Raw genomic sequence first — 144,179 nt, 5'->3', positions numbered from 1 at the left:
CAACAGATTCTTCCTGCTCAGTGCAGTGTTGCTGCAGGATGGGTGTGAGAGGACAGACAGCCTCTCTCACCCTGGAGTTTGTCCAGTTTAAACATGTCCTGCAAATTTGGGACAAAGGGAGTGCCAGAAAGGGGCAGGGAGAGCTCCTTGCTAAGATGGGAAGGAGGAGACCCTCAGAGTTAAGATGACCACGAACGGACTCTTCCTTTGTCTGAAGAAGGGTGTTTGTGTCCCAAAGCTTGCAAATAACTATTTTACTCAAAAATGTGTCTGCCCTCCTCAAGAGGATGCTGGAGGTGTCTGCCTGTGCCCTTAGACCAGCACAGCTACAACCAACAACCCTAAGGGCCACTTGGGGAGGGTCTGGCACTGACACAGGGGAACAAAGGCAGTTCTTGCTCAGTTTTAGCCCAGCATAAGCAGCCCAGCCATGGCAAGGGAGCTGGCTTACACATCCCCATGTTAACCAAGTGAACAAAGGTCACCAGCAAGCAGTTGCACTATTTTAAAGTAAGGGGAAGCTTCCCTGTTGTGAGCACACAGCAGGCAGTGTAATGTAACTGGGTTTTCTGTCTACACTTGTCCTACTGGAAATGCAACTGAACTGTGGTAACTTAACCCTGCCTCATTCCTGGATAAGCTGCCCTTGTTGAACTTCTGCTTACTTCCAGTAGGAGTGGACAGAAAGAACAATTGCAACAGGTTCAGCTGAACTGTGTTTAAACCTTTTCCATTAAAATAGTAGTTACTTGTTGGTCCACACCCTAAATGTTGTGGTAGTGCTGGAGTGATGTTGTAGTTATGACAGTCCAGGAAATATGCAAGAGGCAAGGATATTTTGGGGGTAGTATCTGAGGACTTTCGGAGATTATTTTTTTGGGGGGGCTGTAACAGGCACCACATCACAGGGGCTGCAGTACACCCTAAGGCCAACCTATACCTGTTCCTCCTCTTGGGCCACCTCCACTCTAACCTACAACAAAATTAATATAGTTGGGGAGGCTGCCTTCAGGTGCCCAGACTTTGGCTTTTGGTGCATTGCCCCACCCTGCTCATCATTAGCCTGCCAGTTGTCATATCCCTAACCCTGGCAGGGATCGCTCTTGTCCAGGCTCCCCTGGTCCAGTCTCTCTGGGATTTAGCTCTAGCTGCCCACCAGGTCCCTTTCCCTAGGGAGATTCTGTCTGGGCCTTCGCTGCTCACAATATGGAAGGGGGGGCAGTCTCTGAAGCACTCCCCCTGTGACCCCTTCTACCTGGTCCTCTGTTCAGGAGTCAGCCCCTTGGCCTCAGCCCTGCTTGTGCCTGACAGCCAGCCCTTGGCCCCAAGCACAGAGTCCTCCCTAGGCCTAGGGCATTGGCCCCTCAGCCTCAGCCCCACCTGTGCTTCGTAGTTAGCTCCTCAACCTCCCAGGCACAGGCCTTTTTAGGCCTCCTCCCACAACCAGTCCCAGACTGGCTGCCCTTCAGGGGACCTAATCTCATGGAGCTTTTGCCTAGGCCTTAGCCCCCTTGGCCTCAACGCAGCTTACTCCCGTTTGCCAGGCTCCAAGCTCAGGGTACTTGCAGGCACCCTGCTCAGAGGCTTCTTCCTCCTCTACAACCACAAGCTGGTTCACTAGTGTAACACAAACCCAAAACAATGACAGACAACAAAACATAGAGCGTGTATCTTGCCCATGTAAAGCTCTGTCTATAGTAAATATATAAGCCAGTCTAAGCCTTGAGCCCCAGGCTCAAGCTTATATAGCCCTTGGTCTTCCCTCGATTGGTCATCTCATCTGGCCTGTTGCTAATAGGGCCCAGGTGCCTCTAATTCCCTATTCAGCAGACAAGTGTTCATCTGTCTGCAGTCTGCCTGCTGCAGTCCTCTGCTAAGCTTTTGCAACCAGTACCTACTCTGCCGCTCCACTTTCCCTTCCTCCAAGTAACAGGGGGAAAGTATCCCCAGTTCCAGTATTTTAAGCTCAAAAGCTTGCCTAAAATCTCTCCCAACCATGCAGTTAGTCCAATAAAAGACATCACCCCCCAAAATATCTACACCCTAAATACCAGCAACCATAATGAATTCAGCACAACTGAATTCATTACTGTCAAGGACACTGGTGGGTAGGATGCCCCTGTCAAACCCTTATTAGTAAGGGGTGACATGGGAGGCAGGGATGTGGCTGAGTTGCCTTGAATAAGTGATAGCATCTCCTGTCTAGGCTGGGCTGAGGGGCTACCAAAGAAAAAAGATTCAGTTCTCAGAACAAGAGGATATGACAATCAGGATGGAAAACACAGCAATGGGAAGAGGAGGCTGAAGCACTGGGGACCGCTGTAGATCTCTTCTCCAGGGCCGGTGGGAACTCACAGGTAGGAGATATCAAGTGTCCAGACACAGGAGGCAGACAGAGGACTGATTTAGAGCCTGGAGTTGCTTGGGAGAATGCAAAAGAAGAAGAAGACCCTTTTTTTTTTGGAGTTGTTCGGGTCCGGATCCTTGTGGTATGGAGGAAAGCTGGCTACAAGGGTTCAGGATAGCCCCTTGGGGATGGCATGGGGCTGCCAGAAGCCAGTAAGGGACAGGAAAGACAGCTTCACTGTGCAAGCCAGATACAGTCACTGAGATTCAGTGCCTGTTTGTGAATGTACTAGCACAGGAAGCATCATGGAGCAGCTTGGAACAATTAAATCTAATTCTCCTCAGGCTAATTAAAATGGCTGGAATCTCATTTTCTGCCATCTACTGGGCTTCACCTCATTAAAGTTTATGGTGTCTCTGCACCCAGTCAAGAGAAAAATGCCAGAAACTAGGAAGCCAACACACTGCACTGGAGGCTGGGACAGGAGATGGGGAAGGGGACCAAAGTAGGAGAGGGAGCTGCAGGTCAGGACTCAGACTGGTGCATTACTGCTCGGCTCTTACAGGAGATGTATTTGGCTCCATATCAGGCCCTGATGATCACAGCATCAGGGGCTGAGTCATGGGCTGCTGATTGACCTGGAAGTGCCCTCCATGGAGAATGGTGAGTTCCCCTGCACATGTACACACACACAAACACGCATGTACATGAGTGCATACACACATCTTTCCTCTGTAGCCTTCCTCCCAAGGTAAATGAGGTCCTTGCCATTCAGTCAGTGATGCCACTTTGAGGACTTGTTATGCATTAGGTTGGTCAGCAGAGGTTAAAGCAGGTGTGTCCATCTCACCCTGTGCCCCAGGTTGGATCTGGACTGTGGGGCTCCTTGTAGGCTAAATCTGTGGGGCAAGTGATGGCTGTGGTTGTGGTGGGGCCCGTAGCAGAGGAGGCAGAGGTAATAGCAAGGTCAGCAGTTTTTGACACTGTTATCTCAGCCTTCTCATCCCAGCAGTGCTACGTAGGCTTCAGGAGGCTGGATGTGAGACTGAACCCAAGTTCTGTCTGTCTGCGAGGTCTGTCCTGTCTCTCCTCTGCTGGGCTGATGAGAGGGCTGGCTTGGGGCTGTAATTCCCAGCACTTTGCCGGCTTCATGTTAATAAGATCAAATATAATTTAGACTGTACGGGGAATTTACTCAGAGCTTTCCGGAGAGTGATTAAGGTGGAAGCCTTTCCCCAAGGAGCTCAGGACCTCTGCTAAGGCCGGCCAGGCACACACTAGGCAGGGGGTGGGGCAGGAACCCAGGGAGGTGGGATGCTGGGCAGGGGGTGCCACAGAAGTATGGACAAGATAGAACCAGTTGCTTGCTCCCAGGCTATGATGGGGCTCCCAGTGATGCTCCCCCTAGAGCAGCTGAGCCCAGCACTTCTACACTAAAGTCAGGGCAGTGACTGCGTAGATATACCTGAACTAGCTGTACTTGAACTAGCTCGGCTCCAGGTAATAGAGCAGTTGTGATGGGCTATCTTGGAGCCTGGCACTTCCTCAGGTGACTGACTCCAAGATAGCCCATCACAACTGCACTATTACCTGGAGCCGAGCTAGTTCAAGTACAGCTAGTTCAGGTACGTCTACATACATTGCAGTCACACCCCTGACGTTAGTGTAGAAGTGTTAATGCTGGGCTCAGCTGCTCCAGGGGGAGCATCACTGGGAGTCCCATCGTAGCCTGGGAGCAAGCAACTGGTTCTGTCTTGTTAGTCTGGGGTCTGGGCTGCCATGGCTTCTTACTATTGGGACCTGAGCTGGCTAGAATAAAGCTGGCTTGGGTAAGTCTATGCTGGCTGTGCTGATGCCTTGCACTTCAGGAAAGACATAACCGTCATCAAAATACCAAATTAGGCCAGTCCCAACAGATCTGCCTTCCACTCTGGGCTATACCAGGTCCAACCAAGCCATCTCCCATCAATTACATTCTTATTTACACAACATGTAATTAACTTGGGAGGTCATCGATACTGGACATTATGGATGCCAATAGTATAACTGGGTTCAAATTTATGGAGGGCAGATCCATCAGGAGCTGTTAAATGCAAGAGCTGGGGATGTAACCTTAGGTTCAGGACATCCCCAAACCCATGCCTGCTGGGAGGGTATGACATGGGATAGATGACTGCGCATAGGCTCTATTTCTTATACTCTTCCTCTAATGCATTCACTACTTGCCAGTTATGGGGACAGATCTTGAGCTAGAGGACCCTTGATCTGATCCAACATTGCAGTTCTCATGAGCTATTCTGGATTTGCACTGAGCTCAGAGAACAATCTGATTTCTGATCTCAGACTTTCCACTCCCCCTGGATCTGTTTCCAAGGCTGGAAACATACAGGCTAGAAAGACGCACACTTTTAGCAGGAATGGTCATTAACCCCTGGAATACAAAATGTTACAAGAGATATGGTGAATTCTTGAGTCCTTGAAGATGTGTTTCTATTTCAACCAGAGGTTCTGGGCTCAGTGCACAAGTCCCTGGGTCAGTCCCTTGCTTGTATTCTGCAGGCGAGATGACATACAAGATGACCACATGCGTCTCTTGTGGTCTTGTAGGATTCTAACCTCAGTCCTCGTCCATGGCATAGAGCCAACTGCATCTCTGGCAACCACATACCTTCCAGGAGGGGGCCTTTTACCTGAGGAGCTCCAAATGTTCATGTTGATACCTCCCTATGGAGGCTCCAGGATTCTGTCTTGCATTTGGCCCATGGAACATTCCTAAGTGCCAGTCCAATACATCTGGGAAGAGAAGATATATGAGCATGAAAACCAGAGGCCCTGTATAAATTCGCCTGGCTCTAAAATTTACCAGCCTCCTCCAGAGAGACCTCAGGGGTCTAAGCTGTAGGGAAAAGAGATGAACAAGTGTCATTATTATTATTTGGATGGAGGTGGGAGCTCATGGCACCAGCTGAGATCAGGACCTCATTGTGCTGGGTGCTGCACAGACACAGAATTTCCAAGTGTTTGCAATCAAGCTAGATGGGATAGACAAAGGAAGGCTCATTGTGTGCATTTTACAGCTGGGGAATTGAGGCTCGGGCTGTACTGGAGACCTTTCATCATACTAAATAATATCTACATCACAGGCAGCTCCACTGAATCTATTTGTGAAGTGGAGTTCTACTGAGCGTGAGGAAGACTGTACTCAAATCTGGCCCTCCCTGTTACCTTGCACCTATTCAGCTCATAGGTGGAGGGAGAAAGTATTTTTTTCGGGGAGGCCGAGCATGTGAGGCAGGAAGTCCGTGGTGGAAGGGGCGGGGGGGGAGAGGAAAGGGCCATGGGGTTGGCGGGAAGGAGTGGGGTTGGGACTAGGACCAGGACCAGGAGGGAGCAGAGCCAAGCCAGGATTGGGATCAGGGCTGGGGCCCACTGCACCTGTGTGGCCACCTCTTCCCACATGCCCAGGGCTGTAGCCTAGTGCTGCCTCCCTGCACCAGCCCCAGCCCTGCACTGCCTGGGGTGGGGGCTGGTGATAGGGACCAGAGCTAGGTCAGCCTTGGCTGCGGTGATGGACCCCTGCACCCACCCCATCCCAGCTTATCTGTGGGGAGCATGGAGGGGGTGGCACCTCCCACCACTGCACATGTCCCAGAAGGCATGGGGGGCAGGGGTGTGCATTTGCCTGGATCTGCATGGGGAAGACTGCTACACTGGGCTCTTCCTGAAGTGGGGGTGCTGGGAGGTGGGATCGGGGGGCTATTCTGAATTTTGGGGTGGCTTCCCCCCACCATAGCACCCTCCCAGCATCGCAGTCCTGGCCCTAGCCCACAGCGGCAGCCCATCCTGCCCTGTGCAGATCTGGAGACCCCCCCCCCCATGGCTCCTGGGATGTAACAGCAGGGGCCGTGCCCCCCCAGACGAGCCAGCTCATGGCTCAGCCCCCTGCCCCAGTGGCTCTGCAACACCTACCCCTTCTCTGGCCCTAGGTTGCCCCAGCCCCACTCCCTCCCTCATCGCTGCCTGCACGCCCCTCCATACCCCTGCTGTAGTTGTCAGAAGCCCATGGCTGGGCTGCCTTGCAGCCCTACCACTGCCCCACATCTGGAAATGCTAAGCCCTGTTAGTGTCCCCCTTTTGCCGCCTATGCTTCAGCCCCAGCCCCAGCCCCATCTGCTGCCTGGCAGCCACCTGCAGCCCTGCTCCAAGCCCCCACAGCGGGCCTAGGAGTAAGTCCAGCGGCACCTGCTCATGACAGGGGGTCCCCCGAAAGCCAGGCTGCCTGCCTGGGCTGCCACCCACTGCTCACCTGCCCACCATGAAGCTCCTGAGTGGGAGATGGCCTCTGCTGACCTGGCCCCTTGGAGAAGGAGGGGGAGCAGGCTGGACAGTGCCTGCCTTTGCCCCTGGATGAGCCCCTAGGCCATGCTCGGTGCCTCTCCCCAGGCTCCATGCCATAGGCGCCTCCAGCACACCATTCCCTCCCTGACACTGTGCCAACCACACTCTTGTAAATAGTTGCACAGGGAAGAGAGATGCACCCTTTAAGGCTCAGGTTAGTACTTCAACTACCAGACCCTGAGTAGAACTAAAAGAACTCCATGTTCAGCTGGTGTAAATCAGTGCGGCTCTGCTGGAGGCAGTGGAGCAGCAGCAATGTACAGTCAGTGAGAACTTAACGTCAGAGTTTCAGCAGTCCTTGTACCAATCGTTGCCCTGTCTGATTCATGGGGGTAGGTCATTTTTATACCATGTTTAATTTTCTCAACCTCCTATTCTAAAGCTGCCTGGGGAGTCTCCCAGGAAGAGGTGAGGATGGTAAGCCTTGATTGGTGCATCGGAAAGTACATTTGAAAGTGATGCCCCTCCTCCTTTGGCTCTACAGGTGCTGTGCTTCATTCACCTCCCCCTCTCTCTGCCCTTACTAATAATTTCAAAGGTTATAAAACTGGTCCCTTGGCTCTAACCTGTCTCCATCTCCACCTCCACCTCCTCATCACCTTCTTTCCTGTGGTCCCTCTGCTCCTCTGTAAATTCATCTCTCGGCTCTTGGGTGCACTAGTCTACTTCCCCAAAAATCCTCTTGATACAGCTGCATTGGTGCTAAGAGCACTGGGATCTCCAGCATAAAAACATCACTATGAACTACTAGTGCTTCACCCATTACATCATCTAGAACTGTTCTGAGCGGGTTTTGCTGGGAGGAAGATTAAATAAAGAAGCATAGAATTTACTGGCCTGGATCAGTCCCTGCTCTCCAAAACTGGCTAATAACAGAGGAAAGTATAAAGAGCCAGGTAAGTGGCAGCAATGGGCAAATCTCAGTCAATCAGAGCTCAGTTCCATCCTGAAACAGGAAGGTTCTCGTCTCTGACATCTTCCTTAATCCCTACTGCTGTCTCTCTGCACATACTTCTAATCCAGAGTGATGTTCAGGACCCACCTTGATCCCTTCCAAGCTCTGTGCCTTAATGATATCTTGCTGCAGTGAGTTCCACAAGCTAGCAATTCATCAGCTGTCAGGACTTTGCGCTGCAGGTAGACAGACAAGCCCCAGCTGCCCCTGATAGTTTGGCTGGGAATGGCTGCAGGCTGCCCGAGTGCCCTTGGCTGGCCTCTGTTAAGAGTGCATATAAACAGCAGCACTTGGTGCGAGATGGCCATTTCCTCACTCCAGAGCCTATGGCTTGTGCTGCCTCGTCTTGGTCCTTGGTTCCTAGACCTGATTCCTGGCTCTGGGATTCCGTAATCTGGTTCTTTTTGCTTCTCCAGCTCCTACCTGAGCCTTTGCCTAGCTTCTTCTTGTACCTTTTCCTAGCCTGACCCCCTTAGCCTTACTCCCAGTCCTTGATTCCTGCCTGCATCCCTACCTACCCCCTAGTGCTCAAACTCTGTAGTATTGTGACCCTCAGCACTTGGACTTCCCAGCCTTGTACTCTTACCCTTGACCCTGATGTTCTGCATCTTGGTAATGCCCATGGGATCAGCTGGAAAGCAGGCTGCAGCAGAACAGAACTCTTTTTGCTGCACCAGTGGGAAATCATAGGGAGAAAAGCAGTCTGTGGACACAACCATGTTTTTTCCTTCTGGAAATTAATGCCAGAGGAGCTGCCTGACTGGGTCAGACTTGTGGCCCACGTAACCCAGCATCTGGTCTCCAGCAGTGGCCAACACTAGATGCCTCAAATAAAGGCACTCAAAGCTCTGCTTTGGACAATTTGACTCCAAGCAGGGGTCCTCTGTAGCTAGAGATTGGGTTAAGTCCTGTTAGCATAATCCTTCTCAAGTGCTTCCTGGGATTATACATGTAAATCCACAGGGGACCTGCAGACTTGCCTAACTCCAAGGTGCCCTAGCTTAACATACTCTTGTTGGCACATTGCCTTGTATGTATTCCCCTCACATTGCAGCACTTCTCATTCTCTCCAGCTGCCAACTGTAGTAATTTCAGACCTGAAAAACAGCAAGAGAGGGACAAAATATATATGCTATATGTGCGTGGCTACAATACAGGATGACTGATCTGTGGCTGGGTGTTTATCTTCACTGCTGCTTTGAGATGGAATATCTCCTTGTCCCCAGCAGTTCCACTCCCAAGGTCTCTCTTCTCTTCCCTTAGGGCCTGAGCATCAAGGCAGAGATTAAACATCATATAAGAAGGTATCCATATTGGAACATTGCTAGGGCCAGCTAGGGAGATGGTTGCCATCTGCTGCAGACAACAACTGCTCAGATGTTTATAGCATTAGTTGGGATAGTACTCAGCCCTTCTTGATTTCAAAGCTCAGACCCCTGAGCTAAAGGAGGATCTTCATTACCTGTTAGCAATATGGGGTCTGACATATGGGTGAGTGTAACAGGGGGCCTTCTTGGGGCCAATTTTCCTGTGGCCCACCCACCTGTTTCTGGGCTAGCCATCCACCTGCTCACCCACCATGCCTTGTTGTTAATTAATTAATTGATGTCAGTTAAGCAGGAGGCTGCCCATTTCTTGCCCTGATGCCAGGGGGTGCTATCTGCAGCTCCACTCCTCCCCTACACCGCAGCCCAAGCCTCGCAGATGGCATCCAGATGTTATCCATATCACCAGCCCCGCACTGGGCCCCAGAATCCTACTAGCTGAACCCCACCTGGATCCCTTCATTCAGGCAGCCTATTCTACCTTCATTCCCAGTTGCATAGCTCCCTGAGCTGATCCCCCTTACAGGTGTGGTCCCCCCAGGACCTTCGGCTCTGCTAGCCCTGGCCCACCTCCAGCCCAGTTGGACCCCTAGGCCCTTGGCTCGTGCATCCCTTGTGGTGGGCCCCTGGCCCTTCAACCCTTCCAGTCCTGGCCCTAGCTTGGACCAGTCAGGGGGATGTTCAGACAGGTTCTTGAGTCTATGGTCTCATGCTTTCTCTGGGGTCCACCTTCCAGACCCTACAAAGAGGGTAACCCACCAGTTGTGGGAGCTGGGGTTAAGGCGCCCCAACCCACCTTTACCAGGGTGGTAACTGGCCTGGCATTTCCTGGGGGCTCCCGCACCATTGAGAGCCCCACCAGGCCACTCACTCCTGGCATGGTGCAGTTTTAGGTCATGCCCAGGACTAGGAGCCTCCTGACCATCCCCTACAGCTCCTCCCTTACCTCCAGATGATACCTGCAGCCAGGCGATATTGTTGCCTGGCCTCCCAGGCAGCAAAATGCCCTGTTTATATGGGCAGCCCTGAATCTAAAATGGCTGCCCTCATCAGGCACCTGCCGGCTACTGTCTTCTGGCCCTTGAAGTGGAAGGCACAAAGAGTGTCCTGCCACAGTGAGCATTTCTGATGCCGACAAGCAGAGGGCAGAGGTGACACAAATACGTTGGCCAATTAATTACAGGAGAATTAGTATGTGCATCGCTGATAGGGTCATGCTTGCTGAGATCACATGCTGATTTGAAAACATCATTTAACCATACCTAGCTTCTGAACTGCCCTTTTCTATAGATCTCCAAGTACTTTCTTGCAAAGGAGGATTGCATCATACTGCTGTTTGATAGTTGGAGTCACTGAGGCAGACAGAGGATGACTTAGTTTCCTGAACTACACCTGTGGCAGTGCCAGGAGCTGAATACTGGTATTCCACCTCTTATCCCAATTCCTTATTGGGGGAGCTGATGGACACTCCTAGTGAAAATGCTACAATGCTGAACACAAGCTGAGAAGATCATGCATGCCAGAAGTGTGATCTCCACTGGTGTGTCTCAGCCACCAGAGCTCTTCACTTGTCTGACATTCGATAATGCTCTAAAGTCAAATCCATTTAGTTTTTGCTTGGGCTTCAGACCCAAATGTTGTTTTTGAAAACCAAAATTGTAGCTTCACTTTTTTTTTCTAGCTCTTATAGCTGGGAGCAGCTTCTCAGTGGTCCACAGTTGATGGGTGACAGGTGAGACTCTAGCACCAGGCTGGCAGGGGTCACTACGGATCACTGAAGTCTTGTTCAGAGTTTTAAAAGCATCAAGCAATTCAAATCAGAATGCCATCTAGTAGCCTGCCTCTAATAAGAATTTTTAGTTGATTCAGACTAATTTCTGTCTGTTAGCTGGCTGACATTGAAGTAAGAATTGCACCTTTGTCAGCCAAAGCTGATGATCAGTGTCAAGTTCACCTCTGTGAACTTTTATACCCATGATCATTGATCATCTACTACACTTAGCAGGAACATGATCAATACCAGGCTAGTGAAGCATCCAGACTACCTTTTTTCCTTATGACTCATTAGATGATAGATAAGCAAGTCATTGCTAGCTTTGTTGCTGACCATAGCAGACTCCAACAATCATTCCCCATTCGTGGTTCTGCCAGATACCAGTGTCCTTGCCCAGTTGTCATAATCCTATCTGGGCATTAAGTTCACACAGGATCACAGTGACATTTCTTTTTAGGGTTTTGTTAATAACTTCTTGCAGTTGTTGGTGAAAAATTATCTGCAGCTGCATCATTAGCTTTGAGGACTATACGTAACCATAATGATCAGATACCCAAACCTAGTAAAATATCAGACACTGATGCTTTGCTGATTAATCACCTGGCAATCATGCAGTGCCCCTCTGAACACTGGATGAAAGTACAGTGCCACCCCTTACTAAAGCAATCCATCAGAAAACTTTTCTCAGCTTTCTTTTCAACATTTCCTGGCTTGCCACCAATGCACAGGATTCTGGGATAGCCCTTTTACAAGGTTTCTGTGATCATTGTCACCTCAGAGACCACCCTGTGGCCATCTCAACTATGTGGACTACTGATACATGTGGTAGAAAGACCCTCATGACCTGACCCTGGAAGGAATCACAATATTACTCACACTTTATGAATTCAACTGTATCAACGTGAATATCATTTAAAGATTTTTCTCAGCTGTCTGCCACCAACAGTCCTACTTGAATTGGGTTGGGAAATTTTGGTAGAGTCCCCTTCCTTTAACCAAGAAGATATCCAGATTGCAGTCACAGTAACCATCAGGCTTCTATGGCATAACCCTGAACTGCTGACACGTGAGAATATTTCTGTGTAGTGGCTGCATAATCTTCTCCAGAGTATCCCTGATGTCTGGAAAAAGGGGGTTTTCTATACCTCAGCTCAAAAAAAAAAAAAGGGTGACAAGGCAGACTGTAGCAACTGTGCAATAGTATGCTGTCGTCAGTCCCAGTCTCTATGTTGGTACGGTTTAGTCGACACGCTGGTTGAAAGCTGATTCAGTTGGGCAGGGCTCAGCACAAGTTGGCTTGGTTGTCAGGTTGGAAGGGAAAGGAGGAGAGAGAGCCACTGCGGTGCTCTGCGGAGATCCTGACATGACTGCAGGAGTCCTGTGTCAGAATCTGTAGCACAAGGGAGAGAGACGCACACATGCACCACTATTGTGGGTGTAACCTGGGTCCCCGGCAGAGGCTGTCTGACCTTTACTATTGCCCTCCTGTTCTCTCCGGTGGGTGTGGAGAACCAGGACTCTAGGATCAGTCCATATCTCCCTTTCTTTAAAAAGAAAGATTAGATTACAACTTGTTATAAACAAGTAACAATAATCTATAACTCTTAAAGCTATTTCCATTTCTTCACCAGTTTAACAATCTATACAGGAATAACTGTAAATGAATGTCTAAAGGGTAAGTCTCTAAGGAGATCTGCTCAGTTTTCTTGATCATGCTCTAACTTGTGTGGAGCTTACTTCTCTAACTGAGTTTTCTTGCAGACTTCCCTGAGGAGAGGATTCATTTTTATTTTCTGACACTGTCCATGTCAGGGTCTGATCCTCTTTTTAGTGAGGTGGAAGATACTGCAGATGGAGCCTGTTTCTCTGCAGAAGGTCCTCTGGAGTCTCTAAGAAATATAATAAGCATATTTGCCGTATTTTGAACAGTTTCTAGCATTTGGGAGCTTTTGAGCTAAACTCTGTCCCTGGCCACAGTTCTGGCAGTGTTTTTTCTCTGTGTCTAGTACTGAAGTTCATTTTGCTACTGATCAGCATCTTGTTTCTTGAATTCCCTCAGGTTGGACCATCTTCGTGTAGTCTATGTGGGTGCCAAAGGTAATGGCATCCTAAGTCATCTTCTCATGATCAGTGCACACAATCTCCCCTCTGACTGTATTGGTGGAAAACATTGGCACACCAGGAACTGTTTATGGCATTCAATGACCTATAACTCCATCAGTCCATGATGGGATGACTGCCACAGTCCTTTTAAGGACCCATTTACCATCTGTACTAGTGTCATTTACCATCTGTACTGGGAAGACCCATTTTCCATCTTTACTAGTGTCAAGCAGAGCTATGTGATCACACCCAACCCTTTTTTTCATCTATCTTTCTGTGATTTTGATTCTTATCTGTGATCACCTTCCTCCCAGGATTGGGACTGAGCATCAAATGGATGGTCAGCTTTTCAACCTGTGGCACCTTCACAGCAAAACAAGTTACCAAGATTGGCATCACTGACCTTCAGTATGCTGATGACTGTTATCTTCACACACCCTGAGACTGATCTGCAATCCAACTTTGACCTTTTCTCAGGTGCCTGTCACAGCCTGGCACTTCCTTAACTTTGGGAAGACCAAGGTGCTCCATCAGCCTGCCCCAGCACAAGCTGTCCCCCTCCCCACCACAAATTACTATTGGTGGAAAACCCCTGGAAAATGCCAAGCATTTTCCATACCATGGCAGCCCCCTCTCTCAGTCAGTCAGTCTTGATATAGAAATCAAACATAAGATTCGCTGTGCCAGCATATCCTTTGGAAAGCTGCTTCACTGTATCTTTACTGACTGAGATCTGCAGATGGAAACTAAGATCCTGGTCTACAATGCAGTGGTTATCTGCATGCTTCTCTATGGGTGTGAGATGTGGGAGACATATCGAAGCCATCTTAAGCATGTGGAATGGTTCCATCAGCTTTGCTTCAGGAAGATCCTAAGTAGGGACCAGAACAGCCACCTCCCTGCTGGGCCCCCCTCGGGCCCTGGGGGAGGCACACCTGGGCCACGGGTTAGCGAGGATTTAGTTAGGGAGCTTCTGGAGGGGTTGGACGTATTCAAGTCAGCCAGTCCGGATGATCCACCCTAGAGTTCTAAAGGAACTGGCCAAGATCATTGCTAGTCCCCTGGCATGGCTTTACGAGCACTCGTGGTGCTCAGGAGTGGTGCTGGAGGACTGGAAGAGGGCCAACGTGGTTCCCATCTTCAAAAAAGGCAGGAAGGAGGACCCGGGAAACTATAGGCCAGTTAGTCTTGCCTCGATCCTAGGCAAGCTGTTTGAGAAAATCATTCTGGCACACGTCCATGAGGGGCCAGCAGGAGACTGCATGCTTAGGGGCAACCAAAATGGGTTCATCAGTGGCAGGTCCTGTCAGACCAACCTGGTGGCCTTTTACGATCAGATCACCAGATCGTTAGACGCAGGGGTAGCAGTGGACATAGTCTTCCTGGACTTCCGGAAGGCTTTTGACACTGTCTCTCACCCTGTTCTCATTAAGAAACTGGGGGGCTGTGGTGTAGACACCCACACAGTCAAATGGGTCGCCAACTGGCTGGAGGGCCACACCCAGAGGGTGGTAGTGGATGGGTCCTTCTCAACCTGGAAGGACATGGGCAGTGGGGTCCCCCAGGGCTCGGTCCTTGGGCCCAGACTGTTCAACATCTTCATCAGTGATTTGGACGAGGGGGTAAAAAGCACCCTGTTCAAATTTGCTGATGACACTAAGATGTGGGGGGACGTGGGCACACTAGAAGGAAGCAACAGGCTACAATCAGACCTAGACAGGTTACAAGGGTGGGCGGATGAGAATAGGATGGGATTCAACACAGACAAGTGCAAGGTGATGCACCTCGGGAGGAACAACCGGCACCATACCTACAGGTTAGGGAACTCCCCTCTTGTCAGCACGGAGGCGGAAAAGGATCTGGGGGTCATCACTGACTCCAGGATGAACATGGGCCGGCAGTGTGGGGAGGCAGTCAGGAAGGCCAACCGCACCTTGGCATGCATCCACAGATGCATCTTGAGCAGGTCCAAAGAGGTGATCCTCCCCCTCCATGCGGCACTGGTCAGGCTGCAGCTGGAGTACTGTGTCCAGTTCTGGGCGCCGCACTTCAAGAGGGATGTCGACAGCATGGAGAGGGTCCAGAGGAGGGTCACTCACATGATCAGGGGACAGCAGGGCAGGCCCTATGAGGAGAGGCTACGGGACCTGAACCTGTTCAGTCTCCACAAGAGAAGGCTGAGGAGGGATCTAGTGGCCTGTTATAAACTAGTCAGGGGGGACCAGCAGGCATTGGGGGAGTCCCTGTTGCCCCGAGCACTGCCAGGAGTGACCAGGAATAACGGTCACAAGCTGGCGGAGGGTAGGTTTAGGTTAGATATCAGGAGACGCTACTTCACTGTCAGGACGGCTAGGGTCTGGAACCAGCTTCCAAGAGAAGTGGTGCAGGCTCCTACCCTGGGGGCTTTTAAGAGGAGGTTGGATGAACACTTTGGTGGGGTCGTTTGACCCCAGTACTCTTTCCTGCCATGGCAGGGGGTCGGACTAGATGATCTGCTCAGGTCCCTTCCGACCCTAGAAACTATGAAACTATAAGATCCTTTGGATTAGATGGGAAGATCATTACACCAATGTCAGCATCCCCTCTGCACCTAACATAACCAGGACTGAGGCAAAGATAATGAAATATCAACTTTGCTGAGCTGACCATTGTGTGCAGATGGCTGACACTCATCTCCCAAAGCAAGCCCTCTTCTCTCAACTTAGTCATGGTAAGAGGAGGACAGAGGAAGTGCTACAAGGACATCCTGAAAGCATGCCTTAAGAATGGTGGCATCAACCTTACAAACTGGGAAGTGCTGGCTGGTAACAGGTGTAACCCGGGTGGTACTTGGACAAGGTAACCCCTCTGCAATTGAAGGGATTTAGTGGGTACTAGTGCACTATGGGAGGTGTAGCCACTTATGGGGGAGCAGCTCTCCTATTCCCTATAGAGGCAAGAAACTAGTTGGAACTTAACCACATACAATTTAATAAGGGACAAACCAGGTTGGGATAAGACATAGGTGCTGGAGAGCAAGAGGGGATTCAGTATAGGTTAAGTGCCCATATACATCTAGCAGAGGCAAATCAGCAACAAAGCCTGAGGTGCAGACATGCTGGGCAGGGGAACCCTTTTCCTCAGTGAGGATTACCTCTTGACAACTCACCCCTCTGGTGCCTTGGCTGGGGAATCAAACTAGAGTCTTGCACATGACAGGCAAGAATGCTACCACTGATCCATCAATACCTGCACTGCTACCTGCAGCTTCAGGGGTCTAGTCCCTCCAGGATCCTCTGTGTGCCATCCACATGCTGATCCAGCTCCTGGGTATCAACAGAAAAGGGGAAAAAAAGGGGGCCCAAGCTGTGCTACTGCAGCGAAGCCGAGCCACCTCCTGTGACTCCAGGCTCGGGAACCCCCCTGGAGCCTTGCCGCGTACCAGCTCATGCACCAAGCGGCCGAGCCAAGTCGCCTCCTGCAGCTTCCAGGCTCTGGGTCCCCATCAGAGACTTACCATGCACTGCCCTGTGCCCTGAATAACCGAACCGAGCCTCTGTCTGTGGCTCCCAGGCTCCAGGTCCTTGCCAGAGACTTGCTGCGCACCGCCACATTCGCCAAGCAGCCCAGCCCAGCTGTCACCCACAGCTCTTGGGCTCTTCTGGGGCAACCACTTGGCCCCACTGGCCAGCTCTGGCCAGCTCTTCAGGACTCCTCCCCTTCATCCCTCGTTGCCTTCTCTCTGGTGTCAGGTGCGCTGCCCTTTTATCCCCCTCCAGGTGGCTGGCAGGACCAATCGAGAGACATGAGAATCTTCGCTCGGGTCCTGTTTCTCTACCTGGCCCCTAGGTGGGGGCAGCCTCCTCCTCTTCTACAGGCCTGATTGTTGGGGAAAAGAGACTCCCCCCACCAATCATTTTTAAACTTTTCAATCCCCACCAAGCCAAGCCACCACCAATGGCACTGCACTATACATCAAGCTACAGCTCACTTTAAAGAGAACCAACTTTCTCAGGAAGCCAAGAAATGGCAGAGGAGGAAGAAAAGTGCACAACATCCTAGCCAACAGCTGTGCACCCCGCCAAGGCACCATCTGTCATGTCTGTGGAAAAACTTGCAGAGCACAGAATGGACTCTTCAGCCATCTTGAGACTCATCAATAATTCCCACCCTCTACCAGGAGACATCATTCTTGTATCTTCTGTATTTAGTCCTCTGTAGTGAATGGAGAACCAGGACCCTATGATCACTCCACAGAATCCCTTTGCAGAGTCAGTAACACCAGGCACCATCAGCGTTGCCAAAGCTTTACGTCCTGTTCTGGGTGTTATATTATTGCTATGTCACATGTCCCTGCTTGGGAAGGGCAGAGCAGTGGGCACAGGAAAGTCAAGTGGTTCACTCAGCATCACACAGAGTTAGGGACAGAAACCAGGAGTCCTGACTCCCAGCACACTCTACCATAAGAACCTGCTTCTTTTCAGGGTACAGAACTGAACCCAGGAGTCTGGATGCTGAGACTCCCCACACCCCCATGGCCTAACTGATATTCCCACTCCTATCCCAGTGCCTAGGACATCATTCAGGGCAGAACTGACTGGAGTATAATGGAAGTTGCTAGTTCCTAACAATACATTCCTTATGATAATTATGGAATTAACAGCCATAGCATGTTAATTCCAAGCTCTGTGAAAGGAGAGAATCTGCACTAATGACTGCAGTGTCTAAGCCAGCAGCTGCTCCTCTTAAGTCAGTGCTGGAAGGGAAACACCAATCATGCAGCACTGCTGCTAGACAGCATGGGTCAGAGGAACCTACAGCCCCACTGGGATTTGTAATTATACAGAATGACACAGGTTGAGCGAGGGGAAAGGGGACCTGAGCCAGGTGAAAGCAATGGGGAGGAGAACCTCAACCTCTGAAAACAAAGGGGAGATGCAGCAGGGTCCCTGTACTGCTCCTCTAATGAATCCTCAGACAGTCTGTGCTCTGGTTGCATTGGTGCAATGAGCAATCAGGGAAACAAGACAGTTGGAATAAGGCAGGAGAGGGTGGCCTTTCTGAGACTAAGGCCCTGACAGGAGAGGGGACTGCAGGACTGAATGGCTGTGTACAGCCCCTAGCTGTAATAATTTGGCAGCTCTTAATGTTACCTAACACTATCCCAACCATGCAGTTGGTCCAATAAAAGGTATCACTGTAAGAAATCTGTAGTTCTTAATATACAAGGCTACTATCCTAAAGTATATGTCTTCTATATGTCAAATGTTCATAAGGCAGACACCGAGCCCCCAGCCTGAGATACACTGACTTAGTCCTGATGTTGAGAATGACTGAGCTCCTTGACCTCCCACTGGCTCCATGGGACTGGCCCATAGGACTGGGCCTTCCACCTTCTGATTCATAGTGCTGCTAAATGCTAGAGCTGGGCAAAAATTGGAGCTTCCATCTGCCAGGTACTTCTGAGATCCCAAAACCTGGTGCCAACTTAGAACAGGATAGACAGCTGACATCTTACATTTTTTCAGAGAATAAAATACTTCCCATATGCTTCATTTCAACCTTCTCAAAATATTTTGTGTAAAATCACAACTCTTTATTGTTGACTTTTATATTATATTAGAATTTATAATCATTGATCTGCTCTAAAGACAACATTGCGACCTTATCAAAATGAAACATTTAATTCATTTCCTAAAAAAAAAATTAATAAAATTGATACATCCAATGAAATGTTTCAGTCTCCTGGAGTCAGCCTTTTCCAATGGAAAGCTGTTATTTTAGAAAAGTTGTACCTGGGGATGAAATATACAGGCCAGAATCCTATTCTATTCAACATACCTAGAGGCACTTACCTAGACATAGAACTGCCATTTTCAGCATTTAATGCAGTTTAGGGTCCTATGCTACACACAATATGGATGTACAAGCATTCACATGACAGCTGTGTGTTGTCTGGCTTGCTGCGTGATTCCATATGTGCATATCTGAGTTACATAAATCCCAAGGTTGTAGCTGGCTGTTTAACTACAAGGCCATGGGTCAGGCACTATCCAGTCCTCCCTCCAACACTCTTTTTAAAGCTGAGCCACTGCACTTTGCATTCAATAGTCATTGGATAAAATGAATGAAGAGCAGTGGAGCAGTTTCTGACTCACTAACAGGAAGAAACTCAGCTAGAGCCTAGGGCCCTCCAGTCCATGGTAGCAGCCCTCTCACTGAGCCACATACCTTCTAGCTTAGTGGTTTTCAACCTGTTTTTGTTTGTGGACCCCTACACATTTTTGAATGGAGGTGTGGACCTGTTTGAATTGTAAGTGTAGGCATTCACTTACTTTTGATTGATCATAGCCATCTTTCACAGACACCTTAGACATAGTCTGTGGACCCCTAGGGGTCCAATGGTCTACAGGTAGAAAACCACTGCTGTAGCTTGTTTATTTCCTCCTGGCCCCTCATATCTCCCTTTCTTGGCTGCCCCATGACTGAACTTCAACTCCTGGATGGAAAGTGTTGGCACTGGATTTATGACCTTGTTCCAGGTGAAGCCAAACCCTCAGACTAACCACAACTTCTCTATTTGATAATAGACAAATGTTATTGATATACAGTGATATCCGATAAAAATAATGAAGGCAAGGCAATCAAAATAACCCCCTGACCCCCAGTTCTATATCTACCAGTCCTATGGCTGTCACAGAGGGAAGGTACATCTGGTCAGTATGTGAGCGTCACCCTGTAGTTCTTTCTTGAATGTCAGATGTCAGCAGCTTGGAGGCGGAGGACTAAGGCCTACTCTCCATCCTCCCCCCAGTGAGGTGGGTGAGACAGGGTAATGATGTGTCCTCTGTCCATGGTGGCCTTGTGTTCCCTCCACTGGGGAACTTTGCTGCTCTGAAATCCCTTCCTTTGTATTCTTTCTCCCCTCTGATGACTCTTCATTCCTGGGTACCGTTGATTGGTTTCCTTGTGGTTGTCATACTGCCCACGTTCTATTCTGTCAGCATATTCCTTTGTTCCAAAAAACCCATCACATGCACACATCTTAATTTGGTCATTTACTGGTGTCTTAATTTGGTCTGTCCACCAAAACAAGAAATCCCAGGAGTCCTGCAGTGAACGGCTCACCACAGCAGAGTCCCTTATCTCATATTATGGAACAAAGTGGTATATGTTTTCAGTTTCCCAGCCTGTATATGCCTGCTTGTCTGATGGTCTCAGACATGGTGTCTGCTGGTTCCAGACACAGGGAGCCTTGAAGGAAACTTTGTCACAAGTAGGTCTTTAGAAACCAATTAATCCTTACTGTTGCCCTGGACCATTATTCTAATGCATATCTACTTTACCTAGCCAGTTCCCGAAAGCAAACCTCTAAATATCATTTTCTAGCCATCAGAAAGAGATGGTTGTTATTGCCCTGGTACTTCAGTGAGTACACAGTCAAACCAGGACCCAAATTCAAGTGGCACGATGGGAAGATGGGCTGGTGAAAAAAGAGTTTTGGAAGAAATCTGTATTTCTGGTGTGAAGGGGTTTGGTTCAGAAAAAGATGACCACTGAGCCTGTTAGCTTTGCGAAGCCATGTATAAGGGAACATGTGCTAAAAACATATAAACTAACGGTCCAGTGAAGGGAGTTTGGAACCTTCTAGCCTCTGTCTCATAATCAAGGTACAAGGGGACAGCAAAGAGATGAAAAGGTAAGAAGTTCAAAAGAGCTCAAAGGCAATCATTTTCCACACAACCTGTATTTAGATTGTGCTACTGGAAGTTGTTGAAACTAAGAAATTAGCATGAGTCCAAAGGGTGTGGGTACATTGGTATGGGTATGCTGGAGCTAATGGTAACAACAGTTTGGGAAGGGAAATGGAAGCAGGTGCTTCAAGGCCCAAGTTAAACTCTTCTAGGGGAGAGGATGTGACCAGATGTGAGATGCTGTGGGGTTTCGTACTAGGATTAGTTAGCACTCCACCTGTGCGGCAGGCTCAGAAACCTAGATCGAGGTCCATGATAGACACTCCACCTGAGCCAATCCTTGGCTAATATGGTGGCAGGAAACTACTCCCATTCCATTCACAATGTTAAAACCGCCTGGGCAGACAGTGAGAAGCAGCCAGCACAACCTGTCTCCTGGTGAGCTTATAGACTGCCCTGATCCCAGCACTTTATCTTAGCTCTGGTTTCTGCTCTGTTCCCTGTTCTCTTGGGTGCCCGAGTCACTAATCTTTGACTTGCTCCTGACTATGACTCTCAGCTCCTGACCCTGGTTTATGTCCTTGGCTTGTCTCCTTGCTTCTGACTGGTCCCTAGGCAAAGCCCTAACCACTAGGGATGACTACTCACTGATAATGCTTGCAGTTTTCTCTGCTACATCTGGTACTGGCCATTGTGACAGACAGGGTATTGGGTGAGAATACTGGCTTCTGATCCATTCTCACAATGCTGTATTCCTATGACGGATCAGGAACACTGGCTACGGGTGAGGCTGTACTAAACGTGTGTGGACGATGGGGCCCCTTTCTGCCCTGACCCAGTTACCATTTTCCTGTGGGCTTCATATGTTCCGGTAGCACCAATAACATCTTATCAACGTGCAGGGTCATTTAAATGCTTGCCTGTCTGCAGCAGAGCCAGCAATTCAGCACAAGGCAATCTTGCTCAAGCAGGTTCAACAAATTGAATCAGCTCCTCCAGAATTTTTCTGCCTATTATTCTGATTGTCAGCTCATTTTATCTCTTCCTCCAGCACCACTGCCCAAGTGTTACCAGCTTCTTAGCCTAATAGTCCTCCCTCCCATTCCTGCCCACCTCCTACCCATCCCTGCTCTCCCTAGCTTAAGGGTGGAGCTGGGTTGTCTAACGCTGGGTCTGTGCTGATGTGAAAGCTGCTACCCACAGGGTAAATAACTGTGTACGTCTGTGTGTTCACATGCTTGCACACATTTAAAGGGAACCTAACAGAAAACACAAACCCATGGGCAGAAGGGAAAGTATTTTTAGAATGACAGCCAGTGAGAAACAGCAAGACACAGGGTGGGGCAGCAGCTTGTGGGTAGCTGTTCTAGGCCAGGATTGGAGATGAAGTCCTGTGACTTGCCTTAGCTGCACCTGCACGCATGAAAGTGCCCAATCCCAAATTTCATTGAAGGGAGATTTGTGGGCTGGAGCCATCCTGAATTCCCTGCACAATAACGCTCAGGGAGGGGTAGAGTCTGCTGAGTCTTACCATTCCCACATCATGCTGGAAACACAGCCAAGCCCACCAAGGACCTTGTGGTTACTTTCACCTTCATAAGCACAGTCAGGATAGATCTCAAATCTTCCTACTTGGAGAGTTCAGACCCCTGCCATTTGACCTAGGCAGGAATGCTCAACCCCTTGCAAACAGACCAGGTCCAGCCCATGAAGCTATATTATCAGGCTTGCTTGCTGGGCTCCCCAGGTTCTGAAAATCTGGTGGGAGGGGAGCTGTGGCTAATTGCAGTTCTCCTGCTGCCAGATTTATGTACCCATAGGGAGCCCAGTGGGCCAGATAGCATGGACCTGCATGCTAGATTGGGTACATGAGGCTGAGGAGGCTTAGGCCATCATCCCAATGTGTGGGGCTGGGCCGAATTAGTGTGTGACCTGATTCAAGCATGAAGGATGCAACCCTGCACATTGACTCCACGAGGATACCAGCCCATGAACTGTACTCACACAACTCATCTGGCCCATGGGGCCAAAAGATTAAGCATCATTGAACTAGAGAATCTATGACAGCAAGATTGAGACTAGGGCATACATCTGAGCAATTCTTATACCATCTATTAGAAGGCAATGTGCATGTGCACTCTCTCCTTCTCCCTCTCTCTCACCTTCCCTCCCCCCACCACTTGCCAGTTCATTCAGTTTCTCCTTTTATCCCAAAATCTGACATTTACAGAAAGGGTAAATTTCAAAAAAATGAAATGATTAAAAACATGACTCGAGGGCTGAAAATTGTAAGTCTTCATGCTTGTGTGTGTAGGACTGCTTTCCGGAAAGAATTCCACATTCCAGGACAATTGATGATGATTGAATATTATGAAATGAGTCATTCTGATGATCAGATCTGATTTTCTTTCTAAAGTTGCTACAGATCTTGGCTTCTCAAATCATTACAGTCTCGCACAGGGAGATCAGGGTGTTTCAAGGGTTCTCCTAGGGCAAAAAACTTAACTGATGAAAATAGTCCAAACCAAAGAAAACAAAGTAAAATACCACTATGCCCTTCAGAATAATTAGCTGTGATTTCAACTGGAATTGATAAAAGACAAAAATTAAATGTCACTTTGCTCTGGGAAGCCTTCTTGGGAAATTTGTATGAATTACATGAATAGAGAGTAGGTACAGCCCATGAACTATTATTCTTGTTCACCCTTTTCTTGTTAAACCCAGTGATATTAACATGTCTAAGAGCAAGGGGTTGGCCTTGGGGTTATGATCCATGGTGTCATCAGAAACATGCTGTCAAAGGGTCACAGTCTTCTTGACCTTTCCATATTGCTCACTGGAACAGGTTTCTCTTTCATGCAACACATAGATAACTTGTGGAACTCATTGCCACTGGAAGTGGTAGAGTCAGATAGCATAGCCACATTCAAGAAGGGACTGTACAAATGCATGGACGATAGAGCTATTAATAGCCACCAAACAGAACAGTTGGAGATGTTTCCTGTGACATCTCTAAACCAATAATAGTGGATCCCAGGGAGGGTATAGATCACTCTAGATATATCCAGTTTGATGCCCTAAAGCATCCACTCTTGCCACTATCAGAGGCGGGCTACTGGGCTCAATGGACCATTGTTCTGACCCAGTATGGCATTTCTTACATTCTTATAATCTCCTGGTTTGGTTTCAGTGGTGGGAGGTATGAGCTCCAGGTGATCCGTAAGAGGAAACACAGCACTGTGAATCAGTATGCTAGGGATGGATATTCCCCTCTAACATCCTGACCCAGGCATCAGAGATTGCAGAAGACTTCCATTGTTGCTGACTACTGTGATCTGGCAGCTGCCCCAGTCAGACCCAGTCTTCCAGGGCCTTGCAAGTTGCAGCCCTGCCCAGGGAAAAAAGTCTCCTCTGACCAGCTGTCTTCTTTATTTGCCTGTCTCCTGGGACAAACCAGCCAATCCAAGAATGCTGTCAGCTGCAGTAAGCTGGCTGGCAGTGTAGGGAAGGGATGGAAGGAGTAAGCAAGACTTTTCTCACGGCACAGGCAGAAGAAGTGTTGGAGAGGTCAACTAGGAGCTGTGCTCTTCTTGACCTGCTGCTCATAAACAGGGAAGAATTGCTAGGGAATGTAGTAGTGGATGATGGCAACTTGGGCAGCAGCGACCACAAGATGATTGAGTTCAGGATACTGAGGAAAGGAAGGATGGAGCAGCAGAGTAAGGACCCTGGACTTTAGAAAAGCAGACTTCGACTCACTCAGGGAATTCATCAGCAGGATCCCCTGGGAAGCCAGTCTGAGGAGGAGAGGAGTCCAGGAGAGTGAGCTGTACTTTAAAGAAGCCTAACTGAAAGTACAGGAACAAACCATCCTGATGCACAAGAAGACTAGCAAATATGGCAGAAAACCAGCTTGGCCTAGCAGGGAACTCTTCAGAAAGTTGTAAAAAGGAAGCTTAGAAGAAGTGGAAACTTGGACAAACTAGGGAGGAGAATAAGAGCACTGTTGCAAGGATGAAGTCAGGAAGGCCAAAGTGCAATTGGAGTTGCAGCTAGCAAGGGATGTGAAGAAAGGTTCAGAAAGGTTTCTACAAGTATGTCAGTAACAAGAGGAGGACCAGGGAAGGTGTGGGTCCCTTATTGAGTGAGGGGAGGGGGGCAACCTAGTGACAGAGGATGCAGAAAAGGCTAAAGTGCTCAATGCCTTTTTCACCTCAGTCTTTGTAGGCAAGGTCAGCTCCCAGACTACTGCACCTGGCAGCACAGTTTGGGGAGGAGGTGAGCAGTCAACAGTGGCAAAAGAACAGGTAAGGGACTATTTAGAAAGGCTGGATGTATACAAGTCCATGGGGCCAGATGGGATGCATCCAAGGGTGCTGAGGGAGTTGGTTGATGTGATTACAGAGCCGCTGGCCATCATCTTTGAAAACTCATGCTGAACAGGAGAGGTCCTGGATGACTGGAAAAAGGCAAACATAGTGCCCATATTTGAGAAAGGAAAAAAGGAGGATCCAGGGAACTATAAACTGGTCAGCCTCACCTCACTCCCTGGAAAAAACATGGAGCAGATCCTCAAGGAATCAGTTTTTAAGCACTTGGAGAAGACAGTGATTAGAAGCAGTCAGCATGGATTCACCAAGGGCAAGTCATGCCTGACTAACCTGATTGCCTTCTGTGATGAGATGACTTGATCTGTGGATGTGGGGAGACGAGTGGATGTCGTATATCTTGATTTTAACAAGGCTTTTGATATGGTCTCCCAAAGCATTCTCTCAGGCAAGCTATGGATGAATGGACTGTAAGGTGGATAAAAAACTGGCTGGTACATTAAGCTCAGAGGGTAGTAATCAATGTCTGGTTGGCAGCCAGTATCAAGTGGAGTGCTCCAGGGGTTGGTCCTGGAGCTAGATTTGTCCAATACCTTCACCAACAACTTGGAAGATGGCATGGAGTGCACCCTCAGCAAGTTTGCAGATGACACCAAGCTCGGGGGAGTAGTAGATATGCTGGAGGGTAGGGCTAGGATTCAGAGCGATGTAGACAAATTGGAGGACTCACAGAAGTTTAGGGCTGGAAGGAACCTCATGAGATCATCAGGTTCAGCCCCCCTGCTCAGGGCAGGGAAGACTGCTGGGCTCAAATAACCCCAGCAAGGTGTGCATCCAGTCTCCTTTTGAAGATATCCAGGCTAGATGCTTGCACCACCCCCTCTACAAGTCTATTCAAGAGTTTGGTCACACAAACCATGAAGAAGTTTTTCCTTATAGCCAGTCTGAAACCTTCTTCTAGGAGTTTATGACCATTGCTCTTAGTTTTACTCTGGGGTGCTTTGGTAAATAGTTGTTCTCCTAGCCCCTGATGCTCTCCCCTGATATATTTGTAAGCTGCTACCAAATCTCTCCAAAGTTTTCTCTTTTCTAGGCTGAACAGTCCCATATCTGTCAGCCTTTCCTCATATGGCTTGCTTTTGAGGCCTCTAATCATACAAGTGGCTCTTCTCTGGACTCTCTCAAGCTTTTCCACATCCTTCTGGATCAGGATTGGGCGAAAAGAAATCTCATGCAGTTCAACAAGGACAAGTGCAAAGTCCTGTACTTAGGACAGAACAATTCAATGCACCAGTGCAGCCTGGAGGCTGACTGGCTGAGCAGCAGCTCTGCAGAAAAGGACTTGGGGGTTATAGTGAGCAATAAGCTGAATATGAGATAACAGTGTGCCCTTGTTGCCAAGAAGACTAATGGCATACTGGGCTGCATTATTAGGAGTGTTGCCAACAGGTCAAGGGAAATGATTATTCCCCTCTATTCAGCACTGGTGAGGCCACATCTGGAGTACTGTATTCAGTTTTGGGCCCCCCACTACAGAAAGGATGTGGACAAATTGGAGTCCAGCAAAGGACCATGAAAATTGTCCGGGGGCTGGGGCACATGACTTCTGAGGAGAGGCAGAGGACACTGGGCTTATTTAGTTTAGAGAAGAGAAAACTGAAAAGGGATTTAATAGCAGCCTTCAAGTACCTGAAATGGAGTTTGAAAGAGGATAGAGCTAGACTATTCTCAGTGATGACAGAACAAGGAGCAAGGATCTCAAGTTGCAGCAAGGGAAGTTTAGGTTAGATATCAGGAAGTATTTCCTCACTAGGAGGGTAGTAAAGCACTGGAACAGGTTACCCAGAGAAGTTGTGAACTCTCCATCCTTGGGGGTTTTTAAGACCCCACTAGACAAAGCCTTGGCTGGGATGATCTAGTAGGGGATGGTCCTGCTTTGAGAAAGGGGTTTGACTAGATGACCTCCTGAGGTCATTCCAACCCTATTTTTTTATGATTCTAAGAAGGAAGAAGAGAGAAGCCAGGAGCACAGGGCTGTTCCAGCCTCTGTCCACCTTTCCATCTGGTGTAGGATGAGCCAATCTATTCTTTGCTCTATGCCCTTTCCCTTCTCCCTCCTGCAAAACCAGGTCTGGGGAGGGCAGGGCATGGCAAGGCAAGCTGCTGGAGCTGGGGGAGGGCTGGGTCACAGGGTGAACCATGGGCGGTTGGTGGCTCCTGAGTCTGGGGGGGCACTCGCAGAAGCTAGCATTGGCGGCGGGGACGGAGCTGGTCAGCACCCACAGATGCTGGCACTGGTGGCGGGGATGGAGCTGGCAAGCAACCACAGACTCTGGCACTGGAAGTGCTGGTGGAGATGGCTCTATGAGGGGGGGCACGTGCCCCCCTTTGCTTCCTGTACCAGTTGCCTATGATAACAGTTTTATGCTGGAAAATTTATGTAGTCCTGGCTAACCTACTACTGCTGCCATGCTGGTGCTTTTAAATAGCAGCAGCTGAGAATTGTTTTGGAGTTCCCAGCATGGCATGCTGCCAGGGCACAGACTCCAGGGCAGTGGTAGATCCACTGGTAGATCTCAGAGCCTCTTGGAGTCAATCCAAGGCTGGGGTGGGGGGCTGAGTGCTCACATGCAGGCACACATGCATCCCAGCCCAGCAAGTCATTCCATGTGGGAGGGAAGGGGGAGGGACTAGATCGAGGTCCCCATGGTGAGGGACAGTGCTGCAGAGGCAGGAACAGTAGTAAATTGAAGTCAGGTGGGACTTACCTTCTGGGGAGGTGTGCTCCCAAATAATTTTTTCACTCTCTGCCTTGATCTGCCCCCCGCTTCCCTCCCCACAGACTTACCAGAAGGATGTCGGGGGTGGGAGGGGGTGGTGGTGGCGCATGGTAGATCTTGGGTTGTCTTTAAATGCCAAAGGTAATCTCCTACTTAAAAAGGTTAGAGACCACTGCTCTAGGGGGAAGGGGACAATTCTAACACCCATCCTAACCTGGTACTTAAGGTGGGTGTCCCTCTCGCCCACTCTTAATTACAGTACTGTGTACATTTACACATCAAGAAGTTTTGGTCACCTTGAATAATTCATAACCCAAGCCATATGACTCATGCCTGTGCCTTTCCTGTTTTGAGAGAGAGAACTGTTTCAGACATGAACAATGTGTGCCCCCAGAAGCAACGGCAATGGTGTCAGCGGTGGGGGAGGCCGAGCAGGGAGCTCCTGCAGGTGGCCACAGTGGTGTCAGCAGTGGGGGGGAAGGAGGTGAGCACTGATCGGTGGTCAGCTATCACCCGAGGATGCTGCTGACAGTGTCAGCAGTGGCCAGTGGCAATCAGGGACCACCTGCAGACACCACCAGCAGTGTTGGCAGTGGGTGTGGGTGACGAGTGGTGATCGCCTGCCGGCACTGCTGGCAACGTCAACAGCACTTTTCGCAGGGGGTGCACCACCAATCTCAGGGGGTGCACGTGCACCTGTGTGCACCCCCTAGGTGTTGACAATGGGGTGAACTGCGGGGCTGTACAGGAAAGCTGCAAGGCTGAGGCATAGAGTGGTTTAATGAGAACTTTGTGGCTTGGGAGTTAGGCACCATCTGGCCAAAGTGAGAGTGCCTGTAGCAGAGGCCACAACCATGCCAGCCAGTGCAGCTGGGAGACTGGACAACTCTAACAACCACTACATGTGTATACTTCCACACTGGAAGGGCAGAAGGGGTTCAAGGATCAAAAGAAGCAGGGGTGGGCAATTATTTAGGTACATGGGGAGTTTTGGGGAGCTATTGTGGGCCAGGTCAGCACCCCCACCACCACCTCCTGTGCAAAACAGCTCTCCAAGCCTCCCTATGTGGGATGAGGCTGTAGGCAGGCAGGGAGCTGGCATGGGCACAGGCAGAGACAGCTCAGACGGGGACCCCGCTGCCACCAGCTCTGCCTCCAGGCCATCCTTCTATTCCGAGGAGATGACGGAGTGGCTGTCCAGGTTCAGTGGTGGCACCCCAGGTACGGAGGTGGTGGCAGTGATGGAGTCCAGGCAGGAGCTGCTGCTGGGCACTGAGAAAGTTCAGGACCTGTTGGCGGGCATGGCCACCTCCCCCTCACTGCTGCTGGGGCCTTCTTGCTGCACCTGTCCAGAACGTGTGCCAGAGCCATCCTGGGGCTACCGCTCATCATGCCAGGGTGGCAGAGAGGAGCCATAGGGAAGCCCTGGAACAGGCTCTGGGTGGCCCCAGCAAGAGGGTCCCAGCAGTAGTGAGGTGGAGGAAGCTGTGCCCACCGCCAGGTCCCACTTTTTCCCAGTGGCCAGCAGCAGCTTCTGCCTGGCCATGGGTTGAGCACACAGCCCTGGCCCCGGCCCCGGCCCCAGCCTTCCCTGCATGGGGCGGGGTCAGGGTCCCTGTAGTGCCTGCTCTGAACCTGCCTGTCCCAGCCACGATGAGGTTCGGCAGCAGCAGCCCAGGCATGGAGATGGTGGCAGTGGTGGCAGCCGAGCAGAAGCTACTGCTGGCTACTAAGAAAAAGGGAGGCAGATCCAAAGCAGGTGCTGTAGGGATCTCAACACCCTCCATGTGGGCAAGCCGGGGCTGGGGCCAGGCCTGTGAGCTCAGCGCACAGCCAGGCAAAACCTGCTCCTGGGCACTAGGAAAAAGTGGAACCTGCCGGAGAGCATGGCTGCCTCCCCCTCACCACCACCAGTCTTTATGGGGCCAGGGTCAGCAACAGCTACAGCCAGAAGGAGCCGCCACCACCGGGGCTGCCAGGAAATGGATTCTGGCTCTGGAGATGCCCCAGTCCTGCTGCGTACCTGGGAGTGGTGGGATGCACCATGGGCCAGACAGCACCTGGGCCAGGCAGGACCAAGGGATTGGCCATGCCAAACAAAATCCCTCCGTGGGCCAGATCCAGCCTGTGGGCCATATTTTGCCCACCCCAATCTAAAGGCTGAAACTACAGTAACAGTATGAAAATACAGTATGAACTTAAAAAACTTCACTGTCCTGGGGCCAGTCCTGTGATTACAGAACTTACAGGGTTGAAGGTCCTGGGTTTCAGGCTAACTCCAGTGCATGCTGGGACAAGACACTAGGGATCAATCTAGGCCAGGGATGTCCAACTGTTAGCCCCCAGTGGGGTAATTTCACAGATTCAAAGAAGTTTAGAGCTGGAAGGGACTTTGTGAGATCATCAGGGCCAGCCCCCCTGCTCTGGGCAGGAAAGACTGCTGGGGTCAAATAAACCCAGCACGGTGTGCACCTATTTGGAGCACTCAGGCTCCCATGCAGCCACCACTCACCTCAGCAACAGTTGGGGTCTTTGGCCTCCCCCTCTCTCCTCCAACTTTCACTTCCTGCCCTTACCTCTGGCTGCTTTGAAGTTGGACAGCCTTAGTCTAGTCCATTTAGATGCAGTCCCCAAAAGGCTCAAACACCAGAAAGCAAACACAAAAGAGTCCACAAATTCTTACTTTATTTATGAGCTAGTTAGTTGGAGGAGCTGCTTGCAAGCTTTTGAACGTCTGGGGTTGGTGACATTGGCAGCCAGAGAGAAATGGAAATCAAGAGATAGGAATTTATTGGGAGGAGATGAGAACCCAGGAGATGGGAATTTCTTGGGAGTTCCCTACGTACATTTACTTTGCACTTCCTCTGTTTCCTCCGTCTACCATAGGCACTGACTTCTATTTTTGCTGGGGGGAGGGGGCCTAAAATGATGGACATGTGGAAGGTACTCAGTGCCTCTTCTGCCTACCCTGCTTTCTGCATAAAACTTCTATAGGTACTATAGGTGGAGTGTGTGCCTGGGAGGTGATATAGGGATTTTGAGTGTCTTTCCTTTCCAGCATAATGTCTGAAAGAGGAGACTTGGATTCTTTTTCATCGACAGATCTTCCTGCAAATGGCCAGCACAGCTGCTGTTCTGTTAAGAAGACACAGGTGCAGCCACAGGCAGCCAAAGGCAAGTAATTGGAGCTCTGTATCAGATCCTTGAAACAAAGCACTGCGGGTTACTTTCACTCTCAGCTCCTGGGAGTCAGGAAGATAGCTGAAGGCAGGGCACTTCCATAGCCTTGTGCATTGATGTCTAAATTGATTCTTGCTCCAGTGCTATAATGAATCCATGTGCTGCAGACAGCTAGTGTGATAACTATATAAAGCAACTGTGCACCTGGGAGCTGGGATCAGAACTTTGATCCATTAGTCTCAAGAATATAGGGCTTCACTGTTTGAATTAGAGGCCATCGCTACCTTGCTCTAACACCAAGAGTAGGTCCTTTGGCCTTGCTGAAGCCCAGTCATTAATAAGCGGTGACACACAGCCAGGAGGGCAAGTTGGGAGAAGTCGTTGTTCTGGTTCACATTCTCTTTGCTAAAGGTTTTTTTTTGCTCATGCAACTCAACTGGAGCTAGCAATGGCTGTTCTCTGACCAGGACACTTTCCCTTGCGAGGAGTGCAGCCAGCTCTGCAGTAGCCATTTTTGCAGGGTCAGTCTGCATCCCCTTAGTGATCTAGAAGGAAAATCAGATTTTATCCTACTTAAACACGCCATCTGTTTATCCTACTTCATGTCTGTAGGACTCTGACAGGTGGTGGCTTGGCTTTATTACATTCTCCAGTGTCCTTATTATAGCAAACTATCCCCCATATGATTTTCCCTCAGCTCATGACTCTATGCCTATTGTTACGAAGGGAGTTTTTCCTCTGAGCTCAGAGTTTTGGACCCAATTCTGGTGCGGACCACCAGTATAAATAGGTACAAGTCTGTCACCATTGATCTCACATTTGGGTTTACAGGGAGATCCAACTGTGAGGAAAAGATTCACATTTCATACCAGCTAAGATCAGGGGTCCATTGTGCTAAGTACCAGAGAGTGTAAGAGAAACTCCCATCTCCAAAGAGCTTACAGCCTAAATGGGCAATGTGTGGGAGAGGAAATGGAGGCCTTTTTGCTCACCCTTGGCATCAACCCTCACTAGTCCCACTAGCCACTCTTCTGGCAAAGAACAGCAGTGTATGTCCAGGATATGCCCAGAATATATCATCCCTCGGCCTCACTCTGGCACCAGCTTGGTGCTTTACAGTGGGGAAAGAAACTTGCCAAAAGAAAGTTGCGTCAGATGGAGAAGCCCATGTAGCCTGGGCCTGTTCATCCCATAGCATTTGGCAGTTGGCTGAAGGCAGGAGAATTGTGATTTCTCACCCCGCCTCACAGTGCCCATAACTAACAACTTCATTTCCACATGAGTAACAGCTAGCAAAAGGGTGATGAATGAGCTTCAGTCTATAAAAGGACTCTGTGGGGTGTGGATGGCAGGAGGAAGGAAGACTGGCTCTGCTCTTTTCTTGCTGGAGATGGAGCAGATGGGCTCTGAGCCACTGAGTATCTTGATCCTGCTGACCCTGTGGCCACTTCCAGCTAATGAAGAAAACATGGTCAGAGCAGATGGGTTTATTAAAGTGCTGCTACCCTCAGAGTATTGTCTTTTGCTGGCAAACTCCAGGTGGCTTTTTTCTCCCTCCTTCCGGAGGAGACATGAGGACTGACCCCACCTCCCATATCCTTGGATGCCTGAATACTCATTGTCATCCCTATTTAATTATGATAGTGCCTAGGCACCGCAGTCATGGATGAGGACCCCATTTTGCCAGGCACTATACAGACATAGAGCAAAGAGACAGTCATCTCATCTCATGGGGGAGCAAACTCTCATCCTACCACTGTATCAAGGCAGAACCCATCACACTGACTGGCCTGGGGGGCTTCTCCCTTCATTAGGGATCTCCCCCTTCTATAGGCAACTAGAGCAGGTGCCTGCCTTGTTCTCAACCAGCCTTAAGCTGGAAAGAGCCCTTCTTAAGATGGATATCCTCTTCTTTATTTTCTGGTTTCTGACCTCTCCGCAACTCCCACAATGCCAGATCTCTAACACTAATCAATTGTTTCACTGTGCTATATGCACTTCCTCAGGAAAAAGTATTCATTTGCTAACAGCCTATTGCTACTGCTAGTTGATGGGGTTACTCCTGTGGAAGGGATCTGTACTCTGGATCTGAAGGTCTTGCATTTAGGTATGTTTGGTGACCTATGAGGAGACTTGTTGGGAGCAGCTCAATAAGAAATGTGCCTAAACCCATGGAAATTAAGTTGCAATGGGCACTGTAGCAGGTTGGCTGGCAGACACTTGCAGCAGCCTTCACGCTCCCAGCTGTAGGAGCCTGCAGGTTGGCAGGGACTACAGCCCAGCTGAAGACACTAGGCTCTAATTGCAGGCTGCCTAGGACAAGTGAACCAGCTGCAGAGGATAATTAGGTGGCCCACAGGAAACTAGGGAGTGTGCACAGGAGCTTGGCTAGTGGTGGTAGAATTGAGCTAGGGACTTTCCCAGGGCAGCAAGACTGGAGGCACCAGCACCATGAGGCTATGAAAGGGAACTCACTTGAGGGAGAGGAGGAGGGTTGCACTGTGGTGCTGGGGGAGCAGCATGAAGCTGACAGCACCTTTTCAGGGGCTAGACACACTCCAGGACTGTGAGTCCTCCTCTATGAACTACGTTACATGTATTGTTGAGCGCTGATTGAAGTAGGAGGTTTCCTGTGGGATAAGTGTGCTCAGGAAACAAAACGCTATTTGAGCTAAGCAAATCCCTGAACCCACTACAGTGACAAATGAGAGAACATAGGGACCTCATTTATGAAGAGCTATAGCTGGAGATGCTTCACAGAAGATGGTATGAAGAAACAGAGATGGAGCGCTTGGTAACTTGAGGCCTGGATCCCTTCCTATCTTGACTGTGAATGATGATCCAGGAAGCAAGGCTGGGAGAATCTGGTCCAAAACTATTTCAGGCAGTGTTAAGCAGAGGGAGATGGCATCAGGGCCAGTGGGAAAGGTTACTGATAGGCCAGCAAGTGGGTTGAGAAGGGAGGTGATTTGGCTGGAAAGGAAGAGGACTTAGCAGCTGTGCTCTGAGCAGGTTGGGCAGGAAGAGGAGTGGTGCAAGAAAGTCAGCAGTCCAACTTGGACAAGGGTTTTAGCCTTGGAAACAGTGAGGCATTTCACACATGTGCAGAGGCAAAAGTGACAGGCTTTAATGTGTGTTTGGTATGAGTTCCCTGTTCCTCGTGTGCTGTCCCCAGCTGATCTTGGCTCCAAAGGACCCTGGTTTCCAAGAATAGCGGAATTTAGCCTCTACGACCTGCCTGCCAACCCTGACAACTCATGGCTCAGTTAGGTGGGAATGGTCATGTGATATGGATGCCTGGTTGAGACACAGCCCTTCATCACATAGGTCCTGGGGCAACTGACCTTTGGTAGGCAGTACCACGCTCACTGGTTCCAGAGCTTTTCCATGACTTGTAACAGTCGAACAGTCCTGGCCCTGCGAGTGCCGAGGGAGTGGATGGCTCAGATCTTTCACTAGTGGGGGGAAATTTTTCATAGATTTCATAGACAAGGGACCTCACGAGATCATCGGGTCCAGCCCCCTGCCCAAGGGGCAGGAATTCAGCTGTGGTCACATCGCCCCAGCAAGATAAGCATCCAAGTGTATCTTAATGGTATCCAGAGTAGGTGCTTGCACCACCTCTGGGAGGGAGTCTATTCCAGGCTCTGGAGACTTGAACAGTAAAGAAGTTTTTCCTTATGTTCATCCTAAAACAGTCTTCCAGCAGTTTGTGACCATTAGACCTTGTCTTCCTTTGGGGTGCCCAGGTGAACAGACGTTCTCCCAGATCCTGGAGCATAATACACCTTATAGGCTGCCACTAAGTCTTTGATTCTCCAGGCTGAAGAGTCCCATGCCTCTCAGCCTCTTCTCATAAGCCCTGTTCTCTTGACCTCTAATCATGTGCGTGGCTCTCCCCTGGACTCTCTCAAGCTTCTCCACATCCTTTCTAAAGTGTGGAGCCTAGAATTGGATGCAGTACTCCAGCTGTGGCCTCACCAAGACCGAGTAAAGTGGGAGGATGACTTCTTGGGTCTTGCTTGAGATGCATTGGTAGATGCAAGCCAGAGTTTTATTTGCTTTGCCGGCTGCAGCATCGCATTGGTGGCTCAAGTTCATCTTGTGGTCAATCATGACCCCCAAGTCTCTTTCAGCTGTGGTGCTAGTGAGTGTTGCACTGATGAGCCTACAAGTATGATGTGGGGTTTTTCCCTGAGGTGGTGCACCTTGCATTTCTCCTTGTTGAATGCCATCAGGTTTTGTTCCACCCTTCTTGTGATTCTGTCCAAGTCAGCCTGAATTGCCAGCCTATCCTCTAGCACGACCGCACTTCCCCATAATTTGGTGTTGTCTGTGAACTCAGCCAGTCCACTTCTGACACCCATATCCAGATCATTTATGAATATATTAAAGAGAGCTGGTCCGAGTACTGAGCCTTGGGAGACACCACTGGTCACCATGCGCCATGTTGACTCGGTTCCATAGACAGTCACTCTCTGGATCTGACCACAGAGCCAGTTCCCCAGCCATCGGACCATAAGGTTGTTGAGGCTGTAGTTCCCCAATTTTACCATGAGGACATCATGGGAGACCAAGTCAAAGGCTTTATTGAAATCTAAATATATGACATCAACCTCTTCTCCTTTGTCCAGGTGATATGTCACCTAGTCATAAAAGAAAATGAGATTGGTCAGGCAAGACCTACCCACAATGAAGCCATGTTGGCTATCTCTCAGAATGGTGTCTTCCATTAGCCTGTTAATGGTTTCTTTGATGATTTTTTCCAAAATCTTTCCAGGGTTTGAGGTCAAATTGATTGGTCTCTAGTTCCCTGGATCTTCCTTTCTTGAAGATAAGCACCACATTGTCCTTCTTCCAATCTTCAGGAACCTCTCCCAAGTGCCACAAGTTCTCAAATATCCTTGTCATTAGTTGTGCTACGATGTCAGCCAACTCTTTTAGCACTCTTGGGTGCATTCAGTCCAGGCCAGCTAACTTCTCTATCCTGTCAGGCAGGGTGATTCCCTTTGGGCTGGTGGAAAACCGATGCGAAGTAATCGAGGAGATTAACTTTTTCCTGGGTGTCGGTTGTCAGCTGCCCCATTTGGTTCAGCAATGGTCCAATGTTCCTCTTGGGTTTTTTTCTAACTTCCCATAAAGTTGGTTTTCAACCAACTTTTATTCGGCAAATGAAATGCAGATTGATGCTGCATCGTCTGGTGGCTTTTTGTCACTGGAGTCAGCCTACAAAACCTCCACAACTCCAACCCCACCCCCCCATAATGTTTCAATTCTATATTTTCTAAGTGAAATGTTCTGAGTTTAAAGTCTGAAATTACTTTTTAGGTTCTTTTATGTTTCCTGCAATGTTAAAAAAATAAACAGTTAAAAAAATTGTCCAACATGACAGAGTGTGTTTTGGGTTTAACATGTTTTGTTAAAAAAAAGGATCTCTCTCTCTCTCTCCCTCTTGATTGGTCAAAAATTTCAGTTCAAGCCAAAATAAGGGGGATTTTTTTTTTTTTAGTTTTTAAAATAATTAACAGGAAAAAAAAATCTGAACTTCTATCCCACAATCTCTGCTATAACTTTAGTTAAACATCCTCCAACATTCCCTGGGATTGTAACTCATCATGGTGCTCATCTTTCACCTCACTACAGTGCAGCTGGACACAGAGACTTGTTTCAGTTGGGCCTGTTTGATTAACGTAAGGGGAATCTCTCATTGCTGTAATTCCCAGCCAGCCTCCTCCCCTCTTGCTGAACAGATCTTTAATTATAGTCCCTGACTTGCTATTCCTGAAGTAATCATTCAGTGGTGAGTGTCTAGGAATAGGGCCTTGGCACACACAACCATCCAGTCACCTTTTGCCAGCAAGCAATCCATCAACATCTGCTTCCCCCGCTGCTCAATTAGGGCCCTTCTCCTTGGGGAACACAGGCACAAATCTGTTGACAGCAGAGTGAAAAGGAAATGTCTCATGCTTGTGGGCTCCTGCTTTCCCTAGGGGCAGGCAGAGGAAATGCCAGTGGAGTCTTGCTTAAGGGAAATTAATGTGAACAACATTTCTAGGGTTAAGCACAGATTGAATATAAATGGCTTGGGTAAGATTAAACTCAGTTACAGCCCAAGTTCTGCACCCCCAGCCCTGTTCCTGCAAGGAAGCTGTTTCTTCCTTCATAGCATTGTAGCTTCTCATCCCTATAACAAGCTGTATTGATGCGGGGGTTTCTTCTCCCCACTCCGTCCTCTGCTGGTCCCTTGTCATTGCTACATGATGCAGCATCTCTCAACAAAGCTTGTCACTTGGTTTCATTAGCAGCCAGAACCCTTCAGAATTAGGGTTTCATTAACAGCAGAATCATCAATTTCATCATTATTTTTCAGCCATTGAACCCCAAACACTTTGATGTTAAAATCATGGGCTTGCTCTTTCACCTGGAGAATCCTCCAAGTGTTTCCAACCCCATTTGGAAATGAAACAGTGGCTGGTCATCCTGGAGTGATGACTCTGTGCAAAAGGGTCAAAGGTTTTGTCAGGTGACAGCCTTAAGTGCAGCTGTTCAAACCCACCCAGAGTTATTTGGGGTTACACCTATGTTTACATTACCAGACCTGAATCCTGCATTTATGACTAAATATGAGTTGGCCACCCTCATGCCCACTACAGAAAAGAAGCCATTTTCCCTTTAGAGCAGGGCTCCGATCCTCCCGTGGCCTTGCCAGGGCCCCATGTACCCCTGCCCCAGTCCCTCTCTCACTGCAGGGTGGCAGGGCATGGGGGGGGGGTGGGATTGCCCCACTCACCCAGCCCAGCCCAGCCCAGCCCCAGTGGCAGGGGGCGCAGCTCAGCCCAGCCACATGGGTCCTGCCACTTCTGGATTGCGTCCTGACTGCTCTGCACATGCGTCTTGCTGCTTCCAATCCCGGAGCCTCTGACAGTCGATCTCAGTCTAGGGGCACTGGGGATGCACTCAGCACCCCCAGACTGAGATCAGCTGTCAGAGGCTCCACGATCAACCAGTCAATTGGGATCGACCAGTTGGTGAGCACTGCTTTAGAGGCTAAAGAAACCATCAGAAGCTCTGGATTTAAGGTTGAGTTAACCCTATAAGACACCCATGATGGATGGTGTAACACTGGACCCACTCACTAAAATGGCTTGAGCTAAAAAGTAATTCTGTTCTGAACAGCAGCCTGTTACCCCAGATGTGGTTCAGGTATGAGGTGGATGCTGTCCCTACCCTGACGGTTTCACCAAATACCCAGTGAAGTCAATGGGAGTCTTTCCACTGACTGCAGCGGGCACTGGTTCACATCCTCTGCTAGCATAATACATATCCATATGAATGTTGTGTTGCTGCGGCTGGGATGAGGAGACCTAATTGTTATAATCCACAGCAAACATTTACATAACTAATTTAATCCTACAGAATCCCAAAGCATTTAACTGAAATGGTGACTGTGAAACTTGGATGCTTTTTCCTGGACCTTAAAAGGTGCTAAAACTTCTCTGTCAAGAGTGGCAGCCCCCTCTTCCAGATATGTGCTCTGCACTCTGTCTCCATGAAGGTTTCACTTCTATTCTTTCTTGGTTTTCTTTGGTTTCAAGTAAAGCCATGTGAAGGCTGAATGAATCTGCAAGCTCATCATGCAGGACAGGGTAACAGTATAACAAATACATATTCCCCTTCCCCTAAAGAGACAGACGTCTCTGGAGTGGAAGATGGTAGACATTTGAACAGCAGCTCTTGTTTGTATGAGCTGCATTATTTCAGGGTCAGGGCTGGGGAGTATTCTAACTTAGGGGTTTCCCTTGGGGAAAGGTGGACTGCCAAGAACTTCAGAGACTTCTTGCTTTCCTCTGCTATACCGGGCATATTTCTATTGTGTGGCTCAGGAAATGGCATCACCTGGGAAACTGTCTCCTCATCAGCTCCCTGCCATTGAAGGGGCCTTGTGTATGAATGGGAATGTTTTCTTTGTCTGTGGCACACAGGTTAATCTCCTGAGGACTGAAATGTCTTTGTCTAACTAACTAAAGTGTATGGACTTTATTCAGAGTGCCTGGGTGATAGCTGACAAGTCCTGGCATGCAGGAAGTCAGACTGGTGGTCTCTAGTCATAATGCCCATGAACCTGTGGAGGTGCCCAGGAGGATGATCTACCCTGGGGAGCAATGATCTGGTCCCTGATTGATTGGACACTTGGATTCCATGCAGCTTGCTCTGACAGCACATAGCACAGATTTATACAGGAGCTGCTTCTTGGCTGCAGAGATTGCCTCCCTTATGGGATTGGAGAAGCCATTAACCCAGAAAAACAGATATTTCCTGTCCATTGATATTCCAGGGAAGGTGTGGGAGGCACCTGTGTGTGACTCCAGCAGACTGGGGCCCTGCTCAGCAGAGGTACAGCTCAGCTAACCACCCACTAGGGGAGGTACTTAGTCAGCTTAGCAGTGGCTGTCTAAGTACCTCCAAAAAAATCTCATGCTGAGTTTGGGACTCTCCATCACTCATCTAAGGAAGCCTAAGTACTATGTGGCCTAGGTCACACTGCAATGAAAACGAATCATAGAAAGGATAAGTAAAACAAGAAGCAGTCCCATCAAGGGGCAGTATCTTTACCAAGTCTCCATGGACAATGACCCAGCCCCTCTTCACTGCATCACGAGCAAAAGGATCTACAATCTAAACCAGAGTCCTTGTTTGTGCCTTTCACTAGTACAGCCCAGGCTGCCCCCCAGAGCATCACACAGGAGCTGGAGAGGGGGGAAAAGGAGAAAGCGGTCAAGAACCAGACGGGAGCAGCAGATTGTGCTGTGATTTCAGACACCTTCCTCATCTCCCAGCCACTTTGGACTGACAGCTTTTCAGTGCACAGATTAATTGCCCCTTGTAAAGAGACAGCTCCCAAGTTGTGCTTGCCTTGTGGGGAGGCTGCTGATTTAACTTGGACGTATGTTCACAGTTTCCCTGCCACCAGGGCAGAGCCGGGCTGACGCTGTCTGGGGGAGGAGGTGGCAGTGACGAATTCTGAGAGGCAGCAGCCCCAGGGGCTATGAAAGGAGGGGCAGCCTGGGTTGGACCAGGATATCTGGGCTCTGTTCCCAGCTCTGCCATTGCCTCCACCTCTCAGCACCTCAGGGTCCTCTTCTGCAGTAAGGTGATTATTACAGACTGTCCCTCATGTACAGTGCTTTGAGATATTTGCATGACAAGTGAGAAGAACTGCTATTAATGTGTTTATTCACCTGGCCTGTAGGCAAACCCAGATGGGTGGTGCACACTGCCTTGCATGTTAGTCAACTCTAGCTCTGTCAACCCAGCTGTGAAAGTGAAATCCAGAGTGGAAGGCCCTTTACCCAACCACAGTGGATCAGAGTCAAGGACTGTGAGCTCCAGCATCCACTTGATCTCAAGTGGCCTGGTTGTTCACAGGGGATCATTATAAGAATCAAGATAAGGGGCTTGTAGATCAATAGCGACACCCAAAACCACTCCTGGATGGGTGCAAGCACACAATGCAGTGGCAGAAAAATGTGTGTGCCATGCTGAAGGCAGGCTAGATTTGTACCTTATAGGCTAGCCAAAGTATGTATGTGTGTACACACACACATATACATCTACATCCATAGACAGATAGATAGATAGATAGCACAAAAGTTTTATCCCTTCATCAGATGCTGGCCAGTGGCCATTGCTCACCCCCAATGCAAGTAGCAGTGATCTATATGTCCTGAAGACTCAAGAGCAGAGCTCTCCTCCCCTCACCCCAATACTGCAAGTTCCTTGAGCAAAGTCTGGAGAAAGCATCTCCCAAACACAAGCAAAGTTCCCCTTCACCCTTCCTTCAAGAGCCTTTCTCTCCAAGCTGGTGGTGTCTCTGCAGTTTCCTCTCAGTCCCCATCTTGACTTGGCACTGGTCTGGTGATTTACTGTGCCCTCGGGGCCTGACAAGGATGAGGCTAAGGGCAGGCCTGCACACGTGGCTTTGTTGGTGTGAAAAGATCATCCCCTATACAAACAAAACTTATGGTACAGATGCAGCTATATCAGCAAAAGAGGGCTTTTGATAGCTTAATTTGTGGTGTTTGGTGAATGGTGTAGTTCAGGGGTGCTGCAGGCCAGATCTGGGCCCCATGGTACTGGGGCGGGCAAGTGGCAGGAGGTGGGAGGGTGTTAATGCAGCTGCTGCCACCAACATACATGTCCATCAGGGCTTCACTGCTTGGGATTTGGTGGCAGGTCCTGGCTCTGGCCTCCCTGCCCCTAAATTCCTGACCGCTCTCCCAAGCCCTTGGACTGGGTGAAATGGCCCTAGTGTATCTTAAACTGGCAAAAAGCCCTTCTGCTGCCATTCGCAGCAGCACCACATGGGGGCACTGCTGCCATGCTCTGCCAGTGCAGTTATGGTGGCAGCAGCCCCATGATGTAGGGTGTTCAACCTCAGCCTGAGCCAGATCCAGCCCCTGGAGCCAAGTCCTCCGGCTCCCCACCAATCCAGAAATTTAGTGACAGTGGCAACATTAATTGCCACCACCCTGCTGCTAAATTTCTGGACCCACAGGGAGCCCCAGGGGTTGGGTAGTGTGGCCCTAGTTCAAGCATGGAGAATGATATGGAGCCTCATCCTAGTACCCTGCCAGGTAGGTATGGCATAGGGTCCTGGGGCCCAATCCAGGCATGCAAATCCAGGCAGAGGTGGCGCAGGGCCAAATCTGGGCACATGGGGCCTGGTCTGGCCTATGAACCAGCCCCACACCACCTGCCTGGCACATGGGGTCAAAAGGTTGGGCATCACTGATGTAGATGAGCCCTTAGATCCATATGTCTGCAGGCAGATGGCACTGCAGCCCTGATGGTATCTCATTGAGTTCACATCAAACATCAGGAGTGATAAAGTACAACCCTGCATGAGTGACCCCTCATTTCCCCAGGTCCCATAGAAAAGGTAAAGAAAGGACCTCATGTGAGACATCCCAGCTTCATACCCAACTCTGTCTGTGGCTGGACAGCTCTAAGAGTACAGCCTTGGGCTTCTTGAGACAAGCTAGCTGGGAATTTTCTGGTGAAATGGCTGTTCATCATAAATCCTCAGTGCACTGAAGCCAAATCTTTTGGGGGAATGCACACATCACTTTGGACAGCAAAGCTTTATCAGATCCAGGGCAGAATTCCTGGTCAAAGTTAGAGTGAGACCCCCATCAGGACAGCTACTGGCCCAGTGGTTTAAATCACTCAGACCTGACTCAGGTCCCCTGGGTAGAAAAGCCATTTCCAACTCATCTCTGTTCTCACAGGCTATATCTAGGGTGCATAGGGGCAGGTCCTCTCTATCCCTATGAGAACTCTAAAATCTCAGTGTGCCCTTCATAGTCCATCAATTCAGTGACTGAATGGTGCTCCTTCTGCAGCCCATGGCCTTTCTTGGATGCAAAATCCTGCCAATCCCCATGTCTTGTATATAGGAGAAACTCCCATGCTGAGATGTGGCCCCTGGGACTCAGTGGCTCGGTCTGTATTTGTAGAGCTATCCCAGTGCCAACCCCCTGCACAAGCAGACAGCGTTGTCAATCCATGACTGAAACTTGGGTTAAACTGGAATGGGGGCATCAGTCATAGATTTTAGCACTTTACCTCACTTGCATTAGGTGTTTTCCAGGGATGGTTGTCCAAGGGCATTAGGGCAAGTGTGCAAAGCAGACAAAGCTTAGGCAGTTGCACCCAGCTGCTGTGTCTGCTTCAGATCCTTTGGAAAGCGGTGAGGTTCCTCCGCCTCCTCCTTCAATGAGACCCCCCTTTTCCCATCATCTATTGGATAAATGCTACTTGCAACCCACTGCTCGTTGTTCTCTTTTCATCTGAGTGCTCTTGTTTCATGTAAACATGACAAAATTAGCTTAATTGTTCAGTCAATTAATTGCTTCAACCAGGAGACACCTTGTTCCAGCACTCATGTTCCAGCTAGCAGAGTTTAACAATTCTTCTCTGGCTGAGCAGTGATGACGCTCCTCAGTCCCATTTGTTTATGATGCTGTGTTGCCCACCCCAGTGGGCTGCAGACAGACCCACAGACCCAGTACCAGTCCGCTGCCTGTTAATTATTCATTATGTATGCATATTTCTGCAGAACAGCTAGCTCCAACTACTTAAAGATCATGAGCTTTTAAAGCTAAAACCTGTGGGGCTTTTTATTTACCCTCTGGCATTTGATTCTTCTATGAGTCACATTCTCCAGGTTTTATATCTTCTGGCAGGGTTCTTTTTTATGGCGTGAAAGCTGAGCTTCAGTTGTGTTCACATAACAAGATTTTTAAGAGAAAATTGTGGAGACTGCCTGATCTGTGATAAAAGTGCAAGGAGCTGGCAACGCTGTTTCTGTAGCACCTAAGGTCACTTGGCCAAGGTCAGCACTGCCCTAGGTTTGCATCTGTACAGCCCCACTGGCCAGGCCTATACTGTCTACCTCAGGGGCCAGCAATGTTTTTGGCCAGAGTGCCAAAAACACCCTAACCTTGACCCACTCCTCAACTTTGTGTGCCGGGGCAGAAGGCCCAGGAGCTGCGAGGGGCCTGATACTCGTTGCTAGCAGCAGGTGCACGTGCACCTCTGGGCAGACAGCACGTGCAGCCACAGACAGCCAAGGAGCCTGGGCTGTGCTCATAGCAGGCAGCGGGCAGGCTGAAAACAGCTGCACCAGCGCTGGGGACTCCGCGACCAGTGGCAGATGCATGTACACCTCAGAGCACATGGCAGGGAAGGGCCAGAGCAGTGCATCTCTGGCCTCTCCCTTGCCATCCAGCCAGAAGAGCATGTGCATCCACTGCTAGCAATGAGCTGGGCTGGGGCTCTGCAGCCTTTGGTGCAGCAGCTTACAGCCTCCTGGCTTCCTGTTACAGCCAGCCTGAGCTCTGGACAGGCCCCTGCCACCCGTCACGGAGCCTGGGCTGCTTGCAGGAGGTGGCTGGGGTGCTGCAAGCAGCTGCACTGAGGTCTGTGGAGTCCTGGCATGGCTCAGTGCTGGCGGCAGATGCACATGTGCCTACAGGCAGATGGCAGGGGAGGGGTTGCACTGCCCCAGCCCCTTTTCTGCTGTGCACCCCAAGACGCGCATGCAGCCACCACCAGCCACAGAACCAGACTGGGACTCTGGACCCCAGTGAACCAGTTCCAGCCTCCCAGGTGCCTGCCACAGACCAGCCTGGGGTTTTGGGTAGTGGCTGTCTGCCACAGAGCCAGGCTGCTTCCAACCTCCCCACTGCCTGCTATGAGCAACCTGGGCTCTGTGGCTGGCTGCAGCTGCCCTCCTGAACCAGGGCCAGCTGTGGCATGATGAGCAAAATGGTCTCACGTGCCATGCTCTGGCATGCACGCTGGGGGTTGCCACACCCTGGTCTGACCCCAAGGCTGCTTACACTCACTTTCCTGCCACCTATATTCAAGCCCAGCAATTACACCAATGGCTTTGCAGGGTCCTGAACATATAGAGCAGCAGCATAAACTGCTAAAGCACCTAATAGCCAGGTACCCATGGGGCATAATTGAGCAGAATTGGGTGGGCAAGGCTTATTTTTCAGCAGTGACAGGGAGGTGACCACTTTAGAGGCAGTCCCCATCCTGGAGAGGTAAATGGACAAAGGGAGTGGTATCACCATCCTCCATTTTACAGAGGGAGAGATGAGACACAAGGATATGCCTACTCTGAATGGTTAGCCCAGCAAGCCGGCACCCAGGTGGACCAGTTACAGGTATCCCATGTCATGAGTACCTCCATGACAAAGCCTTGCCCTCATGACAAAGACCTGCTTGTGCTACTGGGGCCTCAATCCTTCTGTACTTATCCATGTGTATGAGAGGTATATCCCATGGGTCTTTGTGACTTACTTCCCTGTGAATTGTGGGAAAACTTGTTTGTCCTCTGAGGGGAAATGTGGAAAGGGCACTGGAGTATTTCAGCAATCAGGTGACTTTTGCCTACATCCTCACTGTGAAACAGGCAGATCACAGCTTGGGTAACAAGAGGGCTTGCCTTCTAACATATCACACCAACTGTGTCAGCTAGCATAGCCTCAAGGCATCTGCAAGCTTAGGTCAGAGGTTTTTCTGTGTTGACCAGTAGTGCTCAATCTTTTGGCCCCATGAGCTAGATGAATGGTGTGGGTCTCATCTGCCAGCCAGATCTGGCCTGGGGGGCCTGGCACCACCCTGTCCCACACACTGCACACCTGGGGCCTGATGCTACCCCTGCCTGGCTCTGTGGGCTGAGATCAGATACTGGATCCATTGCACAGGTCCTGGAGTTTCCCATGAGCATGGACATTTGGCAGCAGGGGAGCAACGCCACCACTTCCCCACCGCCAAATTTCTGGACTCATGGGGAGCCTTATGGGCTGGATGACACAGTGTCATGGTCCAGATCTGGCCCACAGGCTGTAGGCTGAGCAACACTGGTGTAGACAGTAGGTTGACTTGGACTGAAACCTAAATCAGGGTATCCATCCAGCATGAACACATCCAGGGATATTAAGTGACTTGCCCATGACCATACATCTGAATTAAATCCAGATCTCCTGATCCCAGCCCAGTGATCTAACTGCAAGACTATCTCTGCAATTGAGTCAAGCCTCAACCCTTCTAAGTGAACTTGGGCTCAGTTTTTGGTTTTTTGTATCTTAAAACTTTTAGAGTCTGTGGGGTTTGCAGTCATTTGAACCCAACACTCTCAGCAAAACTCTGTGAAAAGGTGCTTGGAAACATGTACAGAGGGCTGCATGTCTCTCCATTGGCTTCCTCTTGAAGTAGAGGCAGTGGTGCAGATACTGTGGAGACAGCCCAGACAAGCCATAACAAGATGCAGTGAGTTACCAGACAAACCCCATGGTCCTGGATGACTGCAAAAAAAAAAGCTGCCTCTCACACTGAGTGCCATGAGTGCTGCTTGATGCAAACTGCAGGAAACCAGCCATCTGCTGCCTAAAGGGCATCCAAGAGATAGAGGCGGGTATTGCTGGTCTACATACTTCTCTGGGTCTCTCCTGTGTCTGAAGCGAGTATCCACGCATACCACGTGCAACCCCTGCAGCTTTGGGATTGGGCTTTCCTGGTCCTCTGTGTCTCCTGGTGGAGGGGAGGTGGACTCTGCTAGGGAAAGAAGCTGCACTCCTGACCTACATTGCTCCACAGAGTCATGATGATGCCCTACTAAATAGTAGCCTTGCCTTACCCTGGATCCTGTCATTTCAATGTTACCTTTTACAGGCTTTAATGCCTCATGAAACCATTAGACTAGAGCAAAACAACATAAAGTCAAATATCAAAATCATTCTATCATCAGGGTCCTGAAATGCCATGTGCAGAACAACTCATGTCATCTGGGACTCGTAACATGAGGCCCTCCCAAATATCCCATGAGAAGCATCAACATAGCTAGATGGAGATCATAGAATCATAGAAAATTAGGGCTGGAAGGGACCTCAGGAGGTCATCTAGTCCAACCCCCTGCTCAAAGCAGGACCATCTCCAACCCGATCATCCCAGCCAAAGCTCCAAACCTCCAAGGATGCAGAGCCCACAACCTCTCTGGGTAATCCATTCCAGTGTTTTCCTACCCTCCTAGTCAGGGTTTGAAATACATGGAGGCTTGGGGGGACTGAGCCCCTCTGTAAGAGATGAGAGCCCCAATAAGCCCCCTCCCCCATAAGAGACAAGAGTTCCCAGCCTGCCCCACACCTTTCTAAGCAGCTCAGGCAGAGGTGGTGGTGGCTTCTTCTGACTTCCAAATGCCACTGCCGCAGACTCCCCAAGAACAGGAGTGTAATTTGAACCCTGTTCCTAGTGAGAACTTCCTTCCTAATATCTAACCTAAACTTCCCTTGCTGCAACTTGAGACCATTGCTCCTTGTTCTGTCATCTGCCACCACTGAGTACAGTTCAGCTCCATCCTCTTTCAAACCTCCCTTCAAGTAGTTGAAGGTTGCTATTAAATCCCCTTAGTCTTCTCTTCTCTAGACTAAATAAGCCCAGTTCCCTCTGCTTCTCCTCAGAAGTCATGTGCTCCAGCCCCAAAACCATTTTTGTTGTCCACCGCTTGACCCTTTCCAACTTGTCCACATCCCTTCTGTAGTGGGGGACCCAAAACTGGTCACAGTACTCCAGATGTGGCCTCACCAGTGCTGAATAGAGAGGAATGGTCCTTTCCCTTGACCTGCTGGCAACACACCTACCAATGCAGCCCAGTATGCTAGTAGCCATCTTGACAACCAGGGCACACTGTTGGCTAATATTCAGCTTATTGTCCATTGTAACCTCCAGGTTCTGTTCTGCAGAGCTGCTGCCCAGCCAGTCAGCCCCTGGCCTGTACTTGTGCATGGGATTATTCTGTCCTAAGTGCAGGACTTTGCACTTGTCCTTGTTGAACCTCATAAGATTGCTTTTGGCCCTATCCTCCAATTTGTCCAGGTCACTCTGAATCCTAGCCCTACCCTCCAGCATACCTACTACTCCCCCCAGCTTTGTGTCATCTGCAAACTTGCTGAGAGCGCACCCTATGCCATCTTCCAAGTCATTAATGAAGACACTGAACATGGACCTGGTCCACAATTTTTGGGGGCCCCACGCAAGAAATAGGCCCCCTACCCTGAAGAAGCCACTGGTGGTGGTGGCGGCAGCAGGGGTGGGGTGAGCAGCCAGATGTGAAGCTGACAGTGGTAGTGTTGGGGGCGGAGGGGTGTGATAAGCAGCTGGATGTTTGCTACCTAAGCTGCGGGCCCCCCTGTGGCCTCAGGTTTCACAGTATAGGATGGGCCAGCCCCAATTATACAAAACTGGCTTCAGCACGGATCCCTGGAGCACTCCACTTGATACCTGCTGCCAACTAGACATTGAGCTCACAATGTAGTTGGGTTTCTGCATGATTCAAACAACCAGCTGTGGCATGTGTATGTTATGCTTGGATCCCCTCTGGGATGAAAGATGCTGTGTATATGTGAGGAAGCTATTAATCAAAGCCTCAGTGGGTAACGATCAGTGTAAGGTTGTTGGCTGGGCTGGGAGACTCTTTAATCTTCTCCATAATCCTGCGTTCTCTCACCATCCATTCCTCTTGGTGCTAATGAATGTTAATAACACTTCTGGAATGTGCAAAAGATGAATTGTCCCATTAGAAAGAGAAATCCTACTTCTCTCTGAGGGCAGCAGGCTCTGCTGGAAGCCAGCTGGAGACTCTTGCAGGAAACTTCAGCAAGGTCAAAGAGAAGACAACATACTGCTTTGAATCGTGGCTGCAGTCACAGACAGGATGCACACAGCCAGGGAAGACTGTCTGGTCCTGATCCAGCATAGCACTTCAACATATGCTTATCTTTAAGTATACAGGAGTTCAAATGAAGTGAAGCTTTACTGGATCAGATCTTAATGACTTAGGGCCTTGGTCCTGAGTAGAGTCAGTGGAGGCACCTAAAATGCTCTTCAGAGTTAATGATTGCGGCAGCTGCCCAGCATTGCATAGGATCAGTCCTTATGTCTGTTCCAATGTCTGACTCTCAGGCAGGATTCAATTGTGATCCAGAAGTTTGGTCATGAGTTTGGATAACAGGAGACACAGATTCTGTTTCTGACTTTCTGTCCATGACCTCAGAGGCTCCATTTTCTCAGTGTTGTGATAGTAATGGTAAAAGTACCTTTCTTAAAGCCCATCAAGCTCTCCTGGTCCCACAGAGCTCACTTCTGAGCCCAGGTTAAGTATGTTGCTATCATCTTGTTTGTGCATTTCCAGGCAGGGCAGGAAACTAAAAGAACATATCAGCTTAGTCTGTTTTAGCATGATTTCTGCTGGCTCAGTTGGGGGCATGTCTCTTCCTGATGCATTTGCTGAGTGGTTGCCCAGATTCTGAGCCTGGGTTTGCTAACATAGGGAGCCTACTGCAAGGCTGGGGATTGGAGACCTGCTCTAAAGCCCAATGCCTGATTCCTTTTGAGTGCAGAGGTTGCTGGATCCAGCCCTGCATGGGGATTCCATTAGGCTGCAGCATATAGCCACTAGATGACAAAGACAGGATTCCCCTTTGCTTTATACCCCAGGACACAAGGGTGGAGAAATAAGCCTTGTTCAGGATGTGATGAAGAGGCAGCATCCAGGAAACCATTGTAGCTGCAGTCTGAATGTTCGTGCCAGACTCACTGGAAGGATGCTTTTCTGCCTCTCAGGTGCATCTGGGCAATGTCACTACTCCTGTTGCCAGTGCCTCTCCCCAGCTGGGTGTGTTTGAGATGTCGGGGGACAGTGACGGGACTGGACCGGACTCTAGGAGCAGCGTTACACAGGTGCTTCCTTCCCAGCTTATGTTTCACAATAAAAAATGAACATGCTTACCACTGGGTCAAGCTAAATTCACCTCCTGGGGCACTTGCTGCTTCCAAGTTGGCTTGTTTAATGATATCCTGTTAATTTCCTAGGTTTCCTAAATCAAGCAGTGCATTTTTGTTGTCAAGTATTACTCCATCCTCATTCTGACTCTCCATCCCCAATCAGTGTTTTCCTTGCCACATCTCAACCCTTCAGTCCTTCCTGGGGTCTGATTCTCTGACCCTTGTGAGAGCAGGTTTCTAGAGACAAGAGAAATGGCTTTGAGATGTCCCCCTGGCTCCCACCTGTTCCATTCCCCTCACAAAGACAGCCGTGCCTAGATGACATGCACATAGGATGGGTTCATCCCAGCAAAAAGGGCAGCTTTCATTTTCCCTGATCCCAAGGCTGTAGGTGGTTAGTCTGATTTCATAGATATTAGGGCTGGAAGGGACCTCATAAGATCATTGGGTTCAGCCCCCTGCCCAAAGGGCAGGAAGTCAGCTAGGGTCAAAGGATCCCAGCAAGATAAGCATGCAAATGTATCTTAAAAGTGTCCAGAGTAGATGCTTGCACCACTTCTGGGGAGAGTCTATTCCAGGCCTTGGGGGCTCGGACAGTAAAGAGGTTTTTCCTTATGTAACCCAGGTACACCCAAGGCTGTGCCCTATTCTCAATCAGATAGGATGGGTTGGCAGGAGGGGGTGCTGTGAGAGGGATGCCAGAATTTCGAGCGGATCCCTCTTTCCTTGACAGAATTAGCCCAAGCCCTAAGTTCTTAACGATACACAATTTATTGAGTTGTAATATATATAAACATAAAACTAAATATCATATAAATATATTTACACAGTGAACATTACCCAGTAACCAAGGTCAAACCCTAAATAACACTATTTACCCATCACAGTAAAACAATTTCAGCAGCATCAACACAATACAACATCACAATACAACATTTCAATTACAAAAGGTGCAAACATGAAGAATTTTCATATCATCTATTCCTGAATATAGTCCCTGACCCATGGAAAGAGACAGTCCTCCTTCCAACGGGGTCCCAGGGGGTGGGCGGTGTGGGGCTGTCCAGTAAGCACCAGGGGCCCCTCCCCTTAGGGTCTTGACTAGGTGGGGGGCTGCTCACCCAGCCCCTTCTCTAGCATTTCCTGCCTCAAACGTCTTTCCCCTGTGAGACCCAAGGGCCTCACACTCCCTCAGGTGGTGGTGGTCAGAGTGCAGCTCGATGGGGTCTCCTCTGCTGAAGTGCCTCTCCAGGCCTCTCCCATGCCGCTGGGGCTCCTCCCTACCCTGTGCCCCGCTCTGGGCACCGAGGGCTCAGCTCCTCTCAGGTGTTGCACCACCACTGCTGGCTTCTGGGTGCTGGGCCTCACGCTGCAGCACTGTTGCTTTGCTGCTTCCCTGTGCCCTGGCTTCAGCACCGTGGGCTCTTTTAGCACAGGCTGGGCCCTTCAGGCTCTGTCTGTCCATCCTCATGCTGGGTGGCTAACCCAAGCAGCATCCGCTGCTCCCTGGCTCCCAAGGCTTGGGCCTGGTGCACCACCCTGTGCACTGTGACCTGACCGCTTGCCAGGAGATGGGGCCTGAGCCGCCGCACTGCAGCCCCCAAGGCCCTTGCCCCGTGCACTGCTCTGTGCACCATGTGGCCCCCTGGCCCTGCCGGGGTTGCAGGCTTGAGCTGCTGCTTGCGGCTCCCAAAGCCTAGGCTCTGTGCACCAAACCGCGCACCATCATGGGTCTGAGTGGTCTCACACCGCTCCCAGGGCCAGGTCTCCCGGCACCATCCCTGTGCACCATCACTAGCCTGAGCGGTCTCTTGCTGCTCCCAAGGCTGCTCCTCCAGTGGTGGTTTCAGAAGCCTTGGGCCTATTGCCCGCTGGGGCAGAGCTCCCCGGCTTTTCTTGGCTCCACTCTTCTTGAGTCCCTCGCCGCATCTGCTCAGCATGCTGAGCACACTCCCCTTCTGTACTCTTCAGGGCTCCACCCCTGAAGTTCTCTGGACCTGGCTGGTGCAGTTCCGACTCAGGTCCAGCTGCTCCTTGCCCCCACCCTTCGAAAAAGAGCAGGGCATTGCTTCCCTTGTGCTGCCTCCAGATTGGTGGGCAGGCTCCACCAATCAAACAGCAGACCCTCGATCCTGGGACTCAACCCAAGCTCTGAAAAGGTAAGCCTGCTGAACAGGCGTGATCTTCAGCAAGGCTGTGGCAGCTATTTTGTAGTGGCCCCTATAGGCCATTACTGAGCTGCAGGATCACATGGGCATAAGTCTGCCTTTCCCACTGCTTTTCTTGCCTCTGGCGCATCTCCATGTGCCTCAGAGTGCCTTCTAGGGCCACATGGCTCAGAGATGCAGAGGGCACAGAGCCAACAGAAGAAGTTTCCTGTGAGGGAGATATTCCCAGAGGGTGCCTTATAGCTTCAATGGGACATCAGTGGTGCCCAGGCCTGGTGCTGAGCCCAGGCATAGACTGAGTTCCCCATCTGGCTGGCTCTAGCAGTGGAGCCTGGGCAGTCTGGCCTCCCTCCCCTTGTCACTGCTTCATTACTTGCCCTCTAGCACTGTCCAGCCCTGCCTTGACAAACAAGGTTAAATTTTATGTTACAGGTGAGCTACAATTCAGTGCAGATGCCATGCTGTGATTTATATCCAGGTCCCATGGTTCCTCTGCTCCAGTGTGATTAGAGCATCAATCCCATCTGGAGAGTGAATGTGTAGATAAATTTGATGCATGAGCCCTGCCCTTCCTGCTTGAATGAGGAAGGGCACCAGCAGGGCAGAGCTAGCAGCTTTAACTGTCAGCCTCCCTGCCTCTCACACTACTTCCTCTCTATTCTAGGAAGATATGAGGACTATCAACCCTCCGACAGCCTCCTGTAATGTGGTCAGAGCATTGACATGGCAGTCAGAAGTTGAGATTTCTACTTCTGACGTTGGAAGAAAACCCATGAAGGGCAGACAATCACAGCCCAGCGGTATCTCAGCATTTTACAACAGGTAAGTAGTTTTAAGGTGAATGTCCAACCAACAGATGTGATTTTTTTCACTTTTCTTCTCAAGACTGTATCTCTGACCTTCCCAGTGGCTGCTACATGACCAGCCAGTTCCTTTCTTCCTGACTCAGTTCCTTTATGTGTAAAACAGGGATAATAATCTCTTAACTACTGTGGTTTTGACCACAAAGATTGCTCTGAAGCCTGCCTAAAAGGCGAAGACTAAAGACTGCAAAACATCATTACTCTTAATTAGTGACTCTTAGTATCAGTAACCAGTTGCATAATGGACCTGGCATCTCCCTTCACGCATGTGTCCAGTGGTGGCCCCATAGTGGCAGTCACTGTAGTTGGGCATCTGAACCAGAGGACTAAGCTCCCCATCCTCTTCTTGGATGGAACTTGCAGGCATGGTAGCCCCTGCTGAGGCCATAAGGCCTGCAAGGTTTCAAGGAAATAGGTGCAGGGGTTCTGGGAAACTGCACCTCAGGCTGTTGACAAGCAAAACTTGCGACATGGGTGACACTGTGTGTATGTTAAGGTGCGCCCACACTGGTGCTGGGGCCTGTACACGGCACAGTAGGTGGGAGGTCTACTACTGTGAGGTCTACCCCAATGAGGGTAGACTACTGGGAGGTCTACTCCAATGAGGTCTCCTCCCCTACAGCCTCAGTCCAGTCCACCACTTTAAAAGACAATAGCAGTGCAGGTAAAAGTGCAGAGGTACCTGGGGAGTCAGATGTCCAGCAGGTTGTAGTGTGTCATAAATCCAATATCTATATTGAGTTCATGAGTTTCTGTACCTAGGAGGCTGATGAAGTGAAGTTCATAGGCCCAGCTCTGAAAAGTGGTTTGTAAATTCGGGGGAGGGGGAGGAAGAGAATCAAGGGAGCCATGGAGCACCGAACCAAGAGACACCCACAAGAATAGCTCAGCCAAGACAGGCGACAAACACAAGAAATACCCAGGTAAGAGACAGGGGCCCAGATAGTCCTGGGATTGCAGGGGGAAGGAAAGAGGGGGGGGGCAGCATCCATAGATGCATCATGAGCAGGTCCAAGGAGGTGATTCTCCTTCCCCTATGTGACGTTGGTCCGGCCACAGTTGGAGTACTGCATCCATATCTGGGCGTCGCACTTCAGGAGGGGTGTGGATACCATTGAGAGAGTCTAAAGGAGGGCCACTCCCATGATCATGGGGCAACAGGGTAGACCCTATGAGTGGAGGCTACAGGACTTGAACCTGTTCAGCCTCCACAAAAGAAGGCTGAGAGGGGATATGGTGGCTGCCTACAAACTTGCCAAGGGGGACCATCAGGCAATGGGAGAGTCCCTGCTCCCCCAAGCACTACCAGGAGTAACAAGGAATAATGGTCATAAGCTGACTGAGAGTAGATTCAGGCTGGACATCAGGAGCCACTACTTCATGGTCAGGGAGGCTAGGAGCTGGAACGAATTTCTAAGGGAGGTGGTGCTTGCCCCTACCCTGGGGGTCTTCAAAAGGAGGCTAAATAATCACATAGCCAGGGTCATTTGACCCCAGCATCCTTTCCTGCCTGTAGCAGGGGGTCAGACTTGATGATCTGCTTAGGTCCCTTCTGACCCTACCAACTATGAAACTATGAAACTATAAATTCAAACAAGTACAGAACCTTGCTAACCTAACCTTATCATCAGAAGCCAACTGCCTACAGCTCAAAACACAAAACCTGCCAATAATCTCCAGTACCCCCACAAACTGCACACCAGAATATATCAAAGACAAGAACAGCCAACTACCTGTGAGGGCACATTTCTCACAAAAAAAACACTCTGTTTCCAGTCTTGCAGGCTTGATCCTGAAAGGGAATTTACAAACCACTTTGCACAGCTGGGCCTGTGAACTTCACTTCATCAGCCTCCTAGGTAGTAGGTACAGAAATTCATGGACTCAATATGAACAGTGGAATTCTGCCACATTACAACCTGATGGACATCTGACTCCCCAGGTACCTCTCCACTTTTACCAGAGCTGCTACATTCCCACTTCCCTCGCCATCCCCAGCCTGTCCCTCACCCCCTGATGCCTCCATTTCCATTTTCACTGACTAGCTTTCTTGCCTTCACTGCATGCCAGCCTCTGGCTTCTTTACTATTCCTTCCATCCAAGAACAGCACACACACACCAACTACAGGTGCTTCCTCAGCCTGACAAGGGGTTTTTCATCCCAAAACCTGGCATCCTAGGCAGCTAAGTTGAGATAACCTGGAGCCTCACAACCCCACTGCAACCAGCAAGCCTCAGGGCTGTCAAAGATGTGACAGGCTGGGCTTTCCCCAGCCAGGACTGCATGCATGTGTGTGGTAGCTGGAGGTTATGTTGCCTCCTATCCACCTTTCACCAGACGGACCCTCGGTCCTGGGATTTCCTGGGGCTGCCGGGCTGCCAGCAGTCCCACCAGGCCTCCCTGACTCTGGCAGAGTGCAGTTTTAGTGGTCATACCCAGGACCTAAGGCCTCCTCCTTCACCATAGCTGCAGCCCATACCTTCAAGTATGTCCTGGCACAGAAGCTTAGCAGAGAGATATACTTCCCCTGCTGGCTCATAATGCAGTGAGTGCCCCCTCCAGTTATGAGAGCAGGGCATTAAATGGCTTTTAAAAAATGAAAAGAGGAAATAGGTGCAGACAGAGTGAGGAGGGTGGCATTTACTCCGTCTGCACCTGGAGCTTGGGGAGCCCCAGCAGCAGGAGGTTCACCTTCAGGAACACCAGCTGCTCCACCAAACCAGGTTCCAAGCAGGTATCACTACATCCCCAGCAATGCTGACCACCCTTTCACTTGGAACACTGGTCGGTGGACAGGACAGGTATTTGTGGGCACCCATGGCCAGATCAGGCCACGTCTGGCTGTAGCTTGCCCAGTAGGCCAAGGGGCCACACAGCAGTGACTCCACATCCTTGGCAAGATAGGTAGCCACCAAGGCCTGAGTGCTACCTGCCTGATGGTGGGGTCTGGTGCCTCTGGACTCACCATGGGAGCCATGCCCTTGGCCCACACTGGTAGTGCCTGTGGTGGAGGAGACTGGCTGGTGGATGGTGTGCTAGCATGGGACAGTGGATCCCCCTCCTCCCCATCCCCCCACCTCTGCCCTTCTGCCTCTCTGAGTCTCTTCACCAACACCTCCGTCCACTGATTCAGGCTTTGGCTGCTGCATATGCTGCCCTTCATCCTTGGGTCACACATGGCGGCCAGCATGTGGACCTTACTGGCCTGCAAGGGATCACGCCATTTCCTGATGCCCTCCTTCAGCCGCCTCACCAGTGCTTGGATGTCTGGTCACAGTGGCTTGCCCCAGTCAGGAACATTGATCCCCTGGGAGCTCTCCATTTGGCTCCGAAGTTCCCTCACTATGGGGATCAACTGCCTAAGGAGGGCATCACCAGTGCTGAGGGTCTCAGTGGCCTCAAGGAAGGGTTTGAGGATCACCAAAATCTGGGAGATGGTATCCCACTCAGCTCTGTTAAGGGGTCCTCTGATCCCAATCTCCTTGAGCAAGGCCATCTCATGGATGGCCTTCTGTTGCTCTACCAGTCTCTCAAGTATCAGGTATGTGGAGTTCCACCGAGTCTCCACATCTTGCATGATTTTGTGCTGCAGGATGTTCAGCTCTGCCTGTTTGTCCTGCAGTATCTTGCCCTGCTTGGTGCTCTGGTGGAACTAGCCTGCCACCTTCCTGCATTTGGAAATGAGCTTGCTGGTGATGCTGGTACCATCACCGGCAGCCCTGTCCCTCTCCAAGGTGTCCCTGACAATGAGGTGGAACTTGTGTGCCACACAAGAGATGCCAACAAAGCTGGCATCATGGACCACCTTGACCATATTGGCCTCATTGTCGGTGACCATAAACCCGTGGGTGAGCTCACCCTGCCCATTGAGCCACCCCTGCACCAAGCGGTTCATGGCCCCCATGATTTCTGTTGCCGTGTGGGACTCATCCATCACCTTGGCTTGAAAGACAGCCCAGCGAAGGCCTGACTGGTTGCACCAGTGCCCTGCGAAGGAGGGGTAGGTGTGATCTTCACCCTGGCTGCTCCAGATGTCCAAGGTAAAGTGTAAAGCCACCTGTGGACCTGCCTTGTGCAGCTTCTCCCTCAAATACTTCCTGCATGCCTCATACAGGGAGGGCACCACCATCCTGCTGAAGGTGGTGTGTGTGGGCACTTGGTAGGATGAGGCCATGAGCTCCATGAGCTGCCTGAACCCTGGCCACTCAATTAAGGAGAAGGGCTGGCCATCAATAGCAAGCAACTCCCCAGTGGTCTGGGGGAACTCACCCTTGCAACGTGCACCCCTTTGTGTCTGCCTTTCTCTCACTGTTCCAAGGTGGCCTGTCTCTGCTCTGGGGAGATGGGGGCTTTGGAGCGAGCGGGGGACTTCCCTTTGGGCATGCTCCCACTGGTGCCAGGCTGAGGAGGAGCAAGGTCAAGGTATGAATGTATCTGCATTCCTATATACATTCTCTAAGATGTGTAGTCTATGCCGTGAGATATAAATGTATCTCCCTTCCTATATGAATTCTATAAGGTATGTAGTACATGCTGCAAGTTACAAATATATAGAAATAAAATATAAATATATCTCCCTTGTTATATAAATTCTATAATGTATGTATACATTGCAAGGTATAAATGTATAGAAATAAAATATAAATTAAATTCTTCCTATATAAATTAAATTCTATAGTGTAATATTTAAATATAATAATAAAATAAAAGGGTCTAGAAGAAAGAAAAAGGTATTCTGAATCCCACTTGCTAGGCTAGGCTAGCAAGTCAGAAATCATTCAAATCAATGCTAGTAGTAGCTTTCATTGTCTAATGGTCCTGAGCTGCTGAAAGACACAGCTCAGTAACTGTCAGACCCCAAGGCAGAAAGCAGGCCAGTTCACACAATGCTGCCTTTTATGCTATTTTTCCATCCCTCCCCCAGAGCACTGGGATTGGAAAGGACCTCAGGGAAGGATCACAGTCACTCGCCAGCTACACAGCCAATATGAGGGCAGTCCTTCCCCCCCACTTCCCCACTCTTCCCCCTCCCTTTCCTTACTTTCTGTTTCCCTGCAGGAAAGCTCAGCTTGAGCTTCAAAACTTTAAATGTTTTGAAACTCTTGAAACATTTTGACTGCCCTTGTTTCATTTCAAGGCTGTTTCAAAGCCCTTCATTTCATGTCGATTTTGCTGTTTCAAGCTCAAAATGAGTTGAAACAAAACAGCCAGCAAAATTTTGCACAGCCCTACTTTCCAGCTGTCTTAAATCCTTGGGATAATCTTCCCACTGGAGCTCAGGTGTTTGGCTTGCTTTGTGCATGGTCACTCTGATGGAAGGGATGAGTAGGTGGCTGTCTTCCCTCTGAGTCAGTACTGAGCCTGTACCTCAATGCAGTGGATAGATGGGGGCTGGAGAATCCTGGAGTGTGTTCTTCTGCACAGATATCTTATATTGCCGTACAGAAATGTTGTGGGCTTAGGCCAAGACCTCTTCTTGATTCTCTCCTGTAGACAGAGGGAGAAGCTATCCAGATGGACTCAGCTCATGTATGTCACGGAGTGGAGCCTAGGAGCGGCTGTGATCTTTCTAGCGCCCCCTACTGTGCCAAGTAGGCGATCCAGCACCCTCTCTCGCCCGCCATGTCTTGCTGTTATATAAAAGTTTAGATGGGAGGCTGCCTCTCTGTCCCCTTGGACATGGTGCTAGGATTGTCCGGGATCCTACTCTGTACAGAGTGACCTGGTGTACCCCGCCCCTGTCTTTCATAGATTTCATAGACATCAGAGCTGGAAGGGACCTCGGGAGATCATCGAGTCCAGCCCCCTGCCCAAAGGGCAGGAAGTCAGCTGGGGTCATAGGATCGCAGCAAGATAAGCATCCAATTTACTCTTGAAGGTGTTCAATGTAGGTGCTTGAACCACCTCCGCTGGCAGACTGTTCCAGACCTTGGGGGCTCGGACAGTAAAGAAATTCTTCCTTATGTCCAGCCTGAAATGGTCTTGTAGTAGTTTATGACCGTTCAACCTCGTCATCCCTTGGGGCGCTCTGGTGAACAAACGTTCCCCCAGATCCTGGTGGTCATCCTTGATAAACTTGTAGGTGGCCATCAGATCACCCGAGCCTACGCTTTTCCAGACTAAAGAGTCCCATGTTTCTCAGCCTATCATCATAAGATCTGTTTTCCTGACCTCTGATCATGCATGTGGCTCTCCTCTGGACTCTCTCAAGCTTCTCCACATCCTTTTTGAATTGTGGAGCCCAAAACTGGACGCAGTACTCCAGCTGCGGCCTCACCAAGGCCGAGTACAAGGGGAGAATGACGTCCTGGGATTTGCTCGAGAAGCATCTATGGATGCAAGCCAGCGTTTTGGTCACTTTATTAGCCACAGCATCGCATTGCAGTCTTATGGGCTACACGTGCCTCCAACCTCCCCTCTAGCACACCCCAAGCCTTGCAGATCTTCCGGATGTTATCCTGCCCATACACTTTCCCCAGAGGCTCTCTCAAAAGGCCTCCGCCCGAGTGTTCTCTCACACCGGGCCTTGTCTCTCAGCACGCACCCTCTCCTGGGGCGTCCTGCTCGGGCTTCTCCAAACTGGGGCTCAGGCGGTCTTAGCCTTACCTGGCCCCAGACCCGCCTTTCTGGGACTATGCCAGCACCCCACTGGGGTCTGTTCTGATAATCGCCCCCCACACGGGGCTGGGATCAAGACGCCCCCAACCGCAGTGCCACCCTGGCGCCAAACTACTGTGCCTTCCCTGGCACTGCTCGCTGTGCCCTTATGGGGCACCAGGAACCCCCACGCTACTGGGGAGCTCCCCTGAGGCCTCTTCCTACCCCTACAGCCTCACCCGGTCCTCCGGTATTACACAATAACAAAACAGGGAACATAAATCCATGAGCCAACCGGCTATAACTCAAAATAAGCCTCCTGGCTAGAACGTAATTGCTGTGCCACCATGGCTCACCTTCCAAGCCTCCCTGTCAGGGTTCTCTCCACCCTGTACCATGCTGCAGCCGCTCAGGTGGCCAGGCTGTGCTGCGCTGCTCCAGAGCTGCTGCTCCTTCGACTGCTAGAGGGAAACTACCACTTAGGCTTTGGCCTGGGCTGTTTATAAAGGCTCAGCCCTGCCCCCTTCTGGTCACCTGAGCAGTGTGGTTGCCCCAGCAACCGGCACCTGAGCTGCCCTGAAGATTGGCAGCTGCCTTTCTCCCTTCTTAGGAACAGGGCACCTGAGTGCCCCTGTGACAATGTACAGCTAGGGCGATCTATATAGGTGCCTATTTGCTGAGAAGTCCTTGAGCTGGTATCTTATGTCAAACTCGTTATGATCCTCTTCAGAGGAGGTTGTGCTTTGGGCTATGAGACTCATAGGCTCTCAGTGAGCTGTTGGCATCTAGTTAGGTTTGTGTACTTTTCTGGTCAAAAAGTCTGCTGTGTTCCTTGATGTTCATCAACATAGTCAATCTTGAACCCTATTCATGATGGCTGTCTAAAGCAGGAGGCCTTATTAGAATCCAGCCTTGTCAGTATTACACTAAGGCTTTGCCAATGACGTTACAGAGCAGTGAATCAAAGTCTACATGAGGGAAGGGAGCTGCAGGTCTTGGAACATGCAGTCACCAATGCTCCACAGAAAGGAAACTACTTTTTGATATTAGATACTTTTTGATATTTGATATTGCTTGCCAGTGTTGCTTGTCCAGTGTGTGTCAGTCTGGGGTCTGGATTTTTTTTGAGGGGGAGTTCACATGGTGTTGGCCAAGTCAGAATGATGGTAAATGGGGGCAATGTGGGGCATCTCTCATTGGACTCAAGGCACCCTCCATAACTTTTGTGAATTGAGTGGCAACCAATTTTAAAAACTAACCTGCTTACTTTCTTGAAGGGGGATTGGAGGTTTGTCCAGGTAGAGACAGGCCTGATCCAGCAATTACCTTTTTAGCATAGGTGCTGTCTTTGGTTTTTGCCAGTGGGTGCTTGCAGACATTAAAAAAGAAGGCACTTCACTTTAAACTTGGAGCATTCTTGCGCTGAATCCTGCACATGCCCAAAAGAGGCAGCATGTGACTTCAACCCAGCTCTGCAACATCTGTAAAAATTGGATGCTTTAGTGGGGTTTTATTGGCACTTTTATCTAATAGTTGATTGAACCGGTTATTAGCTAAAAGTGCCAAAAAGCCCCCCACTGAAGTGCCTAATCTTTATAGACGCTGCAGAGGCAGGTTTGTTGAATTAACATGCTGCTTCTTCCAATAAAGCATGGTTTGTTTGTTTGTTTTTGTAACATCTGCAAGCAGCCAAAACCAAAATGGTTGTGGCTCAGGGGTGCTGAGCATCCACTAGTTTTTTTTGGTGGGTACTTGAGCCTCAGCGCACCCATGGATTTGGTTCCTATGATATTTACTTTATTTTCTTATTCCTAACACTCACTTACCACCTCACAGTTCAGAACAGCCTTCAAAAGATCTGGCAGCATACCAGGATGTCTTCACACCCTAGTTGACAGTCACTGGTTCAGAATCACAGGCCAGTACGCAATGTTCAGTCTCCCTGTTTGGGCCCTGTGATTAAGAATTCTGGGCAATTATTTCAAACTGTCTCACTCCAGTATTAGAAAATACCTTTAGGCCTGATTTATAACAAAGCAGTTATTTTATGATGGTGTCTTACTTATTACCTTCCTAACCATCATTTCCCTTCAGCTTTGTATAATTGGACATACTTGATTGGCTTTATCAGTTTGAATATAAGAGGATGGTGGTTGTTTTTTACAGTATTTTAATTATGTTTTATTTTGTTGGAGGGTCTCCAAAGTGTTCCATAAATAAAGGTATTATGATTTTTGTGCTTCTGCAAGTTATGACTGCTTGCTTAGCTGAGCTCAGTGTCATCCAGGGTCAATTAAGAGCCAGTGGCACCTTTCCCCGGGGGAAGAGGGCAGGGAGGCTGGGAACATGGCTTGAAGTTTCATCTCTGTCTCACCATTCAGTATGGATAATTCCTAGAGCTGGCTGGAAAATAGATTGTCTGTCCAGTGAATCTTTTCAAGAGTAAGACTATACACAGACATATACACACACACACATGCACACACACATAACAGCATCGTTCCCTTTCGCCTTGGGTTTGACGGTTCGACAGAACAGTGTTTCATACTGAATTTCATTTCAAGTTGAAACAGTTGTTCCATTCCATTCCTTCGAAACAGAGCTGTTTCAAGTTTCAATGTAGTGTGGGGGACAGGGAAGCAGCCCAGCTGGGCAGCCTCCTGCCATAGCGCGATCTAGCATGGGAGACTGGGTAGCAGCCGAGCTGGGCTGCCTTGGCACCCCCTGCCAGATCTTGACTGGGGATGGGCAGTCAGCCCAGCTGGACTGACTTCCTATCCCCAGCCTATGGTCGAAACATTTAAACTTTCGAAACATTTCAATCAGCCTCGTTTTGTTTCAAGACTATTTCGATGGCCTTTGTTTTGTTCTGATTTTGCTGTTTTGACCGCAAAATTGGTCAAAATAGTGTCGGAATGAAACGGCCAGCGAAATTTTGCACAGCCCTAATATATATATACAGTATATGTACAGTATAGATATACACAGTATATATACACACACATGCACATATAATATCATCCTGAATCAGAAGTATTTAAAAATTAATTTTGCTTCATTCACAAGTTTTCATTTCTGTTTCAGGTTTTGATAAATATAGTGCAGTTTGAAATTAAAAGTCATCTTTTCATTGTGAAAATGGGACTTGCAGTGTTTCTAAAATGCTTTCACCCTTTGCCCCCACCCCATTTTTTCCTTATATGAAATTTCATCAAAATGTAGTTTCACAAAAAAAAGTTGGTTTTGTTGAAACGCCATATTCCAGCAGGAAACAGTTTTGATGACAATTTTTCCACGGGATCTAATAATTCCACTCTAATTCCCAGAATTCCCCTGGCACCTTCAACCTTTTTCTTAAAAAAATACTTGTCTTTCTGGAATAAATGTCTGTTATATACCTAAAGTAGCTGAATTGCTCTGGTATGCAATTCTTAAAAGTGTATCTGGGAGCAGAATCTGTTCGTTTGCCATGCAACACTTTGGGATTTTTCCTTCATGGCCAATATGTGTTTTATACATATAAATATGAAATATTATAATCATTCGACAAATAGCTCCAGGCAGTTGTAGTTCAGGTGACCAAACACATATTAATTAATTTTGGTAAGGGTTAAAATTATTGTGCTTTTTTTTTTTAATTACACACATGTATTTCAATAAATATTATATATTAATGCTTAAATTATTTAGGTTGGAGGAAGATTCCTTGTCTTTTTAATGCTTGTGTTTTTCATGCCAACCCATAGATCCAAGTAAATGAGATAAAACCAATGAAAAATATGAAACATGAGCCACATTTAAATTCTTTTAACTTAATATATTGAATGGAACTATCTAGGCCCTATTCCAGTAAAGATTTATGTAAATGTTTCATTTTTCTATTACATTTTGATTTCAACCTTGTTCTCAATGACATAAAGCATCATAATAAAGTTAAGCTTATACACAAGTCTTTGTAGGACCGGGGCCTTAAAACCTGCAACCAGACAACCTTCAGTAATTTGGATGAGTTTGGGAAGGAATTAACGTCACTTTTTTGCAAACCCAAAGGAATAACTGTATTTCTCAACATACTTAAACCTATGGAGGCTTTTTTCTCTGTCACCGCCAACAACAGAGGATCGTGTCTGGTTTCTAAATAATGAACGTTTCTTAAACATATGTGTATCCCTGCACTTGGAAATCACCTATTAAAAAGTGTCTCAAAATGTACCCAATCTAATGGTCAATATTTATGAAGTGTTTCTTGCTTGATATCTAAGCACTATACAATACCTGGATTTAAACAAATCATAGGCTATGTGAGGGTGCAAATACTAAATTCTACTTCTGATTTAAATCTTGTGTTGTGATGTCATTTTGCTAGATGGGAACAAAGGCATTTAAAATGCTTTCTAAAGGAACCACTTTAAAGTCCTTTTCTTAGTTCCAAAAAGTTAAATATGCATTTAAATAAATCCAGCCCTTGTTCCTCTTGCTATTTAAGTCACATCTAAATTGTAGTTGCATTTAAACAAGATTCTTCTAATTAAGGAAGGAAAGCAGAAAGAATTAAAACCAAATCATATAACAAAGAAGGAGGATGATGAAAAACCAGAGAGAGATTAGAAAAGAGCAACAAGAATGACAAGAGATTTGGAAAATATGCCTTACTGCAGGAGACTTAAGGAGCTCTATTTAGTTTATCAAAGAGAAGGTCAACACTGCCTTGATCTGGGTCTGCAAGGATTTCCGTAGGGACATAATGTGTGATTTTAAAGGCCCCATTATTTGGAAAAGGCCTAATAAGATCCAATGTCTGGATGCTGACGTTGGAAAAATTCAAATGGAAAATAATATGCATTCTTCATTGTGCATTTTGTGATTATTCATAGACAATCACAAAATGGGACAGATTCCCTGTGGGATAGTAAATTATCCATTGCTTGAAGCTTTTGTTTTAAACAACATTATTGGATGTCACATAGGAATTATTCTGCTTCAGTGAATTGGGCTTTACTTGCAGCTGGGCTCTGGCACCTACTGCTCCCCCTATTCTGGTGAGACTCCTATTGATTTTGGTGAAAACAGGAAAAGTCTGATTTTCACTAAAAATCAGATATTTCTGGTTTTCTGATATTAAACCAGAATCAGTAGATTTCTGTCCAAGCTTGAGGACCCAGATAACATGTGAGCCAAGACAAGGGAAGGCTGGCCCAAATAAAGTGCGAGGCTCACTCACCCTAACCCTGAAGTCCCTGCCTATCCTCTACATCCTAACTAACCAAACAGCAACATTAATGGACATCCAACTCCTCCAATTACAGACAAACAGAGAAATGCCATCCACTTGAGCATTGGGCTTTGTCTCACTTGGTAGATCCCCTGGCATGCATCATACACAAAGCAGGGCTGCATAAGCCGGTCTAAAAACCTGGGGGCCCAATCCTCATCTGGTATAAATCAGCAGACTCAATGGAGTCCGTTGAAGATCAAGCACAAGGAATTGCTCATCTATTCTCATTTAGATAAGGACTATTCCAGACCTCAATTTCAGTGGGCCAGAGAGTCATCTACAAAGGATACAGTAGTTCTCACCTCACCTGCCAAGTGCAAGGGCCGTAGACTCCACTTAATCTGCCTTCACATTGTGCCTCTCCACTGACTCCATCTCTCCCACTGCTGACTTCCACAGGTGAGGGCAGAAGCAGGACTCACTTTGCTCTGTTCAGCTCCTTTCTGTTGACTCCATGGGAAGCTGCCAAGGAGGGAGCAGATTTCTCTATATGGTCCCAAAAGACTGAGCCTGTCTGTGCTTCTCCCCAACAGAAATATCCCAGGGTCCTCAGCCCAAGTAGCAGCAGACAAGGGACACATGGCAGGCTTGAAGCACTTGGGCTAGAGACAGACATTACACATAAACCGGTTTAAGTGATCAGAAACTGGTTTAAATCTGTAACAGAACACATGTTCAGTGCACATAAACCAGTTTGAAAATGGCTGAAACTGGTTTGAGATAAACCTGGTTGAATGTAGTATCAGACTTAACTGATTTGGGTCAAACCAGTTTATGCAATGTCTATCACAGACCTTTTGCTGGTTTAAACCAGACACTCCCAGCATCCCGGCATGTTCTCTGGGCTGGGTGGTGCTCTCTACTCCACAGCAAGGCTGACCTTTCCCCTCTGCTCCCTGGCTGCAGGTCCACACAGCATGAGGGCTGCTCCCCTGCCCCCACCCTCACTCCCTGCTAAGCAGGAATTCCCCCCGCCCTTTGCCTTGTGGAGAGGTGTCTGTGTATTAGCTAGCAGACCACATGCTGGCTACAGTCCCTGCTGAATCAACAGGTAGAATCAACAGGTAGCTGGTAATGTCCCTCTGTTGTTTTCTAAATGGAGTGACTGATAAACACTGTTATTAATTCCTTGCTGGGCTACTCAAAGCATCCTGCTGGGGTTTGGCCACACTCCCCCTCAGCTAAGTGCTGTGGAAGGGAGGGCTGCTCTAGCACCTCCCAGCGTCTAGCCTGAGCCACCTCAGGCATGTGCCTACTTTTCTGGGATGCCTGTCTGGTTACAAAACTGATTTAGCCTAGCCAGGTTAGACTAACCTGCAAAGGTTGAATCAATTCAGGCTCATGCTTTTTGAATGTCTGCCTTGGGGTCCAGGAGATGCTACCTGCTCCAGGAAAGGCTTGTCACAGAGATGCACACCATACTCAGTGCAGGTAGGTGGCTACCAGCCAATGTGACCCCCGGGCAGCAGAATACAGAGATGACTCAGGAGATCACAGCTGCAGTGGCAGGTGGGGCAGCAGTGGAAAGGTTGTTTGCTCTTTTTGTGGTCCTGTCTTCATGGGAAGCTACATCCTTGGATGAAATTTTGTGGATGGACAGGCCTGGTCCCATTTTTCACTTTGGACATTTATGCCCAGCTGCTTCCTCTCTTTTCAGCACTCCTCTAGCTCGCTCACCATGTTGCAGAACAGGGGGAGCCGCTGGCTGGATAGAGAGGGCTCTAACCAGCTGCAAAAGAGAGATTAAGTGCCAGGCATTGGCCCAGCGGTCATTCTCCTCCCCCCACACCTCTCAAGAGGTATTCGGCTATAAGGGAGGAGATAGGCCTCTGCACTACTTGGCAGAGAGAAGCTGAAGTTGGGGGAGCACTGTCCCAGGGGGTGTGTTTTTGGGGGAAGAGGTATTTAGAGCCTTATTGGAGGCAAGGGTGAAAGAGGGAAGGAACTATAACTGTCAGCCCATGGAGCTGTGGGAAGGCAGTGGTACCATCCTTATCATGGCACAGTCCTGGGTACCATGATATGTGCCCCACTGCTCAGGCAAATGCTGGAGGTGCTTCAGTTACTGGGAACTAAGACTCCAGCACATGTCAGAGTTAGCTGGTATCTACTGGCTCCCACTGCCATTCTCCCCACAGACCTCCTGCCCCACTGGCTTGCCTCTAAGTACTGGTTCCCAACCAATCTATTACTCCAGACCTCTTCCCTCTGCCAGACCCTCTGTCCTCCTCTCACCAGCTGCTGGCCAGCCCTGTTCCCTTTGCTCTTCCCAGGGTCTCTGGACCTTGTAAAGATCCTACATATCCCATCCTTTCACAACTGCCTTCCACCTGTTGCAGGCATTTCCAATCATGGTGGCCCGCCTGAGCAACAGGTGAAGAGCTGTGTCAGTCACTCCCAGCAAATTCAGAATGAGCCCAACTTGTGTCCAAAGGCTGCGAGGGTTGGGGCCATGGCAGTATTGAATCTGTACCCCCTCCAGTCCCTCTGTACACCAGGTTTGCTGGGTCTGTTACTCTGGGATGCACACACATAGGCACAAAGTCGATGGAAACAAGTCTAATTTTGACGTTGCAGCTGCTCCCTGTGTTCCAGTTGCTGCCTGGAAGCACTTTTCTGTGAGAAAGGAAGAGCCATTCCCACCAGTGGAAAAAAAACAACTGATTTTGGCCTCAGTATATTTCTTCAGAGAAGTTCAGGTGTTATCTCCACAGGACATTTTTGCTAGAATTTCCCAAAATGAATATTACCTTTCAGTCCCATCTGATGGTAGCAGTGGAGGGAGCCCTAGAGTTATTGGGACTCCAGATACCCCCAGACATTTTTTATCTGTAGACCTCAAAGCATTTAATGGAAGCCCATATCACCACCTCCTTTTTATATATGGGGGAACTGAGATACTAGGAGGGAGTAACTTGCCCAGCATCACCCAATCAGACACCGTCAGAACTGGGAATGGCACACAGATCTGTCCCCCAGAGGTTTATCCCACCTGGCAGGCTGTGATGTCTTCCTTTGAGGCTTGTGTGACACTTATGCATTGTTAACCATTGTGTCATGTACATTTGTTTTAATGGTGGTTAAAACCCAGAGACCTGAGCTCCATTACTACCACCTATTAATGATGAATCAGTGTTAGCAATGGTGGGAAAAGGGAATCAAAAACTGAAATATGAATGGCCCTAACTTCAAAGGTATTTAAGCACCTAACTCCTATTGATTGTAGTGAGGGTTAAGTGCCTAAATACCTCTGAGCTGATACCTCTAGAAACAGGTAAAGGAATCCCTTATCTCACACTAAGATATGCATTTTCCCTGATGGGGGTGTGGGCTAGCAAATTCTTCTTTAGCTCATGCTTTGACAACTGCCACTCTTCTACTCAACCCGCCTGACCCAAAGCTCACTGAAGCCAGTGAGAATCCTTCTCTTGACTGCAAGGGTGCTTGGATCAGGCTGTTAATCCTCAGAAAAAGATGACCTGCAGAGTCAGAGCACAGCAAATTTCGCCTCCTGGTAGGGAGCATTAAGTAAGTAACAAGATCGTTCCTCCCTTGGGAGGGACTTACGGCTAAGCAGGCAATTATCGCCTGATTTAAGAGGCACTAAATAAAACAAGCGAGCAAACAGATCCTTGCATGAAAGGTCGATAAAGGCACTATGCAAGGTCCTGGCCACTTGTAAATAATTTCATTTGGCCTTGCTTTTCCCAGAGACAGGGCTTCCCTTCCGGGAGCCTCCTGGCTGATGCGATATGAGCTGGCCCAGGCGGGATTGCATGGGAGCAGGGGGATACGTTCTTCATTTATGCCTTGGGGCTCATAAAGGAAAAAAAAGACTCTGCCATGTTTTCACAAAGCAGAGAGCCCCAGGCAACTCCAGGCAAATGAGTTTCTCAGCAGGCAGTCCCTGCTTGCCACAGCAAGGGCTGCAGAGGAAGAGATGAGGCCGTGATTTATTGCTGCTGAGGCGAAGACATTCATTAATGTGCTCATACTGCGCCCCTGGCAGGTGGCGCAGGAAGGGCTGCAGTCACACTTTGAATGGCTGGATACTGAAGCCTGAAAGTTTAAGGAAAAATGATACAAAGAAGCCAGTAGGATTTTGGCCTTTGTCTTCAGTGAGGCCAAGATTTCCTCCTGAGAGGCTTTCCACAAGCATGTATGGTTCTCATTGACTTCAACAGGAGTTTTGGGGGTCTAGCACCTGTGAGAACCAGGCTTTTTGCTGATAATTTGCTCAAGGCTGGAATTAGGACACTGGGGGCTTGTGGCAGAGCACCCACCCAGTGGAGATTGCCCCCCCCCCGGCAGGAGCCAGTGAGTCAGGGCTTTTTTTGTTTTGTTTTAAAGGGCTGGGAGCTGGGGTGGGCAGGACAGCCATGGGGGGTGCAGCGGGAGAGTGTCAGGGGCCTTGGGCTTGTGCTGTCATCACCCCATGATCCCAGCCCTGCCCACCGGTCCTACTCCCAGATGCCACTTCTGGGCCACATAGGGAGCTTTGATGAACTGTTGCATGTGGGAAAGGGGGCTGACCCAGCCTGTGACAGCTCACCAAAACTCCCTATGTGGCCCTTATGCCCAAATAATTGCCCACCTTTGCTTTAAAGATATCCTGGTCCAGATCCAAGCAGCCTAGGCAGACAGCAGTGGGAGCTATGGAAGAAGTTATTTTTGTGTTCATCCTCCCAAGTGTCCATCTCTTTCACAATTTGCCGGGAAGAGAGCACCTTGTGTTTTACTGTGCCGGGTTTCCCTGAGAAACACAGGTTCTGGAGCACTTGCTCTCCTTCAAACACCTGCTGACACTTCCAGGAAGCCCTTGGAATGAATTCAGCTGAGAAAATATCCTGCCAATATGTCATATAATTTCCATGATCCAGCCGTTGAATTTGTTATTACTCCATTTGATGCAGGCAAGTGCCCATTGACGTTACTGGACATCTTGCCTGTTCCAAGTCTGAATAGACTTTGCCCAACTAAGGACAGAGTAAAACCTGACCAGCCTTTGAACAGGGGTGCAATGGGTCAGAGGAGAGTCTGCCTAGCATAAACCCCCAGAAGAGGAATGAAGGAGGCAGATCTACTTCCGTCTGACACATGCGCAGTGATAGAACCGCCCAGAATGTTGTGACATTTCATATATACTCTGAGAAATGGAGGAGTTTGGGGGGATATTTGCAAATTTGAACTGAATTTGGTTTCAGCCCAAAGAAACAGAGGGGTGGGGAGGGCAGAGGAAGAATTAAAGAAATGCTTAGACATTCAACCTTTTCTAAATGAAATGTTTTGTTTCAGAAATGCCAACACATTTTGTCAGGAGAGGTTAGGAATATAAGTCTTTGGCTCCTTATTTTCAAAAAAAGGCATTTGGGTTTTTTTGTTTTGTTTTGATTTGATTAAACATTTACCTTAGTTAGAAGGAAAAATGCAATATACTAAAGGGCTAAATAACCCCTAAATGAAAGAGAATGTTTTGTTTTTGGTTGGATGACACCTTTCAGCTTGACCCAAAATAAATCATTCGGGGGTTTGGCGTTGTTTGGCTAAAAAGTCTCTGTTTCAGTTTGAATCAAACGGAATAGTTTCCCCATTTTTTGCTCTATTGTCAACTACCCGAATTAGCCTTCTTCTATGCCCCAATCAGCAGTAGCTTCACAGTACAAGCCGGCACCATATAGACATTTTTGAGCCTTGATGATGAGTTGTATGATTTACCTCATGGGCGCTTGCCTGCAAACAGAACCCAATTCACCAGTTTCTTGGAACAATTGAAAGCCATTTGCACTAGACAGGTTTGCCTCCATCATTCTGTATAGGTCACACTGTACAACTGCTTTGGCCTGGTGTAAGTGACTGAGCACAAAACCAGGTAACAGGGAACTGGGCTCTAATCTTTGCTCAGTGAGAAGCTCTTGCTCATTGTGTTTCTACCTGAAAAGGAGCCCAGGCCTAGTGGCAAAAGTGTAAGCCCAGAAGGCCTGGCTGAGACAGTGAGGCACTCCTGAGCATGAGTCTCATAACTCACCCCTCTACTTCATTTCAAACACAGGAGCACAGCAATAGAGAACCGGTGTCAGAGTCTGCCCATCTATTTCCAAGGAAATGGCCCTGGTGATGCAGGGCCCAGACCTCAGGTCCTTGTCTAAGTTTTATTTCTGCACATTCCTGTTGATGTGTGTGCAAGCTTGTGTGAGTCAGGATGGACTGTAACCTAAGCAGGGGCTTATGGCCTGGTGCAACGGTCTGGGGGCTTGAGGGGGAGAAGAAACACCAGTGGGCAGAACTGTGGGAGGATGCAGCTCTGTAACTTTCCACCTGGGCTAGGGACAGACATTACAAGACCTGAGCCTGAATTGATTCAATCTTCACAGGTTACTCTAACCTGGCTAGGCTGAACCAATTTGTAAATGGATAGACATTCCCTTTTGGCTGAGGCAATTCCATTACAGGCCTGCAGTGGCTCAGGCTAGAAGCCAGAGGGTGCTAGAGCAGTTCTCCCTTCCCATCTACAGTGCTGAGCTGAGGGGGAGGGCATTGCCAGGCCCGAGCAGGAGGCTCTTATTAGGGAGGGGTGTAAACCCCAATCCAGCCTGCACTGTCCCAGGCTTCCCCCCACTGGTTGCTCAACGGGCAGGAGTGTTGCCAGCCCCCAGCCCCCTGCTAGCACTCTAAGGCAAGGGGGTAGGGGGCAATGCATGCATCTGTTGATGATACGGAGCTTTTCAATCTCCCTCTCCCCGCTTCTTTATACTGTCTGCAGCAAACTGACAGGAGAGCAAGACAGCAGGGAGATGATAACCGTGTTTATTACCCGATCAGCAAAACAATAGCCTTTTTCCATTAGCTCAAACTCTTCTTAAACAGCTTACCAGCTGACCTGTTGATTAGCTCAAAAAAATGCTAAGCAGTCACTGTTCTGTCTGCCTGTCCCAGTGAAATTGGAGACACACGCAGATACCTCTCAGTGTTATCTAACATACCATATGCCTAGGGTCCACGGGGCTGGGGTCTGTGCTGTGAGAGATGAGAAGGAGGAAGGGAGGTATCCCTGCTTCAGCAGTGAGCAGCCAGGGGAGTGGGGCAGAGGGAAGCCAGGGAGACACTCTGTGCCTGCAAGTCTGTGCTGGAGCTGCAGCCAGGGAGCAGAAGGGAGCCGCCAGCCCTGCTGTGGAGCAGAGAGCCCTGTCCATCCCAGAGAGCATGCTGGGATGCTGGGGGAGTCTGGTTTATCTTAAACCATCAAAGAGTCTGGGACAGACATGACAGAAAACGGTTTGGACCAAATCAGTTGAGTCTGATACTACATTCAGCCAGGTTTAGCTCAAACTGGTTTCAGATTTTCAAACTAGTTTATGTGTACTGAATGTCTGTTCTGTTACAGGTTTAAACCAGTTTCTGATCACCTAAACTGGTTTGTGCAATGTCTCTCCCTAGCCCTGGAGAGCAGTTAATGAACTTTTCCATGCTGCCTTGATTGGAGGATAAGGAACTTTATAAACCAGCCCCTTTCCACTGGGGGAGAGCCCTTTGAAAGTTGTCCAGAGGTGCCTGACAGCCATCTCTGAGCAGCTTTCAAAGGGCTCCCCTGCAACAGAGAGGGGCTGGTTTATAAAGTTTCTTAGTCAAGGCATCTGAGAAAGGAAGTCTAGATGGAGAGAGTATGATCTTAGTAGATCTGGCCTTAATTTTCTCACTGCTGTGGACTTTCTCCAGCAAATTTATCAGGCCAGGTTTTAAGTTTGTTTGGCAGCCATTGATCCTTCCAAATCGTAGTGTACATGTGAAAGGCTACCCAAAACTTTGATGCATATGCCTGGGCAGTAGTTTTGGAGGAGTGGAAGGTGTCCAGGCCCTCTATCCCTTCCTTTAAGCCTCTGAGGTAGAATCCAAAGACCAGACTGAGTCCAGACATACTGTATCTCTATGGTTATATTTGTATGAGTGTCAGGGAACTGAACTCAAGTCTCTTGTGTACCAGGCAAGGATTTTACCCCTGAACCACAGAGGACTCCGGGTTTTAAATATATTTAAGAGTATTTTCACTGGCACGTCCATAGGTACTTAAGCCCTTAGGAAAAACCCCACCAGGCATCTGTCTGCATCTTTAGGCACTAATCAGCTTTAAAAATTAGTTGATTTTAGTTTCTCCATGCCTCAGTTTCCCCATCTATAAAAAGGGGAAATGTCACTCCCCTTCTGCACAAGAGTATCATGCTTTAATGAGGTAGATTTAAATGACACCTCTCTTAACGAAATATGCCTGGAAGGTTAAATATTGCGCTTCCATTCTTACAGAACAACCACTTCCATTCAGGAACTAAGTAGGAGCAGAAAAGAATTGAACAGCAAGCTTAATTCACTTCTAAGTGATTTGAGTTAAACCAGGAAATGCAGCTTTTTGCACTAACACAAATTCCCTCCTGGGCTGTGTTTGGAGTGCATGATGCAAGACATCTACTTTCAACAAAGACCATTTAATTAAGGAGACCCCTGGGGTGGAGGGCGGTTTGGATATAGAGCCACTAATCTAGGGACAAAAATAGCAATCTGCCTGCTATGAACTGGCCAGCCTTAAAAGCTGATCTATCCCATAGTGGGAGCCAGTGATTTCAGATACCTCATGCAGACTGTGTAGTTGTTATGATGGGAAATCCCCTTTGCTCTTAAATGGTTTTCACAGTTTATTTTTCATTTAAGAACCGGTGTTATTTCATGGTCCAGTTCACCAACTAGAACAGCTTGAATTCATTAAAGATTTTTCTTTTTAAATGGTTGTACATCTTCCCCTTCTTTCTGATGGGCACTCGAGAGCTGTGAGGGTTAATGGCCACTGCAAATCAATGGAGAGCTGAGTCGAGCTGACTAAAGTTTTCCCTGAAGCTAGGGATAATCTATGGGAGGGATTGTCCTTTGGTTCTGTGTTTGTACAGAATTTACAGTGCAGTGAGGTCCTGGCTCATAGGCGTATTGGTAGAAGCCAATGAGTCCCAAGGTGCTACCATAATACACACAATAATCAGCAACAGCAATAATAGCGATAACAATATTTGCCATTTGAATAAGGTTTGTCAGAAAGTAGTTTAAAAAAAATGTTTTTCTTGGTAAAATATTGATTTTTCAAAGCAGCATTTTCCATCCTGAAAATCAAAACAACATATTTCACGCGGGGTCACTTTGAACCAAGTTTTATAAATGTTGACTCATTCAATTGAACCGAACAGTCACATTCAACTGTGTCTCCAATGGTTCCTGTAACAAATTGTAGTTTAGCAGCGTCAGTGTCTTCAGTCACTCCTGCAGCCGGGGTTTTATTGGCTGTAAATTCCAATTTTCCATTGAGGTCTTGTTGAAAAATGCCCTCTTGACCAAACTAATATCTTATTTTAATTAAAAGCTTCTAGTTTTCTGTCAAGAAGCTGGAAAGTTTGACTATTTTTTTATTTTGGTTTGGCGTCAGGAAATTAAAGAATTTTTCTCAGGAAATGTTTGCAGAACAATTTTTGGATGTGGAAAAAAGGCCTGGGAAAAACACTAAGTATTTTTCAATCAGCTGCACTTGTATGTTCTGAGCCTAGGCATGCCACTGTGCTTTGTGGAAAATCACGGACTCACTCGTAGACATACTGGTGGAAGCCAGTGGAGTTAAGATGGTCTAAAAGCCAACTTGAATTGGGCATGGTAATGTTTCCCTGTGTATGCTACCAGATCGCTCTGTACATTGAGTAGTTAGGTCCAGAATTTCCAGTAGTGGAAATGGAGTTCAGTGGAGCTACACTGATTTACATCAGCCAATAATTTGTCTTTTAATGCCTAAAAAGCTCTTTGAAAAACACTATATGCCCAATTTATGGAAAGCTTGTAATGCATTTTGAGATCCTTGGATGGAGGTGTGGAGGATATATAAATGCTATTACTATGACATATAGAGTGCTTTTGAGACAGGTAGGTAAGGTTAATTATCTTTATTTCACAGATGGGGAAACTGAAGTACAAAGAAAGACTAATGTAACTTGCTCAAGGTTAGAGTTGGGAACAAAACCCCGATCATCCAGCTCTCCAGATCCCATGTGTCATGCACTGGACTTTCGAGGGAATTACATATTCACCTTCCATCGACTTTCAATAAAATTGAGGCTCCAAATCCCAACCCAGAGGGTTAAAAAATTCCCAGGTTAAAGTTGCAGCTGTCCTGTGTCAGTGTAAATCCATATTGTAAGTGTGTTACTACTTAAAGGGCTTTAGGTTAAGGGGCTTTAGTTTAACCACGAGTACAGAAGAAGAAGAGACGCTCTCTGGAAATTCAGAGCTCAGGTTGTTTCTTCACAATCCAGTCACATTCATGTAACCACTGCAACCTTAATTTTGCCCCTGTAGCGAGGCAATAATGCAACATTCACAGATCTATTTGGGGTGATTTAATGGTGAATTCACACAGCTTCTTTAAGAGAGAGCAGCCAGTTAGGAGAGTAATGGTGAAATAGTTGATTTATGACTGAGCTGTCCAGCTCTTGTTCATGAATGTCCAGCCTGGGAGGGCATTAGGCCTTGTTTGCTGTTGGCAAATATCAGCAAAATAATATGCCCAGCTAGTGCCTGTGATTTATAGTGTGTAACAATGGGAGGAATGGCCCTGTCATCCATTTCTACTTTGATGTGTAGCTTAACCAAGCGTTTTCCTGTATAAACCTTGTTCTGCGAGAAAGCTTTAATAATGCAAAGCACTTGAAGAAATTATGTAACTGTCTATGACTGAATTAAGAACACACAGTACTTCTGCTCTTGAGCTCTAGGAAGCGAAGCAAAGCCTGTCAGACCTGCTGTGAATCAGACCATGATTTTTCCTGCGTTTGAACTGCACCATTTGGATGTGTGCATAGACAGTACTCTAGCATCAAAACCACTTCACTTGCGCTCCCTGATGATCTTTTAGTATAAGTCAGTGGTGCTCAAAGCTCTGGCCCTGCAGACCAGATGAATGGTGTGGGGCTTGTTTGCAGGCTGGACTGGGCCCTATTCCATCCCTGTCTACCATTCCTGTTTGGCTTTACATGCCAAGATCAGGCTCCAGGGCCCCTTCCAGCCCCATCCACCAGGATTGTGCTCTGGGGCCCAGCACTGCCTCCATCCTGCCCTGTGTGCAGGGATTGGGCCCTGATGTTGTGCATTGCCCCCATCTGGCCCTGCACACTTGGATCAGGCCCCATGCCACCCTGAGTGCCCAATCTAGTGGCAAGACCACAGCCTGTGGGGCTTCTCACAGAGCCATGGGGATCCCTGCAGGGGCCTAGCCAAAGGTTGAGCATCTCCCGTGTAAAGCAATACAGTGGAGTCGCATCTTACGCGGAGGTTAGGTTCTAAAGTCAGCGCGTAAGGCGAAAATCGTGTATAGTCAAAATTACAGAGAGCGAGTCATAGATGAAGTGATTGGCTCTGGTTCAGCTCGAGAAGTTGATTGCATAGGCTCATCTGCTGCTGGTTGTTTTTTCTTGAAAAACATGGTGATCGGCAACTGTTGCTGTTGTCTCTTGAGCTGCTCAAACATTTCTTGGTACCGTCTCAAATCATCCATAATACTACATGTGATTTTGAGGCTTCGTTCCATAGGGGGATCATATTCAGAAATTAAGTCATTCAAGTGTTTCGCTGCTTGGAACACTTCAGCAAATTTATGAAGATTCCAACTTGCTGGCTCTTCCTGCTCGTCGTCATCATCTTCGTCTCCTGTAGACGATTTTATCAGTTCCTCTAATTTTTCGTTAGTCAATGTTTCTCTATGGCCCTCAATTAATTTTTCAATTTCTTCCGTGAGGATGTCAAGGAAGCCATCACCACCCACTTGCCTGGCCACCTGAACAATGCGTTTCACTTCTTTGTCAATGGTCGGGAAACCCTTAAAATCATTCACACTTTCTTTCCATCGGTTTCACCAACATGCATTGACTGTTTCAGGCTTGATTGCATCCACTGCCTGTTTAATATAAGTGATGCAATCGGCAATGTTGAAGGACTTCCAACACTCCATCACATTAAGATTGGGATCAGCATCCATAGCACTACGTGTCTGTGAGAACGTAAGCCTCTTGTATGTGGCCTTGAAACAGCGAATCATGCCTTGGTCAAGAGGTTGGAGGATGGAGGTGGCATTGGGGGGGAGAAAGACGACTTCAACGTTGTTATGCGCAAACCAGAGTGCCTCAGGATGGCCAGGAGCATTGTCTATGATCAGCAACACTTTAAAGTCAAGTCCTTTCTCTTCAAGGTACCGCTTGACCTCCGAAATGAAACACTTGTGGAACCGATCCAGAAATAATGCTGCCTTCACCCAAGCCTCGTTATCTGATTGCCAGAACACGGGCAGGAGATTTTTGTTCTTGCCTTTTAGGGCATGGGGATTTGCAGCCCTGGAGAGCAAGCCCAGCTTTATTAAATGCCCAGCCACATTGCCACAAAACAGCACAGTCACACAGTCTTTGGCTGCTTTGAAGCCAGGGGCTTGTCTTTCTGATTTCGAAATGTAAGTGCCGTTGGGCATTTTTTTCCAGAAGAGCCCAGTCTCGTTGGCATTAAAAACTTGCTCCGGAAGATAGCCCTTTTCTTCTGTGATTTTCTTTAGTTGTTCGGGGTAGGCTTTTGCTGCCTCTTCATCGGCAGATGCAGCTTCACCAGTAGACTGCACCTTCTTGAGGTTGAAGCAGTTCCTAAAACTGTTAAGCCAACCTTGGCTCGCTTTGAATTCCTTCTCATCAGAAGGCCGGCCCTTTTTGGCGGGATCGCCTGCACTATTTAAATTGTTGTTTTTCTCTTCTTTTTTTTTGCTGAGCATGTATAGTTAAATTCATGTAAGTTAAATGTGTGTATGATGCGACTCCACTGTAAAAAGGCTTGGGTGACGACAGCATTATTTCCTACAAATTTTGCTAACACTCCAAACCACGATGTTAAACCTGCAAATTGGCCAGCTGTAACCAATCATAATGCCTAGTGACCGAAGCAGACACAAGCCCTCCTTAGGGCCAGCATTGACAGTACTTCCACAAATCTTGAAGTGTTTTCAATAGCCAATTAGTTCAGTCGCTCTTCTCTGCTCTGGAGTTCACGACCCAGACGTATTCATGGAGTGATTCCCCATCACTTTTGTTTGGTTGGGTTAAACAAGCCAAGCTGTTCAGTACCATTCTGTCATCTTTATGCCACACACTATTTCTCTTACAAATATTAACCAGAACAAACAGAGACCAGGACGGCAGATAACAAGCTTGTATGCGAAACCTACTCCAGGTCCCTGCCATGTCTCTTCTTCTGGTTCAGCAATAGATAGCAGCAGAGAGCTCCTCCCCTGATGAGCTGCAGACCTCAGGGCTGTATTAATTAAACCACAGAGTTCATCACCCTCCTGGAGTCACTGGGGAAGCTAGAAGACTTCTGTGTTACCAAACTGTTTCAGAGGAAAGACGTGACCTAGGTTGTAGCTTGTGTAGGGTGCACTCACCAGCAAGGCAGAGCACCAAAGCAGTTCTTTTGAAGGTGTCAGTCTCTCTGGTGCTGGGGGAGGGAGAGGGACCACAGGGAGGTTGTGCTGCCAGTCACTCCCTGGTATTGGATAGCAACTGGGCAAAGCTGGGAGCCACCCTTGAGGGATATTCCAGATATCAGGCCAGGTCTCTTTCCCCTCTGATTTTGTATTCAACATGGGGACAGGAGTCAAGGCTGTTTCTGCCTCCATTGACCAGAGGCTGCTGGCCCTTGGCAAGCCATGGCTGCTCTATATTATACCCAACCCTCCACACCCCCATTGGACTTTGTCAAGGCCCAGAGTTTCCAGAGTGAAAGGTTTTTCTCGCTAGGCCTTTCCTTCTGTTGCCTTCCACACCTCACGGTACCCCTGCTCTATGCCAGACATAGGAGCACGGCGCTGGGGTGTTAGGTGCCAATGGTGGATACAGTGGTTGACATAAAGGAGCAATACCATACTGGATCAGGCCTTCTGTATCTCCTATGCCCCTGCCCCATCTCTGTCTGTCTCCATAATGATTGCAGCCATACCTGTTCCTGAGGTGTTATTCTAGCCAGTGCTGTCCACTGGACACTGGCAGACAAGTTCCCAGGAAAAGTAGAACCCCACTTCTCTGGGACTCAGTAACTTAGACGGTGATGATGGGCGATCACTTGTGAATGAGTAAGATTGTCTTCCAAGGATCTTAATAGTGAGACCACAGGTGGCTTCATAGCCCAATTCTAGATTCGCGTGTCTTGTCGCAGTGAGGACAGGTATTTCCAGGAGGGTCATTCCAGAGATACCGCTCTCTCTCTCACTTGCTTTCCCTTTGGATCAGGCTGGTGAACCAGGTGACTGGGTCAGATAAATTCCTGAGGGGTAGGAGGGAGCTCTCTGTCTTCCTTCAGTAGGCATTTTGAAAAACCACAAGTAACCACAAGTAACCACAAATAAAGTGCCAGAGAATTGGAAAAGGGCCAATGATAACCTGGAGGCTGAGAACGACCTGGAGACTCCCAAAGTGAGGCTTTTGGGCCTCATAGGAGACTCCTAAAGCGAGGATTTTGGGCCTGGCACAGTGAAACGGGTGGCTCTGCAGACTAGTCCCCTCTACTTTGCTGCCACCGCACTTACAGTGATCCCCAGCTTCAATAAACAGAGGCATATGTGAATGAGAAGAACTACATGCCGGATTTCATTCTGGAGCAGTAAGCAACCGCTACAGACAGACCAGATGTCTGTCTCAGTCCTAACTGGCTGCTCCCTAAGGGACCATTTCCCAATGCCCTCAGACTCTTATTAGGGAGCATCTATAAACAATAATTTCTATCACTACAGCACCTGGGTCATGGTGTGAGAGGGATAGCAGGAGACGGTTTGCTCAAGAGAAGTAGGGTCTGCAGGAGGCAGGCAGAAAAAATATACCCAGGGTCAGGCAGAGAAGTCGGAATGGCAGACTGGGGCTAGGAGCAGCAGAGAGGGACAGCATTGCCCTGCTTTGAGGTTAGGATAGCTAGTCACTATTTATGTAAGTGGTTATTCCAAAATATCCAGGCACCATGTAACTAAGGTATGTTATAGCATTGCAGTACCTCAGCACCTCACAGTTCAGTGTACTCATCTTCACAGCCCACCTGGGCTGTAGGGGTTTGCTGTTATCTGCATTGTACAAACAGGGAACAAAGAGACGAAGGAGTCTTTAGCAGAGCAGGAAAATGGAAGTCCTTCTCCAAAGTCCCAGGTCAATGCCCTAACCATTGGAGTACCCCTCCTCTTCCTTCCATTTGGGCATAAAGTCATATAACTAACTTATCTCCCATATAACTCAACCTCTTCCCAGAGTGAGGTTTGGATGTACTACACAGTGTTTCCTTTTGCTAGGGCTTTCTTGGTAGGAATCCATTGCTCTGTGTTTATGAAAGAGAGCGCCTGCTGGAGAAGTGCACGTGGCACGTGGCATGTGGAATGGCTGTGGGGGGAGGCAGGGAGTCTGGGATGGTCCTTTGTTCCTACAGTGTTCATCCAGTCCAAGCTGCCCCGTCAATATTTGCATCTCCTGCACAAACATGTGAGGCTTTATAGCAGGGCGTTCCACGGAGCCGGGGGAGTACAGCTGCCAATCTTAGTCTTCAGCCTGGTGTTTTAGACTCCTTAGGTAGGCTAGCCCCAAGCCAGAATGGATGATCAGAATTGAAACCCTGAGTCTGACTCAGTGTTTTAGGGGACACCCTGCCCTGCACAGTGGGACTGGAGTGTGGCTTCCCAGCATGGCGCTCTGGAGTCAAAGGCTGGGATGCGATGGTCAACATCTCCCACCACAGGGCAGATTAATAACCATCAGGCTGTTGGCCTGGCCCCAAAGACGCATTTTCTTAATGTGAGAGCCTTCAGTTGCTGATTAATATAGACTGGGATTTTGATGGAGAAAAGGTGCTGAAGAGAAACTCATTGGCAGATTTTGTGTGTCTCCTTGGTCCAGGATTGTTTGATATCCAGGGGCTGTGTTTCACGTACAGCACATCCAGAGCATTAGCTAATGGCACTTACAATCAAAGGGAGACTAGGAGATTTATTATTTGGATCATGGGAAATTGGAGAAAAAGCTTTTTCCTCCTCTATAACTTGTCTCTGAAAGAGTGGGTGTTTGAGATGGATAGCCAGGTGCCAGGGCCTGCTCTGAAAGGAATAAATGAGAAAGAGAAAGAATGGTTGTATATTTATGATCACATGGAGGCATGTATTGTATAGCACATCTCTAAATGTATCAGTGTGTGCTTGCCTGCAGGTGCCTCTTGTGTGGTGTATGTGTCTCTATGTACATTGCTTTTATATACTTAGGGCATGAACTTAGGTGTGCAATAGAAATGTTTGTACAAATGGAAGTGTCACTGAATGAATCCAGCATGTGATCAAGCCTAGCCTGCTCTCACATTACTGAACAGCCAAGCTGAAGCGTGTGGGTCCCACTGCTCAGGGAGGCCTGCATTACTTTTCTTTGGGGTCTAATCATGGAAGGGGACCCAGACTCAGATTTCAGTGAGGTTGTTTGACCACAGGGCTTGGTTTGTCTTCCTCTTCCACCACCTGGGAGCTGATGCCTGGGGTATTAGCTCCTCCAGCTCACATTAAAGAAGGACATTTGGATCAAAGAACTGGCAGTGCTGGCTGTGGTGGCTGGGCCAATCTGGAGGCAGGTCCAGGCTATTAGTAATCTTTATTACCTGTGAGATCAGGGCTCCCTGCTAATCATGCTGGCTCCTGTCTCTATTAGTGCCTTTCTCTTTAATGTTTGACATTAATCAGAGTTATCCTGGGGGCACCTTTAAATGGAGTTGTAAGTCACCTGCAAAGAACCAGGTGGGGAAAGAAGAGAAAGACAAACAAAGGGAAAGAAAAGAACGGAGCTGAAGGAAACAAAAATGGTGAAAGGAAGAAAGACTGAAAGGGGATGGTTTGGCATCATGACAGCCTCACGCTTTCAGTGTGGACTCGCTGAGGGTGACACAGTTCAGCCTCTGGGCACTGGTGTCACACAAGAGATCCCACTCCCATTAGGTAAGGAGCCTTTATATAACTCTGGCAGCATAAAGAGAGTGCAAAAAGCCCCCTGCACACATGCCCTGTGCAGGGGTTTCCCCAGCTAGCATGGCATTAGAGTAAGGACTTTCAATCCTTCTCAGTCCTGGAACTGGCATAGCAGGACTAAGACTTGGGTCAGAGCACACTGCACTGCAGCTACTTTCTGCCTCCCAGATGCCATGGAAAACGGTCACTTTTAGAGCTATCATTTACTTGGGAAGATGGAGAATAGGGAGGCTTCTGCACAGCCTTCTTTGCTCTCCTGGTGCAAACACCAGAGCAGAGTGACTCTGGATATATCTTTTCTGCAGTCACAGCAGGGACAGCAGTGTAGTGTTAGAGGTACCAAAGGTAGCTTTAAATTAGCACACATGGAAAGAGCCTTTCCTGGATGGTTCCCAGGCTGTGAGAAGGCAGCAGGGACAGTGACCGGGATGCTGCTTCCTGGGTGGGCTCAGGGAAGAGTTGGATCCAGTGGGTTCTTCCTCCAGGCTGGAGCAGCATTGGGCCTGCTAGCAGCCCACCCATGTGGCCCCAGGGAGTGGGGGGTGCCACCATGGTGGAGGGAAGGACTGAGGCCCCCCAGAGCTCAGGGGCTGCTCAGCCCGCTGGCAGCATGTGGGCAGGCTCCACCAAGAAAAAAAGAAGTGGTGAAGGGCCTGATCCTTTTTTTTTTTTTGTGGAGCCTGCCTGTGGCCAAGGGGCAAGATGCCAGCAGGCCCTGCGCTATGGGGGACACTGGTCCTTCCCTCTGTGGTGTTGGTGCCCCCTGGAGACACCCAGGTGGGCTGCTAGTGAGCTGGATGCTGCCCCAGCTTGGAGGCAGCATCTGCTGGATCCGACTCTTCCCTGAGTCTGCCTGGGGATCAGTACCCCGTTTACTGTCCCTGATGCCTTCTTGCCACCTGGGATTGCCCAGGAATGGGCTGGCTTGTCTCTGGGGCAGTGCAGGGAAGTGACAGGAGGACAGTTGGGTGCGCTGGTGGCTGGAGAAGGCAGCAGGGATGGTGCACAACATGCTGGAAGCCCAGGTGGGCTCAGGGAAGCATTGGATTAGGTGGGGGGGAAAGGATCAGGCCCCTCGCTGCTTCTGCCTTCAGCCCGCCTCTCCCATGACTGGAGAGTGAGCTGTTAGATTAAAGGCTGCAACATTACAAGTAGCTACATTGCAAACTAAACTACACGTGGATGATTTAGTTTGTAATGTAAAAAACTCATTTAAAAAGCCCCTATATGTGTGAAGTGTGACACTATTAAACCACACACACACAAAAAAACCCAGGCATTTTTTGTCATGTGTACAAGCTCCTGATGCCATGGCTAGTCTGCCACATATACACAAGCTAGCTAGCATAAAGCTAGCTCAGTTATCTCTATGCTACACTGCAGTCACAATGTATCCTAAAACCTACACACCACCTAAATCCCAGAAGAATCCCTAAATTTAAGTGGCACTAGCCCGTGCATAGGTCTGAAGCAGCCCTCTGCTCAAGGGGTATTAACATTCTTAGGTCCCACTAGTGTAGGAAATGCCAGGCCCATTGGGATCTGTAGCATCTTGATGGTGAGAGCTGCTACACTGGCTGAATCACCAGGGTTTGAACCAGGCACCCTCCAGAATTAAGACAAGTCAGCGTTGCTGCCTGGATTTGCAAAACTCAGGCTTTCTGTAACACACTTGCTAGCAGGTTGCACTATTTCACTAGCGCTGTCTTAGGACAGATTGCACAGACATTTTTGTGCCTGATGCTGACTCTAATGCTACGTGCCTTTTAAGCTGCAAATATGGATGCAACCCAAATAAATTATCTGATTTTCAGAGGGACTGAACAGCTGCAGCTCCTGTTGCCTTCACCAGGATTGGGGCATGCTAAGCAAACCTGACAGTCAGGCCCTACCTTAGGAGCAAAGGGTACCTAATACAGCAACATCTGTGATAGGTGGTGCAAAATTTAGGCAGCAGCTGGATTGATGTGTAGGAGCAGGAGGAACTCATAGAGAGCTCACACCCAGAGTGATGCAAGGGCTGCAGATGGAACAGTTTCTAGGAAAGAGGGCATGACAGACATGGCACCCCAGATCTGAGGCAGGGAGGTGGTAGCAGGAGCAAGGGCCAGGGAAATATGGCATCAGGTCTCTCTTAAGGAAATACGAGGGACTGCAGAGTTTCATTCAGCAGAGCCTGGTTGGCACAGCCATTGTCACAAACTCACCCAGGCACGTCTCGGGGAGAAGTGGGCAAGTGCCACTGGGTTGTCAGTGCCATGTGCATTGAAACAAGAAAGGAGCGATCTACTAATGGAGTACAGCAGCCATGTCTCCCTTTGTAACAATTATTAAAGGGGCACAGGGCACATTGCCCAGAACAGGTGGATATTTGCAGACACTAACCACGTTAGTTCTGCCATCAGCACACAGCAGGCATCATGCTGGTATCACTGGAGCATAACTCACCCAGCAGGAGCACAGACAGTGATTCAGGCACGTGGTGGGCTCTGTGTCAGCTGTGGGGCAACCTTAGATTTCACCGCAGTTCCATCTGGCCCTTGCAGACATCACGCCAGTCGATTAACTTGCACATCTCATTGTACTTCTCCTCCCTCATGCCAATACTTAGGAGATGGAAATGTACTAAGCTCCTCAGAGCAGGGATTGTGTCCTTCCCTGTAGCACTGATCCAGCAGTGAGCTCTCTGGGGATTTCCATTTGTGCAACACCCAGGGCAAAGGGGCCCTGATCCTGACCTGGAGGTAGAGGTGTAACCACATTATATTGCTGTAATAAATAATAAACATTTGGGCCTGGTGTAGCTCCCCCTAACTTAAGTGGGAGTTGCAACCATTTCAAACCAGATTCGTACATGCTGCTGCAGTTTCTATAGTAGCACCTAGGAGCCTCTGCTACAGTCTGGGACCCCACTGTGCTAGGCACTGTACAGACACAAAACAGAAAGATGGTCTCTGCTGCAAAGTGTTTACCAACTAAGCATAAGGCAAGAGATAGCAGCAGAGACAGAGACAGGAACAGGACAGTGTGAGAGCCATCAGCCTCAGTGCACTGCCTGCCTAACCTTTGTCAAGTTCTTCTTTGGAAACAGAGCCAACCTTAGGGGTAGGTGATAGGCACCGTGGTCGGGCGGGAGGGGGGGTATGCGCTACAGACAAGCACACACGTGCACACACATCTGAGCAGCCTTTGCTCACAGCAGTGCTCTCCCTCTGCCCTGCCCCACCCCTTCCTGCCCTGCCCCAGCTGAGGAGGAGTGGTGCCCAGCCCAGCCTACCCCCTGCTTCCAGGGGCTGCTCAGGTGGAGCTGGGCTGGGTATGTGCAAGTAGGGTGGCACATGATCCAGTCCACCTGCCTTGCTCCTGCACAGCAACAGTAGTGCTTGCTCACCTGCTTGCCTGGCACCCCATGCCATACTGTCTCCCTGCCAGACTGCGCCCTGCACCCTTGCCTGTCTGCCTCTGCCTGTAAGAGCACCACTGACTTGAGAGTTGAGGGTGCTGCCAAAATACAAGTTCACTCAGGGCACCATTTTTCCTAAGGATGGCTGTACTTGGAGAGACTTAAGGGTAGATTCAAGGAGGCCAGCAATGGGGACTTTGTGGATGATTATAGTGAGCTCTGCCCAAGCATGAGGGGCAACCTGGGAGAAAGCACAGAAGTAATTGCCATTTACATCTCCCGAGCACAGAAATAGCCTGAGGCTTGCATTCCAAGCTGGGGGAATGCAGTTGCACTCTGCCTTTTATAATAGATTTTTATGAGACCTTTTCAATGGTATTAAAACCTAAACCTACCCAATAATAAGATTTAGTGCTTAGCAGGCTCTTTACACTTCCAAAGCTCTGCACAAACACAATGTACCGGATGCAAACCATCTGTACCTTACTGTGTACAAGGTAAATAATTGATGGCTACATATGTATGCAGTTCGTTTAGAAAATACAAGCTCTCTGCTTGCAAACAGCATCCTGGCAAAGGCGAATGCAACAGGGCCAAGTTTTTCACTGGTAATCTGGGGAGTCTAACTTGATACATCTAAAATGAGCTGGATTTCAAAGAAGTCCTGAGCACCCATTGTGCTGGAAATGAAACACTTCCATGCCTTCTCTAGGTTGACACCCATAAGTGGACATACCCACAGGCACTTGTTGCTTCTGAAAATCTTGGCCTAGATGTTTGGGGCTGCCTTGTCACTTACCTGTGCTTATTCCCTCCATCAGAGCTTCCTATCTTGCAACACATACAAAGGAGCAAGAACATTTCCCCAGTTAAAACAGGTCTATGAGAAAGCCTAGGCTAGAAAGGTTTATTGTGCAGAATTCTCAGTAATTTCCATTAAGGCTGATGTCAATCTGTATACCCATACATCTTCTGATACCTTCAGTGCCAGATGAAATGGGGCACTGCTGTTGTTTCTATTTTACAGAGGCAGAGGGAGGCCAAGGGCAGAAGTCTTGTTACTTCTGTGTACCTGAGGGGCAGTTTTCTAGCCATGAATCTGTTTTTGGCACTTGCCCCTGCATTGTGAAAGTGTGCACATGGACTGAGTGTGTGCAGGAGGGTATGCACTGACTAAGTATGTGCACATACACCTAACCTTAAGGCCAGGACATAGAATGCGTGAGAGAGGGAAACAGGGGGAAGGGAGAAGAAGCTTCCTTTGCAGCTTAGACACTGCACTTTGCCTGGCCAGTGGGTAGTCAGTAAGGCTGCGCGAAATTTCACCAGCAGTTTTGTTTCAATGCTGTTTTGATTTGTTTAGAGCTTGAAACAGCAAAATCAAAATGAAACAGTGAGCTTCAAAACAGCCTCAAAATGAAACAAGGCAAGTCGAAATGTTTCAAGTTTCAAAGCTCAAGCTGGGCTTGCCTGCAGGGAAACAGAAACTAAAGTAAGGGGAGGGAGGGGGAAGAGGGGGGAAGACAGGGGGGAAGGACTGCTCTCATTATGGACTGTGTAGCTGGCCAGTGACTGTCATTCTTCCCTGAAGTCTCTTCAAACCCCAGTGCTCTGGGGGAGGGATGGAAAAACTGCATAAAAGGCAGCATTGTTTGAACTTCCCTGCTTTCTGCCTTGGTGTCAGTTGAGTGAGGACGCACCTTAACACACACACGGTGTAGTCCACCCATGTCACGAGTGTTGCCTGTCAGCAGCTAGAGGCGCAGGGCCCTAGAACCCAGACTTCCCCTGCACCTATCTCCTCGACAGCTGGCAGGCTTCATAGCCACAGCAGGGGCTGGCATCCCTGCAGTTTTGACCCTGCTGTGGCTTAACACATATACGTGACATGAGTTTTTTGCTTTCAAGACTTTGAGGTGCAGTTTCCCTGAAACCCATGCACCTATCTCCTTGAAACTTGGCACGCTTCGTGCCCTCAGAAGGGGATATCATTCCTGTAAGTTTCATCCAAATCAGAACAGAAATGACAAAGTTATAGGCTGTTTTGAGCTTCCCCATTATAGCCTATGGGCGACACGTAAAAACAGCATCAAAACAGAGAAACTGTTTCAATGAAACAATACAGAACAGCAGTTTCAAATCAAACTGAAATTCAAAATGAAATGCTGTTCTGTCGCAATATCAAAATGCAAGTTGAAAAGGAACAGTGCTATTTTGCACAGCCCTAGTAGGCAGTCTACTGCACATGCTCAGGCTATGCACGCAGATAAATGTGTCCATGTGATGGGGGGAATAAAATCATACCCTCTATATGAATGCCAAAAATATCACCTATGTAGTTAGAAAAATGTCAGCTTCCACCCAAGAGTGTCAGAGATCTCTATCAACGTGGATAAATAGCTGCATTCTGCAAATGGGATAGCTGAAACACAGCAGTTCCTTCCAGTCATGCACTGAATCAACAGAAGAAACTAGGCCTCCAAACTACTGCCCCCCCCCATGACAATGCCTGAGTTCATGAGGGAAATTGTGTTATCACTTTTGTGTTGGTAAGACCAGAATAGAAGCTGTACCACCCGGGGCCCCTGTATGGCACGAAGCCCCCATCACTGGTAACAGTCCTTCTAAAACAACAGGATTGACTTTACATCCACGAGGGGTCTAGTTGCAAAGGAGCTACCAGAAAGAGCTGTGGTATTTAGGCACAAATATCCTATGTCAAGAAAGAGGAGGCTGGCTGCTGCAGAGACTTATTCCTTCCATGCCAGTTCCCATTGCTACCTCCACTGAATGCCAGGCCCAGGCACTTCCAGAAAAGAAGTGCCAATGGGTGCTTCTGTAGCGAAAAGCAGCCCCCTGCCTTTGCCCTGTTCTGTGTCCTCAGGCCAGGGCACCTCCATGCAGCAGACAATGGGGGTCAGTGCACTGAAATGCAATATTTTGAGCTGTCACCAAAATGGGATACTTTGAAAATTTCTGTGCTGGCAAACCAGAAGGTCTGGCACCCAGCAAGTGAGCCAGGAAGCCAAACAAACCTTTGCCCAGCTACCTACCTACCATGCAGCCAGATCATAGAACTGGTCCAGTATGGAGTTGGGCATGCCGGAAATTGGACATGGAGCCTGAATGCCCAGGGAGCTGGGCAGCCTTCCCACTGCCCTCCAGCTGGTATGTGCATGGGTGGGTGAGCAGGCAGGAAACCAGGCAAACAGCACCTGGCCAGTCCACCTGGTCTCCATCCAGAGTTCCTGTGCTCTTGAAACACATCAATACTATCATGCCAGTATTTCTTGGAACACTTTTCCTTTAGAAGATTTTTAACCAGCTCTGCAAACACTTGGCCAGCCAATATGGGATCAAGATTTGGGAAAGTGCATGGAATTTGTGTTGCCTATTTTGTGATTGGATGCCGAATCAAGGGACATGTAATGTTTCTCTTAAAGCCCCAGCACACTGGGAGAGAATCTCAGCTCTCATCAAAAACAAAAGGATGTTTCTAGCCTCTGTGGCTACACAGAGAAGTGTCAAATGGGTAAGACAGGTGCACTTAAGAGGCTCAATAGCCAAGCAGCCAAATTCATCCTCCCAGCCCCGAACTTTTATGGTATTTTTAAATCTAGTCATTGGAAGTCAATCTCCGGATTGCTAGGGTATGCATGGGCTTGGAACACTTAAAGTCGTTAAAACCCCAGTCTGCAGCAAAACCTTTGAAAAGTACAGGGGTGTTCTGTAACCTTTCCACTCCCAAGCTGCAGCCACACTGCCCTGGAATGGTCCTTGGAACCATCCCTATGTGAAGCCCCCGTGCTGTGGAAGGGGAGCAAATGATGCCACAGATATACTCTTCCCCACCAAATCAGTACTGAGACAACGCCCAGTATTTCAGGGTAGGTCTGAACTTAATGCCTGACTAGATGTGATTATTAATAATCCAAAGGTGATTTTACAGGGTTTTGACCCTGGCATCCTGATAAAGTGGGCAATTCTATTCTTTACTATTTCCCTAGAGATCTATTGTTTCTGTTGAATGGGGACCCTGCATCACTACCTAATCTCAAACTATTATGTAGTTTGTTATAACTGGTTTAAGAGCCAGTATTCCGTTCCAGAGGTAACTGCTTTCTTACAGCTATAACAATGCAAACTTTCTTCTTCAGAGAAATAATATTTATCCAAACACTAGAGTGACATCTTCTTTCAGTCTGCCTGTCTTTTAATGAAAAGGTAATATCACTGACAGAGCACAGTGTGGGCAGCTCCTTGGTAATCTGTTCAACCCTGCCTGACAAAATGGCAGCTACCTCTGATTGCAGGGAGCAACTTAGAAATGTAAAGGTGAAGAACACAGAAAACAGGATTGAAAATGTCTTGAGATACATCCATTGCTGCAGGTACCAGTCACCTTGGAGGAATCTGGTTTGAGTTAGTTTATGGACCCTTACTTTCTGACCTTCAAAACTATGATCCCTGATGCAAGTCCTCAGTAAAATGTATTAGTTTTTATTTTAAAAGTAACTCTTAGTCAGCAGCCTTTCCAATGCTGGGACATTCAACTAAAATATAGAACACAAGCTATGGCAGCACAGGAGGAGAGCAAGTGAGATTAAGAGATGAAAAGTTCCCCTGGTCAAAGGCAATAAATCTGCACAGTGTGTGAATCAGATGTAGAACTCACAGTCCCTGGAAGTCACTGAAGTCAGAAAAATAACAAGATTCAGAAAGGATTGGATAGTCACAGAAAGAACTAGACTGTCCAGCATTACTAAGCCAATGGGTAGAGCAGTTCTGCAAGCGGCATTAAATAGATTTCATAGACGTTAGGGCTGGAAGGGACCTCATGAGATCACGGGGTCTAGCCCCTGCCCAAAGGGCAGGAAGTTAGCTGGGGTCAGATGACCCCAGCAAAATAATCATCCAAATGCTTCTTGACCATGTGCAGAGTAGGTACTCGCACCACTTCTGGAGGGAGTCTACTTCAGACTCTGGAGACTCGGATGATAAAGAACTTTCTTCTTATGTCCAGTCTAAAATGTCTTCCAGAAGTTTGTGACCATTAGACCTTGTCCTCCCTTGGGGTGCTGTGGTGAACAGATGTTCTCCCAGATCCTGGTGCAAACCCTTTATGTATTTATAGGCTGCCACCAGGTTGCCCCTGAGCCTGTGCTTCTCCAGGCTGAAGAGTCCCATGGCTCTCAGCCTCTCCTCATAAGCCCTGCTCTCTTGACCTCTGATCATGTGTGAGGCTCTCCTCTGGACTTTTTCAAGCTTCTCCACATCCTTTTTAAAGCGTGGAGCCCAGAATTGGATGCAGTACTCCAGCTGTGGCCTCACCAAGGCCACATAAAGAAGGAGAATGACATCTGGGATCTTGCTTGAGGTGCATCAGTAGATGCAAGCCAGAATTTTATTTGCTTTGATGGACGCAGCATTGCACTGGTGGCTTATATTCATCTTGTGGTCGATCATGACCTCCAAGTCTCTTTTGGTCATCGTGCTAGTGAGCGTAGCACTGCTGAGCCTATAGGTAAGATGTGGGTTCTTTCTCCTGAGGTGGAGCACCTTGCATTTCTCTATGTTGAATGCCATCAGGTTTTGATCCGGTCACCTTGCAAGCCTGTCTAGGTTGGCCTGAATCCCCAGCCTATCCTGCAGGGTGGCTGCACTACCCCATAATTTGGTGTCTTATGCAAACTTATCCAGTCCACTTCTGGGACCTGAATCCAGATTGTTTATGAATATATCAAAGAGTACTGGTCCAAGTACTGAACCCTGGGGGATGCCACTGTTCACCATGCGCCATGTTGACTCGGTTGCATAGACAATCACTCTCTGGGTCTGACCATGGAGCCAGTTCCCCAGTTATCTGACTGGAAGGTTGTCGAGGCTGCAGTTCCCCAATTTTACCATGAGGACATCATGGGAGACCAAGTTAAGGGCTTTTGTGAAATCCAGGTAAATGACATCAGCCATTCCTCCCATGTCCAGGTGACGTATCACCTGGTCATAGAAGGAAATGAGGTTTGTCAGGCATGACCTACCCGCAACAAAGCCATGTTGGCTCTTTCTCAGAATGGGTCCTTCTGTTAGCCTATTGTTGATGAATTCCTTAATCATTTTTCTAAGATCTTTCTAGGTATTGAGGTCAAACTGATTGGCCTGTAGTTCCCTGGATGTTCCTTCCTTCCCTTCTTGAAGATAGGCACCACACTGGCCCCCTTCTAATCTTCGGGGCCCTGTCCCTAGCACCACGAGTTCTCAGATATCCTTGCCAATGGTCATGCTATGATGTCAGCCAACTCTTTTAGCACACTTGGGTGCATCCTGTGTGGGCACACTGACTTGTGGGTGTCCAGCCTCTCAATGTGTTCCCTCACAAGGTCTTTGCCAAGGCATGTGGTTGCCCTTACCCTGATAATCCTGTGTCCTGTCAGGCAGGGCTATCCCCTTGGGCTGCTGGAAAATCAACACAAAGTAATCATTGAGGAGATTGGCTTTTTTCTGGGTGTTGGTTATCAGCTGCCCCATTTGGTTCATCAGGGGTTCAGCGTTGCCCTTAATTTTCTTTCGACTTACCACATATCTGAAAAGGGACTTTTTATTGCCCTTGATTCCCATAGCCAGTTTGAATTCAGTTTTGGCCTTGGCTTTTCTGGTCCACTCCCTACAGGTACAGACCAGTGATGCATAATCCTCCTTAATGGTATTTCCCACCTTCCAACCCTTATAAGCTTCTCTTTTAAGATTAAGGAGGTTCATGAATTCCCTTTTGAGCCAAAGGGAGTCTCCCAGCCCTTTTACAACCTTTCCTATGGGCTGGAATAGACTTACCTTGTACTTTTAGGATTGCAACCTTAAGGAGTGACCACTCATCATGGGCTCCCCTCCCTGACAGATTGTGATCTCTCAGGGCCTCAACAACCAACCTCCTAAGCTTGTGAAAGTCAGCTTTCCTAAATATCCAGTACCAGGGCTTAAGCCAACCTCTATTAAGACAAAAATGAGGGTCAGATTCACCCACATTTGCTGCCTGTGGTTCTTTCATTGGTGTCTGGAGTATCTCGTGCCAGCCGCTATCAGAGAAAGGAGACTGGGCTAGATGGGCTTCAGGTCTCGCCTACTCTGGCACAGCCTGTGCTCCTGGGTAAAAAGCAAGGCACTGGAATTCCCCTTCCACACTTGTCAGGCCAGCACAGCCTGCTTAGACAGCCTTCAAGACATGGTGTAGAGCTGTTAAATTCGGTCAGAGTGAGGCACACAGTTACTCCATGGTCCTAAGAGTAGTTACATGCACTTTCCACCATGCTAGGCACAGGAGGAGTCCACACTTTCCTGTCAGTCCAGGGGTCATTGCAGCATGGGATAAAGCAAGCAAGAGAGGGGTCATCTTTCTGGCAGGAGGAGGGTGGCTGGGGTAATAGGTCTGTGTGGAACAGCACTATTTCATTTCAACTTGTTTTGCTGTTTTGAAGGGACAGTGTTTCGGTTTGCTGTTTCGAAGTGCTGTTTCCTTTCGTTTTGTCAAAACTGTTTCACTGTTTCAACACTGCCTCAACACTGATTCAATACGTTTCAATGTTTTGCCCATAGGTTATAATGGGGAATCACAAAAATGCCTATAACTTTGTAATTTCTTGCCTGATTTAGATGAGAACTGCAGGAATGGTAGCCCCTTCTCAGGGCATAAAGCTTGCCAAGTTTTAAGGAGATAGGTGCAGAGGGTGAGGGGGTTGTGAAACTGCACCTCAAACTGTTCAAAGCCAAACTAGTATCACCTGCTGGCAGCAGCAGCCTGTTGTCATCCCATATACCGATTCAGGGTCCCAATCCCCCTGGCTTAGGCCAGTGCCAGCACTGGGTTCTTCCCGGTGCTTGGCGCAGGCTGTGCCAGGCAGACTTGGGTGCTAGCTCTGGCCCCAGCCAGCAGCAGGAGCATGCTGTCATCCATATGCTCTGCAGCCAGTGGGTGGAGCTTTAAAAAAAAAAAAGTTCCGCACTTACTGGCTCTGGCAGCAGTGACTGGGGCCTCTGGGTGCTCATGGCAGAGCCCCCCCATGCAGCGCGGATCAGTGGGGGGCAGCAGGGATCACCCTCCCCCAGCCTGGCACCCACATGGCAGCTGCACCATCGTATGGGTGCAGCGCGGCTCAGCAGGGCGCTGGCACTGTCTGGGAGCTGGGGCAGCTGCACCTGTCAGCCAGAGCTCCCAGTTCAATTCCCCAGCTCTCTGATCCTTCCCCCAGCTCTTCCCCAGGGGCACGGCCCCCAGATCTGTGCATGGGGTTTCAGCAGGCTGCTGCTGCTGGCTGGAGAAATAGCCCAGAACCATCACCATCCCCAACTGGCATTGGCAGCCTGCTGTCATCCCGCATCATCTGGGGGCCCATGTCCCCCAGGAAGAGCTGGGGGAAGCAATCAGAGAGCTGGGGGATCAAACTGGGGGAATGTTCAGGGATGTGAACATTTCCCTGGCTCCCTGTTCAATTCCCCAGCCCCCCTTCAATACCTCAGCTCTCTGATCGTTCCCCCAGCTCTTCCTGTGGGGCACAGGGCCCCGGATCTGCATGCTGGGTTTCAGCAGGCTGCCGCTGCAGGCTGGGGTCAGGGGCAGCACCACAGTCTTCTCGGCGGTTGGCGCAGGCTGCACTGAGAGGCTGCTGCTGGCCCCAGCCTGCAGCAGCAGCCTGCTGAAACCCCGTGCGCACATAGGGGGACTGCACCCCATTGGAAGAGCAGGTGAAATGATCTGAGAGCTGGAGAATTGAACCGGGAGCTAGATATCAATATCAGAGTAGTCCTTCCCTCCTTTTCCTCCCTCTCCTTAGTTTCTGTTTAGCTGCAAGCAAGCCCAGCTTCAAAATGAAACACCAGTCGAAATTTCACACAACCCTGCTAATCGTACTCCCTGCAGTGGGGCTGATGCATACAGAAGGTACAATCTATCACCTCTCTGTCCCTGAATGGGCCCTAGCGCTATTGTAGGGAGGAACCTGGCCCTTGGCTTTTGCCTATTGCATGTGAACGTAGTGGAGAATCTCTTTACTGAGTTGTGTCCATGTTAATACACTTGCAATGACTGCACCTTCAGTGAATGAGAAAGTAGAGTATAAACAAGGACATAGGGCAAGTGGACATTCTCATAGCCCTACACCCCCAGTGCCCTCCTGTGAGAATCTGACCTGCAATTTGTTGCCACCTTTGGGATATGATATATGGGACATTTCCTGAGTCATTACTATTGTTTCCGTCTGCCTGTCAGTCTGTCTGTCTATCTATCTACAAAATGCCATCTATCTCTGTGTCTCTTTATCCTATATGAATAACTCCATTTTCCTGTCATCATGCATTATCTATCTAATCTATTTTATGTATTTATAAATTTCTTCTTTCTGTGGCATCTACTGTCATGTCCAGTTATGTCTGGCTTTGGCTAATTTAAACAGAGTATGATGCTAACCTTGAAGGATTCTCATTGATGGTTGTTTTCTCTAGTCCTTCATTAGCATTTACACTCAAGCTGCATATAGGCAAACGAATCTGGTGTGCATGGCTGGAAAGCACTTTTCCATTTCCAGCAGATGTTCCTAGATAAAGGAGTTGCAAATTGCAAACCCCCTGGTCCAGTTTGCTTCCAAATGAGGAAGTTGTTCTGACCAAACCAACACAAATAACTGCAGGACACAGGCATAGCTGCAAATAGCTGCAAAGAGACTGCAAAACCTGCATTGACAGACCCCCGACAAATCTTTGTAAACTACAGCTCAAAGTTTGTTTTAAATAATCTTAAAAACAGTCCCAGGCATGAAAACCAGAGCACCCATTGGGACAGGTTGGGGTAGGAACTGCAGCAACTTAGAGGCACATAATCAGGTTATTGAAGAGTCTGAGTAGGAGAGAGGTCCTGGCAATAGTGTATCTGATGGGGAGAGGGTGGCAAGTGGGGAGCAGCCCCAGGTGCTGCTTCTGCTGGACAGAGGTGCAAAAAATGCTTACTATGACAGATGACACCTGCCCTAAGTGTAGAGCTGCCTTGCTGCACCTTTGTGTCCTGGTGCTTTCTTTCAACTCTTATATTGCGGTCCTGGCTGAGTCACCCTAGTTCAGTGGTTCTCAACATTTTTTGTACCAGGACCCATTTGTAAACACTGATGGCCAGTCCCGATCCAGTGCCCCTCACTCCTGACCATTTCCCCCTGCCCAAGTGTGGGGCAGCTGGTGGGCGTGTGGGGCAGAGGGGGCCCAAGCAGCCCCTCACAGACTGGAACTGACAGCCTGCAAGGGAAAAGCCATGGCTTCCCATGTTTTTCTCCTTTAAAAAGAGAATCCATTTTTTTAAAGATTGTTGATCTATTTTTATAGTTTGTCCGTGACCCTTTCATATATTCTTGTGACCCACTTTTGGGTTGCGACCCACAGGTTGAGAAATGCTGCCCTAGTTGACAGTGACCAGATTGTGTTTATTGGACCCAGCCTTTGGAATCCGCATACCTCCAAGTCAGCCGGGACTGGGGAGCGTCAAACACTGTCTCTAGATTAGGTCTCAGAGGCACAATACTGCATGTAGATTCTCTGCAGCACTCAAAGGTTTTCCCTTTGGACCTGTTTCTCTCCTAGGTAGTAAAGACTAGGAATGGTTGGACCAGTCTGGACAAAGAAGGAGGTAGTCTGAACTGCTCTGCCCAAGGGAATGCTCCTGAAATCTTGGATCAATCCCCAAGCCACACACTCCTGAGCTCTGCAGAATTTGAATTTGGGTATTTCTCTGAGACTTGTGCCCCACGCCATTCCCTCTCCTTTCTGCAGCCCTTTCTACTGGGACTGAGCTCATCTTATATGAACAGCTCACTCCTACAGAGTGGGACCCACTGACCGGTCTGCTGAATCCTGTCACTCACAGACTTTTATGATGTGCCTACTAGGAGCTGGACTGAGACACCACGAACTCATTTCACAGCACTCCCTGGTTGCCCTGATTTCAGTCCAGTTACTGTTTTTTAACCATCCCCTTGCCTGATCCATAAAGCAGTTAGGAAAGAAGCCGAGTCCCTCTGTGTAGGTTGAATAAATAAAGCCCCCAGTGATTCAGACTCACTGGAGGTACTCATATGAACACTGTCAGCCTGGTCCAACCTCTCACCCTGTATTAGGGCTGAAGCTTGCAAAGGAAAAATACATCCCCCCTGTGCCAGACTCTGGTGAACAGAGAGATCTCATAGTAATGCTTACTAGGAAACAAAGCTGATTTAAAGGCATAACCCTGTCCTTCTCTAGCACTATTCATGAATGGCTCTCAGAGCACTTTTCAAACATTAGTGATTACACCTCATAACTCCCCCATTGTCAGGGCACCACAATCAATATCCCCATTTTACAAACGGGAGAACCGAGGCACGAGGTAGTGCTGTGACTTGCACACAGTTATGCAGGGAAACAGTGGCAGGGCTGGAGCCTCGATGTCCTGGTTCCCAGTAAGGACTCAAGTTTATGCTCTGATTTTCCTCCATCTGCTGAAAAGATTCCCCTTCCCAAATATGTGATGATAGCAGAGATCTTCTCCCTGCTTCCACCTACTACACGAGAACCTGTGTTTTGCTCGCTGTAAATCAGCCTGTTCAGGTTGTGAATTTCACATCACCCACCTCTCCTCACTGAAGTCCAAAGCCCTCGGTATGTAATTACCAAGCGGCAGTCTCGGCAATGGACAGAGGGTTTCTTGATCTCTCTCTCTCTGTTTTTTCTATCTGTGTGCTGGTTGTTCTTCAATTTTCTTTCTCCGAGTGCCCAGGTACATGTCAGAACAGATTGGATCTGAGCGGGATGGGCTGGTTCAGGGCTTTAATTTGATATTCTTTTCTTGTTATTTTAAAAGGCAGCCACCTTGCTGGTGCTCCTTTCATGAATTATTCATGAGCCTCCTCACCTCCTCCCTGTCCTATATTTCACCACTTGCGGGCTCCAAAGGCGAGGGCATGCGCATGTGCCTGGATGTGGATCTGTTCCTTCCACCTCCATCTCATCAGCTCCATCCTGCCTGCTTCCATCTCAGAGCCAGCCTGTCGAATCATGGGCCTACTCCTGAGAGGTGCTGACCGCCCCTGACTCCCATCCGAATCAGAAGCAGTAGTTGCTTCTCAGGATCTGTCCCTTTAAACAGTGACAGTGAGTTTCTGGCATAAAGGCACTGACAGAGCATAGACCGTCCCAGACAGCAGGGCCTGGCTGAGAGGGCTGATGCATAGCAGGTTATCACAGTGGAAAGGGAAGCTGGATGCAGGTGGGATTCCAGCTTGGTGCCCTTATGGTGCATATCAGATACTGTGACCACCCAAAGCCATCAGTGGGGCATGTGCCACCATGCCTCGTCTATACCTGCTCCCCAAGGGTTATGTGACTGTAGAGCTTAAGTCATCCTGTAGAAGCTTGTTCTTCTGGTCTTGGGTTTCATTCTCTGTGGCATCCAACTTGGGTAACTTATTTGTATTAATGAAATGGTTCAGCTCTTCCAGAGCACCTCAGACCAGCTGCCAAGCACCAGCAGGTTCAGTCCCACACCCATTTCTTCATGGCAAAGGGTTAGTGTTCCTACCATGGAGATGGAGAATTAAGGCATCAGTTCCCACCTCAAGTGAAAACAGCAGGGATCCTTCTAATTGCTGAGTTGCCCCAGATTTTTTGCTGAAGCCAAATTGCATGGTGGGGCTGATGCTTATGTCACCAAACTGGGACAGTCAACAGGGAACAAAACTCTGCTTTCAGTCCAGGGACCCTTGGAGTGGCTGTATGGATACATACCTTAATGATCCCAGCAGCTCGGTCTTTTTTCAGTGTGTGCCCTTGGCTAGGGAGGGGGAGGAGAGGATCCTCATTTTTCCAACAGTAAAGAGTCAAGGGGCAAAGTTGCCAAGCTGGAAAAGGGAATTCCAGGTTCAAGAAGTGGGAAATGCTCTAGTCTCTCAGGAATCTGAGTATCTCTGTTCTCTGTGGAGACTTTTCACATGTGCTGCACCCTAGGGAGATGAGCAAACAGGTGAAGCCCTTGCCCACATGAGAGATTGCAATGGAGTTGTCACTGCGAGCAAGTTCCTTACTGTGCACAACACCTCTGTCGGGGCTCTGGGGGTCACTAGAAATGAAACAGTGAGTGTATTAGTGAAGTGGTGTGTGGATGCGGGTGGGGAAGAATGAGGCTGGAGGTACATGAGGTGTACGTGTGCCTGAGGGGGGTGGCTGTGTATGTCAGAGATTGTATGGGTGTTGTCACTGTATACATGTGAGGAGCTTGAGTGTGATACCATGTAAGCTCTTTCAGGTCAATCAGTATAGGTATAAGTAGAAGGTGTTTGGATGAGAGGAGGCTGTGTGCACATATGTACTAGTGTGTGTGCCTGAGTGTGTTCATCAGGGGCTGAAAGTGGGGGGAGGAGGGGTACTAAATGTGGGGTTGAAGAGGCCTAACTGTTTAAGGGGTGGGGAGTGGGTATGAACATAAAGGGGCGTGTGAGGGACTGAACACAGGGCAAAGGGGCCTGAGTATACACAGGAGTGTCTGACAATGCATGAAAGGCAGCCTTAATGCACAAGTGATGGAGAGTGCACATGAAGAAGCCAGAGTCAGGGCTGAGTGTGCACACATGGACAAATCTTTGTGTGCCTCTTCTCCCAGGATGGTTACAGAGGAGGAACTTCAGATTGGCTTGTTATGTGGACTCTTTTTGGCAGGATGTTGGGACAGATTCCCATGCTTGGTCATGAGCAGTCTGATCTCTTCCCAGGCCTCTCTCTATATTTAATTTGCTGATTAATTGTACAACTGGCTATTAGTCAGTGGCAGGGGCAATCAGCCCCTCAGTGACACACAGTCTGATCAATGAGCAATACCAGTGAGGTCTGGGAGAGGGAGTCATCAAGTCCCTGAAAGAATGACAGAGCAGGAAGAAGAGTGGGGCCATGGGAGCAGGGGGAATGCTACCCACTCCGGATGTACTCTTTCATGTCAGCTTTCCCATAAGCCTGGCTGGGAAGTAGCCTGTGCTGTAGACAGCTCATTACATCCCGGGAACTCAGACCTAAGACCAGGGAGGGGTGATTATGATATATCACCCTTCCCTCAAACCCATACAGAAAATCCTCAAACAATTGTAACGCATACTAGAAGGAGACCCTATTCTTAAAGAGATCTACCCAGAACCACCCATCCTAGCCTACAAACAAGCACTGAACCTTGCTAACCTCATCACCAGAAGCAAACTACTTCAGGCCCAGAACACACCGACTAGATCCATACCATGCCATGACAAGACATGAAAAACCTGCCCACACATCTCCACCACCCCCATAATTACTACACCCCACAACCAAACCATCAGCATTCCTAGATCTTACAGCTGCACTTTAAGAAATGTAATATATCTCATCCAATGCACCAAATGCCCTGATGGAAAATACGTAGCAGAGACCAAACAACAACTGTGCACCAGAACAAACACACACCTGAAATCCATCAAAGACAAGAATACCCAGTTACCTGCGGGGGCACATTTCTCACAAGACAATCACTCTCTCTCCAGTCTCTCAGTTCTAATCCTCAAAGGGAACTTAGAAAACACTTTTCACAGGTGAGCCTATGAACATCACTTCATCAACCTGCTGGATACAAAAAAATCATGGACTAAATATAGACATTGGTTTTATGACACACTATAACCTGCCTGACATCTGATTCCCCAGGTACCTCTCCACTATTTACCTGCTACATTCATCTCCCTTCTCCCCTACCCCCAGTCTGTCTCTCACCTACTTACTCCTCAGTTTACATCTTCACTGACTGGCTTTCTGGCATGCAGACCAGCTTCTGGCTTCCTTACCATTCATTCCACCCAGGAACAGCACACACACCAACTGCAGACACTTCCTCAGCCTGCCGAAAGGTTTTTAAACCTGAAAGCTTTTCCAGCTATTTAAGTTGGTCTAATAAAAGATATCAGATTCACCCAAAGAACCTTGTCTGCCTACCACCTTCCTCAGTACTTTAGATGCACCCATCAACGTTGCTTACTTAGGGTCTTAACATAGATACAAGTTGCACTTTACAGATGCTATTGTAATACCCCCTCACTCCAATCATGAGGTCCCGGTGCAGCACAGATAATTGGTTTTATGCTCATGGTTTCCATACCCCAACTATTCTTCAGTTTCCACCCTTACCGATTATATTTTTGAATCTCTTCTTGCATTTTCAATTAAACACTTCCATCAAATGGAAGGCAGATGTCCATAGCGAAGCACTCTCCTCCTTAATTTCTATAACCACCCTGTCCAGGAACTGATTAATGCATAGGCAAACTAAGCACATGCCTAGGGCTTTGAGCAGTGGGGGGCCCAGTCCTTCCCTCTGAGGCAGTGGCGTGAATGGCCTTGTCCACCTCCTTTCCCTTCCCTTCCCTTCCCCTCCCCTCTGCTGGCCTTGCTGTTGCAGTGGCTGCTTCCTAGCAATGACTCTGAGCCTTGCTCCCCACAGACAGCCAGCACTGGGGTGGGGAGGGGAGTCTCAACAGGCCCAGGGCCCACAAGTTTGTTTGCCTAGGGTCCACTAAAGGGTTAATCTGCCCCTGACCCTGTCAGTAGGCCTGTGCAAAGTGCCTAGTATTCACTTCAGATTCAGATTTGGCTGATTCAGGGGACAGTGGTTCAATTCAGTGATTTGAATCATTGTCCCAAATCGATTTGGCCGAATTTGATTCAGAAATTTGGCTGCTACCGAATCTCTGAGTCACTGAATCAGCCAGGCCCGTCACCCTCAGCCCAGGAATGGCTGCCCTGCCTGCCCCAGCTCCCGCACTTGTTAAAAAAAAAGCCACAACTCAGCGGGTGCTGCCGGGTGGGGGGACCAATCCCTGCTCCCTCCACTGCCCCACACTGCATGGGGGTCTCTGCATGAGGCCCCCGATTCCCCCCCAGTGGCTGCTTTGCCCACTGCAGCACAGGCTCTTTAAGGAAAAAAAAAAACGAAACCCCTCCCAGCTCACTGTTCCTACCTGGCAGGGAGCAATCCCCACTGCCCCGCACCACATGGAGGTCTCTGCATGAACCCCCTGAAGCCCCAAAGTCACTGCAGGAGCAGTGATTCCCAGGGCTTTTCTTATTTTTTTTTCTTAACAGGCCAGAGCCACATCGGGCAGGACAGCCATGGGGGGCTTGTCCGCAGCTTGAGGTGCAATTTCCCCCAAACCTCTGCACTTATCTCCTTGAAACATGGCAGGCTTTCTGGCCTAAGCAGGGGCCACCACCCCTGCAGTTTTTTACCCCCCTGTGTGGTAACACATAGACTTGACATGAGTTTTGCTTTCAAGAATTTGGGGTTCAGGTTCCCCTGAACCCCTGCACCAATCTTCTTGAAACCTGGCAGACTTTATGCACACAGCAGAGGCTACCATTCCTGCAAATGTCATCCAAATCAGACAAAAAACAACAAAGTTATAGATATATCATTGATTCCCCATTATACCCAATGGCCAGATCTTCAAAGCGGCTCCAAAGCTTTTCCGAAGCTCTTCGGGAGCTCCGAACCACTTTGGAAAGCCTAACAAAACCAGCAGTTCAATCCAGACATGCAGCTTCAGATGCCAAATCATCGGAAGCTTCTCCGGATCCGAAGCATGGTCCAAAGCCTTGCACAGCCCTAATATTTATTGGCTTTTTCCCCCTCTCTGGCCAGCTTGGCACATTCACTCGTAATACGACTGATGTTCTCTGGGACTGGCTGTGCATCTTACGTTTTAGACTTGCATCTTTCCTACTATCTATCTATTCTTTCATGCATGTTGTGTAAATAACCTGTTCCAGTGCAACCATAATTGATAGTCGTAATGATGATGGTGATGATGACACCAACATAGCATATATTAAGACCCAGTCATGGTTCAGGACCCCATTGTACTAGGGACTGTACAGACACAGAACAAACTAGTGCTTCCTGCCCCAAGGAACTTAGAGTGTACATGAACCTCCCTTTCTCCATTCCCACTACAGATTTTCCAAGGGCATAGACTCTCCCTCGTATTTGAGTACTTTGCTCCTGCCCTACACTCAGTGACAGGCCAAGGGGTGGAGAAAAGGGGATGCAGAAGTGTTGGAGATGGTTTCATTCCAAGAAAGTTCGGTCGGACAGAGCCCAGGCAGAGCTAAGTCAGAAACCCACCCAACTGCTGTCAGCTTGCTCCTCTGTGTCCTCAGCAGACACCTTGGGGAGCTAAGGCAGGACTGAGACTGAAAGCCCTGGGAACACCAGGTGTGTTGGGAGCTTGGCAGCTAGTGTTCCCAGGGCTCACAGCTCTCCCAGCAGAATTTCTTTCTGAAATTACCAAAAGGGAGCACTTGAGTTCTTCCTCACATTCTTTTTCATGGAGAACATTAATGTTTGGAGGGGGTTCGTTTCAAGGTGGAGCAAGAGCAGGTTCTGAAATCCTTTGCCAAAGAGAAGAACATGTTCTCCACCCAGCTCTGGTGTTGAACATGTCACTAGACAGCTTTATTCCCTTGGTCTGTGTCTGGGAGGGGAAGGAGTAGAAGACCCATCTACCATGGTCAGTAGTAATCATGTTCACCTTCACTCCAAGAAAGAACTTCCAAGACTGAGGTCTGGTGATAGAAACAAGGTGGCAGCCCAGGGTTTTATGGGAGATGTAACCTCGCCGCCTCCCCTTTTACTGGGGAGAGCACTCAGGCTCTAAGATGGGCTGTGTCTCATCTGCAGCACCCAAAAGCTAAATGTTCCAGTGTTGGGAGCTGAGACACCTGCAGACAAGATATAGCAGCTCTTTCACCTTTACTGCACCCTTCCATGAGACGGGGATTTTTTTTTTTTGCAAAAATATTTTATTTCTATATATATAAATGTATATAAAAGAGATATATAACTGTACCTCTAACAACCTGTCAAGTGATCATTGTAGTTCACTTGACAAGCTAAAACACACTTTAAAAGTTAAACCATTTTAGTCCCATTACAAAGTTTGCACCACACACCCACATGCCTATCACCATTGCAGTGCTTTCACTCACCATCATCATACAGGCTCACATTGGGGAGGAAGATACCACAACAGGTAACATCCTGGACGCACAATCTGAGGACCGAGAAGTACTTGTTGGAAATTGTGCAGAAGGTGTAGGGCTGTTTGTTGTAGCCATGTTGGTCTAAGGACATAGGCAGACAGGTTCTTTAGGTAAATGCGGTATATTTATTAGACTAAGTAAATAGTTGGGGAAGGCATATGCATTTTTAGGGACAGCCACAGACCGTTCATAGCAGGTGGGGCATGGTCTTGGGAGGGACATTGGAGTAAGGGCAAAGGATTTCCTCTGGGTGATAGGCATGGGAGTGGGTGAGAAGACAAGATGGGATTAGGGAATGGAAAGAAGTTTTCTTTCCCTAGAAGTTTTTAGGGGTAGGGACAGTTGAGAAGCACAGGGGCTGGGGGGTTGCTCTCCTGGGTGACAAGCTGGGAAGCAAGAGGGGACAGGGTGGGGTGGAATTTTAACGTTTTGGAGTATTGCCTGGGGACTCTGAGGCCGTTTCTCATCATGTGGGTTGTTTGCTTTTTATTGTGAGCCTTCTTGAGCTACTCACAATAGGGCAAATTCTAGGGGTGCACTGATAGAGATTTTGGGGGCCAATATCAACAGCCAATTTTTAAGGAGGCATGTCGGCTGACACTGATCTGATTTTTGATACAGCTGTGTGATTCTGGTAAGTCTGTTGTGGTGGAAGGGGAGGGGGGAGGGAAGGGTGTGGGGGAGCAGATCAAGGCCCCCATGGTGACAGAGGGAGTGGGGCTGGGGGCTGGGACTGGGGCAAGTGCTGCCCAACTGGGACAGGGATGGGCATGGGACAGAGCCATGGCTCATCCGGGGGGCATGGGATGGGGAGTTGTTCCTGCTGCTCCACGCACCCTGGGAGGGCATGGGGGGGTTGGAGGGACGAGTGTCCCCGGATCTGCATGGGGGGTTGGGGAGGACTGGGGCTGTGCCGGGCCCTTTCCGGTACGAGGGGGTGGGGAGGTTGAGCCAGGGCTGTGCTAGGGATGGGCAGCAGTGGCGCTGGGAGTGAGGTTATGGAGGGGGCTGCAGCCACCCCAAATTTCATTTTAGCTTCCCCATAGCCCCCCTCCCAGCGCCACTGCCATTCACTCTGAGCACAGCCCTGGCCCAACCCCCCACCCATGCACCAGGAAGAGCCCAGCACAGCCCTGGCCCCAGCCTGCACTTGCAGACCACCCCACCATGCAGATCCGGGGTGCACATGTCCTGCCCCCATGCCCTTCCAGGGTGCATGCAGCAGCAGGAGCCACCTCCCCCCCCCACAGCCCGCAGCCCCCGGTTGAGCTGTGGCTCTGTCCCATGCCCCGCCCCAGCTGGGCAGCACCTGCTCCAGTCCCTGCCCTCCCATGTCCTTTACCTCCCCCCTCCACTTCCACCACAACAGACTTGCCAGCTGCACACAGCTGTCCGAGTTGCCAGACTGTGCTCCTCCCTGCCTACGTGATGCTCTGTGGTTGCACGCATGCACGGGCATTTATTGGCCAAATTATCGGCCACATTAGGCCGATTTCCAATGCAATCAATTTGCTTTATATCGGTGCCAATCTGATATTGGACCAACGTATCAGTGCACCTCTAGCAAGTTCTAATCTCAATGATAATAATGATAATAATAATCCATCACCTCCTGAGGTCAGAAAGGTTTGTTGCTAGATGAAGCATGTTCAAAGCAGTCTTTCTGGGAATGCAGTGCCCTGCAGCAAGGGCCCCTACCCCGCTACTAGAATTGAGAGAGTGCAGTGCCAGAGAGAGGTTGGCTGCAGGGCAGTCACTCTGTTACCAGGAGAGATAGGCAGCAGGCGCAGGGAGGAAAAGCAGAAGGCCAGAACAATAAGCCTATTAATCAGAGTGGAAGAGGAAGCCTCTGACCCTGGCTCTGAAGAACAGCAGTTAGGTGCTAGAAAGGGGAGGAGGAAGGGCTATATAAGCGTAGCCTGGAGCCAGAAGCTAAGGCTGACCCTGACTGAAGGAGGGAGGAGCTATGGGATTCCTTGAGTTGAGTTGAGTTGAGCTGAGTTGAGTTGTTTCTAGCCTGACAGGTAATTTGGGATAGTAGAGAAGCTACAGACAGGGTGCCTAGGAATTCCACTTTGGTAGGAGAGGCTAAGGCCCAGGGAAAGAACCTCTAAGGGTCAAGGACCCAAGGGCTCTGCATGGAGCTGAAGCTGTGCTGACTGAGGGAGAGGCAAAGGCCCAGGAAAGAGCCCTGCCAGGGTCTGGGACCCAGGAGGCTATGACTAAAGCTGAACAGAGAAGAGAAAGACAGAGGCACATCCAGAGGTCTAGTATCAAAGGCAGAGAGTGGTCTAGCCAAGGGCAAAGACCCAGTGGACATGGGAAACTGAAGACAAGGGGGACCATATGCAGCAGGGGTGTGGGCCCTAGAGGGACTGCAGGGGCAGAAGTTGAGCTCTGTGAGGGACAGGAGGACAGAGAGCTCTTTAAGGCAGTCAAGGCCTAGAGGGCCACAGTTAGGCCCATAGGGCCATGTTTTGTACTGATGAAGCCCAAGGGCACTTGCCAGGCATTGGGGTGAACCAGAGAACCTGGGACATGTGACGCAGAGGCAGGGCTGTCAAGAATGGAAACAAGAAGGGAACTGAGGCAGGGCCAGGGAGCCCATAAGTTAGGGAAAGGCCAGAAGTGTAATGTCTTGCTCAGGTGGGGATTGGGACCAGAAGGAGGCTGCCCAGGGATGACCAAGATAGAGTGAAGCACCAACAGCTATACATGACACCATTACCATGTACACATGATGAAAATGTCATTTTGTATGGCTTAATGGGTGTTTTGGGGGTTTCAAATGAGTTTTTATTATTGCAAACTAAACTACATCCCAGTTTAGTTTGCAAATTGCATCCACACAGCTGTCAGTTCACCCCTTGGCCATGGGGGTGGCGGGCAGGTTCCGCCAAAAAAAAAAAAAAAGATTGGGGCCCTCGCTGCTTCTGCCTTCAGCAGGCTCCTGCGGCCAGGAGGCACCCGGGAATGGGCTGGCTTGCCCCTGGGGCAGTGCAGGAAGATGGCAGGAGGGCAACTGGGTTTTCTGGTGACCAGAGAAGGTGGCGGGGAGGGTGCACAGGTCACTGGAAGCCCAGGGAGGTGGCTAGCTGGCCAGGTGCTGATCCAACACTTCCCTAAGCTTTCCCAGGCTTCCAGCATCTCATGCACCACCCCTAATGCCTTCTCCAGTCTCCAGCACACCCAGCCACCCTCCTGCTGCCTTCTCACAATGCCCACTTGTAGCCCCCCCTCCCCCACCCCACCCCCCAGTTGCTGGCAGGCTCTGGACCTTTTCCCATAATGTGACCAAAAAATTGAAATGGTTTAGTCCTCAGGTTTTCTTTGCCCCACCATTTCAATTTAGGAGGCATAGAATAAAACTCTGAGGACTTAACCCCTGTCATGTGTACAAGCTCCCTAAGGGCTTACTCTGGTCTCTGAAGGCAGACTTCCATATCTTATCTAGACATCAAGGCATGGCAGGTGAACATGATGTGGTAGCCCACGAGAACAGCCGGGCAGGACAGGAATCAGAGTGTCCTCTAGGGGATGCCACAGCTGTCCTCTAGAGGCAGTTCCTGTCACATGCCCCTTGTGGAAGGGTGGGGAGTTAGTAGATGGAGCCCATTCATCTGGGCCAGTTATAGAAAGGGATACCATCCAGGGATACATCGAGGGACATGAAAAATATCCCCTAGTAGAGACCAGAGTGCACAGAGTGGAAGCTCTGGTTTTGCATGCATTTCCAGGCTCCCTGCAGTGGGAAGGCAAATGACCATAGGCAAAGTCTTACCAGATATCTGAGCACACAGTCTAAAACCAGTGGACACACTCACCAGAGTGGCTTTGCGCCGTCTTCTACACCAGCTAAGGCTCCTTCATTCCCCATTCAGGAACCTCCTGAGAGCAGATTGGGTCCATTGGTCTTGTGATATTCCAAGAGAAGCATTGACATCAACATTTCACAGTGTTTCTCCTTAATTACACAGCTATAAAGCTGAAGTTTATAACTACCCAATTAGTAGCACCATTACGGGTCTATCCAGGATCAGAATTACCAATTAAACTGCTGTCAATTTTACCATCAGTTACACAAGACATGAATATTCAGATATTTGCAGGTAGCAGGGCAAATCCAATCCATTAGTTCCTGCCTTCAAAAGGGTCCCTGGGGCTCACAGCTGAGGAGGCTGGGTAGGACAAGGCTACATGGACATCTGAGCAATACTGGGGCCCTATGTGTATGCTCATCAAGGCCGAGCACCTCTCAGCAGTACCAGATCCTCAGCAGGCCTGGATCCTCAGGGGTAGCATAGGGGTTGCTTGGTCTCTAACCACAACAGAGTGGTGGGTATGGAAGAACCTTGTAGAGACCCAAGCCTATTGCCTCCAGTCTTTTATGCACCTGTGCTCTTCTCTTTGCTCAGTGTCTGTGATTGGCAGTGCAAGATGCTGCACCATCCTGCATTCCCCAGGAGTGTCAACCCACAAACACAACTTGGGCTGCTCTTCAACCACCCACCCTACCAGCAGCAGGCAGGAGTGTTATGGGCCTGGGAACAACTGGCCTCAGGGCAGTCTCAGCCTGGCAGCCTCCCAGATCAGCACAGGCAGTCAGGGCCTGGCACAGATGCTTGCATTTGCCTGGCCTGGCTTATTTTGCAGTTACAATATGGTCACCCCCAAGTCCCTGTATCTGACATGTGACTATGGCAGCCCTGACCTTTGGGGTCAGACTCCTGCTTCATCTGGTGCTCTGGCATCTCCCACACCTCTTGTTGTGCTATGTTTCCCTAGCCAAGTTACCGTCCCCCACTTTTCTTGCCACTTGCACAAGTGTGAGCCAGGAAAGGGGCCAGTTCATAGATAGATTGTTACTTTGTTAGGGGCTGGAAGGGACCCTGCAAGATCATCAGGTCCAGCCCCCCTGCAATAGGCAGGGAAGTCAGCTGGGGTCAGATGCCTCCAGCGAGGTGACCATTCAGTCTCCTCTTGAAGATTTCCAGGGTAGGTGATTGCACCACTTCTGGGGGGAGTTTATTCCACAGTCTGGACACTTTAAATAAGTTTTTTCTAGTGTTAAACTTGAAATGGTCTTCCAGGAGTTTGTGGCCATTACTCCTGGTTTTCCCCAAGGGTACCTTGGTGAACAGTTGTTCACCGAGCCCTTGATGTATTCCCCTGATGTAGCAGTAAGCTGCTACCAAGTCCCCTCTCAGCCTTCTCTTTTTCAGGCTGAAGAGGCCCAAGTCTCTCAGCCTGTCCTTGTATGGCTTGCTTTCCAAGTCTCTGATCATACAAGTGGCTCTTCTCTGGACTCCCTCAAGCTTTTCCACATCCTTATAGAAGTGTGGCTCCCAGAACTGGACACAGTACTCCAGCTGCAGTCTCACCAATGCTGAGTAAAGCTGAAGAATCACTTCCTTGGTCTGGCTTGAGATGCATCGGTTGATGCATGCCAGAGTATTGTTTGCCCTCCTGGCCACCGCATCACACTGACGGCTCATGTTCATGCGATGGTCAATCATTACCCCTAGTGCTAGTCAGTTTGGTGCCACCGAATCTGTAAATATGTTGGGGATTGTTCATCCCCAGACAGGGCACTTTACACTTCTCAATGTTGAACTTCATCTGGTTCTGATCCGCCCAGCTTGCCAACCTGTCTAGGTCTGTCTGTAACAGCAGCCTATCTTCAAGCATGACTATGCTCCCCCGTAGTTTGGTGTCATCCACAGGCTTGGCCAGTGAGCTCTTTACCCCCACATCCAATCATTGATAAAGATGCTGAATAGCACTGGACCAAGCACGGATCCCCGAGGGATACCACTGACCACCTCCCACCAGGACAACACAGATCTGTGCATTAGAACTGTCTGGGTCCTACCCCACAGCCAGCTTCCTACACACCTCACTGTCAAGCAGTTAAGCCCACAATCCTTTAATTTTCCCATGCATCATGGGATATCAGATCAAAGGTCTTTTGGAAGTCTAGGTATACTATGTCGACCTCCTCTCTCTTATCCAGGTGGCAAGTTACCTGATCGAAGGAGGAGATGAAATTGGTAAAACAAGAGCTGCCCACAATGAAGCCATGCTGGCTGTCATTCAGAATCCTACTTCTGCAAGCCTATTGCACATAGACTCCTTAATGAATTTTTCCAGGATTTTCCTTGGGATAGGGAATTCCTTTGCTCCTCAAATTCCTGAATTTTAGAAGACCTCAGACACCACTCATTCCCCCCATCCCAGCCTTCCCCTCAGGAAGGAGCCAACTGAGAAACACCAGGCCCTGTGAGGCTAGTGAGAGGGAACAGCAGACATCTACTCCAAGCCAACTGGGCTCCCTGGTGACCTACCTCTTGCCTCTGTAAGGAGCACGGAGCAGAGGAGCAGAGTAGGCAGAGGCATCACAGAGAGCACATGGACAGACTCACATTTACAAAACCATGCAATAATCTCATACACATGATGCATTCACATGTGTACCTGCAACACACATGCCAACACACGAGTATGCATGTGCGCACACACACACACACACACACATATTCATAGACACACATAGGCACATGCACATACCAGTCCACAGGCACAAATCCACGCACATTGTATATACAGGTGAGTACATGGCAACCCACAGACAAATTCACGCACACACGTGACCACATGCAGATACAGACACAGAGACACAAAGTCACATGCATATACTTACATACACATATCTGCACATGTAAAGTGGCATGCACCCATGCAGACAGACATTCATAGTAACATTCATGCATTCCCACGTGCCTGCCCACATATGTGGCACATTCACATATAAATATTTACACCTGTTCACCTATAGATTCATACACATCTATGCATGCACAAGCACACATGTGTATGCAGCCATGCATGCACACAAAGGTATGTACACATGGAGCCAGTGTCACTTTTCAGCTCCCAGACTAATGCCTTTCCTCTACTTTCCCAGAAGCTTTCCCTTTGTTTTACGTGACTCATTACCATGTCATTACCTTGCTGGGCTGGCACAGGCCTGCAGCACCAGTAACATTAAGTCTCCTGGTTGGAGGATGAGAGAAGAAATCTACAGCCTTGTTGTTCCTGCTGCTGAAAATCAATACAAGTGCCAAGTGCCAGGAAGTGTCTGACATGGAGCTCTTTAATGGACTGGGAAGAGGCGGGAGAAGGGATGACTGGGAGGGGAGTGCAGGGAGAAAGATACAGTACAGGGGAGGCTAGTTGCTGCACAGACATACAAAGAAAGACAGCCCAAGCCCTGAACACTGTCCAAGCTCTATAGAGAAGGCAAAGGGAAGATTTTTATTTCAGTGGGTCCCTGAGACCAAGGAGAAGGGAAGTGGCCAAGTTACCACCTTCTATGAAGTTCATAGAATCACAAAAGCCGGGCTGCAAGGGACCTTGTAGATCTTCACGTTCAACCCCCTGCCTGAGCAGGAGAAAAATTGGGCTCAGATGACTCCAGCCAGGTAGGCATCAAGTCTCTTCTTAAAGACCCCCAGGGTAGGAGCCAGCACCACTTCCCTTGGAAGTTGGCTCCAGATCCTAGCCGCCCTGACTGTGAAATAGTTCTTGCAGATGTCTAATCTAAACCTACTCTCCAACAACTTGTGGCCGTTATTCCTTGTTATGCCAGGGGGTGCTAGGGGAAACAAGATCTCACCCAAACCCTTCTGGTCCCCCCTAGTGAGTTTATAGACTGTCACCAGGTCCCCCTTCAGCCTTCGCTTGTGAAGGCTGAACAGCTTCAGGTCCCGCAGTCTCTCATTGTAGGGTCTGCCCTGTTGTTCCCGGATCAGGCAGGTGGCCCTCCTCTGGACCCTCTCAATGTTGTCCACATCCCTCCTGAAGTGGGGCGCACAGAACTGGACACAGTACTCCAGCTGTGGCCTGACCAGCATCGCATAGAGGGGGAGGATCACCTCCATGGCCCTACTTGAGATGCACCTGTGGATGCATGCAAGGTCCAGTTAGCCCTGCCAACCGTGACCTCGCATTGTCAGCCCATGTTCATCTTGGAGTCAATAATGACTCCAAGATCCCTTTCTGCCTCTATGCTCTCAAGAAGGAAGTTTCCCATCTTATAAGTGTGCTGCTGGTTACTACTGCCCAAGTGCAGCACCCTGCACTTGTCAGTATTGAAACACATCCTGTTTTTGCTAGCCCACCCCTGTAACCTATCCAGATCTTGCAGCAGTCTTTCCCTCCCTACTAGCGTGCTCACCTCACCCCAAATGTTGGTATCATCAGCAAATTTAAACAGGTTGCTTTTCACCCCATTGTCCAAATCGCTGATAAAGAAATTGAACAGCGTAGCCCAAAGACCGAGCCCTGGGGGACTCCACTGCCCACTTCTCCCCAGGTCAAATATGACCCGTCCACCACCACCCTCTGAATACAAGCCTTCAGCCAATCTGCAATCCGTCTGACTGTAGGTATCAATGTCACAGTCGCCTAGTTTTTTAATGAGGATGGGGTGGGAGACAGTGTCAAAGGCCTTGCTGAAGTCTAGAAAGACTACATCCACGGCGACACCTTCATCCAATGCTTTTGTGACCTGCTCATAAAAGGCAATCAGGTTGGTCTGACATGACCTGCCCCTAATGAAACTGTGCTGGTTGCCCTTGAGCATCATCCCTGAAGTCGGCCCATCACAGATGTGCTCCTTGATGATCTTCTCAAACAGTTTCCCTAGGATTGAGGTAAGACTGATGGGCCTGTAGTTGCCCGGGTCCTCCCTCCTCCCTTTTTTAAAGATGGGGACCACGTTGGCTATCTTCCAGTCATCTGGCACCTGGCCCAAGCACCACGAGCACTCGTAAAGCCATGCCAAGGGCCCTGCAATAACCCCTGCTAGCTCCCTCAACACCCTGGGGTGGAGAGCATCTGGACCCGCTGATTTGAATATGTCCAGCCCCTCCAGAGGCTCGCTAACCCGGTCCTCCCCAACCTGAGGTCTGGAGGCGTTCCCCTTGAGTCTGTCTTGCATCATGGTGGGGAAGTCCCGGTCCCTGCACAAGAAAACAGAGGTGAAGAATTTGTTAAAGAGGTCTGCTTTCTCCTCTGGCGCAACCACCAGATTGCCCAGAGGATCTTGCAGGGGCCCCACATTACCCGGTGCTTTCTTCATCCTCCCTATATATTTGAAAAAGGACTTTCTATTATCTTTGATTTTGGACGCAAGTCCTCGCTCTATGTCCACCTTAGCTTTCTTGACAGCCCCCCTACAGGCCCGAGCAGAGGAGGTATACTCCTCTTTGGAGATAGCATTCCCCTTCCACTGGTTGTACGCCGCCTTTTTGGCAATCAGGCATTCCCATACACCCTTGGTGAGCCAGGGGGGCTTTTGGGCACTCTTGCCCCCCTTGCTTTTTGTTGGGATGGTCACCCCTTGGGCCCTGGGTATCGTCTCCTTAAGGATCGACCACTCATCTTGGGCACTGAGCTCCCCTGCTCTCAGGAACCCCAGCGCCTCTCCCACTAATCTCCTCAACTTGTTGAAGTTGGCCCTCTTGAAGTCTAGGGCTACTGCCTTGCTGCAGGCCCTTGACACCCTGCGCTGGATGGTGAATTCCAGCAAGCGATGATCGTTATCGCCCAGGTGGTCAAGAACCTGGAGGCCCCTTACCAGGTCATCGCCTGTGGCCAGGACCAGGTTCAACAGGGCGTTTCCTCTGGTGGGACTGTGTACCTCCTGAATTAAGTGGAGGTCCTGTATCTTGGCCAGGAACCTCCTGGAAGGGTCTGACTTGGCTGACTGTTCCTCCCAGCAGATGTCTGGGTAATTAAAATCACCCATGACAACTACATCCCTTGCCTTAAGAGCCTCTGCAAGATGGCCCGAAAATTCCCAGTCCAGCTCCTCCCTTTGGCTGGGGGGTCTGTAGTAGACCCCCACCGTTAGATCCCTCTCCTCATGGCCCTGTTGTATCTTGACCCAGAGCACTTCAGCTTGCCCCTCTGACCCCATTTTGCTGGCAGAGGTTGTGTATTGCTCCTTGACATATAGTGCCACACCCCCGCCTTTCCTTCCTTCTGTATCCCGCCTGTAAAGCCTATAGCCCCTAATGCTAACTGCCCAGTCGTGGGATGAATCCTACCATGTTTCTGCAAGCCCTATTATGTCTGGGTCTGAACTGGGTATTCTGAGGGCGAGTTCCTCCTGTTTACTCCCCATACTACGAGCATTGGTATATAGGCATTTAAGGCCTTGCCTAGCTGCGTGTGCCACCCCCCGATTTGGGAGACTGTCTGGACCCCTGTTTCTTACCTGGGCACTCCTTGCATTTTTTACCTGTCTTGCTCAGGTGGTATCTCCTTGTCTTCCTGTGGCCCCCTCCCCCTATGAGGCTAGTTTATAGCTTACCGTACGAGATCAGCCAACCTGGAAGAGAAGACACGCTTGCCTTTAGGAGAGAGGTGAAGCCCATCCCACCCCAGCAAGTCCCCCGCTCGAAAGCATGCGTTATTATCTAGGAACCCAAGGCCTGCCTGGTGGCACCAACTGCGTACGCGCCGGTTGACCTCGCCAATGCAGGCCTCGTGTCACCATCCCTGCCTGCTCACTGGAAGAAGAAAGGAGAATATCACCTGCACCCCCATCTCCTTAAGCTTGTCCCCCAGAGCCTTGAAATCCTTCACAATGCGGTCAGGGTTGCCCCTGGCCACGTCATTCGTTCCCAATGTTCTTTTCCACTTGTGAGGTCACTGTGGAGTTGGCTGTTTAGTCAAGCCAGTCAACTGCATTTCCCAACCTTCCTTCCCATTGGGATAATACGCTCTTGTGCCCTTAATGTGGCCTCTTTAAGGGGCAGCCAAACTCCCCTGGACTCCTTTACCCCTTGGACTTGCCTCCCATGGGATCCTGCCCATCAGTTCTCTATGGTGTCTGAGTTTTCAGCACATCCACTCCTGGTCCAGGCAATTCCGTCTTCAGCCCTGCAGGTTCAAGACTCCAACCCTGGCAACTCCACAGTGTCATCTCAGGACAAACAGGGGCATCAGCAGCAGGGCACAGCCCCACCCTGACCTCCAGGGGCTCTGCAGAAGAGGGGAATTTGGTTTGCTGGACCAAGGACAAGGTCTGGATGGTGATGTGCTGAGGGACAAGAATCTTCTGGCAACTAAGATCAAGCCATTGTCTCCCATCCCGAGGGTGATTCAACAGCTAACAGATGGTGGCAGCTCCCACTTAAGACATGAGCTAGGCAAGGGGTGGCCTTGGATCAAAGGGCCTGTATTGCACTGCCTGTCCCTTGGGCCACCCTGCAGCCTGCTCCCTTTGCCCTGAGTCTGGTGAATGACTGATGGATGACCTGGAATGAGATGCAAAGTGAAAGCTACCTCTCCTGCTGTTGCCCACCAGCGGCTTGTTTGCTGTGACTGATAGGCCTCATTAGGCCCTTGTCACTAGGGAAACAGATGGCACTGGCAGCCTTGAGCAGGGCCTTAAAGACAATCAAATAACACTGAGCTGCTGAGCAACTCCAGTGCTGAGGATGAAGAGAGAGCGATGAGCAGGATGGGGGAGGGGACAGGTGGGGCCAGAGGTGGGAAGCAAGGGATGTGGGCTCACCAGTGAACCTGAGGGTGAGGTAAGCCTGGACGCCATGCTTCCCTGGTCCTGCCTGGCTGCAAAGGGAATGAAGGGACAGGTGTTGCCCGTTAGCATGGACAGAGCGAGGCACATCCAGTGTTTGGCACTTCTTGCTTTTACAACCAGACTTCTCCCTACCCCACTACACCTGTCCTTCCTGTGTACCCAGCACTGCACCCAGGTCCCTCTGGGCTCCCTGCCCTGTGGATTCCCACCCACCCTGGTCCCCAGCCCTGACTGACTCTGCAAGAGCATCTCACTGTCACTCCTAGCGTGCTCCAGACTCTCACTGCCCATAGGCCATATTCCTGCTTCCAGCCCTTACCCAGGCCTCCACCCATCTCCCCTGTGTGCTCCCTCTGCTGTACTATCTTCCATCTGGACCCTTTTGGCTGCACCAACTGCTCACCCTCACACCCCAAGCTATCCCAGCTTCTTGCACTCCAAGGTGTTTAGAGGTTGCCAATCAGGGCATTTGCTTAGGGCTGATTAATGAGGTTCATTTGCCTTCCTCCTGGTGAATATGGCTAACCTTCTCCCCAGTCTATGCCATGGAAATGGGGCCCTAGGAGCTGGACCCCTGCCCTTCTACCAGCCTGCTTGGAACCCCTGGGCCTCCCTGGTGGCTTCTCCCTCTGCTCTGACAGGGACTGCAAGGCAAGAACACAGTCCATGGTCCAGAGCCAGGACACTGTGGGGAATGGCTGGGATTTCACATGGGGCTGCTGCTGGTACTGAAGTCAGCTCCTCATGAGCAGGTGAAGCAGATACGATCATGGTGACAGCTCATGCCACTAATGTATTCATCCTAGGGCACACTGTGCTTTAGCCTTTGAATTTTTCATGTTGCTGGGAGGCTGAGAAACTTGTAAGAATCTGACTTGAGGGAAGTCTGACCTGGGCAGTGAGTTCAGAGGGGTATTATCCTTACTTGCTAGGCCAGTGCAGGATGAATCTGTATACAGGCTCTTCTACTTGTGCCTGCCTGGTGGCAAGAGGCAAGAGGCTCCAGGGAGTGGGGAAGACTCCTTCCCTGGCTCATATAATTTTTGTCCTTTGGAATTATCTCTGAAGCTTGGACCAGGCATGAACAGACTATTAGTAATATCACGGTAATACCCCACTGGATTAGAAATTGTACATACATCCTCCCTGCCTTCCACAGCTTACAATCAAGGTTCACTAGCTGGGCAAAAAGAGGACTGCTATCCCCAGGTTGCAGAGGTAAAATTGAGGAACTGGAGGGATCCAGACACCTGCCCAATGGCCCTGGAAAGTGTCTACGGTACAGTCAGGATCTGAATCCAGATCTCTGGGCCCCAGTCGAATACCTTAGTCATATGGCCACACCTCAGATTGTGGTGGCTTTGCAGGATTACAGCCCATATGGATGGGTTCCTCAAAGCTGAACATAACTCAGATTAACACTGGGTGAGTGAATGGGGCCAGATCACAGCACTAACACAGTGTTTGATAATGTTATCATAGAAGTCATAGAATCATAGAATAATAGAAAATTAGGGTTGGAAGGGACCTCAGCAGGTAATCTAGTTCAACCCCTATCTTAAAGACCATCTCCAGCTATGTCATCCCACTCAAGTCTTTGTCTAGCCTGGTCCTAAAAACCTCCAAGGATGCAGATTCCACAACACCTCTGGATTACTTGTTCCAGGGCTTTCCTACTGTCCTAGTGAGAAAGTTTTCCCTGATACCTAACCTAAACTTCCCTTGCTGCAACTTGAGACCATTGCTCCTTGTTCGGTCTGCCACCACTGAGAACAGTCTAGCTCAAGGGTGGGCAAAATATGGCCCACGGGCTGGATTCAGGCTGTCAACTGATTATATCCAGCCTGTGGGTGGGTGGCTGTAAAGTCATGGGATCTGGCCTGCAGGAAGCCAGTGGCTCTGGCTGCTGCATTGTGCCAGGCAGATGGGCATGTCCTGGCCCTGTCCATAGCTTACATCAACTCACACACCAGCAGCAGTGCCACATGGGCTCTGGCATCAACTTTGCATGCTGCCGACAGGTCCCAGGTGGGGAATGGGGTGTCTATCCAGGTGCTCAGCTGATGTTGCTGCATCAGCACATCAGCTGCAGTCCCAGGTGGTCCCCCCAGTCCCCACTGGGAACTTGCCGGCAGCATCCACAGCTGATGCCAGTGCCTGCATGGTGCTACTTCCAGTGTGCACAGAGGGAGCTGATGCAAGCTGCAAACAGGGCAAAATATCGTGGATTGGGGCATGTGGGGACAGTTTGGGTTGGGAGGAGAGAGAGAGATGTGGCCCATGAGAGGACATCAAAGTCATTCAGTGGCTGTCCAGCCAAAATATATTTGCCCACCCTGGTCTAGCTCCATCCTGTTTGGAACCACTCTTCGTGTAGCTGAAGGTTGCTATTAAATCCCTTCTCGGTTTTCTCTTCTCCAGACTAAATAAGCAAAGCTCCCTCGGCCTCTCCTCATAAGTCACGAGGAGTCACCAAGGGGCACTAAAATACCTGGACTTACACACTTCTTTGTGTGAGCAAATGTTTAGTGTTCAGAAGATACACTGTGTTGTTTTTTTTCTGAGTTAGGTACAATGTGTGTGTGTGTGTGCGTGCACATGAGTGTGTTTGTGTGTGTGTGTGCATATTTGTATATGTGTGTATGCATGTGTGCAGAGGAAGTTTGAGGACAAAAGGAACTCTGTAATCCAAAGGAAAGATTGTTCTCTCCTTTGGGCTCCAGTTGATTCTGGTTTCAGGCTCACTTTTTAATTACACAGAGACCAGAAAGGAGGTGTGAATCTCCTAATACACATACACACACACAGAGTCTCTTTGCTGAAACTTTTTAAAGAGCCAAAGAGGTTAATCCTTAGCAAAGATGCAAAATAGATAAATCTAGGAGAAAGCAGCAAGAGGAATAAGAGATGATAGAAGGTTGATGTGGGGAGCTAGAAAGAGAAAGGAAGGAGTCATTGGTCAGGAGAGATGGAGAATAACAGAATGGGGTTGGGGGAGTACTGGTGAGCAAGGGATGAGAAAGGAGATGTGAGTGGGGATGGGGTGGCTGGGAGCAGATGGAGCTGTGCAGGACAGGAGAAGAGGGTCAGCATGAAAGAGTCCATATGATGTTTTCAAACTTACTTCCTCTGGCTGCACTGAAGTGGGCTCTGCACAACATAGACCATTCCCGCCCCTAAGCAACAAAGACCTGAGGTTGCCAGATGGGCTGGGGTGCCAAGCCCAGCCCAGCCTGTGTATATAGGACTGTTCCACCACAGGGAAATGATCATCTTCTCTCTCTATGGCCTCTGGGTCCCAGTTTTCATAGGGCCCTTCCAAGTTCCAGTTGGGTTTGAACTGAGAAGGCAAAGCTTATATAGCACTGAGAGCTCCCTGAGTGACACATGGGGACAGACCATATCGGGGGGCAGGGCCCAGAGTCATTGTTCTTTATGAGCAGCTGGCTGATGGGAAACATTTTGAGGGGCAGGACATGCTTCCCTGAGCTTAACAGCCTGTGCACAGTGCCAGGCTCCTCCCCACCACACTGCGCTCAGGTGCTGTGTGCAGCCCGAGGGCCAGCTCAGGACAGCAGCCCCAGTGACTTCAGCCCTTCGTTTAGTATTCAGAACGCATGTTCCTGAAAAGTCACTGCACAGCAAGATATTTCACCATGCATCAGTGCATAGGGTTGGAGGCACCAGCTTCTTCCCTGCACAGACACACACACACAAAACCATCTGCTAGAAACACATCTGCATAGAAAATATCTATCTACCTAATAAGCTAGCTGTCCACCCAAGGGCATACTCCCCATCCATTTTCTATAATGACCATCGCTGTAGTACTGTGTGCTAGCTTTGTTCCTTCGGAGGGCCTCCTTCTTCATCTTATTATATTCTCCTATTCCCACCAGCTGCCGTATGTTGAATAAACTAGAAGCCCTGTGTCTCTGACACTGGTTTGCTAAGACTTCAGCAAAATCTTGGATCAACAAGGCCTCAGCATCTAGCATTCTCCCTCCCCTTTCATCCCATCCTCCTTAGCTTAATGAAGTTCTAACCAATTTCCCCCTTCTCTCTCCCTTGCTAGAAGGTGATAAACATCAAGATAAGATAATAGTAGGCCCAGCAGGGCTGCCAAAAACTATAATGAGCAGGGAGTTTCAAGGCCTTTGCAGATCACACTTGGACAATGATACATCAAGTGAAGCTTCTTCCAGGAAGACAGGGAGGTGTAACAATGAGGTGACAACTAATTGGTACACATATCCAGTAATGAAATAGGGTGCACCTACATGGGTATGTATGGTGATGGGTAATTGGTTTCCTATTAGAGTCTGATTTGTTTCTATAGTTATTCAATATATAACAAAGGTATAAAAGATGTTTCTGTTCTCTCTCACTTTGGACATGTTAACTCCTGTGCACTTTCCATCTGCCAGCTGGTCTGATCTACCAGATAGCACTGATTAAAAACTCTATTTATATGGACAGTGTTGCTTCTTTATGTTCAACAGTACTCTGGGCACCAAACCAGGGATGAAACCAAACCAGGGAGGGCTGAGGACCAGTCAACCCTGTCACTCAACAGCAGACTCTTCTGGTGTACTTGTGACATATTCTACTGACCCACAACACCAAGGTGCCAAGTTCCCCTCACTTCCCCCTCCCCAGGTGTGCAGATATGGGATGCATGCCCAAGGTCTTGTAGATCTACATAGAAAACCTGGAGGTGTTTCAGTATAGAAAGAGGACAGTGCCATGGGCAGAGAAAGGGCTTGTCACAGGGAAGTAGTGTATCAGAGCATTGGAGACATCCTGAATCCTGAGTCATTTGAAATTCAGCTGCCTTAAGTACTGACTGGAGGAAACAGTCCTGCCCTAGCTGGAAGTGGGCTTGGTGGCTCTAAGTTTGCAAATGGGACAGGCAGTGAAGAGATGGGGAAAGGGAATGTCGTAAGGATATCATATGGTAGGCAGCAAGTCTGTATGTGTTGCCATCCATGATGTGCAGTGCCTCAGTCCTCAATTCCCCTGCAAGAAGTCTCTCAGATGAGGAGGCTTGCCTCCTTACTAGCATGGGGCCAGTTCTTCGTCTTCACTGAAAGAGAGCCATGGAGGGACAGCTCGGAGACCTCAGTGCTTAGGAATGAAGGCTGCCACCTCTCACCCAGAGGGAAGGGTTTGGTGATGCTCTGCAGTCCAGATATCAGTGACCCTGCCTCCCAGGAGCAGAGGAGCAGCTTCCATACAGTGTGCTGCTCTCCATGGTTCTGACAACTGCCCAGACTGTGCCTGAGCCTGAGGCACTGGGCCAGGACAGAGATAGGGAACATGGAGGGCGTTGCTGCTGCCATGGGGAGCAGGCGGGCTGGAGCACGTGGCGTTCTCAGTGGCAGGAGGCAGAGGTGGTGAGGCAGGCCTGCTCCTGCTGTAGAAAGGGATGCCCCAAAGTCTCATCTCAAAATAGGGATCCAAATAGGAATACAGCACTATTAAGATTGCTCCTGTGAGGACCACAGCCCTATCAGCACAACCCTGGGGGCCCAGGGACTGTAGGAGGGGAGCTGTGTGTTCCTCCCCATGCCAGCCTCAGCCGTCCCTGCACAGGGGAACCTGAGGCACTCACTAAGAACACAGGACTCAGTGGCTCCTAGCAGCTTTAAGCCTGGTATAACGAGTCAGGAGGTCCCCTACCTCTCCCTGGGGCAAGATGTCTCCTTGTGATCACAGGGTCTCCAGTTCTCCTGCTGCCCAAGGAACTCCTTCCCTCACTGCCAGGAGTTATACAGCTTTGGGGTACAATCCTATCTCTTCACTGAGTGTCCTTCTCTCTGTGCTGAGTCTGAGAGCTGGATGTACAGCAGTGGTGGATCACTGACAGTGAGAGGCTTAGATACTAGGCCTGTGTGAAATTTTGACAAGTGTTTTGTTTTGAAGCTGTTTTGATGCGTTTCAAGCTCAAAACAGTGAAATTGAAATGAAACGAAAGGCTTCAAAACAGCTTTGGAATGAAATGAGGGCACACGAAACATTTTGAAAGTTTTGAAACATTTCAAGATTCAAAGTTGGGCTTGCTTGCAGCTGAACAGAAACTAAGGAGGGAGGGGGAAGAGCAGGGAAGGACTGCTCTGGTATTGACATAGAGCTCCGGCTTCGATTCCCCAGGTCTCTGATCATTCCCCAGCTCTTCCTGGGGGGCACAGGCCCTCGATCTGCATGCAGGGTTTCAGCAGGCTGCTGCTGCCAGCTGGGGCCAGTGGCAGCCACTTGGCACAGCCCCCGCCAAGTGCCAGGAAGACTGCAGTGCTGCCACTGGCTCCACCTTGCAGCGGCAGCCTGCTGAAACCCAGCACAGATCTGGGGGCCCATGCCCCCCAGGAAGAGCTGGAGGAATGATCAGAGAGCTGGGGGAAGTGATCAGAGAGCTGGGGAATTGAACAGGGGTCTGGGGAATTGAGCTGGGGCTGAGGAATGCTCAGGTCCCAGTTCCCAGTTTGATTCCCCAGCTCCCCAATCTTTCCTCTAGCTCTTCCTGGGGGGTGTGGGCCCTGGATGATGCGGGATGACAGCAGGCTGCTGCTGCCAGCTGGGGATGCCGGGGGGCTCTGGGCTATTTCCCCAGCCGGAAGCAGCAGCTTGCTGAAACCCTGTGCACAGATCTTGGAGCCATGCCTCCCCACCCCTGGGGAAGAGGTGGGGGAAGGATCAGAGAGGTGGGGGATTGAACTGGGAGCTCTGGCTGACTGGTGGAGCTGCCCCAGCTCCTGGACAGCATGCAGCACCCTGCTGAACTGTGCTGCACCCATGCGATGGTGCTGTTGCCTCATGGGTGCCAGGCAGTGGGGGCAATCCCCACTGCCCTCTGCTGCCCCGTGCTGCATGGGGGGACTCTGCCATGAGTGCTGAGAGGCCCCAGTCACCACTGCCAGTGCCAGTGAATGCGGGGCTTTTTTTTTTTTAAAGCTCCACACTTACTGGCTGTGGAGCATATGGATGACAACCTGCTGCCCCTGCTGGCTGGGCCTAGTGCCAGCATCTGAGTCTGCCTGGTGCAGCCTGAGCCGAGCACCAGGAAGAACCCAGTGCTGGTGCTGGCCCCAGCCAGCAGCGACAGCCTGCTGTGATCCTGCACACAGATTTGGGGGCCTGCACCCCCTGGGAGGGATGCAGGGCTGTACCAGACTCCTCCTGGGGGGGAGCAGGCCCCCGGATCTGCATATGGATTGACAGCAGGCTGCTGCTGCCAGCAAGTGATACTAGTTTTGCTTTGAACAGTTTGAGGTGCAGTTCCACAGAAACCCCATTCACTTATCTCCTTGAAACATGGCAGGCTTCATGCCCCCAGAAGGGGCTACTATCCCTGCAATTTTCATTCAAATCAGGCAAGAAATGACAAACTTATAGGCATTTTTGTGATTCCCCTTTATAGCCTATGGGCAACACTTCAAAATGCTTCGAAACAACATTGAAACAGCAAAATAGTTTTGACCAAATGAAAAAGAACAGTGCTTTGATACAGCAAAATGAAACACTTCCCCTTTGAAATGATGAAATGGAAGTCAAAAGGAAACGGTGCTGTTTCGAACAGCCCTATTCGATACGCACTGTATGACCTAATTTGGCTGAGCCCTGGATGCAGGGATCTGGCCTGCTCAGATTGCCTGGCGGTGTAGCCACCCTAGGCATCATGGGAGTTCTGTGCCTCCCTTTCCTTTAAGTTTCAACACCTGGCACACAAACTCCCTCCCCTCCCTTTCTCTTTGGAGCCACTGCACAGCAGATACCCCCATCTGTCACTGGGCACTTTGGGAGACCAGCCCCATAGTGTTCACTTTGTGCTGCTGGGTTACAGAGAGCAAGGGTCTGCCCTGAGCCCTGGTTGGGTATGAAGAGACTGCAGCATTTGAGACAAATTTCTGGAAGGTCCTGGGGTCACGTGCAGTAGCTATGCAGCCCCTTAAAAAGATTTTGCCTTCTGCACCCCATGCAGCCAGGGACCCTGCCCTGGTGATACCTCCCACCCAGGGCTCCTCTGAGGCCTCCACCCAGATGCAGCCCTCGGGAGGGTTGGCAGCACCCTGGCTCCCTGTCTGTGGGGATTGCCTGGGGGGGCCCCTGAGGCCTGGAGGAGGTGGGGGGGAGCAGGTGTCCCCTCCTCTGTCCCACATTTGCCCAACTTGAGTCCTTGGAGGGGCCAATGAAGGAACTCCAGTCAGAGGTTAGCAGGCTAAGGGGGCTGCTGCAGAGGATGAGATTGACGGGTACTTTCATTCTCTGCAGGATCGGACACCTAGTGGAGAGACAACATGGGAGGGACCCGATGCAGCTGAATGGAAGAAAGTCACCTCCATGGCCAGTTATCCTACTGATGAGATGACTTCCCCAGTGCAACTGGGGAACAGATATGAGGCCCTGGCAGCATTGGAGGAGAATGCAGCAGGGAAAGATGCAGCCACAACAACCATCATGCAGGTTGAGGGACAACTGGGTAGCTGGAGGAAAAGACACAGAGTCATTATGGTAGGCAATTCCTTCCTGAGAGGAATGGAGGGACCCATCTGTTGCCTGGATCCTATGGCACGGGAGGTATGCTGCCTGCCCAGAGCCTGGATCTGGGATATCACTGCAAGGATTCCTGACCTCATCCAGTCCTCCAGCTACTATCCCATGGTCCTTATCCATGTGGGCACAAATGATGTGGCCAGGAGTAGTCCAGACTGTATCATGAGTGACTGTAGGACTCTGAGGGCCAGGCTTAGGAAGTCAGGGGTGCAGGTGATCTCATCAACCACCATCAGCATCAAGATGCCTGCATCAGAAAAGTCAACCTGTGCCTCTGGAGTTGGTGCCTTCATGCAGGTTTTGGCTTCTTCCACCACAAGCCATACTTCCATGAAAGGGGTATCTTGGGACATGATGTCATGAAAAGCTTGCTGCCCAAGTTTGTGGATGACACCAAGTTATGGGACAGTGTGGCCATGCCAGAAGATTGGTTGATGATACAGGCAGACCTGAACAGGCTGGAGAGTTGGGCAGACTGGACCCAGATGAAGTTTAACACTTCCCAGTGTGAGGTGCTCTGCCTGGGGGCAAACAACTAGGCCTGTGCAAGTCGGCAGCGATCCAATCCGGCTTTGGATCCAGCTTCTTTGGATGACCATGATCCAATCCTATCCGATCTGATCTGGATCTCCAGACGGGGTTTCCGCCTCGATCCAGCTGAAGCTTTGGAGCCTCCTCGGAGATCCGGCCATAGGGTATAATGGGGAATCAGTGAAATATCTATAACTTTGTTGTTTCATGTCCTGTTTAGATAAAACTTTCAGGGATGGTAGACTCTACTGAGAGCATGAAACCTGCCAAGTTTCAAGGATATTGGTGTAGAGGTTTGGGGGAAACTGTACCCCAAATTCTTGAAAGCCAAACTCATGTCATGGCTGTATGTCACACCACAGGGGGGTGAAAACTGCCAGAGTGGTAGCTCTTACTAAGGCCACAAAACCTGCCAAGTTTCAAGAAGATTGGTATAGGGACTTGGAGGGAACTGTACCCCAAATGTTTGAAAGCAAACCTCCTATCATGGCTGTGTTACAACACAGGGGTGTCAAAACTGCAGGGGTGGTAGCTCTCACCAGGACCACAAAGCCTGCCAAGTTTCAAGGAGATAGGTGCAGAGTTTTGGGGGGAACTGCACCTCAAGCTGTGGAAAGCAAAACTCGTGCTGTGGGTAACACTGCGAGTGCTAAGGCGCAGCAGGGTGACAGCTGCAGGGATGGTAGCCCCTGCTGTGACGCCTGCCAACTGTGGAGGAGATCAGTGCAGGGGGAGTCTGGGGCCCTGCACCCCTAGCTGGTGACAGGAAAAACTGGTGCCAAGACTGTCTCTGTCTTGGGACAGTTGATTGTCTGTACTGAGTCTTTCCTCTCCTTAGCCTGGTTTTGTAGGTGCTAATTGATGTTCATTAAGTCATTATGTAGTAGCTAGCTCCTATGTACTGAGCTGGTCCCTGAGTCCCTGGTTCTTGAGTGAATCATGATTGTTTGGCTGGCAACTGGTAACACAACAGCTTGCAGCCAGGCCTGCAGCAGTGTCTCCCCTCCACGCCCCGAGACAGACACAGTCAGTCCCACAGCACCCGTGGCACCAGTTTTGTTTGTCCGCATCTTGAGGGGCAGTTGTCCCCAAGCCCCTGCACCAATCGTCTTGAAACTTGGCAGGTTTTGTGGCCTCAGTATGAGCTACCACCCCTGTAGTTTTCACCTTGCTATGTTGTAATGCCTGGATGTGACATGAGTTTTGCTTTCAAGAATTTGGGGTGCTGTTCCCCCCAAGTTCCTGCACCGATCTTCTTGAAACTTAGCAGGATTTATCCTCTCTGCAGAATCTACCATCCCTGAAAACATCATCCACATTGGACAAAAAACAACAAAGTTATAGATATGCTACTGTTGCCCCGTTATACCCTATGGCTGGGTCTCTGAGGCGGCACCGAAGCACTTCGGGAAGCTGAATGAGGCGGTGCTTCGCTCTGGACGTGCTGCTTCCACCCCAGAAGCCTCTGAAGCATGGAGGCAGAAAAGGATCTTGGGGTTATCATTGACTCCAAGATAAACATGGGCCGGCAGTGTGGGAAGGCAGTTAGGCAGGCCAACCGTACCCTGTCATGCATCCACAGATGCATCTCAAGCAGGTCCAAAGAGGTGATCCTCCCCCTCTATGCGGCACTGGTCAGGCCACAGCTGGAGTACTGTGTCCAGTTCTGGGCGCCGCACTTCAAGAGGGATGTCGACAGCATGGAGAGGGTCCAGAGGAGGCCACTTGTATCATCAGGGGACAACAGGGCAGGCCCTATGAGGAGAGGCTACGGGACCTGAACCTGTTCAGCCTCCAAAAGAGAAGGCTGAGGGAGGATCTTGTGGCCGGTTATAAACTAGTCAGAGGGGACCAGCAGGCATTGGGGGAGTCACTGTTCCCCCGAGCACCGCCAGAATTGACCAGGAATAATGGTCACAAGCTGGCTGAGGGTAGGTTTAGGTTAGATATCAGGAGGCGCTACTTCACAGTCAGGGCAGCTAGGGTCTGGAACCAACTTCCAAGAGAAGTCGTGCAGGCTCCTACCCTGGGGCTTTTAAGAGGAGGTTAGATGAACATCTTGCTGGGGTCATTTGACCCCCATTACTCTTTCCTGCCATGGCAGGGGGTTGGACTAGATGATTTGCTCAGGTCCCTTCCGACCCTAGAAACTATGAAACTATGAAATCGCTGATAAAGAAATTGAACAGCGCAGCCCAAGGACCGAGCCCTGGGAGACTCCGCTGCCCACTTCTCCCCAGGTCAAATATGACCCGTCCACCACCACCCTCTGAGTACGACCCTTGAGCCAATCTGCAATCCATCTGACTGTGTAGACATCAATGCCACAGTTGCCTAGTTTTTTAATGAGGATGGGGTGGGAGATGGTGTCAAAGGCCTTGCTGAAGTCTAGAAAGACTACATCCACGGCGACACCTGCATCCATTGCCTTTGTGACCTGCTCATAAAAGGCAATCAGGTTGGTCTGACATGACCTGCCCCTAATGAAACCGTGCTGGTTGCCCTTGAGCATCATCCCTGAAGCCGGCCCATCACAGATGTGCTCCTTGAGGATCTTCTCAAAGAGTTTCCCTAGGATTGAGGTAAGACTGATGGGCCTATAGTTGCCCGGGTCCTCCCTCCTCCCTTTTTTGAAGATGGGGACCATGTTAGCTATCTTCCAATCATCTGGCACCTATCCCGAGCACCATGAGTGCTTGTAAAGCCATGCCAAGGGCCCTGCAATAACCCCAGCTAGCTCCCTCAACCTCCTGGGGTGGAGAGCATCTGGACCCACTGACCTGAACACGTCCAGCCCCTCCAGAAGCTCTCTAACCTGGTCCTCCCCAACCTGAAGTCTGGAGGCGTTCCCCTCAAGTCCGTCTGGCATCACAGTGGGGAAGTCCCGGTCCCTGCACAAGAAAATGGAGGTAAAGAATTGGTTAAAGAGTTCCGCTTTCTCCTCTGGCGCAACCACCAGATTGCCCAGTATACTTTTCAGGGGCCCCACATTACCCGGTGCCTTCTTCATCCTCCCTATATATTTGAAAAAGGACTTTTTATTATCCTTGATCTTGAACGCTAGTCCTAGCTCTATGTCCGCCTTAGCTTTCTTGACAGCCCCCCTACAGGCCCGAGCAGAGGAGGTATACTCCTCTTTGGAGATAGCACCCCCTTCCACTGGGTGTACGCCGCCTTTTTGGCAATCAGGCATTCCCGGACGCCCTTGGTGAGCCAGGGGGGCTTTTGGGCACTCTTGCCCCCCTTGCTTTTTGTTGGGATGGTCACTCCTTGTGCCCTGGGTATCATCTCCTTAAGGATCGACCACTCATCTTGGGCACTGAGTTCCCCTGCTCTCGGGAACCCCAGCGCCTCTCCCACTAATCTCCTCAACTCGTTGAAGCTGGCCCTCTTGAAGTCTAGGGCTACCGCCTTGCTGCATGCCCTTGACACCCTGCGCTGGATGGTGAATTCCAGCAAGCAATGATCGCTATCGCCCAGGTGGTCAGGAACCTGGAGGCCCCTTACCAGGTCATCGCCTGTGGCCAGGACCAGGTCCAACAGGGCATTTTCTCTGGTGGGACCGTATACCTCCTGAATTAAGTGGAGGTCCTGTATCTCAGCCAGGAACCTCCTGGAACGGTCCGTCCTGGCTGACTGTTCCTCCCAGCAGATGTCTGGGTAATTAAAATCACCCATGACAACTACATCCCTTGCCTTAAGTGCCTCTGAAAGCTGGCCCAAAAATTCCTGATTGGGGGGTCTGTAGTAGACTCCCACCATCAAATTGCTCTCCCCACGGCCACCTTGAATCTTGACCCAGAGCACTTCAGCCTGCCCCTCCTCTGACCCCATTCTGCTGGCAGAGGATGTGTAGTGCTCCTTGACATACAGCGCCACATCCCCACCTTTCCTTCCTTCTCTATCCCACCTGTAAAGTTGGGGTACTGCATCCAGTTCTGGGTGCCTCACTTCAAGAGAAATGTGGATAACTTTGAGAGGGTCCTGAAGAGGGCCATTTGTATGGTTAGGGGCCTGCAGGTAAGGCCCTACAAGGAGAGATTGAGGAACCTGGATCTCTTCAGCCTCCGCAAGAGAAGGCTGAGAGGGGATCTTGTGGCCATTTACAAATTCACTGGGGAGGCGGGAGGCAGCAAGAAATAGGAGATGCTTTGTTTATTAGAGCACCCCTTGGAATAACCAGAAACACCAGCCACAAACTGACAGAGAGCAGATTTAGGTTGGACATCAGAAAGAACTTCACAGTAAGGGTTTCCAGAATGTGGAATGGGCTTCCAAGGGAGGTGGTGCTCTCCCTACCCTGGGGGTCTTTAAGAGGAGACTGGACAAGCACCTGGCTGGGGTCATATGATCCCAGTGCTCATTCCTGCCCAGGGCAGGGGGTCGGACTTGATGATCTGTTGAGGTCCCTTTTGACCCTAACACCCAAGAAATTATGAAACTATGACCTAGAAGGGAGCAGGGACTGTGTGCCAGGGTATGAGCCTCACACCCTTTGCTGCACACCAGCACAGAGGTGGTCATTATTCAATTACTTTCTGACCAAGGATGTAGGGCACCAGCTACAGTACAGATCTCGTGTTCCAGGGCCTTCCCTGGTCTCCAGCAGGGCTCAAGAAGGAATCCCACCTATCTGCTTCACCAGCTACATACAGCATGACACTATCACCCTGGTGGATTTGTAGTGATGCCCTCAATCCAGACCCAAGAAACCAGCAAGATAAAATCATGAACCTCTCCTAAAAAACTAGGACCACTGGGTCAGAGGCAGTGACTGACACCAAAACCTCTATATGAGCTGTAGCCATTAGAGCAGTAGTCCTCAACCTGTGGTCCATGAACCCCTGGGGGTCTGCAGGCTATGTCTAAAGGGTCTGTGAAAAATAACTGTGATCAATCAAAAGTATATTAATACCCACATTTACAATTCAAAGGGGTCTGCACTCTCGTTTGACTTTTTTTTAGGGGTCTGCAAATGAAAAAAGGTGGAAAAAATTAAATCCACTGCACTAGAGGGAGGCAATGAGCCACCCCAAGTTACTGTGGGTGGCATGACTGTGTGGGTGACCTTTCTGCAAAAGGTCATAGGCAGAGCTAAGAGGTGTGCCACTGACCCTGGGGGAGAGCAGGCAGTTCTGCACTCCTCATTGCAGCCATCTATGTATTTCTAAATTAAGAAAGGCCTCCCCTGCACACCCTGCACTGTGACCTGCAGGAGGGCACCTGTACAGCAAACACCAGCTGTTGTGTCTGCCTCCCTGAGCAGGCAAGCAATTAGCAAAATGTGTGCACGTGTCCCCCAGCCTGGCTGCTGGACCTAGTGTGTGTGCATGTCCCCCAGCCCAGACTGCAAGAAGTTCCCACATGGCTGGTAGGCTGGCAGTCTCCCCTGTAAGTGGAGAGGGATTTCCCCTTTGACTCAGTTGCTAGAAGCATGTGGCTCAGTTGGAAGCCTCTCTGCAGACCTGAAGAAATGCAAAACTCTACAAGTCTTGGTTCAGAGATGATACCTTTTATTAGATCAACTAAGAAATCTCAAAAACATTATCTTTTTCTGCAAGCTTTTGGGCACACCCACCCTTCCTCAGGTTCAGGGAAAATTAAAGATGATAAAAAGTCCCCATAGGTAGAAAATAAACTTCAGGTAACTTGCAGACCTTACACCTGAGGATTCAGTCACTCCCATTGCAGTTCCATCCCTTTGCCAGGTAGGGAAGCTTGCAGCACTGATCCCTCTCCCTACACAGCAAAGGATTCTCTAGGAACCATCTAGGCTGTTTTTGCATTAGAAGCTGGGACCATTCTCTATTAAAGACTCTGGGCTAGTCTAAGCACGGTGAGGTCAGGGGCTTCAGACCAGGCTGTCTGGTTCCTGTTCTGAATCCTTGCCCTGAGATGCCCTTAGTGCTGTCTTGAGTCATTCTGCTGCGATGCCCTCTGAGAACACACCCCATCATCCCACCCAGGTGCCTCAAAGTAGTGTGTTCTGGGTGTGTTTAAAATGGCACAAGGGTATGGTGTACCAGTAGTGGCCAGTCCATGTTGTGTGTGTGCCACTCTGAACCCATGAAGTGACATTCACTGGCTTGGTGCTATTGACTGATCTACGCTCCGGCTTGGAATCTGGTCTTTCCTTCCAACACTGGCTACACAGCACCTACTTAATTCACTTCTGTCCTGTTCGCTAAGAAGTTTAATTCATCACAGACTCCCCCTTCCAGTGCCTGCCTTGTACTGGCATGCTCATCTCTCCCCACTAGGGCCAGCTTGGTACAAAACTGCCATCTCTGTGCTACTCTTCATGGCCCCTCTCTGATTCCTCCAGTTCTTCTCTACATTTTGTTCTTCATTGCCCATTGTCCTTTCAGAGAAAAGAAAAAATTGCATTCAAAAGAGAAAGAAGAAAAGAAAAGAGCATCTTAGAGAATGGAATGAGATCCAGCCTCCCAGAGGGATTCAGGGAGCCTTAAGGACATCATTCATTAATCAATTGCCCATCAGCTTCCTGGCAGCATACCAAGTATCCTCCTCTCCTCTCTTGAGCCTCAAAAGCCCACTGGACCTGCCACTCCATACAGTTAACCCCTGCTTGCCCCACAGCTCCATGGAGTTAACCCCTGCCCTGCACCTGCCTCACAGTTGCAGCTCTCCTGGCTGGATTTGGATTGGGATGAACAGAAGAAATGCTGTTGAAGTCAGAAAAACCCTGGGTTTCCCAACTTTTGTTTCCTTCTTCACCCTACCCTTTCTAATCCCCCATTGATTCTATCCCTTTCAGGTTGGATTCCCAGTTTAACTTGGGTGAGATCCCATACTAGCCTAGTTTAGTTTAGTGTATTTGGAATTTCATAGTATCCTCATCGTGCCCCCTGTTCCTACTGATGGCATCTCAATTCCTTTGAAGCATTCATTGAGTGACAGGATTATTGTCTGCAATACATGATTCCTTCTCCTTAATCTTCTCCCCTTAAATCCCCAGTCAAAAGCAAAGGTGAGAGAGTGGCACCCCCCCCCCCACCTGCTTCCCCCCACTTGGATGTTAAAAGGAAAAAAATAAAAACAAGAGAAATTTTGTGGAAAACTCATGAAATATTGCCCTCTTTTCTCTTTGAGTTGAAAATTGCCATGGTTGTTGCCTGCAGAGTTTTCTCCTAATTTCAGATTGTTGCCATATTTTCTGAGGCTTCTTTGAATTGCAGCATTTTCATGTTTCAAAATGTTGTCAGCCCTTCAAACTCTTTCAGACAGCTACCCTGCCACCCTTTAATTTCTGATCTTTTAGCAGTTTTCCATGCTTTCCTTCCTGCTATTAAGCTAGGTTTATTGTTTCATTTTAAAACGATGACTCATATAAAGCCAGTCACATGGCCTTTGAGTAGTTATCAGAGATGTGGATATTGAGCAGAAGGGAAGAAAGCAAGAAACTATTCCAGGTGGGCTCTAGGATTTCTAAAAGGAGCTAAAGGGTTGTGTTGGCACCCACCTACTCAGCTTCCATGTTCCCAGCCAATTCTATAATCCCCAGCAAAAGTCCCCAAAGCAGTGGAGTTTCTTTAAATGGCCACCCTTAGGTTATGTGACCATAGCAGCAGAACTCTGAACTTTCAATGGAGTGTGGGCACCAAGTATCCTCTTGGGTAGAAAGATGCACTCAGTTCCCAGCACCACAAGTATCTGAGCACCTTGCATGTGTTTAGCCTCAGCCCCCCTGTAAGGCAAGGCAGGTCCATTTTCCCATTTGAAGCGAGGCAGAGAGAGATAGAAGCCCATTTCCTCAAAGGTATTTAGGTGTCTCACTCCCCGTGAAGTCCATGAGAGTCCTCTGCACCACGGTGCAGACATAGATCTATGGAATACATTGGGTATATCTACACGAGATATTTACTGTGAAGCAGACTAATTAGCTTCTCAATGAAACGCCAGTGTCTGCACATGCACTGCTGTTAGGCTGGAATAAACTAGTTCACTCTGTCATAGGACAGTACTGCCCAAAACAAGGTCATTTATTTTGAAGTTATTTACTCCTCTGCAACACGTGTGTAGCTGCTGACAGGGCTGGCTGGGGCAGCCTCCACAGCATGTTGGCAGCTCCACCCTGGCTCAACGTGTTGTGGTCCTGGGCGCATGTATAAACACCAGAGTTTGTTGCATCAAATTAATTTCATGTGTAGATGTTCCCACTAACTAAACAGTAAATTGCTACTAGCACCACAGGGCCCTGATTGCAGTCAGAGCCTGCAGGAGCTATATAAAAGCACCCCTTCTTGTAGAGGTAAGTGTTTTTGCAGTGCTGTGCTCCAGAGTGGATCTGATGGTTGTTACTTGGTTGAACATGCAGGGAAGAGCTGGTGTCAGCATTCACAGGATGTGGGAGGTAGAGGAAGCAGGTGCCAGTTGGGAGCTGTGTAGGAGCGTCAGTGGAAGAGCAGGTCTGTGTTATGCAGTGAAGGGGAGCCCAAGAGACTGAATGTCTTGCTTCCCCCTCTGCCTTGTTTGATGCTCCCTCTCAGAGCTGCCGGGGGGTGGTGTCTGGAAGCCTAGCTCTGGGGACAGGCTGGTTAATCGCAGCTCTGGAGCTGCTTTTCCTTCTGTCTGTGACTATTTTAAAAATAAAAAATCACTTTCTGTCCACCAAGCATGGCTGAGGGTCCAGCGTTAGATCAAGGAGGAAACACCTGAATGAGAAAGAAATCCAAGTCTCCATGTGCATGAGCCCGATGGTCTGTGTTGTGTGTGTGCGCGCGCGTGCATGTGAGAACCGTCTCCAAAACAATCTGCACTGCTCGGCTTCATGAAAGAGCAGCAGACACCAGTGCCTTGGAACATATGAGTACAACATGCAGAAAAGAAGATCAGCTTTGGCCCTCAGGTGAAATACCCTGATCTTGGTATTATGCAGGGCTGGTTGGAGGAGGGGAGGAATTTTAATAATAGCCTGGACTTAGCTGAAAAAAAGGCCAACAGCAGTGGTTGAGTCTTGGATATTCAGCCCCAAAGCAGAGACATCTCCCACTTGGATTCTGAGCTGAGCAGCAATAGCAGATTGTTGTCTTCTCAGTGGACTAAGACTGCACACCCACAGATACACACAGGGTCTATCTACACATGCAATTTTGACACCTGAATAAATTGCAGAGCTTATTGCTCTGGAGTTAATTGCTCCTGGGTGCACTGTTTGAACCTGTGCCCAGAAGCAATTAACTCTGGAGCAATAAGCTCCACAGTTTATTCAGGCTCAGCATGTTGAGCTGTATTTATAGGTACTATCCTGCTGCAGAGTAAATTAGTTTATACCAGCCTAATAAAGGTGCACAGTAGATACTGAGATATTTACTAAGCAGCTAATCAGTCAACTGAGCAGTAAATTTCTCATGTAAATGGACCCACACCTTACAAGCATGTTACACAGGCAGCAATGCCCTGATCCTGGGGTCCTGTAAGAGGGAGAAACTTTCTGAATACCTACATGGCTACCCCTTGGTCAGAGGGTAGGGTGGAGGGTTGGGGGGAGAGGGGGTAATTGCTATCTGGTTGACATGAGGACTGTTGGGGATTGTGGAGAAGGGGCTTCTGGGAAACACATTTAGATCCATTCCCTGATAACCTCTAATTCCTCTGACAGAGGGATCGCTTTATAGATATATAGCTTCTGAGAGAAACTTCAGCAGCTCAGAAAAACTTTCAGCCGGAATCAGGTTACACAGCAAGAAAACAACCCCAGCACTGTGATAAATGAATAGAGACCTGCTTGAGACTGTAACTGACAGCTGATGCCATAAGGGACTCTGAGATTTAACCCTGGGGGTCTCTTTGACGACAGTTTGAGCAGGATGTGAAGTGGCTGGGTCAGTATATTAACTAACAGACTTTCTTGAAACTTACCTCTGCCTTCACTGGAGGAGAAATGGAGGCTGCTTCTGGCAGCACATCCCCAGGGGCAGGGTCCAGCCACTAAGCCACAGGTCTAACTCTGCTAAATGCAGGATGGGGGTCTCACTGTCAGGTCTACTCATTATTCCTTCTCTGTCACCACTTTTTTCCACAAAAGCATGCAGAGAGATGTACAGACATGAACACATAAAGACATGGACACACAGACAGACATGCACACTTACAGATATGCATACATGTGATGCATAGGCATTCATAGATTCATAGATGCTAGGGTCAGAAGGGACCTCAATAGATCATCGAGTCTGACCAATGCCTAGGCAGGAAAGAGTGCTGGGGTCAGATGACATGAAGATACATGCAAGGCATATACTTACAATCACATACAAATATACCCCAGGCAGACATGCACACACATGCCAACAAACACGTACACACAAGGCCCACAGACATGCACACAGAGGCAGGTCTGTGCACTGTTATACTCACACAGGCATGCATGCATGCAAGTACGCACGTGCGTGAAGCACATGAAACAAATAACGAGTAGCATTGGGAGCAAGTCACAGGAAAGCTCTCAGTGCCACTCTCCCAGCCTATATGAGATGATAGTGCAGAAGCAACAGAAAGCTTCTAGCATCTTCCTGCAGTGGGCAGTGGCTATGATGCAGGAGACCTGGACATGAATGTGTGTCTCCCCTTGGAGTCCATGGAGAGACAGGGGTATGGGATGGTATATGTGCAGCCAGGGTAGGGCATAGGGAATCCCAGGATTAGAAGGGTGGGGTGTGCCTTCAGAGCTGTCAAGCAACAGCAGGGCAAGGCACAGTGTCCTATGACATGCACCCTGCCCACACACAACACAGTCGACATCCAGGTGGCTTGGCCAACTTCAAGCCAGGTCACTGGAGCTAAAAGATGTTGCTGTCTAATGAATGCAAAGGGAGCCATGAGTAGAATGAGTTGGTGGACCTCAACCTGGTTCCTGGGGAGGAGGCATCTCTTGTCACCAACCTACACCAGGGATACCAAGGACAGACTACAGAAATTCACCTCCCTCTGTCCTCTCGAAGAGGTCACTCCAGGGCAGGATTGAAGGCTACATGCAGGACAGAACAGGGTGGCCAACTCTGCATGGTGTTGGGGAAATCCTGTCACTGCCAGCTGCCTTTTCTCAGCATGAAACTTGCTCTCATGAGAGAGACACACTGTTTCTTTTCCTGTTGTCCTTGTCCCTTTCTGTTCCTGCAAACTCCAGCATTCCCCTCCAAGGAAGGCAAACCTCCCAGAGAAGTAAACTTGTACCAGTTGAATTTTTGATGATTTCTGGGCCACTGCCTCTGTGCTTGTTTTGTTGTTCTTTTTTTTTTCCAAGTGAGATGAAAGATCTCCGAGATTTTCCCTGACCCGGGGAAACACTCGCCGACTCCGCTCGCTCGGCGTTCAGTGTTCTAGCAAGAAAAGCTCAAAGCAGTTCTCTCAGGTCCCCTGTCAAGCTCTGCCGATGTAGCTACAGGGCTCAGTTATCTTCCATCCTGCCCTTATTTACTTGAGTGGCAGCTCCAGTTAAATTACCCCATGGAATTCAGCAACCCATCCCATCCAGCTATCTCTTTCAGCTGAAATATTCCACATAAAGTGGGTAGGCAGGGAGGGATAGAAATATCTTGCCACATCAAAGACCAAGATAAACATTTGATTAAAATCAGAGCTGCCTGCTCTGGATCTCAAGATCTGATTAGCAGCAGACCCTAATTCAACCTCCACCTCTCCAGGAGGGAAGGATTACCTTGGCTGGGAAACAGGGCAGAAGGAGGAGGCAGTTCACAGCTCTCGTCTGTACCATAGGTTGAAGGGTCTACCCCATTAGCGGGTGACAAGACCAAATTTTCATCATCTCTGTGAACTGGCAGAAACAAGGCACGTGCTCTGCCAGGCTGTGATTACAAATTGGATGGATGGGAGAAAGCTTGCCTGGGTATTTGGAGAAAGCTGAAGAGAATGGGTGAGGACTGGGCTACTAGGTTTGAAGGACTAAAGAGTTGTGAAGAAGTAGAAAGGAGCAGGGTCTGAACCACTTGCACTCGGCCCTGCCTGGATGGACCGAGTGTGTCTGGCTGACTGTGATCAGGCACAGCCTGACTGGCTGGGAAGCTCAGCAGGGTCACTGTGAAGCATACTGCTCAAGTTTCACATGTCGGCATGGGGCTGCTGCCTTGTCCCCTTCTTTCTGGTCTCTTCCTCCTTAGTGCAGATCCCTGGCTCTTTCTTGCCTTTAACCCCAATGTTCAGACCCCTGGTCTATTTCTGGCTTCTAATCTACTGGCTTCAGGTCCCTGTCTTCAGGCTTGGAGTCACTTCTCTCAGCTCCAGCTCCAGCAGGCCGGGCCACCTGCACTTTGGTTGTGTTACACCGAGGGAGTGGGGCACAGGCTTCATCCCATTCGTCTCCACAAACCTCATCCTCTTATACACTCCTTTCCTTGCATATCCATGCTCACAGGCCCATGCTCTCATACCCACACATCTGTTCTTTTTATACAGTCTTCCCCATACCCACTTCCATATGTGTACACCCTTCTCCACCCACTCTCTATCCCGCACAGCCTTGTCCTCTCAAATTCATGCTTCTACTCAGAAGAGGTTTGAGCCATTTTGAGGGGGAAAAATATTACAAAACTAATTCAAGACAAGAAACAAATGAAGCTATGTATCCTGTCAGCTTATCAAGGCTTCAAGGGCTGAGAAGCTTCTGCAGAGATTATAGAGTCCAAAGAGATGATCAAGAATATTTTGGTGGGATCTGTGAAGAGGCAACTGGTCCAAAATGACAACTCCAGCCCCAGGTTGCTGCCAGGACGTTCAGATGCACCCAAGATGGGAGCGCAGCTTTCCAGACAGCAGGTGGGAATCTCTTCCTCTGTCTTGTTCTGCTTCTCTCATTTAGTTGGAGAGACAGAGAGAGGCAAGGCTGCATACCATCAGGAGGGGAACAAGACAGATAATACATAGACACAATAAAATAAAAAGCACGTGGAACTGCCATAAACATTAACTTTTCAGAGACAGCGCACTATAAATTGCAAGAGGCTATTTGGATAAAGCGCCTGCAATCTTCTGCAAAGAGGGGATCAATCTTTTTAGTTTAAAAAGTCAAAGGAGATGAGGAAATTGATCTCTCTTTCTATTTTTTTCCAGCTGAATAGTCCATCATCAGAAAAGCATCATTCTCTCGATGAACCCTTTGGTGCAGCTTATTATCGCTAGTATTATTTATTGAGTTATAGACTGCTTGAGCACAAGCCTCGCAGCCCTTTACAGGGCTGTAGATTAGACATGCATAAGGAACATGTCATCTGCCACTGGAACATCTGCCCCTGGGGTAGGGCATGGAGCAATGTGGCAGCAGTGTAACAGCACACAGAAATGATGCATGGCAAGTCCAGGGAAAAGACTCTGGCACCCACTGTTGTGACAGAAATTGCAGAAAGGCTGCATGAAGTGGCCCAGAGACCTGGGTGAAGAGACTGGCACTCAACCAAGGGATCTCTAATGATTGAAGATGGCCAGGAGTGTACCACTTAGGTGCACTCTGATGGAGAGTCCCTCCTCCCTTTTCAGATCAGAAATCCCAGACCTGCCTCTTTCTATCTTGGAGTGAGCTGGTGAATCCCCTTCTCACATGGACCAAATTCTGCCTGTGTGGTTTTGGCCCTGGGCAGGAATTGGTTTTCCCATTCTGTGCAACTTGTTGAGATTTCTAAACTGTTCCTTTTCCCCTTGGGGTAAAAGCAAGGCTCACTGCAGTTTCTCATGAAGACTCACCTCAGGATCGCCTGGCAGTGAAGGAACCCCCTCGGCTGTGGAAGAGCCAGGTTCAAGATCCTGCACTCAGCCACAGACTTGAACAGGGGCTTCCTCCATCCCAGGCCCTTTTCTCTGTCGGCCTGCAGCTGGCCCATCTGGGAGAGCTCCTGTCTATCCACGCTCCCCTGGTCTCACCTGCTGTGGATTCCCATTGCTGTCTCCTCCAGGCCAGACTCAATATATGTCAGAATTGCTGATGGATTAGCTTCCCTTCCATAATCACTGTTAATCACTGCAGGAGGCAGTTCCACCATCTATCCTTGTCCTCCCCAGTATTGCTCCCTGCCTGTCCCCTGTGGTCTATTTGCATGGACTTCCTGTCACTTCAGTGAAGCTCCTGCTCCTCTGTCTTTCCCTAGGCCTCAGGTGGGTCCCCTGATGGATCTGTCAAACCCAGCCTCCCTCCCCACCCCAACACATTTATGTACTATTCTGTGATACCCAAGCACTTCCAAAACAGGCCTTAGCACGCCACAGCACACAGACAGATGGGACACGCCGTACCTCACAGGAATGGGATTGGAGCTGCTGTCATCAATCAGCTTTATATCTCGAGTAAAATGGGTGTGAGCAGGAGAAGAATCAGGGCCTTGGTGTCTCCTCCATGGCAAGAGTTCAAAGACCTTTAACACTGAGACAGTCACTTCTCTGCCCCTGGAGGGAGCTGGCATATGGCATATTAGCCTTGAGATCTGCAGATTGACAACAGGCTGGCCCTTCTCAGAAGCAAGAGTTGCTATGCCTTTCCCCTCTGATTGGCCCAGTCATCCCTCACCGACTCTCCCCACTGTTAACAGTGGCTGAATAAGTCTGTGCCATGATCTCAGCACATTGGATCATTAACCAAAGGGCCTGAAATTATCATCAGAATGTGCTGACACCTCCATTGGTCCCTGAGCTTTTGCCCATAAAACCTCTCCCCCAACAAGGCAGTGCACAGCAAACATGCCCCATGCATATGCATTGGGGGTCCAGAAATGTGACTACCCTTGGATCAGAGCAGCAGCCATTTCCTCTGGAAACATGTCAAAAAACATCATTCTAATCCTTGTGATTTAGTCAGGATACCGCGACACATAACACTTAGACTGTTTAAATGCAGGTTAAACCTGAAACAGGCAGACACACAAAGCTGTTACCTCAGTCTAAAGCTGCCTGGAATGGTTCAAAAGTGGAACTATTGCCAAGTAGAGCCATTATGCATGAAAAATCAACTACTGTTTTGAACCAGTTCACTATGAACTGATTCGATATTACATGTAGATGCCAAGCCTTGTAATTAGGGACTAGGTTTACATTGCAGCTCCAGTGTCCTCAGTCTCCACAAGCCGAGGATCTGGGCGTAGGACGGGAAATGGGATGTTTCTAATAAGAGAAACACTGGGCAGGTCTACACATGCATTAATGCACTGTAATTATGGCGTATTAAGTTTAATACCTGTAATAACACTTACTAACTTAATGCACTGTAATGTACTGGCTCACTTCTTTTACATGCTAGTAATGCACAGTAGACTAATTTTACTGTTCATCAGTGCATTAGCATGGCTTTCACTGTGATGCGCTGCCGCTAGCCTGCAGTAGAATTGGTCTCATGTAGACACGCTCAATGTGTCTGTAAATAGGTGGTGTATTTGTCCTGGGAGAAAGCCTTTTATCCTGGGATCCCATGGATGTGCACAGCCACTGTGCCACATCAAGACCCGGTGAGGTACCCAGGATAAAATGAGCTAATACTTTTCCCTAGGACATGGCTGTGGCATTTGTGAGGTTATTGCACTTTTTCCCAGGATAAGCTGGACAGACTGTGTCTTCTCTGTCAGAGCAGAGGTAATGCAGTGTGGATTGGTGTTGTATGTAAATGACCTGTTCTGATGTGGGTCAAACCCATGTAAATTAGATGCCTATTTACAGCTTGTGGGTAACATCCTGACACTTTGCCAAAAGAGGGCAGGGGGCAGGAATTTTCATAGCAATAAATAGCCAGAACAGGTTCCTAGGTACCAACGACAAGTGGTGGGTAGCTAGATTGATAGACTGATTGAGGGATAGATCCTCAGCTTGATGTCTCGGCGCTCTTCCATCCCCTTTCTCAGCACAGTATCTCCCAGCATCATGACAAGGCCAAACAAACAGTTGCACCCTGGGACATGCTGTCTTCTTGGGATGGATGCTGGTTGCAGCCTGTTTTCTTGGGCTTCTGAACATTTTGTTGACCTAGCATCTCATTTAAAAAAATCTCACTTCCTTTCCCCCCTCACCTCTTCTCACTTCCTTGCCCCCCTCACCTCTTCCTGCACTTCTGGGACATTCAAAGATCTTCAAACCTAGCCTCCAACCACCAAGGGGAGTCTTACACAAAGGAAAACACCCAGGAAAGAGCAAGAGCCATGTGTGAGAGAGCATTTCTCTTGGGCAGCCTGGGTGTTAATTAATGGGTCTGAGTGGGAGGGTCTGGGTGGAGTGTGAGTGCCAGATCTGTGCCTGTGACTTTCATCTGCAGCCCATTCAGTTTGTAGCCAGCTGTCACTTTTTTCTGTCACCCAATGTTTCACTCCAGATAAATTCAGTTTTTCACTGGATTCATAAATCTTCCTGGAAAGGAGGGAGTTGCTGGGGGAAGAGAGGGAGGGAGAGGGCACTTTGCAATTTGTCTCTTTTAATGAAGTGTAAATTGAATGTGAAATATTTCTTCTCATTCCTACTCTATTCCTCCCCTTAGCCATGCCACTCTCGGGGCACTGCTGGGAGGAAGCTCACTGTTGGCATCCTCAAGGGCAGGACATGGACCTTGCAGTGCTGACGCTCCAGGTGGCACCAACAGGGCATTTCTAGCATGCAAAGGCTAGCGCTGCTGGAATCCCAGCTCACTGAGACTGAGTATTAGACAATAAATAAGACCAGGAGTCACAGTCACTGGCTCAGGGGTAGTGATGTGGAGCAGACTGCTGCAGTTTCCCTGAATGTCTCTTAAATCAGTGTGGGGCTGGAATGATCCAGCTTGACTGCAAGCTGGATGGGCATAAGGACCTGGCCACCTCTGCTGCTTCTCCCTGCTGCCAGGCTGTGGTGTGTTATGGGCAGAGCTGCCCCATAACCAGAATCCTGGCACCCAGCTGTGGTGCAGCATGGCCAGAGCCGCTACTCTGTGGGTCAGATCCAAAGGCTCAGTGGGCTGGATCTGGCTCATAGGTCATAGGTGGCCAACCCCTGTCTTAAACAGCTGGCAGCTTTCTATTTCCTGTGTGGCTTGGACCAATGCAAATCAGAGGAGAGAGACTATCAGGCCACAGGCATCTGGGCTGGGTCACCAGAGAGTTCCCAGGCAAGGGTGAAGTTGGGTCATCATATTGATGGCATGAATGGGCACTGCTGCAGGGAAGGCCACATGGATGGAAAGAAAGGCCTTTTCTGCTGATCAGCACTGGTGGGCAGCACTATGAGGAGATGCACTCTGCAAAGTTTGCCAGCCTACAGGGCCCTGTTTTCACGAAGCTCCCAGAGCTGAAAGCCAGGTTGCTCTGGTGCAGTTCAGTGGCGGCTGAAGGGAAGCTCATACAAGGGGAGCAAAGGTCAGCTCTGCTCTATAGGCAGCGCAAGCAATCACCCATGGCATTTAGACTTAGGGTGATGGTGCTGGCTGCCAGGAGTAGACATTCTCCATTTGGTCTAGGCTAGAACATCCCTAGTGTTAGTGATAGGGAAACCCCAGCTGGCATTGGGTGGGCCCCTCACCCCAATGGGCATAGAAGTGGTGTTGCGAGCCCCAACAGGACAGTAACACTGAAAGGGAGGATGTAACACAGAAGGAAGAGACTTCCCTGACCTCTGCATCATGCTGAGTGACAAGCTCCTAGGATCCTGCTGAGGTGCTGTGGAGCAGAAAGAGATGACTGTCACCACCTCAGCATCCTCTGCTCCTGAGGGGCTGGGGAATGTCACTCGAATGATTCGTAAGCCACAGACACCCTATCAGTGGCACATAATTAGACTCAGTGAGATTTGCCAGTGGAGCCAGAGGGGAAAATTGAGTAGAACTGATCAGGGATTTTTCACGTGTTTTTGTGTGAAAAAATGTCAACCTGTCCAAGCTGGAGTAGTTTGTGGGGAAGGCCTGGTTTCAGTGTACTGCCCAACTCAAGAAGCTGTTATGAAGTATGAAAAAAAATGTCAAAAGCAGGTTTTAAATGGTCCCAGCATCCCATTCCAGACACTTCCAGAATGACAGGTTTTGATTTCAAACAACTTTTTATTTTTCAATTTCACTTCAATTTACACTCAAAAAGGTTTGCTAAAGGCAAAGAAATGAGATCATTCTGCTGACCCAAATCAAGCTGTTCTGCAATGAATCAGTTCACAAAGATATTCAAGATTTCAATTCTTTGTCCTGAATCAGAACAGGAAAATATGTTGCCACCTCAGCTCTTCTTGGGGGATGGCTCCTACCTGGCCTGGCTGAGTGCTGACAAGCTCATTGAGCCGTTCCACTCCAAAACACAAAACCATGCATCTCATCAATGGAGCGCGCTCCTCTGCCCTGGAAGAGGATGTAAGCCACATCCTCAGTACAGAGGGGCCTCACATACCCCTTCATAGCACCTTGGGGTAAGGCTGTGATCTCAGGGTGGGAGGAGTGCAAACAGAAAATGGGGAATTCAGCAGTGAGCACCCACTCCTGCCCAGGCCTTTTCCCTTGACTGGTAGGATCAAAGAGAACACAACTTGAGCACCAGACCCCTTCACCCTTGCACCCAGAGCCCTGTAGTCACTTTTGATCTGCTCAGGATCTCCCCAGGCAGTATCTTTGGTGCCCACATGGATGAGCAGCATGCGGTAATAGTCAGAAGGCTGGATGAGTCTTCGTAATCCCTCTATGACATTTCAGATCCAGACTCTGGACAAGCAGCAGACCTCCCGAGACAGTAGGTCAGGTCAACAGATGGCTCCCTCTGTCCCCCACACAAGGGATTCTCCAACCACCACCACCCGTCGCTTCTTCTTGGTGACGGTAGTCTCGATTCCCTAGGAAGGGCTGAATTTCTTTTTTGCACTAAAAGCAGGCTGTCAAGCTCTTTATGCTGAGAGATGAGTCCAGCATTTCCTTCCTACATGTACAGCTCTCCCTCTTTGGACACAGATCTATTTTCCTAAGCATTTGCCAGTAAATCCACGGACTAGCTTGCTAATTAAACTTTAATCGAAATTGTGTCCTTGAAGAAATGCAGTGCTCAATGTCCATCTTTTCTTTCTCCCCAAATGATCAGAGCAATGGGACACTACAGACAGCTGCAAACCATCTGCATGAATCAAAGAAATGGAATATTTGTGCCTTGGTTATATTTGAGGGAATTGCGTTGTAAATGAAGCTGAATGACTAATGACCATTGGGTCCAATAGTTATGGTTATACAGACTGCAGATGGAGTGAAGGCAAGTGCCTAGGGGATCCTGAAATGGGGCCACTATGACATCAGAGATAAAGCACTCCATCCCTACCTTACCTCTACTGTCTAATTGGACCGATGAGTGAGGGTGGGGCATGTTGTGAGACTTAGGCTTCCTTGCAACAGGTAGCTCAGAGTTAGAGCACTCAGATCATTCCTCTTGAGCTAGCCTGGCTTGAGCCACCACACTGCCAACATTGCATGAGCTACACAGGCCTGTAGCACTCAGAGTTCATCCCCCACCAAGGACTCAGCAGGTGTGGGCTCTTAAAGCTCCGCATAAGCTAGAGAGCTGTGGGTATAGACAAGAGTTGGGGGCAAAACTCAAGTTACAGCTCAACCTAACAAAGCAGGGAAGACAAACCCTGAGACTGGTGAGCCTGAGGAAGCCAGACAATTATTAGCAGGAGCAGATCCAGAGGGGAAGCAGTGGTACAGCTGCAACCCCCCCACCCCGGCACTTTTGGATTGGATCCAGCCCAGGAGCCTCTGGGGACTTTTTTTTAAGTCCCCAAAGCATGTAAGAATCTTTCTAATAGAATCAGACAAAATGAAGGTTGGAAGGGACCTTAGGAGATCATCTAGTCCAACCCCCTGCTCAAAGCACAACCATCCCCAACAACATCACCCCAGCCAAGGCTTTGTCCAGCCGGGTCTTAAAAACCTCCAAGGATGGGGATTCCACCACCTCTGTGAGTAGTTTGTTCCAGTGTTTTACTGCCCTCCACATGAGAAACTTTTTCCTAATATCTACCCTAAACTTCCTTTGCTGCAATTTGAGCCCATTGCTCCTTGTTCTGTCATCTGCCACCACTGAGAGCAGTCCAGCTCCATCCTCTTTGGAACCACCTTCAGGGAGTTAAAAGCTGTTCGTAAATCCCCCCTCAGTCTTCTCTTCTCCAGAGTAAATAAGCCCAGTTCCCTCAGCCTCTTCTCATAAGTCATGTGTCCCAGCCCCTGAACTATTTCCATGGCCTGCCACTAGACTCTATCCTATATGGCCACATCCCGTAGATGCCAACTTTTATTTTTTCCAGTGGTAGGGGGCCTAAGACGATGGACATGTGCAAAGTTTTATGCATTGCAGGTGATAGCCCTCTTCCCAAGGGAGGTCAGTGTCCTCGGGCCCCAAGGTACTCAGCACCTCTGCCACAGCCTTTCTGTAGTGGGGCCCAAAAGTGGCTACTGTACTCCAGAAGTGGCCTCACCAGTGGCAAATAGAAGGGACTAATCACTTCCCTCGATTTGCTGGTAATGCTCCTACTAACGCAGCCCAGTATGTCGTTAACATTTGCAACAAGGACACACTGTTGCCTCATACTCGATTGTTTGTCTACTGTATCCCCCAGGTAAGTGACCCAGTGACCAAGGAGTCAGTGAACAGAGGCTGCTGTTTACAGGCAGTTTGCTGGGAGCAAGAGGAGGAAGGGGAAGAAAAGCCAGGCACCAGGCTCCGGGGAAGGTAAGTGATCCTGTGCCTTTGGTTTGCTGAGTGTTTGTTTGGTGGGCTGTTTGTGTCGGGGCATGTGCTCTGAGAAGCTGGGAGTGTTGCTGGCTGAGTGGTTGCT

The 144,179-nt window shown here is 49.2% G+C and overlaps 1 pseudogene across 1 annotated transcript; it reads left to right on the top strand.

Moving 5' to 3' along the window:
• Window positions 1-50,221: 50,221 nt before the first annotated feature.
• On the top strand, window positions 50,222-123,584 carry LOC149857527 (uncharacterized; annotated as a pseudogene). Its single transcript, XR_016444342.1, has 4 exons — window positions 50,222-50,283; window positions 52,164-52,207; window positions 56,568-56,671; window positions 122,598-123,584. The product of XR_016444342.1 is annotated as an uncharacterized LOC149857527 (transcript).
• Window positions 123,585-144,179: the final 20,595 nt, after the last annotated feature.

Source organism: Crocodylus siamensis, chromosome 9 (assembly GCF_052110815.1).
Source record: "Crocodylus siamensis isolate JL-2025a chromosome 9, ASM5211081v1, whole genome shotgun sequence".
Taxonomy (NCBI): domain Eukaryota; kingdom Metazoa; phylum Chordata; order Crocodylia; family Crocodylidae; genus Crocodylus; species Crocodylus siamensis.
Note: the sequence above shows the minus strand (reverse complement) of the source record. Positions and strands in the feature narration are given on the sequence as shown.